At 44.5% G+C, this 131,368-nt stretch overlaps 4 protein-coding genes across 11 annotated transcripts in view; 2 read left to right on the top strand and 2 right to left on the bottom strand.

The window, feature by feature from the left end:
• tmlhe (trimethyllysine hydroxylase, epsilon) overlaps window positions 1–3,355 on the top strand; it is a 10,872-nt gene extending 7,517 nt beyond the window's left edge. The window contains exons 5-7 of the mRNA XM_079486946.1: window positions 1,096–1,332; window positions 1,443–1,581; window positions 1,668–3,355. Coding sequence (XP_079343072.1) covers window positions 1,096–1,332; window positions 1,443–1,581; window positions 1,668–1,799 — 508 coding nt within the window. The 3' untranslated portion in view covers window positions 1,800–3,355. The remainder of the gene's footprint in view (window positions 1–1,095; window positions 1,333–1,442; window positions 1,582–1,667) is intronic.
• A 9,444-nt stretch (window positions 3,356–12,799) lies between these two features.
• On the top strand, window positions 12,800–21,698 carry dkc1 (dyskeratosis congenita 1, dyskerin; the record flags this gene model as incomplete). Of its 2 annotated transcripts, XM_079485742.1 has the most annotated exons (16): window positions 12,800–12,842; window positions 13,140–13,281; window positions 13,860–13,921; window positions 14,136–14,222; window positions 14,534–14,625; window positions 14,820–15,004; window positions 15,097–15,161; window positions 16,847–16,973; window positions 18,550–18,680; window positions 19,832–19,975; window positions 20,431–20,551; window positions 20,633–20,751; window positions 20,836–20,939; window positions 21,097–21,145; window positions 21,214–21,348; window positions 21,454–21,698. In XM_079485742.1, the coding sequence occupies exons 2-16, from the start codon at window positions 13,266–13,268 to the stop codon at window positions 21,517–21,519; spliced, it is 1,503 nt and encodes a 500-aa protein (XP_079341868.1). In that variant the 5' UTR covers window positions 12,800–12,842; window positions 13,140–13,265. The 2 variants fall into 2 exon arrangements, with proteins under 2 accessions (XP_079341868.1, XP_079341869.1); XM_079485743.1 differs by lacking the exons at window positions 12,800–12,842; window positions 21,097–21,145; window positions 21,214–21,348; window positions 21,454–21,698 and having other exon boundaries at window positions 13,223–13,281; window positions 20,836–20,943.
• A 5,892-nt stretch (window positions 21,699–27,590) lies between these two features.
• On the bottom strand, window positions 27,591–68,751 carry LOC306910861 (solute carrier family 22 member 4-like). 7 transcript variants are annotated; one of them, XM_079485728.1, is made up of 12 exons: window positions 68,594–68,684; window positions 68,036–68,154; window positions 67,171–67,604; window positions 65,211–65,314; window positions 64,767–64,921; window positions 64,511–64,682; window positions 60,546–60,672; window positions 60,367–60,467; window positions 46,438–46,652; window positions 37,103–37,285; window positions 36,881–37,016; window positions 27,591–29,782 (listed from the first exon to the last, which is right to left on the bottom strand). In XM_079485728.1, the coding sequence occupies exons 3-12, from the start codon at window positions 67,555–67,557 to the stop codon at window positions 29,698–29,700; spliced, it is 1,665 nt and encodes a 554-aa protein (XP_079341854.1). In that variant the 5' UTR covers window positions 67,558–67,604; window positions 68,036–68,154; window positions 68,594–68,684; the 3' UTR covers window positions 27,591–29,697. The 7 variants fall into 7 exon arrangements, with proteins under 7 accessions (XP_079341854.1, XP_079341855.1, XP_079341857.1 ...); XM_079485729.1 differs by having other exon boundaries at window positions 28,106–29,782; window positions 67,171–67,587; window positions 68,594–68,751; XM_079485731.1 differs by having other exon boundaries at window positions 28,106–29,782; window positions 67,171–67,587; window positions 68,036–68,130; window positions 68,594–68,751.
• A 25,424-nt stretch (window positions 68,752–94,175) lies between these two features.
• Window positions 94,176–124,612, bottom strand: pdlim4 (PDZ and LIM domain 4). The gene is made up of 7 exons (XM_079487449.1): window positions 124,286–124,612; window positions 113,241–113,392; window positions 103,104–103,185; window positions 101,517–101,701; window positions 101,054–101,211; window positions 100,515–100,638; window positions 94,176–97,321 (listed from the first exon to the last, which is right to left on the bottom strand). Exons 1-7 carry the CDS (start codon window positions 124,376–124,378, stop codon window positions 97,117–97,119), a joined length of 999 nt encoding a protein of 332 aa, XP_079343575.1. The 5' UTR covers window positions 124,379–124,612; the 3' UTR covers window positions 94,176–97,116.
• Between the last annotated feature and the right edge of the window lie 6,756 nt (window positions 124,613–131,368).

The raw sequence follows: 131,368 nt of genomic DNA, 5'->3' as shown, positions 1-131,368 counted from the left end.
CAATGACGTAAGAGGGAAAAATGGCTCATTTGTCACCCTAACCAAGTATTATACAGTATAGTGCCTATAAAAATCATTTCTGCTCTATTGAACATTTTTGTGTAGGTTTGTGTGGATACATGTCTCAGCGTTTCACAAAAACCCTCTAGCCATGCAATAAAAAAACATTCCCAAAACCAGAAAAATGATTAAGATATAAACCAAATATGTATTTGAGTCCTTAATACGGTTGCGTTAAAACAGTTCGGCTGTTTACTATAATAGACTCTATGCACGATCACTTCTGCAGTTTGCCTCAGTCTGCTCAGTAACATCCGCTGCATCCAAGCGATACATTTCAAGCTACATAGACAAATATGATAAGAAACCTTTGGGTCCTCCTTAATCTTCGTGACAGGTGATCATCTCAGCAGTAAATTCTTCAAGACCTCAGAAGAGTGTGTCAGATTAGAGTCACATCAGTGTTGGGGTACTCCAGGACCACGAGTGGACCAGTTGAACTCACCTGTACATGTTCTGAGTTTCTGCACTGCAAAAATATAACGCCTAAAAAGTGATATTCAATATATAATATGACGATAAGTGTGTGATAAATGTGTTTTAAAAGGAGTTGCTCCATTTGTTTTAGTTAACTTTAGTTACCTGGCGTATAGGGACTTTTCCTGGTGGGCCACGTCTAAATATGAACGAAACGCAAACGTGAGTGCCGCTCGTGGCCAAGAAGTCCAGGGCTGCTTTTCAGTTCCAGTCCAGCCCTGGTTGTCACTCATGTTATATTCTTTTTTTGCAGACTAAAGTCAACTGAAAATATACAAACTCCAATTTGCATATTGAGAGAGATCATTTAATCTCCGCATAAGAAAACAGATCAGAACTAAATCACAGGAACATGAGAGTGGATGTGAATGATCTCTGTCCTGAGAGTTTCTGCCATTCAACTCTAACTCACATTGTGTTTGAGAAACAGCCAAGCTTGAGATTTGTTCGTGTTTAATCTGAGCTGCTTTTCATTCTAGAGAGCTTCACCTGTGCATTGAATCTGATCTTCAGTTAAATAAGTGAATGAGCTGTATGTTGTGTGATTTCTTTCTGAAGCATTCAGGTGTTTCACTGTTTGAGACACGAGGGGACGGCCGGCAGAACACTGCTGGTGGACGGTTTTCACGCTGCTGACCGGGTTCTCCGGCAAACACCCGAGAACTTTGAGCTGCTGTCCCGCGTGCCCATAAAACACGAATACATCGAGAACCTCAGTGAGCATCGAAACCACATGATCGGTGTGGGCCCGGTGCTCAACGTCTATCCCTGGAACAATGAGGTTTACATGATTCGGTAAGAAACTAGGATCTCATCAGGGATTGGCCTAGAGCTATACTCTTCTCCTTAAAAAGCGGTGTCCTTGTGATGGGGGTCATTCTGTTGTTGTACTTGAATCTGTGCAGGTATAATAACTACGACCGCTCTGCCATTAACACGGTTCCTCACGACGTGGTTCAGCGCTGGTACGCGGCTCACAGACATCTGACCACAGAACTGAGAAGAGCAGAGAATGAACTGTGGGTCAAACTCAAACCAGGCAAAGTATGCAGGACCCTTGTGTGCTTGTGTCATCATACTGAAAATAAACGGATATCATTTCTTGTCATCATTGCCTTGCTTGTGTTCAGGTTCTGTTCATTGATAACTGGCGTGTGCTGCACGGCCGAGAGTCTTTCACGGGTCTGCGGCAGTTGTGCGGCTGTTATCTGACGCGGGATGATGTGCTGAACACCGCTCGCTCTCTGGGCCTTCAGGCCTAAGTGCACGAAAACACCTAAAACCTCATTTGGATAAAAGCGTCTGCTAAATGACTAAATGTAAATGTATAACACCCACAATCCATCAGCCCAACAAACTGTTTCTTTCCCATGACAGTCCAACACAGGTCCACAGATTTTGCAATATTTACAGGACTTGTTTGTTTGTCTGTAGAACCTTGGAGATGATTTCACAGACCAGGATTAGATTAGACCAGACGGCTTTTACACTTGCAGTTTAGTTTGGAACGGGGCTAATGTGGAAGCTGTCTTGCGAGGCTGCACTGGAACTGTGGCGTGTGAAAATGAAAGAGACACTGACCCGTGTGCACACTTATTCAGGAAGTAAAGTGACATGTGCATGTGTTTAGCCCATTAGGATGTATTTAAGAGATGACAGCGTTGATGATTTATCTTAGATTGGAGCGAGAGTGAACCTGAATTAAATGAACGCATTACAAGTGCATTCAGAGCAGCAAACGAATGGTGATGAGCTGTTTCGGGAACGAACACACAGTACACCCAAGTGTTATTTACTCTGATGCGCATAATAGCACTACATTCATAAAAAAACACAAATTATAAACATTTATACATTTTAATGAATTGAGCAGACGCTTTTATCCACAGCTTGTATTGCATTTTCCTATACATTTGTATCTAAGTATGTGCAATCCCCTAGGATCCAACCCATGACCTTGGCTTTGTTAGCGCCATGCTCTCACCACTGAGCTACAGGAAAGCTAACTCATAAACCCATGTTGTGTTTGATGACATGAAGATGAATGCAAACGCAACTGTGTTAACACTCAGATTCCTCTGAAAACCACCTTATGACATTTAAAGTGACACCCAAAAAGAGAAAGATGTCAGCATGTATTTACCCTCATCATGTCATGTCAGTCTTGTATGAGATTCATTCTTCTTCAGAACACAAAAGAAGATATTTTGAAGAATGTTGATAATCAAACAACGCTGAACTCCATTGGATGAACACACAATCTTTTATCAAAATATCTTCTTTTTGGGGTTTTACAACCACATGAGGGCAAATAAATGATTACAGAAGTCTTATTTTTGGCTGACCGGTCTCTTTAAATAGCTTTTATAACCGTGCCTTTACAGGCGAGCTTCTTGAGAAAAAGCACCGAAGACACAAATCATCCGTTTAAATCATCTTCCTGCATATTGAACAGAATGTGTTGTGTGAGGCATTGTCAATGTTTGAAGAAAGACCAAATCATCATCATGAGGGTGTTTAGGTACGTCATTCACGAGAAGGAGATCAATTATATTTGCTTTGTTTATATATGTGTAGCATTTTACATCCTCATTATCATCTCAAATTAGTGTTTGCGCAAAAAATATCAATGTTACCTCCAGCAAATCAATTCCGTGCGTTCATGACTTTGTGACTTTTTATATGAGACACGAGCAGATGCAGTGAAAACATCATTATAACACCTGCTCAATGTATTTCTGTATTTCTATGAAGTTTGACTGAGCATGGAAACACAACTGATATTATTTAATAAACTGATCATTTGATTCTATCATCACTTCATCTCCTGCCTGCTTTTTCTTCAGCTCTGATAGTGACATCTAAGTCTTCAGGATAGTAAGATCAGTTTGAATCGTCACCATAACAGGATGGAATAACACTTTCTTTTCTATGATTTCATTTTCTAATCTATAAAATCTAATCCGGGGTGTCCAAGCCTGCATCTTCAGGAGTAATCTCTCCATGGGCAGGTTTGGGAAGCCCTCATCTAATCATTTGCCGTTGTCTGTTAAATCTATGAGATTATTAGGGGAGTAAATGCAAAAATTCTGCAAAATGTGTTTTACATTTACATTGAGTCGTTCAGCAGATGCTTTTATCTAAAGCGATTTACAAAGAGTTCGGGGAGCAATAAGCGATATGTCATACAGGAGCACTAATACATTAGGTGCTAATACAAAGTTACTAGTTTCAACAAAAGCTTGACCACTACCTGTTGAGAGAAAGAGGGTTAGTGTGTGTTTTTTTTCTCATTTGTCTGTCAAGTATTCACAGAAGAGATGAGTTTTAAGTAGTTTTTTGAAGGTTGTGAGAGATGTGGTTGACCGGACCGCATTGGGAAGAATGTTCCACCAGGAAGGAGTTTTTTTTTGAAGATTTTTTAACGAATTTTGCTATAGAAGAAGCTGAGAGTGTATCGCGCACACACACAGTGATGGAGCTCAAAAATATGGCTCATAATCTCACCTGAACTAACAGACATGGAATTAGAAAAAATATTAAAAAAAATTCATTTGTCTGTTTTGGCTTGTATAAATGCAAAGTATGACTCTCAATGCAATTTATGGCAGTGATGTGAGATGGTTAAATACTGCCCCTTGTGGAGGAGGGGGAAATCAAAACTGCATGTTAACAATTCAATGTTATTTATATAGCACTTTTCACAATGTGCATTGTTCCAAAGCAGCTGTACAGGAGAAAATAAGAAACCGAAAAACACAAAAAAGCACAATACATGGTGTTTATATATGAAGTTCAATTATTCTAGTAAATAATATCTAATGTCAGCAGTCTCTCTGTGGTTTATTTAGCATATTTGCATGAAGTGAATGTTTGGCTGTAAAGATGTGTTTTTAATCTAGATTTAAATTGGGCGAGTGTGTCTGATCCTGGAATAATATCAGGAAGGTTATTCCAGAGTTTAGGTGCTACGTATGAGAAAGCTCGACCCCCTTTGGTGGATTTAGTTATTCTAGGTCAGTGGTTCTTAACCTTGATGGAGGTACTGAACCCCACAAGTTTCATATGCGCATTCACCGAACCGTTCTTAATTGGAAAAATAAAATAAGATTTTTTTCAAATTAAAAACATAAGTATATATTTTACTGGTGCACAAAATGAACCGTGCATCAACATCACTGTGTTTTAAAGAACAAAACCATAAAAACAATTTCCATCTCCATGCAGCTTAAGGAAATGTTCTCTTAGTTTTGCCGGTGCTAGACTAGAATTGCTCAATTTGGCTTTATGCCAATTATAAATTTTCTTTATAATTTGCCTGAATTGTCTCAAATCATGAGTAATAACGTTGAAGATCTTGACTTTACCCTTGAAAATATTAATGCCACCTTCTCGGAAACGCTAGACATAGTTGCTCCTCTGCGCTTAAAGAAGATTAAAAATGACACCGTGGAATAATGAACACACTCCGGCTCTATAGAAAGCGGCACGGAAAATGGAGCGCAACTTAAAACTAAAAAATCTAAATTAGATTGATTTCGTACTGCCTGGAAAGATAGTATTAAAAAATACAGGAAAGCCCTAAAAACATCTAGATCTGCCTACCTTTCATCACTAATAGAAGAAAACCAGCATAACCCTAGATTTTTATTTAATACAGTGGCTAATCCATCCATCCATTTTCTACCGCTTATCCGGGGCCGGGTCGCGGGGGCAGCAGTCTAAGCAGAGATGCCCAGACATCCCTCACCCTAGACACTTCCTCTAGCTCTTCCGGGGGGACACCGAGGCGTTCCCAGGCCAGCCGGGAGACATAGTCCCACCAGCATGTCCTAGGTCTTCCCCAGGGTCTCCTCCCGGTCGGACGGGCCCTGAACACCTTCCGGGGAAGGCGTCCAGTAGGCATCCGTAACAGATGCCCAAGCCACCTCAGCTGACCCCTCTCGATGTGGAGGAGCAGCGGCTCTACTCCGAGCTCCTCCCGGGTGACCGAGCTTCTCACCCTATCTCTAAGGGATCGCCCAGCCACCCTGCGGAGGAAGCTCATTTCAGCCGCCTGTATCCGGGATCTTGTCCTTTCGGTCATGACCCAAAGCTCATGACCATAGGTGAGAGTAGGAACGTAGATTGAACGGTAAATTGAGAGCTTCGCCTTGCGGCTCAGCTCTTTCTTCACCACGACGGACCGGTACATGGACCGCATTACTGCAGAAGCTGCACCGATCCGTCTGTCAATCTCCCGTTCCATCCTTCCCTCACTCGTGAACAAGACCCCGAGATACTTAAACACCTCCACTTGAGGAAGGAACTCTCCACCAACCTGAAGTGGACAAGCCACCCTTTTCCGACTGAGGACCATGGCCTCGGATTTGGAAGTACTGATTTTCATGCCAGCCGCTTCACACTCTGCTGTAAACCGTCCCAGTGCATGCTGAAGGTCCTGGTTTGAAGGGGCCAACACGACAACATCATCCGCAAATAGCAGAGACGAGATCGTGTGGTCCCCAAACCTGACACCCTCCGGCCCCTGGCTGCGCCTAGAAATTCTGTCCATAAAAATTACGAACAGAACCGGTAACAAAGGGCAGCCCTGCCGGAGTCCGACATGCACTGGGAACAAGTCCGACTTACTGCCGGCAATGCGAACCAAGCTCCTGCTTCGGTCGTACAGGGACCTGACAGCCCTTAGTAAAGGACCACAGACCCCATACTCCCGAAGCACCCTCCACAGGATGCCACGAGGGACACAGTCGAATGCCTTCTCCAAATCCACAAAACACATGTGGATTGGTTGAGCAAACTCCCATGAACCCTCCAGCACCCTGTAGAGGGTGTAGAGCTGGTCCAGCGTTCCACGGCCTGGACGAAAACCACACTGTTCCTCCTGAATCCGAGGTTCTACTATCGGCCGTATTCTCCTCTCCAGTACCCTGGCATAGACTTTCCCGGGAAGGCTGAGAAGTGTGATCCCCCTGTAGTTGGAACACACCCTCCGGTCCCCCTTCTTAAAAAGAGGGACCACCACCCCGGTCTGCCATCCCAGAGGCACTGTCCCCGACCGCCACGCGATGCTGCAGAGGCGTGTCAGCCAAGACAGCCCCACAACATCCAGAGACTTGAGGTACTCAGGGCGAATCTCATCCACCCCCGGTGCCTTGCCACTGAGGAGTTTCTTGACTACTTCAGTGACTTCGGGTTGGGTGATGGACGAGTCCACCTCTGAGCCCTCAGCCTCTGCTTCCTCAATGGAGGACGTGACGGTGGGATTGAGGAGATCCTCGAAGTACTCCTTCCACCGTCCGACGACATCCCCAGTTGAGGTCAACAGCCTCCCACCTCCACTGTAAACAGCGTTGGTAGGGCACTGTTTCCCTCTCCTGAAGCGCCGGACGGTTTGCCAGAATCTCTTCGAGGTCAGTCGATAGTCCTTCTCCATGGCCTCACCAAACTCCTCCCAGGCCCGAGTTTTTGCCTCCACAACCACCCGGGCAGCAGTCCGCTTGGCCTGCCGGTACCCGTCAGCTGCCTCAGGAGTCCCAAAAGCCAACCAGGCCCAATAGGACTCCTTCTTCAGCTTGACGGTTTCCCTTACTTCCGGTGTCCACCACCGGGTTCGGGGATTCCCGCCTCGACAGGCACCAGAGACCTTACGGCCACAGTTCCGAGCGGCCGCTTCGACAATGGAGGTGGAGAACATGGCCCACTCGGACTCAATGTCTCCAGCCTCCCTCGGGATCTGGTTGAAGCTCTGCCGGAGGTGGGAGTTAAAGATCTCTCTGACAGGAGACTCGGCCAGGCGTTCCCAGCAGACCCTTACAGTACGTTTGGGTCTGCCGAGTCTGTCCAGCTTCCTCTCTCGCCATCGGATCCAACTCACCACCAGGTGGTGATCAGTTGACAGCTCCGCCCCTCTCTTAACTCGGGTGTCCAAAACATACGGTCGCAGGTCAGATGAAACGACTACAAAGTCGATCATCGACCTGCGGCCTAGGGTGTCCTGGTGCCATGTGTACTGATGGACACCCTTATGCTTGAACATGGTGTTCGTTATAGACAAACTGTGACTAGCACAGAAGTCCAATAACTGAACACCGCTCGGGTTCAGATCAGGGGGGCCGTTGCTCCCAATCACGCCCCTCCAGGTGTCACTGTCGTTGCCCACATGGGCGTTGAAGTCCCCCAGTAGGACGACGGAGTCCCCAGTCGGAGCACTTTCCAGCACCCCTCCCAGGGACTCCAAGAAGGTCGTAACCCTAACCCACAAACAACAGTGAGAGACCTAACCCCGACCCGTAGGCGCAGGGAGACGACCCTCTCGTTCACCGGGGTAAACTCCAACACATGGCGGGAGAGCTGGGGGGCTATAAGCAAACCCACACCGACCGCCGCCTCTCACCATGGGCAACTCCAGAGTGGTGAAGTGTCCATCCTCTCTCGAGGAGTGTGGTTCCAGAGCCCAAGCCATGCGTAGAGGTGATCCCGACTATCTCTAGTCGGAACCTCTCAACTTCACGCACCATCTCAGGCTCCTTCCCCGCCAGCGAGGTGACGTTCCACGTCCCCAGAGCTAGCTTCCGTATCCAGGGATCGGGCTGTCGAGGCACTCTCCTCCGACTGCCGCCCGATCCACTCTGCACCGACCCCCTATGGTCCCTCCCGCACGTGGTGAGCCCACGGGAGGCGGCACCACGTCGCTCCTTCGGGCTGAGCCCGGCCGGACCCCGTGGGGAAAGGCCCGGCCACCAGGCGCTCGCATACGAGCACCGACCCTGGGCCTGGCTCCAGGGTGGTGCCCCGGTTGCGCCATACCGGGCGACGTCACGGTCCTTGGTATTTTTAACATCATAAGGGATTTTTGAACCACTCTTAGTCTGACCCGTCGCCTAAGACCTGTTTGCCTTGGGAGACCCTACCAGGGGCATATAGCCCCCGACAACATAGCTCCTAGGGTCACTCGGGTACTCAAACCCCTCCACCACGGTAAGGTGGCGGTTCAAGGAAGGGTGAATTAACCAAAAATAAATCGTCAGCGACTTCTGATTCTTTATACCAGCATAGCAGTGATGAAATTAAAATCTTAGAAATTAGAGAAAAAGTTCTCTGACATTAGGACATGTGCCTAAAGCATATAAAGTGGCTTTTATAAGGCCCCTTGTCTAAAAATCCATCTCGACCCTAGAGAACTAGTTAACTACAGACATATTTCGAATCTACCTTTCATATCTAAAGTTCGGGAAAAAGTAGTTTCAACTGAATTATGTTCCTTCCTCCAAAGGAATGACATCGATGAAGATCTTCAGTCTGGATTTAGAGCACATCACAGTACAGAGACTGCTACAAATTATCTGCTTATGGCATCTGACCGAGGTTGTATCTCCTTATTGGTGCTGCATTCGACACCATTGACCACAGCATGCTCCTTCATAGACTCAAAAATGATGTCGGTATTAAGGAAATAGCTTTGAAATGGCTTAGATCTTATTTATGCGACCGTTTTCAATTTGTAGCAATAAACAATGAGGTATCACGCAAATCTTAAGTCCAGTACGGTGTACCACAGGGCTCAGTCTTAGGGCCTATGCTCTTCCCATTATACATGCTACCTCTAGGAGATATAATAAAGTGACACAGAGTTAGCTTTCACTGTTATGCTGATGATACGCAACTTTATATTTCATCGAAGCCTCATGAAACACAGCAATTCCATCGAATAGTGGAATGAATTGTCGATATAAAAAAGTGGATGAGTAGCAATTTTTTATTACTGAACTCAGACAAAACTGAAGTGTTACTCATTGGACCAAAAACCGCCCTACATAGCAGCCAAGAATACTACTTAACTATTGATGGATCTTCCATAAAACCCTCATCTTCAGCTAAGAATCTTGGCCAAGATGGCGTGCTACATGTGCGGAGACTGTTCGTGGTGTGCTGGAGAATTCGCCACCCAGTTATTTTCTGTTGACCACCCAGAGTTTGTTGCTTTTTGTTTCATTTAATAAGACTCCGTTGTTGGACTCGCAACCCTCGTCCTCTTCCTCATTTCAGACGTGAACCCCACTACACTGGTGCCGAAGCCCGGGAATGAAGCAGGAGGAAAACACTGCTATGCAGTCGTCAACCGGTACGCCGTTTGCGGACGTCATTGCGTCACTCGCGCTCCTCCACCGCGAGCAGCATCAGGCTTTAATAGATCTGCGGTCTGATAACGAGCGCTGCTTCCATGCGGTCTTGCAAGCCCAGCAAGAGGACTGCGAGAGGTTCCGCAGCTGGATAGACAAGGGTAGCCACGCAGCCACAGCAGCGCCTACCTCCACCGCAACCCTTCTGTCAATGTCCAAGATGGGACCTCAGGATGATCCGGAGGCATTTCTCAAACTCTTCGAGACCTCTGCAGAAAGCTCCGCGTGGCCCCGGCAGGACTAGGCAATGAGGCTACTTCCGTTAATCACGGGGGAGGCGCAGCTGGCTGCACGATCACTGCCGGTGCAGTGATCGTGCTGGTCTTTGACGACCTCAAGAAGGCCATCCTCCAGCGGGTCGGACGCAGCCCGGAGGAACACCGCCAGCGGTTTCGATCGCTGAGGTTTGGCGAAAGCTCCGAGATTCCTGCCGCAAATGGCTACTGGCAGGGAACCGCGATCGTGTGGTGCTGGAGCAGTTTATCGCACGGCTGCTCCGGAAAACGGCCGAGTGGGTTCAGTGCCACCGCCGACGTCGCTGGACGCTGCTATACAGTTGGCTGAGGATCAGATGGTGGTGTGCCCCGGGGTGGGCGAGTCCCTGCCGACGACCTCTCCCGCCTCGTTGGAGGCTTTAACCCCCTCTTCCTCTCTCTCTTCTTCTCGCCCTTTCCCCAGGTCCCGTCCTCCTGGACCGCCTCGACCAATGCCCAGGACAAGATTTGGGAATCCCCCGGATTATGGCGTTGCAGGGACCCGGAGCATTCTGTCAATCGTTGCCCAGTCATGGAAATAGGCACAATGATCCGGGTCCCTGATGCGCCGCAGGCTGCCCCCGGTCAAGCCGGCGAGTAGCAAATACCTGTGAGTATAGGAGGGGGTACATACCTCGCGTTGGTGGATTCAGGGTGTAACCAAACCTCGATCCACCAAAGCCTGGTTCGATCAGAGGCATTGGATGATAGCCACCAGGTTCGGGTACGGTGTGTGCACATGGACGTGGCAAAATACCCTTTGGTGCCCGCTGTCATCTAATTCAGGGGACAAAAGCATAGTGTGGAGGTGGCAGTTAATCCGCACCTCCGACACCTGCTGATCCTGGGGACTAATTGGGCTGATTTAAAGGAATAATTGGGGATAGGCTAAGCCTATCCGATCGCGATGACTTTCCCCTGGAGCAGTCCCGAGATGAGACTCTCAAGTTTGCATTTGAGCAGGTTCAGAGTATTGATGGTCAGCCTCTCCAACCCGCATGTCCGCTATCGTATCCCTACTTTTCGATCGTAAAAGACCGGTTGTATCGAGTAACCCAAGATGCTCAAACAAAGGCGGATACAACCCAAATGTTAGTACCACAAAGCCGGCGGGAAATGCTTTTTCAGGCGGCTCATTGTAATCCAATGGCGGGACATTTAGGGCAGGCATCGACACTAAATCGCCTAATGACACGGTTCTTTTGGCCCGGCATTCACGAGAACGTGCGCAGGGGGTGCGCAGCGTTTCGTGAATGTCAGCTGGTTAATCCACTGGCCTCCCCAAAAGCGCCATTGCGCCCATTACCCTTAATGCAGGTTCCCTTCGATAGAATTGGTATGGACCTCGCCATTAGAGCGATCATCGAGAGGACATCGATTTGCATTAGTCCTGGTGGATTATGCAACCCGATATCCCGAAGCAGTGCCCCTCCACAGCATCTCCGCTAAGAGCGTGGCGGAGGCACTGTTTAGCATCATCTCCCGCGTGGGGATCCCCCGTGAGATCCTCACGGACCAAGGCACGGCGTTTATGTCACGAACAATTCGCGAACTTTATGAATTACTGGGCATTAAATCGATTCATACCAGCGTCTTTCACCCACAAACGGACGGTCTGCTGCAGAGGCAGTAGTTTTTGCCAGAGGGGAACTGGAATCCTCTGGTTAGGCCTGGTTTCCCTCTGAGGTTTTTTTCTCCTCCAATGGAGTTTTGGGTTCCTCGCCACCGTTTGCATACTGTTTTGCAAACAGGAATTTCTAGTGTGTCTGATATTTGACCTGTGTTTTGACTTCCATAACCTTATATGTTTTGCTTATAGTCAATGTTTAGTCAATGAAAATTGTTAAAAGCGCTCTATAAATAAAGCTGACTTGACTTGACTACTGTATCAATTAATTCTTTGGCACCTTTAAAGAGTGGGGCTTTGTTTACATAACTTCCAGTCCCAGATTAGGCTGACACTAAGAGACGGGGACTGTGTTGAAAAGGGGTGTCACATGAGCCCTTTTGGGCTGTTGGAAGACGAGGCGTGCTGCTGCGTTTTGAACCAGCTGAAGTGGTTTGATAGCCTTTACAGGAAGACCAGCAAGGAGAGCATTGCAGTAGTCCAACCTTGAGATGACCAGGGCCTGGACAAGGAGTTGTGCTGCATGCTCAGTGAGGTAGGGTCTAACCTTTCGAATGTTAAATAAGGCATATCGGCAGAATCGCGTTGTCTTTGCAATGTGATCATTGAAGGACAGCTGTTCGTCAAATATGACTCCGAGGTTCCTGGCTGATTCAGAGGGAGTGATTGTGGAATTGCCAGGTTGGATGGTGAGGTCGTGTTGGACCGTGGGGTGTGCCGGAAACACGAGTAGTTCTGTCTTGGCCAGGTTCAGCTGGAGGTGATGCTCTTGATGCAGATGATCTTGTTCTGTTCAGCAGCTTTTGAACATATTTTCTGTTTATGGCTTTGAACATCACATTATATATATATAATGCTAACAACTACTTATTGTAGTTTGTAGAACTAAGGAGAAAAAGAGTTTACATTTCCCAGTTTTCAAATTGTCTGCTAAGAATCTAATGGTGGATGTGAAAGTAAAATATCTTGGGCATTTTATTACTGAGCATTTGACAGATAATGATGTTATAGAGAATACATGCTAACATACTTTTAGTCAAGTTTGTTTCTGTTCAGATGAACTGAAAATATTATTGTTTAAAGCATATTGCACACCATAATATACTGCTGACTTATGGCCAACGTATAGTGCCGCAAGCTGGCAGAGGCTCCGAGTAGAATGCAATCCAATAAGGGTGCAATGAGACGTGTGCTGCAGCGGAGAGCTATCGGTGGCATAGTGAAATGTTTGTGGGACAACAAGTAAATAATTGTCAGGTTTTTTTACAAAATCTTATGTAGGCTAGACATTTATCTGTCGGCTTAATGGGTCAAAAATGAAGTTCTTGAGGGTCTAACTAATATTAGTGTTAACACAGTATCAGTCCAGGCTGTGGAGGCATTGTCACTGTATTTTTGTAGTTCATCGACTTCTTGTGTGGTTACTGTAGTTTTGTATTTGTTTGTTATTTATTTGTTTGTTTGCTGCAGTAATTGTGCGTGTTATGTTAGATATAAAATAACATAATATTATTTGATTTGTACCTTTATTTTGTAAAGATCGTGCCGCTGGAATATCGCGATACCTTCTGCAGCGGGATTTGAGAGTTGAGACTGCGACGCGTGATAAAATGCGCATGCGCGTTCCGCAACACGTGTTGGTCACTTGAGGAGCGCGCGGTGAAGATGGCGGACATAGACAGTAAGATCCTTTCTGATCTGTTTCATTAAATCGCTATTTATGAAATGCGGTCTTTTTCCTCTTATGTGTTGATGTGATGTGATGTGATGTGATGTGATGTGTGCAGTGATGTTTTGTATTAGAAGTCAATGGGAGCGTTAAATAAAACGCGATCGGGTTTTCCCCCGTCGTGCACCAGTAAGATGATCCGTGTTCGCAGATATTACAGAGAAATGTTTGTTTCATATTTAATGTCACGTTACAGTTAAACCTTTAATGTTTGATCAGAGAACAGCGCGTGTTTGTTTCAGGCACATTAAAGCGGATCCTTTAACACAGATGTTCGGTTTCACGGGATATTCGTGTGATTCTGCATCAGTTTGTTTGATTAAATGTTAAATGGACGTAAAGAGATTTGATGTGTCTGTTCAGAGGCTTCATGTAAGATTTCACAGGCCACGTGCTGACCCCGCGCGCCACGTGCTCGTATCTGTGAAGCTCTCTGTCGCTGCACTGATGTGTGTGATGGAGTTGAATCCTGCAGGAATATATATATATATGATCATAAAATGATGTTTTTCTTTGCTCTTTTCCCACAGTTGGTTCAGCCAAGAAAGAGAAGAGAAAGAAGACAAAGAAAGTTTCAGATGATGAAGTTGGGGTGAGTGTCTGAGTCACCGTGAGTTTTCTGAAATTCTACTACATACATGAACACAGTCTGATGTTTTGTGTGAGATCAGACGCAGCGGTTACATACTTGAACAGAAACTTCATGATTTGTGTAGTATTTTCTAAGTGAAGTTGAAATGTTGCTCAATTGACCATCAATAAACTCCTGGAGTTGTGAATGTTATTAAAGTGATTGTTGCTTTCAGGATATTCAGGCGAGCGGTGATTTCCTCATCAAACCAGAGTCTCGTGTGGCCAGTTTGGACACGTCTCAATGGCCGTTACTGTTAAAGGTGCGTGTGTTATGATGATGATGATGATGATGATGATGATGTATGTGCGCGCGTCTCTCGTGATGAACGTGTTTATCCATTCTCTGAGTGTCTGGGGTCTCTTCTGCCCTCCTGCGGTCCGTTCTGGCCCGCGGGTAACAGCCGTCGGTTCTTCTGTCTCAGCGTTCTGCTGGGCCGGATGAGCTGATGTCAGGGTTCAGATCCACCCAAAGACAAAGATGATCACACACTTCTGATCTCATGCGTGCGGTCGCACATGTCTGTTCAGCTCTTGTGTTTGTGTTCTTCATGAAGCACTTTGATCTGTGCAGAACTTTGATAAACTGAACATCAGGACGGCCCACTACACTCCTTTACCACACGGCTCCAATCCACTGAAGAGAAACATACACGATTACGTCAGGTAACGCTTGGTGCCGTCGCCGCTGGTGCTGTTGATTTGAGGCCACATGATGTGATGTAGATGACACGAGCACATGTTGTGCAGAGATGACTCCTCATCTATCACCCTTGACTGATGGCTTCAGCTCCGTGTCATCAGTGCATTACATGTCCAGCTGTCCTTCTCTTCATTGACTTTGTGTTTTATACGCTCAGGACTGGTTTCATTAATCTGGACAAGCCTGCTAACCCATCGTCTCACGAGGTTGTGGCCTGGATCAAGAGAATTCTGCGCGTGGAGAAGACGGGTCACAGCGGGACGCTGGATCCTAAAGTGACGGGTTGTCTGATCGTGTGTGTGGAGCGGGCCACGCGTCTGGTAAAGTCGCAGCAGAGCGCAGGTACGTCCGAAGGCTGGAGAGCCGTGGTTTTGCGTTTCCTCCCAGTAAACCCCAGCGGCCTCCTCTCATTCCTCTTCTGCCGTGTCTTTCAGGCAAAGAGTATGTGGGAATCGTACGGCTGCACAGTGCGCTAGAGAACGAGCACCAGCTCGCCCGGGTGAGTTCTCCTCTTCAGTAGCCGGGTTCACCTTATTTCTTCTCTCTCATGTGCTTGTGAATCTGTATGTGTTGAGTATCAATGTTCTGGGCCCGGTTTTTCAAAAGGTTTAATCCGGATAAAATTGATCCGGATTTAGTAATCCTTTTTTTGCGATCCGTGATCACGTAATCCATCTTACTTTTGGAGCCAGTTTTTATAGCAACATCGGATTGGATCAATCTGATCCGGATAGGAACTTTTCAGGATCACCAAATCTGGATAACCAGTGCTCAAACAGGATAGGAAATCACAATGTAGAACTATAGATATGTAAAGAGCAACAAGTGGAATAGCCAATGTGGGGTGAATATAAGTTTATTTTTATTTGAAATGAAAACACACACATTTAAAAAAAAACTAAAAACAAGAAAAACCCCACCCCATCCTCTTCCTGCAGTCCGCTCATCTGAGACCTACAACACAAACACTATACATTGAGGATATTTATAACAAGCATCAAGTATAGATATATTGAATTAAAAAAAGACTTAATGTCAAATACTCCACAATAATTTCAGACTTCCTCATCTGATGTGGAGAGACCAGCTTGTCTGAGAGTAGCCTTTAGGAGGCGGATCTCAAGTCTGGCCTTGGTTTGCTGCAGTTTGGTCAGAGTCGGTTGTTCCTCTGCCAGAACGAGCAAACAGGACGTGCAACAAGGGACAAAATAGTTAGACACTATTTCTGATTTGGATTTGTTTTGGATTTCAAAAATCAGTGATTGCCATTCTTTGCATTTTTTTGGTTATTCTGTAATCCTTGCATACATCACTAATAAATATTCTAAAAACAAAAATATTTTCGATTGTGATGAATATATATATCAATTAGTGACGGAATAAAATGTATTGTTTTTGGTTTGATAAATTATTTTATGAGGCCAAACTCTTTCTACTTTGCTTTAGGCCTATACTGAAAGGCTGAATACGTTTAATCACTGTAGCCTGACGGATGAACAAATACAATTAAAACCTTATGAATTAATAGGATACCTTGTAAGATACTGCATGATCCAATTATAGTATTGTTTGATACATTTTTTAAGTTTTCATTACATTTTGGGCATGAAATCCACGCTGAATCCACCCTTCTGATGGGATCAGTTTAATCCAGATATTTTGGATCAAAGTGATCCAAATCCTACAAAGAAGTTCTGAAAAACCCAAACTAAAGGTTTGATCCGGATCAAAACCAAGATTGGATTACGTGATCTAATCCGATTATGTGATCCGTTTTTTCTTTTGAAAAACACATTTTCAAGATTTGATCCAATCCGTTATCCAAAATCCTAGTGGATTACTTTTGAAAAACTGGGCCCTGATGAAGAGAAGCTCATCCAGGTATGAGGGGGAAGAAATGAGTTGTTTTAAATGGATTCGACTGCTGACTACTGTGTGTGATATGATGAAACTGTTCATCCATTCTCTGAGTGTCGTCTCGACCATCTCGCTCTCTCGCCGGCGGTCTGTGGTCTCTGCTGTGGTGTTCTTCTGCTGCTGGTGATCTCAGACGCCGCTGGGTTTGATGGTTTAGATTCACAGAAGAAGAGTGAACACGTCTGAACACGCACACACGCGTGAGCTCAGACGGCAGCATGAGTCTGGATCAGATCTTCATCACGCTCCATGTTTCTCTCTCTACAGGCTCTGGAGTGTTTAACAGGAGCGCTGTTCCAGAGACCACCTCTCATCGCCGCTGTCAAGCGACAGCTCAGAGTGCGCACAATATACGACAGCAAACTCATCCAATACGACTCTGAGAGAAGACTAGGTATTGCTTTAAACATCAGCTTCACGCACTGCTGTGCAGATCCATTCGTGTAGGACACAGTATTTTGCGAACATATCGCGCCGTGCTTTCTTAGGCCCGTATGATTTCCACCGCGTGGGATAATCCAGGCTTATGAACAACTTGCTGTGTAACTGCAGCAGGGTACAGATTCTGTAAAATGCAGCATTTAATCCAGTCCATATCCACAAAAATCTATTTATGCTATAAATGTTATTTTAATGTTATCTGCTTGTCTGTGAGTGAGTTATTTTGACTAATCTATCGATTATTAGGGCGATTAATCGGCAGGTTGAAATGACTTCATCTTTCATGAAACTAGTAAGTTCTAGTAAAAGTAGTTCTACATATTTTACATAAAATACAGACCATTACATCAGCTTTTGAAATAGATATTGTGTATCTGTATAGTTGGTTCAAAGTTTATTAAAACAACTTTTTTGTCCAACTGAAATCACACACACACACATGCTCTATTAGCATCGTTGACTTTGGTACTTTCAGAACAATAAATAGAAATAAATGAATCTACTAAACAATTCTTATAATATCTTTATAGTAAAAATGAACTGAAGATGTAAATCTTCATGAATATGAATAAACCGAGGTAACTGCTTAGGTATTAACGGTAGTCTTCACTATTAAAGGCGTATTGTTGTTAAACGTCTATCACTGTCTGTTCATTAGACACTGCACTAATATTAGTAATAAAGGATTCACCGATAGTTAGCTGGTTCTCTTTGTGCCGCGATGTTTCCTCTTCAAGTGTTCCAACGTGCACTTTGTGCTCCCGGGAAATGCAAGTTCTGTATTGCACACGACAGGTTGTAAGTTATTGAAACTTTACCAAACCTTGCTAGTTCGCCTTGTTTTTTTTCTTCAATCGCATTTGCTAAGACTGTATTACACACTAGCGCCACAACAGCGGATCGGTCAAATCACGATAATACAGTCTCTTACATTAATGTTGAGTAGTTTCATTAATGTGAGTTAACCGTGCCACTATAGGGCTGATGTGTGAACCGCATAAAAGCAGCCGTTAAACATCCCTTGCGGCGACCTGTCAGAAACGTCCAGTTAACAACACACCCACATTTTACCACCCGTCCCCCTTAGATTGTTTTATAATTCCACCACGGAGTATATTACTTCCTTTAGGAAACTGAAAGTAAAAATAACTTGATGTAGACCTAAAAACACAATGTACTGTTAAGATACTAGTTTATTAACATGGTTTTCTTAGACCCTATTTCACAGATTCGCCCCTGCATGTTCTAAAGTATATAAAAACCCTGCAGTAGATAGTGAGGTACTTCAAGAAGACCGAAAACGTAGAATCCAGAACTTAAGTTTGATGTCATAGAGCTGTAGTTTCTCTTATGCTGATGGATCTGCGCTGCAGCTGTAAACTGTGGAGGCCACATGATGTGACGTAGATGACGTGAGCACACGTGCAGAGATGACTCATCATCTATCACCCTTGACTGATGGCTGGGTTTCGTCCGTGTGTGTCTGTTTGAGAGGCGTGTGTGTGTGTAACGTTGTGTGATGTGTGCAGGTATTTTCTGGGTGAGCTGTGAAGCAGGCACGTACATCAGAACTCTGTGTGTTCATATGGGTCTGCTGCTGGGGGTCGGAGGTCAGATGCAGGAGCTGCGACGTGTCCGTTCAGGTGTTATGGGAGAAAAGGTGCGTTCAGGAAACTTCTGCTGAAAAGCCAAAGTGTTGAGTTCAGTTCTGGGCTTTCTCCTGGTTCTGGTAATAAATCTTTGGCACATGAAAACGGCTGAGAGTGAAGAACTCTTGAAGTGTCTGTGGTGTGACGTCTTCAACACTTCAGCCGGACACAACTGAGACTTGATGCTGAATCTGGTTCTAAATGTAATCTAGATGTGTAGCGAACTCGCTCATGATGAACAATACAATGTTCATGATGTGGTCACAGAGCAATAATGTGCAAAACTGAGCATGTCTTGCGATACTTTACCAGCTCGCTACCAAGTGTTGCATGTTCATAATTCAAATCTATACCAAAAAACCAAAAACACAGCTTTAGAGACATTTTCTCTTTACTGTAGTAAACTGTATTATTCTTTACACTAGAATGTTGTTGTATTAACCGTAGTAATTGGATGAATTATAGCAAATACTATAGTATACTCGTACTATAGTATAAGACTCAAAAACACTATTTACTACAGTTAACTACTGTAACTCCGACACTAAGGGTAATAGAAGTCTTACATTACAGAACTAAGACGGCCAGTAGGTGTCGCACATTTTTCACTGATTTTGTGAATCATTAACCAACGTGTTCCAAGCGCTCATTTGAATCATGTCGTCCGAGTCATTCAAAACATTAATTTAGGAGCTAAACGCCGCAAAAAGGCAGACGTAGTGTTCAAATGAATATAAATGCACTTATGCAACATTTACTACGATACTACCATTTCAAAAATGGAGGCATTGTGGGTATTTTGAAGCTTACGCACCGGCACACCGTGCAACCCTAGTACAAATTACATTTGTTTAAAGATCTAATTTGAGGTTTAATTGAATCTTGAATTAAATGAGTTTGTCATTGTAAACTACAGCAAATTGCTTGATTAATGAAGCTCTGTAGGGCAGGTGTGTAGAGGTCGACTCTTCTGGACACCGGTCCTCCAGGAACTGAACTGTGCCAGAGGAGGTGATCTCACCTGAAGTCTACTTTAAATGGTTTTATCGCTCCGTACTGTCCTGGGTGCGGTCTGCTTGACTGCGCTGGTATGATGTGATTTAGATGGATTTGAGGATCTGAAGACGTGATGTGAATAGTTTCAATTTCTGTGTGTTGACAGGATAACATGGTGAGCATGCACGATGTGATGGACGCTCAATGGCAGTTTGATCACAACAAAGACGAGTCGTATCTGAGACGAGTCATCTACCCGCTGGAGAAACTGCTCATCTCGTACAAGAGGATCGTCATGAAGGACAGCGCTGTATGAACATCTACACAACACACAAACATTCGGTGGTCATCACTGCATTTTACTTCAGTCGGCATGAACTTAAAGGATCACACCACTGTGTAAAACAATTAGTATGAAGTATTTACCACAAATGACATATTTATGCATCTGATCAATTACAAGTGCCAATTAATTTTTAAAAGCAGTTAAACTCCTCCCCCTCTGGTCAGCAGGTTTGGTGTGAGGGCGGGGCTGCAATGAATGACAGATCGCAACTGGCATTTAAATGTTTCACCTGTTAATGATCCAATCACTTGTCAGTGGATGACAGAGTCCCGATCTACATTTAATTTTCTCATTTTAGAAGTCTTTTCACTTAGGTGTACATCACAATATGGAAAAAAGACAATCACTACTTGCTGTTCATGCCCACATTAAGAATCATTAAACACATCAAGAAACATTGAGTTTTTTTTCTTCCACAGGTGAACGCAATATGTTACGGTGCGAAGATCATGTTACCCGGCGTCCTGAGATATGAAGACGGGATCGAGATGAATCAGGACATTGTGGTCATAACCACTAAAGGAGAAGCCATCTGTACAGGTAAGCGTGACTCGTGATGGAGGTGATGCGAGCAGAGATGAGCGTCTGCCTTTCACTTCACACCTCTGATGTGTTTCACAGCGGTCGCTCTCATGACCACAGCCGTCATCTCCACGTGTGACCACGGGGTTGTCGCCAAGATCAAGAGGGTCATCATGGAGCGAGATACCTATCCACGCAAATGGGGTCTGGGGCCAAAGGTTAGGACCCCCACACACAGATTTTAAACTGAGATAGTCGACCGTGCGCTGCTGTGGTGGTAATGTGACGTGTTTCTGTTTCAGGCGAGCCAGAAGAAGATGATGATTCAGAAAGGACTTCTGAATAAACACGGCAAACCCAACGAAAGCACGCCAGCCAACTGGAAGGACAGTTATGTGGATTACAGGTAGATACGTTTCTGTTACGCTCCATCAGTGGTTTGACCTGTTGCCACGGCAACGCTGCTCAAGATGCCTTTAGAGATGTTAACTGCCGTGGAACTAATATTCTCTAAAGTCGCTTGAGACTCGCTCGGAAAAATAAAAGTGAATTCTGTCTTCTAGCGCTCCCAAAGCACAAGCCCCGCCGCAGGAGACTGATGCCGGAGTGAAGGTGAGTTCTGTTTCTACAGCACTCGTGTGGTGTTTGAGTGCAGATGTGAAGTGAACTTGTTTCTCCAGAGGAAGAGAGATGACAGCGGCAGTGACAATGACGGAGCTGCTCAGCCAGTCAAGAAGGAAAAGAAAAAGAAGAAAAAGAAAGAGAAACAAGCCGAGGAGACGCAGAGTGAGCCGCTAGCAGAAGAAGACACTGAGGTGAGTGATTCATCTGAAGCTTCGAGCTGAAGAATCATGTTTGTGTGTTTATTCGCAAACACTTCCTGATGGAGGAGGTTGTTCATAAGGTCTTGTGCTACTCAGGTCACAGAAAGCGCGAAGAAGAAGAAAAAGAAAAAGGTGAAGGATTCAAATGGAGTGTCAGAATGAACACGGAGACTGATGCTGTATCAGACGGAGAGGCTGTGAGATCAGGCGTGATTCTCAACACATTTGTTTTGTTCTCGTGAAGCCCTGATTGTCGGGGTGTGTTCATATGTTTTTTTATTGTATATAGAATGTGAAATTGTAATCTTGAACATATGAAATGAAAGTTGACTTTGTTTTTATAGTGGTCTTGTGGTTTTTTGGACGACCGACCAAATCCCTAAAGATACTTGAAATGAGTTTCTGTCGTCAGATGGATCAGCTCACGTGTGCTGAACTGCATGAGAATGCTCCGCTGCTACATGGTGGCTCTTGGAGAACAATTCCTTGTGGGCACGTTTGATCAAAGTCCCTAAATACATGCTGTAGTTCTTTTTTGCCCTAAAGTTGCTTATGCATGGCAACACAAGGATATTGCACATCTCTAGCTGCGTCAGAAATCATATACTGTTACTTGACGTACTACATTTGAGTTAGTACTTATGGACCAATAAAATGATCTGTATTATAGATACACGGCATCCTCAATACATTTATTCATTTTGGCAGACGCTTTTTAAAATAGTTTTATTGTAATGCATTAGCTTGCCTACATTATAGGAAGGAAGGAAGCGCTTTCACATTATTCTGAATGAGCTTGAGATGTTTTTTAATGTCTATTGGAAGTGACACACTGTCCTGGTGCCGATGTGATCAGGCCTCATGTTTACACATACAGTTCGAGTTTGATCAATGTATGCAGGAGCTCTAAGACACTTCAAGTTTCTGACATTTTAAACATGCCAGGAGCTTAAGCACATAAATATGTGACCCTGGACCCCAAAGTCAGTCACAAGAGTCAGTTTTTAGAAATTGAATATGATTTCCATGATGTGTAGTTTGTTGGGTTAAGACAATATGCGATTGAGATTTTTTTAAAACTCTAATCTCAGTGAGAAATCGATGTGACTGAGAAAATGGCGTGTGAAGTTGCTATAGCTGTAGCTTGGCTCCAGATGTGAGATGAGTGTTGGGATTTAACAATATATATTGTCCCAAACGGATTACAAAATAGCTTTTTAGCTGTTTTAATTGTCTAGTATTAATATTTTGTAAACATTTTTTACATTAATATATCCGTTTGTGTTTGTTTAACCTACAACAGAACGATTTAGTAACTTGGGTCTGATAAAAACAAAGCTATTCATATCACTATAATATTCCCAGCATAAGTCACAGTCCATGTGTTGTTTATAAAGACTTTACACATGAATCTTTATATTCCTGCAAACAGCATTTCGTAAAACACATTCACTCCGACACTCTTGCTTCATGCGCAGAGCCTTTAGCGTCATTATGAAATCTGACTATAATTTGCATTGATGTGTCGGAGTTTATTTCAGTTTAGGATTATTGCGTTTCCACAGCTCAAGTGTCATCAAAAGTTAGGAGCAGAACCATCCAGTTACATCAGCTCCCCCCACATTCCTCAAGCTGTTTTAGCAAAAAAGCTAGTGCAAAAAAAATCTGATGAAAGATTAAATGGCTCCCGATTGGAGCGGGATGTGGATTTTAATGGTTTGTTCCAGCTCGAGCCGGTAAGTGACCGGCATCGGTTTTGAGATGATGAGAGCATGAGATGACGAGAGCATGAGATCATTAGATGATGAGAGCATGAGATGATGAGCGCATGAGATGATGAGATCATTAGATGATGAGAGCATGAGATGATGTGAGCATGAGATGATGAGAGCATGAGATGATGAGAGCATGAGATGATGAGAGCATGAGATGATGTGAGCATGAGATGATGAGAGCATGAGATGATGAGATCATTAGATGATGTGAGCATTAGATGATGAGAGCATGAGATGATGAGAGCATTAGATGATGAGAGCATGAGATGATGAGAGCATGAGATGATGAGATCATTAGATGATGAGATGATGTGAGCATTAGATGATGAGAGCATGAGATGATGAGAGCATTAGATGATGAGAGCATGAGATGATGAGAGCATGAGATGATGAGAGCATGAGATGATGTGAGCATGAGATGATGAGAGCATGAGATGATGAGAGCATTAGATGATGAGAGCATTAGATGATGAGAGCATGAGATGATGAGAGCATGAGATGATGAGAGCATGAGATGATGTGAGCATGAGATGATGAGAGCATGAGATGATGAGATCATTAGATGATGAGAGCATGAGATGATGAGAGCATTAGATGATGAGAGCATTAGATGATGAGAGCATGAGATGATGAGAGCATGAGATGATGAGAGCATGAGATGATGAGAGCATGAGATGATGTGAGCATGAGATGATGAGAGCATTAGATGATGAGAGCATGAGATGATGAGAGCATTAGATGATGAGAGCATGAGATGATGAGAGCATGAGATGATGAGAGCATGAGATGATGAGAGCATGAGATGATGAGAGCATGAGATGATGTGAGCATGAGATGATGAGAGCATGAGATGATGAGAGCATGAGATGATGAGAGCATGAGATGATGAGAGCATGAGATGATGAGAGCATGAGATGATGAGATGATGAGAGCATGAGATGATGAGAGCATGAGATGATGTGAGCATGAGATGATGAGAGCATGAGATGATGAGATCATTAGATGATGAGAGCATGAGATGATGAGAGCATTAGATGATGAGATGATGTGAGCATGAGATGATGAGAGCATGAGATGATGAGATGATGTGAGCATTAGATGATGAGAGCATGAGATGATGTGAGCATGAGATGATGAGAGCATGAGATGATGAGAGCATGAGATGATGAGAGCATGAGATGATGAGAGCATGAGATGATGAGAGCATGAGATGATGAGAGCATGAGATGATGAGAGCATGAGATGATGAGAGCATGAGATGATGAGAGCATTAGATGATGAGAGCATGAGATGATGAGAGCATTAGATGATGAGATGATGAGATGATGTGAGCATGAGATGATGAGAGCATGAGATGATGAGAGCATGAGATGATGAGATGATGTGAGCATGAGATGATGAGAGCATGAGATGATGAGAGCATGAGATGATGAGAGCATGAGATGATGAGAGCATGAGATGATGAGAGCATTAGATGATGAGAGCATGAGATGATGAGAGCATGAGATGATGAGAGCATGAGATGATGAGAGCATGAGATGATGAGATGATGAGAGCATGAGATGATGAGAGCATTAGATGATGAGAGCATGAGATGATGAGAGCATGAGATGATGAGAGCATTAGATGATGAGAGCATGAGACGATGAGAGCATGAGACGATGAGAGCATGAGATGATGAGAGCATTAGATGATGAGAGCATGAGATGATGAGAGCATGAGATGATGTGAGCATGAGATGATGAGAGCATTAGATGATGAGAGCATGAGATGATGAGAGCATTAGATGATGAGAGCATGAGATGATGAGAGCATGAGATGATGAGAGCATGAGATGATGAGAGCATGAGATGATGAGAGCATGAGATGATGTGAGCATGAGAGCATGAGATGATGAGAGCATTAGATGATGAGAGCATGAGATGATGAGAGCATTAGATGATGAGAGCATGAGATGATGAGAGCATGAGATGATGAGAGCATGAGATGATGTGAGCATGAGATGATGAGATGATGTGAGCATGAGAGCATGAGATGATGAGAGCATGAGATGATGAGAGCATGAGATGATGTGAGCATGAGATGATGAGAGCATGAGATGATGAGATGATGTGAGCATGAGATGATGAGAGCATGAGATGATGAGAGCATTAGATGATGAGAGCATGAGATGATGAGAGCATGAGATGATGAGAGCATTAGATTATGAGAGCATGAGATGATGAGAGCATGAGATGATGAGAGCATGAGATGATGAGAGCATGAGATGATGAGAGCATGAGATGATGAGATGATGTGAGCATGAGATGATGAGAGCATGAGATGATGAGAGCATTAGATGATGAGAGCATGAGATGATGAGAGCATGAGATGATGAGAGCATGAGATGATGAGAGCATGAGATGATGAGAGCATTAGATGATGAGAGCATGAGATGATGAGAGCATGAGATGATGAGAGCATGAGATGATGAGATGATGAGAGCATGAGATGATGAGAGCATGAGATGATGAGAGCATTAGATGATGAGAGCATGAGATGATGAGAGCATGAGATGATGAGAGCATTAGATGATGAGAGCATTAGACGATGAGAGCATGAGACGATGAGAGCATGAGATGATGAGAGCATGAGATGATGAGAGCATTAGATGATGAGAGCATGAGATGATGAGAGCATGAGATTATGTGAGCATGAGATGATGAGAGCATTAGATGATGAGAGCATGAGATGATGAGAGCATGAGATGATGAGAGCATGAGATGATGAGAGCATGAGATGATGAGAGCATGAGATGATGAGAGCATGAGATGATGTGAGCATGAGATGATGAGAGCATGAGATGATGAGATGATGTGAGCATGAGATGATGAGAGCATGAGATGATGAGAGCATGAGATGATGAGAGCATGAGATGATGTGAGCATGAGATGATGAGAGCATGAGATGATGAGATGATGTGAGCATGAGATGATGAGAGCATGAGATGATGAGAGCATGAGATGATGAGAGCATGAGATGATGAGATGATGTGAGCATGAGATGATGAGAGCATGAGATGATGAGAGCATTAGATGATGAGAGCATGAGATGATGAGAGCATGAGATGATGTGAGCATGAGAGCATGAGATGATGAGAGCATTAGATGATGAGAGCATGAGACGATGAGAGCATTAGATGATGAGAGCATGAGATGATGAGAGCATGAGATGATGAGAGCATGAGATGATGAGAGCATGAGATGATGAGAGCATGAGATGATGTGAGCATGAGAGCATGAGATGATGAGAGCATTAGATGATGAGATGATGAGAGCATGAGATGATGAGAGCATGAGATGATGAGATGATGTGAGCATGAGATGATGAGTGTTGTTGTGCCAGTTATAGGATATCGATCTTGAGGAACGTGTGTGTGGATGATGCACCTGTAGCAATCGTGTAGTGTGAGTCCTGGCTCTTGTTTCCACCTGTAGGAGTTCATCCGTTGCGTTGCTTGGCCACTTATTTGAATTATTGGTGACCTCATATAATATTTTCTTCGCAGTGCAGCGGGGTTAATGGTCCGTACTGAACGGCTTTCTCAGTGTGGGCTGAAGGTAGTCAGAGAGGCGGAGCTTTTACAATTTCCAAAGTGGGTTCTCTGCTAGCACAGACAGACTCGTACTACGCTGCTGTTCTGCCTTTCATTTAGCTGGGTTACCGTAGGGTTTTAATTTGTTCTAGTTTAGGTTTCTCTAGAGAGTCCTTAGTTGTATTTCTTTCTTGATTTGTTTTGGAGGTTTTGTTTATTTTGGGGGTCTTAATTCATTTATAAGTGTTATTCTTTCCCTGTGTCATGGCCATTTTCTAGTGAGCTATATTAGTAGAGTTTGGGGACGAACTAAGGGGGTTATCATTTAATTTATGTATCTTGTTCTTTGATTAGCTGTGGTCTGGGTTGCCGTGACGATCACTTGGGCATGCAGTGTTGGTTTAAGTTGAAGTGTGACACTGGAGTGTTTGGGGTGGCTTCAACTTTGTGTTCCTTCCCTTGGTGGTGTCCCCAGCCCTGTACTCACTGGCTTTTCTCATGTTCATATGTTGAATATTCCATTAGTAACCTGAATGTTTCGATCATACTAAAGCTTATTGTTGGTGATCAAGAGGTATTTGTGTTCATCCATTGCCCATGTGAACACGCAAATGTCCTCATAGTATCCCTGAATGTGTTTCATAATTGTTTTTAAAGTAGGTTTATTAAATTGATCACTTTACATCTACGTGTCTCAGCTCTTGCCTGGCGCCTGTGTGTGGTATCCCCACAGTATTGTTATTAAATCTTGGGGTGGAAGTCCCTAGGTGGCGTAGGTGGTAATCTCTGTGACATTTCATCAGGTCACACATAGTAGGCAATTTTTTTTCCATACTATGGCAGTGTAACAAGGTTCAATAAAAGCAAGGAAGGAGGCGGGAACTGGCAAACGTTAAATACTTTTAATTAAACAAACAATAAAACACAACATAAAGTCCAGGTCTCTCTCACTGACGGTCCGGTCACTCGTCCTCTTATGCTCCCAATTTCCCCCGTGATACACACCGGTGCGCGTACCGTTATCACTCACGCACACTTCGAAACCCAGCTCTCGTCCCACCTACCTACATTTACATTTACATTTATTCATTTTGGCAGACGCTTTTATCCAAAGCGACTTACAAGTAGTTTTTTTTTTACAGTGGCACATTACTGCAGAGCAATCAGGGGTAAGGTGTCTTGCTCAAGGGCACTTCAGTCATGACCTGCTGGCACTGAGATTCAAACCAGCAACCTTCTGATCACAAGCCCAACGCTCTAACCATTAGGCCTATTTGGTAGCTTTGGCAGTCAATATCTTTGCCATTCATGTTTGTGTCAAGAAATTCTCAGAAAATACAAATAGAGACTGAACCTGCAGATTGTGAATGACAGTGATGTGAATGATGGAGAAAAGGTTCCCAGAAAAGGTTACGTATTTTATTCAAACCAAAACGTGCATCTGCAATATACATGTGAACAAATCAACTTTTTTTAATAGTATTCTCCATGCTGAAACAGTGACATTATTAGTTATGATGTATAGGAAGGTGAAGCTCAGATCAACATTTTATGACATAATTAATATTCCACTTTTTATCAATATATTTACCACATTAATGTAGTTACATCTTGAATTTAGTTTTAAGCCCTAGGCAAAATTAAACTTTGGTACAGTGTTGGATTAACACCATGTCGACTAAGATCAAGTTTAGACAAAACAAAATACAAAACTGCTAACCCAATAAAATTGTTTAATGTTCTGTTTCCTATTTCTGATTAGTGTTTTGATTGATTGTGCATGTGGCCAGCAGGGCGGGACGAGGGCCGCGAGGGAACCACTGAGGCCGGTGACGCAAGTGATAATGAACTTCAGCTCGCATCTCTCATGGAGGAGCTCCGGAAGCATAAGAGAGAATTGACAACAGGGAAGGACGGCCCGGCCTGAACTATATGTGATGTGTTATTTGTTTGTGTGGCCAGCAGCTGACCGTGAGGGAGCTACTGGCATTTTAAGTTTGTTTTATTGTTTGTTTTTGTCATATTAAAAGCTTGTGTTACGTTCGCCGGATCCCACCTCCTACCTTCAATACATGGAAGGTTGTTACATTGGTGCCGAAACATGGTAGGAAGGAGAGACATGCTGTCTGACAGCCCTTGCTGCTAAGGCCCCTGCCTCTCATTTGACGCAAGCACATGCTGCAGACAGCATGGCTGCCCCAGCGTACATCAACCGTCAGGTGGCGTTCATTCATGGCAGATGTCATAACTCGCCCGACGCCTCCTACTCTTAGAATTTGGCTTAGCACTCCTAATCAAGGACCAGAACTAACCGTTTTATAAATGGTTTTAATGCACACTTTCCAGCAAACCAGTCCAGCTAATCGAGTATTCAAACAGACCATGGTATACAAGCTATTGTCTGTTATCAGTGTCGTAAATAATGTTGCTATATAATCTTCCCCGTGGGCATTTATTCAGTAGCCATAGCATTAGGCTTCTCAGGTAGCAGAGGCAGCAGAATTAATCCGGTTTAAGAGTTGTTCTACCACTGAAATCATTCTAAAAGACATTATTTTAAGGTAAAAAAAACTTCTAAGTGTTGTGAAATTAGATAAATGTTTGACGTTTGACAGAAGCTATTTAAAATGTTGTTTGTCAAAAACAAACTGTGCCTAACCTATACAATACTGCAACATCAGCAAACCACAGAGTCATTGATGAATCTGTGCAAACCTTTATAGTTCATCATATGCATCACAAACTCATTTTACAGTAACCATCAGCTCAACAGTTAACGTGTAGTTCACCCAAAGAAATTGTCCCTGTTGACCTTCCATAGTCGAGTCAATGAGGTCCATGTTCCGGTGAACTATTCCTTTAAAAACTTCAGTACAACATACAACTTCACATCATTCAGATACAACCATGTTCACAAATGGATGTGCGTTTTCTAAATTATGCAAAATCAAAAGATGAGACTAGACGTGATATGATAGATGAAGAGTTTCTTCAGAACCAGTGCTCTTGAATAATGTTTTCTCTATCCACTCCTGCATCATTTGTCTCTTCTCCTGACACACATGGACATCTCAACCTGGAAAGTGTTGTCAAATCAAATAAATGTTGTTTGCACGTGATTTTCATAATGCAGCGCAAAGCAGCTTTACAGACAGCATTATTATAGAAACCATACACGATTATTAATGCCTTACTTCTATTGTTCACATCAAATAGCACCTTTGAAAAAACTTCACATTGCATGTATCAAGTGCTCGCCACAATAGAGAATAAATAAATATAAACATACTTGTGTAATTTCAAAGTAAGTTATTTCCCAGTGACAACTGCTCAAAACTAATAACAATGCATGTCCTCTTGACAGGTGCAGTTTAATATTACACATACATAAATGTTATTAAATGAGCATAATTTGACATTATTTATGAGATTATATTTACAAATGTTAAACCGAATTATATGTCAAATCATAAATAGACCATTATGCATAAAACTATAGTATAATTACACATACTTAGGAATTCTTCATATTTTCTTTTTTATTTCTTTTTAATAAAACAGTTCTTTCTGGTTCTCGAATCTGATTGGCTGGGAGCCATGCTATTTCCCACCAGTATCACCACTTGTACCACTCCGGCTGAGTCGGACTTATGACAGCACCTTTGCCGCTCAGGAATGGTTTAAAAACATTACAGCACGGGACACGATGGATTCGGGATGCACTTAATATTACAGATATTGTCAACTTGCCACAGTAAAGAAGCGTATGTTTACATTAAAAACAATGGAAAGTGCCGCAGTGCAATTCTCTGCGAGTTTCCTTTTACAGACTCTCTCCTTCATTCACACTAATAACTTCACCGAAGCAGCTGAAATTCCCCATTTCCTTTAAAAACTCAGATGTTGTTTCGAATTTATCTACACACTTGCCGTGGAACTGTTGTATAAATGCAATATTGCTCTGGTAGTCGTGTGAAAGTGCTCTTAAATCAGCGGCTGTGATTGTCTCATGTACTCGTGCCACGGGATTAATCACAGCCATGCTGATATAGAGACCCATCACACGACAACGAGAGACATATTGGATTATTGGTCACATGTTGAAAATAAAGGTGAATATGTTTATGTATGTTGAACTCAAATTGATGAATGTAAGCAGCCTCTAGGTTAATATCAGTTTGTGTTGTGTTTCATGTCACTATAGGGGTGTGCATGTTCATAACGGAGGCAAACATAACTTTTACAAACAGGTCTTCATGTGGAGGAGGAACTGTAGCCCTCATTCTCTGTAATGCTAAATATGTTTACAAATTAAAAGTAGGCATCATGTTAGCAGTAGCGGAAAGGATAATAGCTACTTCAAAATGATAAATCTATGGTGCCATAAAAATCGATCAGATGGTATCTCGAGAGACAGAAGTTAAGCAAACATTGCATTCGGACGTGCCTTGGTGGCGTGAAATACAGCATTAATAGAATACGAATTACAACAAATAAACCAATTTTGGAACAAGAGTATATTCCATCTTTAAAGCCAATTCAAAGAGAACTTAAACACAGACAATCTGTTAAAAGTGCTAAAAGCAGTTGGCTCATATATTCATGTAGTTGGAATCCGCTTCCAGAAGGCATGAGATAATCCAACAGCAGCTATTCTAAAAATCAAGATTAAAAACACACTTGTTTAGCTGCACATATACGCGCATGCACGCACGCACACACACACTTTAAAAACATTTTATTTCAGTATTATTGTCTCTTAAATTCAAAAGTTTTATTTGTAATTTTAAATCATCTGGTTTTTAATGATGTCTTATACATTACGTATTTAGTTTTTCCTTTGTCAATCATGTAAAGCACTTTGAATGACCTTGTGTATGAAATAGATATTCATTGATAATTCTGCCTAGAAACGTCATGTGTGATGCAAAAACAATTGTTTTACACATTTAAGATTGAGGGGCCGTTTACACGGGACTGTTTTCAAGTGAAAGTGCAAAATAATTACGCGATTTGGCAGTCCATTTACACGGAAACAGCTGATAACTGATAACGCAAACTTTTTCAAACGGGGTTCAAAGTGCAAGTTTTTGAAAACCACGGCATTCTCATTTCCATGTAAACCCTGAAGTACGCAAGAATGAGAAAACGACATTGTGCGCATGTCTATTAGGTGTGGGGGTGTGGTATGCGCGTGTACATCCAAACACAACGAAGGAGAAATAAATACATCAATGGCGGATTACATGGGTTTGTCAACCCTTCTCCAGCAAAGTGTAGATTTACAACACCAGTGCTATAACCACCAGCGGACACCTACAGCAAAATCTTAACACTCATTCACGGCGACAAAGAGTTTTTAAAAGGCGCTTTTGGATCAGACACGGGAGGACGAGTAGATGGTGGTACAACGTCGATGGCGTTGTTGACGAGCTTCAATGGAAGGAAACCTTTCGAATGTCCAAACTTTTCGCCATCTTGTCTGTATATGTGCGCATTCACTATGAATGAGAAGAAATGCAGCGCTCTGTATTATAGTCTCTTTAGCAACGGAGGTCAGCCTTCCAATAAACCGTCAATCAATCGTCAGGGACTCGGTTATTTTTTCTTTACAAAGTGATGTCGTAATACAGAGTTTTAGTCATTTTTGCGGATCTGTGTAAACGGCGGTTTTTTGTAATAACGGGAAACTAAATTTTAACCTTCCAGTGGGCAGGCAGGGGCTCCCAGAGCTTTTGGCAAAGATGAGTAGCCCCTGCCCTCGGCCACCACAGACGGAGGCCTTGTTCTCTTAACGAGAAGCCGTCCGGTACCGTAGGGCTACTGGGTAAGCGCTGTTCCCTCAATGTGGACGTGCGCTACGGAGACCACTTCCCACCATAGGGGGGAATACAGTGGAGACACCAACATGGTCTCACCAAATAGGGGAGAACTAATGGGAGGTATGTGCGGAATGCCGCAAGGTGGATGTCCACCGGAATGCCGCAAGGGGAGGTCATGGGTTGCCACGCGGGGTACCATCTCATGACGACATCTCAGACGGAACCACCCTAATGGGGGGTTACTACGTGTGGGGCACTAGGTCCGGTTAGAGCTATATGTAATAACTCAGCTTGATACCCGGCCATAGGCGGCAGGACTGCTCCGCCAAGCCCGCCGCCCTGAGTGCTTATTGATGGATGGACGGACTGCCTATTCTTCACCCTCGCAGAACGAGGAGGGGGGCTCTCCGCAGGGCCCGAAAAAAGGGGACCCAAAGGTCCACATTAAGGCCCCAAGAGGGTACCCAAAGGTCCGGCTCGAATGCCACAACGTGCCCATCCCCTGCGAGTAGGCCCTTCGCCAGGGAATTTGGCCAGGGGGAGTTGTCGTCAGGAGTATTAGCTCCGAGGACCAAGTGTAGTTGGGCCCGTAAGGCGCAACTAGCAGCACTTGATACTCCCTTCCCAGACCTTGCACAGGACCTGCGCAATGAGGCTCACTGGGGGGGGAAGCGTACTTCCGCTTGTGGGGGAAGCGTACTTCCCGAGGGGGGCCTTGTCCAGGGAGTGCCCAGCGGTACTGGGTGGTGTTCAGGGAGGCAACAGGTCCCCCTGTGCCCGCCCAAACCACACCCAAGCCGGCCGGCAGGGGTGGAATCGTCACTTCTCACAAGGTGTCAACTGACGAGAGAGCGCTTGGCTGTCTGGTTCAGGACACCCGGTGGGCATGTGACATGCAGGGGCTTTGCCACCTGCTGTCTCCACGGGAGGAGGCGTTTGGGCGAGTTGCGATGACTGCAGCGAGCGAATGCCACCCTGAGGTTTAGTATGCTACGCAGGTCGTGCTGTCCGGGCCAGTATGCTGGCTCTGCATGAGAGGCCGGAGCCTCATCAATGCAAGCAGTACAGCTAGCAACTTGAGGCCAATGATATGCCAACGCAGGTGGGGGCCCGTCCAGCGACCCGACACTGCGCGTCCATTGCACACCGCACCCGCACCCCGTAGGGAGGCGTCTGTCGTTACGACAACCGGCCTCAAGACCTTCCCCGGGGTTAGGATGCGACGGCAGCAGGCGTAATGACAGTGCGCCACGCTCTCCAGGGAACTCGTCTCTGTAGTCAGTGCTGTCGCAGTCCCATGTGCGTCAACCCGAGGGGGACAGGCCACCCCCGAGGACACCATGCCCAGGAGCCTCTGAAACTGATTTCAGGGGACCGCTGGCTGCTGCCTGAAAGTTAAAGCAGCTCAGCACTGACTGTGCGTGCTCGAGAGCGAGCATGCCGTCATGGAGACAGTGTTGAGTTCTCTACCAGGAAAAGGGGAACTCTGCCCCAGGGAGAGCTGCTCTTTTTCCCGGCTGACCCGTTACTGACATGCCTGCCCTTTGACAGTGCCGAGGGAGACTGGACATGACAGTATGCGGTCAGTTGTCATGAACCACTCCTGGCGTCTGACAGACAGCAGGACGCGCTTCTGTGCCTCCTGAACGGCACCCTGGCAAGGTGATGCTCAAGGAATGCAGCGACCCCTGGTTTTGGGGATGATGAAGTGCGGCTGTAGAAGCCACTGGACATCTCGGCCGAGGGGACGGTTCAATCGCCTTCGCCAGAGGGGTGGCAGCCCCGGCCTGGAGCACGGGAACATCCCTGCCTCTGCTAAGGTAAGAGGATGCCCGAAGTCCGGCGGAGGTCTGGCGAACTGGATGGAATGCCGAGACAGACCACACTCCCAGCCACCGTGATGGTTTGAAATGCTAACCAAGCACCCAGGGACCTCACAGGGGGGGCACCCGTCGAAGCGAGAGTGCTGAGGGCTGTTTTATACTCGCCATTGCGTGCCGCCACAACGCAACGTCGAGTTGCCGAACACCATCTTTCAGAGGGTGAGAGCGGCTGCAAGTGGGACCCAGAGAGAGACCTCTCATTGTGAGAAGGCGGGCACTAGGCCCCCGGATGGGCCCAGAAGGTGTTGGGACGCGGCAGGGACCGCCCCAGTCCGACCACCCAGCGACCAAGGCTGGGTCGGGCCCGATGGTTCAATCTCTCTGGGTGGTCCTTCTCTCCATGTCTTCCTCCGGGGGGCCACCTGCGGGGCACCAGAACCGGAGTCGACGCTGGAGAAGGCCGGGGCTGCTGGGGGGCAGACCACGTGCGAGACCTTGACGGCCGAAAGGCAGCCGGGTCACAGCAGGCCGGTCTGTTTCTACACTGTCAAAAGGCTGCTGGAGCAGTCCTTGACAGCGCCATCAATCAGCCGACCTTGCAAGAGGGGAGTCGGGAAAGTGGCCCACGGCACTGCCAGCCTCAACACCAGAGATGTCGAGACCTTACATGCCCTGGACGGTGAGTCTAGGTCAAGCTCTCCAGGTGGCCGCCGTTTGCGGATACCCGCGACTGCATGCTCCACCCAGGGTGCATTGACATAGTCCCTAGCTGCCTCCCCGCCCCAAGGGAAGAGAGGGCGATAGAGTCAGCTAGACGGAAGCGCGCCGAAGGGGGCGCTCCAGGTCTTACTGAACTCCTTATGCAGCTCGGTAAAACTTGGCACTTGAGCCGGGCACGGCTTGGAGTCGCCCCCGGACCCAATGTGCGAAGTACCCAGCCGCGAGCGCCAGGGCTGCGGTGCACCGCAATCCGACACTCACGGGGGTCCGAGCGAGCATGGCTGACGTCTTGACGTCTGCTCTCACCTGTGCTCGACCTCCCGAGGGAGGGAGCTTCAGGGAATCGCCAGAGTCTGATGCCAGCAGGTCGCGCTCCGATGTTGCAAGAGACACCTCATCTCCACGGCTCGTGTCCGAGCACGTGGCTGAGGAATAAGATGGCTTAGGACCATCTTTGGGGAACTGCTAAACAAGCGAGACGAGGCGCGAGCCGTCCACGAGCCGGCCGGCTGACGGATTAACGCTCACGATAATCCCCACATCACCCTCGCTGCTCGCCGCCGCTGCGGTCACAGAACGGGAAGCAAACGAGGTGTTGGCTGGATCTTTACAGAACATAGCCACCGTGACGCAACGTCTGAATAGCCATCCGCCCGCAGTGCGGGCAGGACGAATCCACGAGGCTGCCATAGTGGTCGGACCCCCGAACTCCTGCGGCAACCATCGTGTCCGTCCCAGTCCTCGATGAGTGTACTGCACCCAAGAGATCAGCGGGCAATGCCACCCTGAGGAAATTGCTCTTTTAAATAAACACCTCTGGAACTGCCAGGACGCCCATGGGAATCTCCGCTGCACCGCGTCGTAGAATTCGGCAATTCGAAGAATGTCATCAGATGCGAAGGCTCCGAAGAACAAAAGGTGAATGAATGAGCACGCCGGCTCCCCGTTTATACCCGGATATCCGGGGGCGGAGCCCGGCATGCAAATTTAATTCGCCAATTTCATTGGCCTTTTCAAAATAGTCAGAAGATGAAAGGTTCTCAGGGGCGAACCCCATCTGTCGGTTCGACACAACGTCGAGAGACCGACAGAAAGGGAACTGCCTTTATATCACATTTCAACTTGTGAAGCAGTGTTGAACTGTTGAAACACATATTTTATTTTCATTCCTTTAAAAGGTGCATAGTGCTTTAGTTTTCTGCATAAATATGAGTTGTGTTTGACAGTCCTACGGATGGATGAGTTTCTATAAGAAAATGCCTACCTCATCATCATGACAACAGTTCGTAGTCAAGTCAGAAAACTTCAGAAAATGGCACTTGTTAACCCTTGCCTTCATTCAAGACACTGGAACCAGAATCGTTGTGTGACCTACACGCGCCATCATTTCTATGTAACCTTGCAGGTTTTATTTATATTTAAAAATATCTATATTTTCAGTATTATATTTTCTCTATTTGTTAATATAAAAGGGGTTTTCCATATGCGTAGCAAGGTTTCATAACATAAAAAAGATAAAGTGATATTAAGGCTATGTAATGCGGTCAGCCGTTATAAATCGGGGTATTTTATTAGGGCTTAGAACTCTGCTCAACCAATCAGAATCAAGGACCAGAACTGACAGTTTTTAATAAAGATAAATAGATTTTAACTGATGCAAACATGTTAGAAATCATGTACATTGATAAAACTGAACTAAAATACGTACTATGTTTTTATTTGTTTAAATTAAAATACATGTTAAGCTGCTTTGCAACTAGAGAAAATTGAGAAAAGGGCTATATAAAATAAAATTGAAATATTACTCACATCTGTCTCTTCTGCATGTGTTGTATTGTTTCAGGAAGAGGTCGTCTGAAAGTCTCGGGCAGAAACAGTGTGCTTACAGCTGACAGAACACACAAACTTCCCAGAATAATGTGAGGTAAACTTTTATAAAATATGCCTGCAATTTAGAATATGAAGTTCTTTCAAAGCTCTTATTTGTCAAGTATTAAATAATAAATATCAAAACGGGCATCAATATCTTACTCAAGTGTATAAAGTAGGGGGCGACAGCACTGCCAATGCGAGAGACCATTGCACAGGAGCCCACGGCAGTATTCCTCAGGACTGTAGGATAAATCTCTCCTGTGTACACAAACATCAGGGCAGTTCCGATAGCCATCCCAAACTTACCCAACATTTCAAATGCAGTGGACAGAGCAGGCAGATCTGTGAATAGAAAACCTTTGGTTACATATTACATACGACTAACTACAGCGCCTCTAAGGAGAAATTACGTTTATTTTCTACTATAGATCACGATGAACTCTCTAAAATCATTAGATCATCTAAATCAACTTCATGCATGTTGTTAGACCCTATACCTACAAATCTACTGAAAGAGATGCTCCCAGAAATTATAGATCCTTAGCACTATTAACTCATCTCTGACATTAGGACATGTGCCTAAAGCATATAAGGTGGCTGTTATAAGGCCCCTTGTCAAAAAAACCCATCTGGACCCTGGAGAACTAGTTAACTACAGACCTATTTCGAATCTACCTTTCTTATCTAAAGTTCTGGAAAAAGTAGTCTCAATTCAAATATGCTCCTTCCTCCAAAGGAATGAGATTAATGAAGATTTCCAGTCTGGATTTAGAGCACATCACAGTACAGAGACTGCTCTGATTAGAGTTACAAATGATCTGCTTATGGCGTCCGACCGAGGCTGTATCTCCTTATTGTTGCTGCTAGATCTTAGTGCTGCATTTCGACACCATTGACCACAGCATGCTCCTACATAGACTCGAAAAAGATGTCGGTATTAAGGAAATAGCTTTGGAATGGCTTAGATCTTATTTATGCGACCGTTTTCAATATGTAGCAATAAACAATGAGGTATCACGCAAATCGAAAGTCCAGTACGGTGTACCACAGGGCTCAGTCTTAGGGCCTATGCTCTTCGCATTATACATGCTACCTCTAGGAGATATAATAAAGCGACACGGAGTAAGCTTTCACTGTTATGCTGATGATACGCAACTTTATATTTCCTCGAAGCCTCATGAAACACAGCAATTCCATCGAATAGTGGAATGCATAGTCGATATAAAAAAAATCGATGAGTAGCAATTTTTTATTACTGAACTCGGACAAAACAGAAGTGATACTTATCGGACCGAAAGCCGCCCTACGTAACAACCAAGAATACTGCTTAACTATTGAATGATGTTCCATAAAACCCTCATCTTCAGCTAAGAATCTTGGCTTTATATTCGATAGTACTCTGTCATTTGAGAACCAGGTCGCCAACACCTGTAAAATTGCATCTTAAAAATATATCTAACCTACGTCATATGGTGGCACCATCAGATGCAGAGAAGCTTATACATGCCTTTATGACATCAAGACTAGATTACTGTAATGCACTATTAGGTGGTTGCCCTGCAGGCCTATTACAAAAACTCCAACTGGTCCAAAATGCGGCAGCTCGAGTTCTTACACGTACAAAAAATTATGAGCATATTAGCCTGGATCTATCAACCTTGCACTGGTTACCTGTAAAGCATCGCATAAACTTTAAAATCTTGCTTATTACCTATAAAGCCTTGCATGGTTTAGCTCCTCACTACTTGAGAGAACTTCTAACGTATTATAGTCCATCACGTGCACTACGCTCTCAGGTGTCAGGTCAGTTGGTAATACCTAGAATTTCAAAATCAAGTGCAGGCGGCAGATCCTTTTCCTATCTAGCGCCTAAACTTTGGAACAGTCTTCCCTGCACTGTCCGGGAGGCGGACACACTCTGTCAGTTTAAATCTAGACTAAAGACGCATCTTTTTAATCTTGCATACACTACATTATCATAATATATGTATTTCAAAGATCTAGGCTGCACTAGTTAGATCAACCGGAACCAGGGACACTTCCAATAACAACTGATGCATTTGTTTCATCAAAGAGTGCAGAACAGTACTCTACTCTCAGCCAGTCTTGTCTCATTGTTCCAAGGTTACCAGAGCGGGCAGGATGCAGTCCAAGGTTACCGGAGCGGGCAGGGCTCAATCCATTCCCAGACCTGACAAATGCTGAACGAAGGACGTGGCGACTCTACAAAACTTCAGTCGCTACTAGATTATTAATGGTAATTTTAAATCTAAATTTGTTTTTTATTTTGCCTTGTTGTGCAAGCACTGTCGAGCTTGTGCAGAGGCAGCAGTTTTTGCCAGAGGGGAACTGGAATCCCCTGGTTAGGCCTGGTCTCCCTCTGAGGTTTTTTTTCTCCTCCAATGGAGTTTTGGGTTCCTCGCCACCGTTTGCATACTGTTTTGCACTGTTTTGCCTGGCCGGGGGGGCTGCTAGAATTTGATAGTCTTATTTAATTAACTCTGCATATAGTCATTTATTGTGTGTCTGATATTTGAACTGTGTTTTGACTTCCATAACCTTTTATGTTTTACTTATAGTCAATGTTTTCTTGTACAGCTGCTTTGTAACAATGAAAATTGTAAAAAGCGCTATATAAATAAAGCTGACTTTACTTGACTTGACATATGTAATGTCTCAGTTGCGTCTGTTACCTCTGTTCCCTGATGGATGGAACGAGACTGTGTCGAACCAACAGATGGGGTTTGACTTGAGAACCTATCATCTTCTGACTAGTTTTGAAAAGGCCAATGAACCTTTTGTGCTGAGCAGCCTGAGAGCATCTCACGACTGCTGCAGCGGACGGCAAGGGGGAGGTGTTGCTGCACTTTACCTTTAACTCTTTTAGCATTTCCCAGAAGTCTAATTCTAAATACAATTCTTTTGAAGTCATGGTACTTCATGCATCAACACCTAATACTAAGGATAAAACATCTTTAAAATGTATTCTGGCGATTGTATATAGGCCTCCAGGGCACCACACAGATTTTATTAAAGAATTTGCGGGTTCTTATCAGAACTAGTACTGTCTGCAGACAGAGTCCTTGTTGTTGGTGACTTTAACATTCATGTAGATAATGATACAGATGCTTTAGGAATGGCTTTTAAAGACACTCTTAACTCCATGGGTGTTAGTCAACATGTGTCAGGACCTATACACCTTCATAAGACAATATTAAATCTAAAATATGATTAAGGTATTAACGTGGGCGACGTAAAAATCCTTCAGCAGAGCGAAGACATTTTGGATCATTATCTGGTATCATGCTTGCTTCACTACCCAATGGTGGCAAATCAAACTCCAAGTTACAAATATTGTAGAACATTAACTTCGACTACAAAAGATGCGTTTCTTGATAATTTGCCTGAATTGTCTCAAATCTCTAGCATGAGTAATAACGTTGAAGATCTTGACTTTACTATTGAAAATATTAATGCCACCTTCTCGGAAACGCTAGACATAGTTGCTCCTCTGCGCTTAAAGAAGATTAAAAATGACAGACCGACACCGTGGAATAATGAACACACTCAGGCTCTAAAGAAAGCGGCACGAAAACTAAATTAGAGGTATTTCGTACAGCCTGGAAGGATAGTATTAAAAAATACAGGAAAGCCCTGAAATTTCTAGATCTGCCTACCTTTCATCACTAATAGAAGAAAACCAGCATAACCCTAGGTTTTTATTTGATACAGTGGCTAAATTAACCAAAAATAAATCGTCAGCGACTTCTGATTCTGTATACCAGCATAGCAGTGATGATTTTATGAACTATTTCACAAATAAAATCCAAGATATTCGAGAAAAAATTATAACTATGCAACCAGAAGTGAAACGCGCTGAACAAACGACTAACTACAGCGCCTCTAAGGAGAAATTACGTTTATTTTCTACTATAGATCACGATGAACTCTCTAAAATCATTAGATCATCTAAATCAACTTATTGGTGCTGCTAGATCTTAGTGCTGCATTCGACACCATTGACCACAGCATGCTACATAGACTCGAAAATGATGTTGGTATTAAGGAAATAGCTTTGAAATGGCTTAGATCTTACTTATGCGACAGTTTTCAATATGTAGCAATAAACAATGAGGTATCACACAAATCGCAAGTCCAGTACTCAGGCCTATTACAAAAACTCCAACTGGTCCAAAATGCGGCAGCTTGAGTTCTTACATGTACAAAAAAGTATGAACATATTAGCCTGGATCTATCAACCTTGCACTGGTTAGCTGTAAAGCATCGCATAAACTTTAAAATCTTGCTTATTACCTATAAAGCCTTGCATGGTTTAGCTCCTCACTACTTGAGAGAACTTCTAACGTATTACAGTCATTCACGTGTAGGGATGCACCGAATATTCGGCCACCGGAATTTTATCACCGAAACAATACGGCCGAAATGTTGTGATGACGCAAACAGAAACCACGACCTGCACGTGCTTTCTGAAGCAACATGTCTGCGGTGTGGACGTATTTCAATATATCTGAGAAAGACCCACGGTTTCCAAAAAATGTCATTCCGGGTGCATCTGCAAAGACTTTCACCACGTCGGGTTTAACTTATCACCTGAAATCCAAATATTCCGATCACTATGCTGAATATGAGCGGAAGGTGGCACAGAAAAGGGAAACGTGTCCGAGCACGCCCACTCCGTCTGTGGCGGACGTTTTCGAAAAGGCAAGGAAGTTTCCTAGTGACAGTGTCAAGGCAAATGGCATTACACAAAAGATTATGGAATTAATTGCCTCAGGTGATCAGCCATACTCTGTCGTAGAAGATGTGGAATTTTGTAGGTTGATCGAGCACATTGAGCCCCGTTATGTCATGCCGAGCAGACGACATTTCTCAGAGGTGTGTTTACCTGAGCTGTTTAATGTTGTTGCAACTCATGTCCATGAGCATATAGCTGCAGCAGATATTTCAGCAATCAGTTTCATGACAGACATATGGAGCTCAGGCGTCAGCATTACCAGTATGCTCAGTCTAACCGCACAATGGATCGACGCTGATTTCCAGCTGCAAACGATTCTGCTCCATTCACAAGTGTTTCGAGGGTCACATACAGCAGCAGCCATTTCTGATGCATTCGTCGATATGTTCGACACCTGGCATGTCGACCAATCTAAAGTGCATGTCATTGTCAGTGACAATGCGAGAAATATGACAAAAGCGATAGAAGACAGCCAGGCGAAGGGAATACGGTGCATGGCCCACACACTACATCTGGCTGTGAATGAGGGGGTGTTGTCTCAACGCAGCGTAAAAGACGTACTGGCTATAGGCAGAAGAATTGTTGGCCACTTTAAACATTCTCAGCTGGCCTATTCCCGCTTGCAGTCTATGCAAAATCGGTTTGCAACACCAAGAAAACGGTTCCAGCAAGACGTGAGTATGCGTTGGAACAGCCCTTTTTATATGTTGCAAAGCCTCTTTGCGCAAAAGCGAGTCTTGGCTGCATATAGGGAGATCACGAGCTCCCCGCGACATTGACTTCACACCAGTGGGTCTTAATGGAGAACATTCTCTCTCTTCTTGCCCCCTTTGAGCAGCTAACTAAAGAGATCAGCTCCTCTGATGCAAATGTTTCGGAAGTAATTCCTTTAATAGCAGCATTAAAGCATCTCCTAAACAAAGAGGTTGAGACGGACCACGGAGGGAAAACAATGAAAAGAACACTCTTAGAGTCTGTCAGCACACGTTCCACTGAGATCTATTCAGATCCTCTGCACTTCATCGCGACTGTACTTGATCCGCGTGTTAAAGAACACGGATTATATTTGGATGCGGAAATAGGGCAGCGCGCACAAGAAATGATCCAGGCCGCGATGGATGGGGAGAACCCGGCGTGGAGACGGAGCAGCGCAAAGCGCAGGAGATCAGAGCGCAGAAAAAAAGACTCGTCTCTCTGCACCAGATGAGGGACATGCAGCCTCGTTGTCTGATATGTTCAGTGAAATCCTGCAAGAAAGTGTCTCAAATAATAGGAAGTCTATTCTGTTCTTAGGCTTCTATCTAGGTGACTATAAGATTGTAGCCATATTTCTGCTAGATATTTTTATTTGATAAATTTTTTATTTATGTACTGGCCCTATTTAAAAACACTCTCTCAAATCTTTCTCAAATGTCAGGCAGATGACATGCTTGACCGCTTAACAGCTGGATGGTTATCTGTCTGAAGTCCCCAGAAGTGATAACCCTCTTGCCTACTGGAGAAATAATCACGGTCGCTTTCCTGACCTGGCAAAGATGGCAAGCAAGTACTTGTCTGCTCCGTGCACAAGCACTGACAGCGAGAGACTGTTCAGTGCAGCAGCTCATATTCTCGATAGGAAGAGGAACAGACTTCACTGTGATAAAGCAGAGAAGCTACTCTTCATCAAGAAAAACCTGCCACTTTACCTCAAGAAGTAGAATGGGCTTGTTTGGTGTTTAAATATGTATTATCCACTTTTCACATCTGCACTTCTTGGTGCATTTGTTGTTGTTAAAGTTCTACAGTTAACATATGGGCTATGGAAGTCTTTGTTTTGATACACTGTTATGTTGAAGGCCTACATAGAAAATATTGTTATATCTTTAAGCCGTTGCACTTGTTCTGAATGCACTTTTTTGTAGTAGTCCTATATAGAAAAATGTAAAATGCACTTGACCTAAATGTACTTTGTTTTTATGAGAGAACATTTCATTTTACAACTTTTCAGCAGGCAAGTAGGCCTGTATATTATTATTTAATGCACACATGAGTGGGGTCAAGTTAAACATTTTAGTTTTAATTTTATTTTATACTGTGCAATGTGCTAAATAAATATTTGCATAATTTGTAATTGATTTATTCTTTGAAACTTTAATATTAATTTATGCTATTGCAATGCCTTGATTTTAGTATAGTTAGTACACAGTCATAGCCATAAATGCAATTTATGCATCCCTATTCACGTGCACTACACTCTCAGTTGGTAATAGCTAGAATTTCAAAATCAAGTGCAGGCGGCAGATACTTTTCCTATCTAGCGCCTAAACTTTGGAACAGTCTTCCCTGCACTGTCTAGGAGGCAGACGCACTCTGTCAGTTTAAATCTAGACTAAAGACGCATCTTTTTAATCTTAGATACACTACACTACCATAATCTTAAATATTCTGAAGGTTTAGGCTGCACTAGTTAGATCAACCGGAACCAGGAACACTTCCAATAACAACTGATGCATTTGTTGCATCAAAGAGTGCAGAACAGTACTCTACTCTCAGCCAGTCTTGTCTCATCGTTCCAAGGTTACCAGAGCGGGCAGGATGCAGTCCAAGGTTACCAGAGCGGGCAGGTGCTGTGATGTGATGATTGAGCTGGACAAAGGACGTGGCGACTCTACAAAACTATTAATGACAATCTTAAATCTAATTATTTATTTATTTTGTCTTGTTGTGTAAGCACTGTCGAGCTTGTGCACAGGCTGCAGCATTTGCCAGAGGGGAACTGGAATCCCCTGGTTAGGCCCGGAGTTTTTTATTTATTTATAGTCTGTCTGATATTTGACCTGTGTTTTGACTTGCATAACCTTATATGTTTTGCTTATGGTCAATGTTTTCTTGTATAGCTGCTTTGTAAAAATGACAATTTTCAAAAGCACTATATAAATAAACTTGACAAGTGTTGTGGCATGAAGGACACAACATCTTGTTCCCTTTCTGTTGGTCTCTTGGCGATTGAGGGTGTCCCAGACCTTTGGCAAAGATAAGAAGCCCCTGCTCTCGGCCATCACAGACGGAGACCTAGTTTCTCTAATGGCGAGAAGCCGTCACGGGCCGTAGGGCCACTGGATAAGCGCCGCTCCCTCAATGGGGATGTGCGGTTTGGAGACCACTTCCCACCGTAGGGGGGAGTACAGTGGAGACACCAACATGGTGTCCCAACTCATGGGAGGTATGTGCGGATTGAAATGCCGCAAGTTGGATGTCCACCTGGAGGAGTTCATGGGTTGGGTTAGGGTTATCTCGGACGGACTCCAGGATTGGGCGCAGCCCCCCACCTTACTCAGGGATGATGAAGTAGGGGTTGTCACCCCTAAGACATCTCGGCCAGAGGGACTGGCTTGATTCCCCCCTTCTCCAGAAGGGTGGTGACCTCGTGCCGAAGCACAGGAGCGATCTCACCTTTGCCGAGTTTAGAGCATGTCCCAAGACTTGGGCGGGTGCTGGCAAGCCGGATCGCATGGCTGAGATGGATTGTCCTCACTAGGCACCGTGATGTGCTGGGGAGCTGTGACCAGGCCCCCAGACATAGTGACGGAGGAACTAGCGTGGAGATCTGCCTCATTGCCCCCATGGGGGGAGGTTCTGTGGTGGCAGAATGGCTGTCTCGTCAGGGGGTTAGCAGGTCTGCTGACTTACCTGCCTTAAATCTTCGTTACAGAGTGCGGAGGGCTCCGTCCGTGGGGGGCCACCTTAGGAGAAAGCAACAGAGCCGGGGTGGAGGTAGGGAGGGGCGGGGCGGGGCTGCAGATGCCGGCCGGAACCTCGATGCCCTGGCGGGGGCCAGGTTGCAACAGAGAGGCTGATGGCCTCTGTCTGCTATTTCGTCGAAAGACTCGACCGTCTGCGGTGGTGTCACTAAGCAGACCACGCTGTGCGATGGGTGCATCAAGAAAGCTGACTCTCTCGATGCCTGCCATCTGCACAGGATGGAGCCAAAGGTGCCTCTCTTGGACCACAAAAGTGGACATTGTCGGACCATCACTTCGGTCGCCCGGAGAGCGAGGTCTGTGGTGGTGCGGTTCTACTTTTTTTCAAAGTAGAATCTGCGACGTTGTGTCGAGAGTGACAGAATGGGGTTTGACTTGAGAACCTATCATCTCAGATTATACTTTTGAATAGGCCAATGAACTTGGCAAATAGGACCCATTCATTCACCTTTTTGGGCTGAGGAAACTGAGATGCACTCTCGTTCGATGCAGCGGGCCGCTATAACGTAACCAAGACGTTCCCTTTATGTGGGTCTCTCGGCGTTGTGTCGAGACTGACAGAATGGTGTTCCTATTGAAAACGGCACGGTGCTGCGCAGTGTCACGATTTCCAGGGAACCACACTGACCAGCCTAAGCCATCAAAGTGAGCGTAACCATCCAGTGGTGTAGTGAGTTATCAATTTGTGTGATCACGACGGGAGGCTATTACTATCGTCCATACAGGTGGTAGCCTGGCCACCTATTCCCTTACTGAGGAAACACGCTACGGAGACCACTTCCTACCGCAGGGAGGAGTTTTAGTTGAGGCACCCACATGGTCTTACCCCAGACTAACTACTTAAATGCCTTAGCCTGGTGGCAGGATGGCCATGGCATGAAGGGAAACAGCTAGATCCGCTGCAGTGCAAACCCCCGGCATTAGCAACATTAGAATACAACACTAGAGTGTGTGATGAGAAATTGATGTGAAGTGAAACTCAAGGTCAGGTCTACCTGCGGGTACTAACTGAATGAAGTACAGCACTCCTCCACCCAGAAGCATGCTAGCAGAACAGGCTATTCTCCTCGGTCCGCAGCGAAGAGAGAGCCAACCGAGGACATAAGCGGGCACCTCGATGGCAGCCGAGATGAAGCAGTTAAGAAATGGACTTCCGTGTAGACGTGACGTGTTGAGAGAGAGACCGAAGTAACCCATACTGAGAGTCATCCTGTAAAACATTACACAAACATCACGTACACGTCGTGGAAATGTCACACACACATCATGCATACGTAATACACACTTCACGCAAACGCATGCACACATCACGTAAACATCACCCAAACATCATGCGAACGTCATACAAATGTCACACACACATCACACAAACATCACGGAAACATAATGCACAAATCACGCTAACGTCATGCACACATCACGCACACATCACGCAAAAAACCTGCACAATCAGACACACATCACATGAACATCACGCAAAAGTCACGCCCACATCACGGAAACGTAATATACTCAGCGCAAACGTCACTCACTCATAACGCAAACGGCATGCACACATTACGCAAATGTCATGCACATGTCACGTAAACGTCACACAAAAAGCCTGCACACATCATGCTAAAATCACGCCCATGTCACACAATCAAAATCACGGCCACGTCACGCACACAATCACACAAATGTCACGCAAAAATCCTGCACATGTCACACATCACACGAATGTCACACAAAAGTCACACACACTTCGCGCAAAACTCATGCACACATCACACAAACGCCACAGAAACAAGATATACACATCACGCAAAAGTCATGCACACATCACGCATACGCAAGGCACACATTACACAAAATTCACTCAAAAACATACACACATCACGCAAAATTACGCACACATCATGCACACATCACGAAAACGTCATGCACACATCACGCAAATGTCATGCACACATCACGAAACATCCCACAAATGTCACGCAAAACTCACGCCCACATCACGCAAAAACCTGCACAATCACACGAACATCACGCAAAAGTCATGCACACATCACGCAAACGTCACTGTGGTGAGGAAGGCGGGACGAGAGCCGTGACACGGGGCATTATGCGTGATGCGTAATGTGAGCATTACGTTTGCGTGATGTGTGCATGACTTTTGCGTGACATTTGCGGGATGTTTCGTGATGTGTGCATGACGTTTGCGTGATGTCTGCATAACGTTTCCGTGGTGGCGCGGGGCCGGTGGCGTGAGTGATAAGTCCACGTATCACTCATGCCACCGGCCCTGCGCCACCACGGAAACGTTATGCACACATCATGCAAAACTCACGCCCACATCACGGAAACGTAATGTACACATCATGCAAACGTTGCGCACACATCACGCAAACGTAATGCTCACATCACGCAAACATCACTCACACATCATGCTAAAAACCTGCACAAGACACACACACATCCCACGAACATCACACAAAAGTCACTCACTCATCACGCAAACATCAAGCAAATGTCACACAAAAATCCTGCACATGTCACACATCAGACGAACGTCACGCAAAAGTCACACAAACTTAGCGCAAACGTCAATCACTCATCACGCAAACGCCACGCACACATCAAGCAAACGTCAGACAAAAAACCTGCACACAGCACGCAAAAGTCACACAAACTTCGGGCAAAAGTCATGCACATCACACAAACGCCACAGAAACGAAATGCACACATCACGCAAACGTCATGCACACATCACGCAAACGTCATTTACACATCACGCAAACGTAATGCACACATCACGCAAACGTAATGCACTCATCACGCAAAAGATGCTCACGGCGGTCCGGGCAAGCACGGCTGACATCTCCATGTCGGCCTCGTCCTGGGCTCGACCGGCCGTTACCGGGAGCTGCAGGAAGTCCTCATGTCTGATGTCAGGAACTCGCCAACCGTTGTTGTAACCAAAATCTCATCCTCTGCATGCTGTGGCATGGATCCGCTATAGGACTCTCTGGCGATGCCTATAGGAGACAGGTTCGGTGAGCGTGACGGTGCCTAGGCAGTCCACGACAATGCTTTCCACGGAGTTATGCCCACCGGTACTCCCATATCACCACCGTCGCTCGCTTCCGCAGCTGGCTTTTTGGTGGCTGTCGGGGAGGAAACAAATGGTGTCGTTGCCGTGTTCGCAATACCATTACCATGAACGCTACTTCAGCATGCCGGAGACCCAGACATATGACGTAGGTATTGTGCCTGTCTGGCTCGAGGATGGTGCGGACGCACCCAAGACTACAGCGGCGAGACTACATCACGCAATGTAGAGAACGCACGCACACATCACGCAAATGTCACACACACATCACACAAAAGTCACGGAAACATAATGCACAAATCATGCTAACGTCATGCAAACATCACGCACACATCACGTAAAAAACCTGCACAAAAATCACACAAACGTCACGCACAAATCACGCTAACATCACTGGAAAGTCACGCAAATGTCATGCACATGTCACGCAAACGTCACACAAAAAGCCTGCACACATCACGCAAAAGTCACGACCACATCACGCAAACGTCACACACACTTCTCCCAAACGTCACGCACACAATCAAAGAAATGTCACGCAAAAATCCTGTACATGTCACACATCACACGAACATCACGCAAACGACACACAAAAAGAAACTGCACACATCACGCAAAAGTCACACACACTTTGCGCAAAAGTCATGCACAGATCACACAAACGCCACAGAAACGAGATGTACACATCATGCAAACGTCATGCACACAATCACGCAAACGCATGGACACATCACGCAAACGCAAGGCACACATTACGCAAAATTCAGGCAAACACATACGCAAAATTCAGGCAAACACATGCACACATCACGCAAAAGTCACACACACATCATGCATACATCACGCAAACGTGAAGCACACATCACGCAAACGTGAAGCACACATCACGCAAACGTGAAGCACACATCACGCAAACGTGTTATGGAAATTTTCTAGTCTAGCTGATGTGTCTGTCTATTTGTTTACTAAGTGTTTATCTATGTTTTCTATTGTTATCATGTTTTTCTCTATACGCGTCATACCACTCTGCCTTTGCCCTCGAACAGAGGCCAAGATGTTCTGTTTGGAATAACGGGCATCACTTCTCGTAAACCAGCTCGGGATTCTTGCTAGGGGGCAAAGGGAGGGGGTGTCACGTGGAAATAATATATAAGCCCTGTAAGCGAGAAGGAGGGGGCCTTCTCTCTGCACTTTGCTTGTGATGCAGACTGAACGTCAATAAAATATAAAATACCTTGCAAGGTAACTCATGCTCTCTGTGTGTTGCATTTGTCTAAAGTGTTTAAAACTCACCTTGATTAAGGAATAAGAAAATTCCACAACAATTGTCACGCACAAATCACGCAAATGTCACCGAAACATAATGCACAAATCACGCTAACGTCATGCACACATCACATGAACATCACACAAAAGTCACGCAAACATCACGAAAACAATGCACACATCACGCAAACGTAATGCACACATCATGCAAACTTAATGAACACATCATGCAAAAAACCTGCACAAGTCACACACACATCCCACGAACATCACGCAAACGTCACACACCACTTAGTTCAAATGTTACTCACTCTTCACGCAAACGTCACGCACACATCACGCTAATGTCATGCACATGTCACGCAAACGCAAGGCACACATTATGATGTTTAATAAACAAAGTTCGGGAGTAGCCCTGGCAAATTACCGCACACCGAGCACATAATCGCTAATCAGACTAATTATCCAACCAGCGTCAGCTGAACACATATAAATATAAAGAAGCTCCTCACCTCAATCATCTCGTCCGACTTCGCATCGATCCGCAGCGGAAAAACCATGGCAGAGTCCAGGAAGTTACTTTCCTTTACCTCTAATGTTACCCCTGCCCCAGAAACGTCAGGCGAAGACTCCTCAAGCGAGCAAAAGCCCTCAGCAGCATCATCCGCGAGTAAGGAGCAGAGCCCAAACAAAAATCCGAACGCTACCCGGAAGCGCAAAACCAAACCTACAGAGAAACCGTCTACTTCTACACCTCGCGGCCGTCCTCCATTCCGCGAGGCAGCCAGCACCCCGAGAAGCAAAACGACCTGGACGCCTTCCCTTCCCAGGTCTTCCGGGTCTTCTACAGCGTCATCCCATTCTCCAGCATCTCGCTTAATCCCGCCCATAGAGAAATGGACGATCCCCGCGCTTAAACGAGCTCTAGAAGACGCTAACATCCAGTATGCCAGGAGACTCAAAAAACCAGAGTTATACAACCTACTCATCTCTGAACAGCCCGAGGCGCGGACCGGCCGGCAAAGCACCTCATCAAAAATAGCCAGCCGCTCCCGGAAACATCCGCATCCCCACCCGGAGGTGGCTCCAAGCCCACCACCCGCCAGGAAGAGACGCCGCACCACTCCAGCAAGCAGGAGCCAAGTCCGGGAGGATGACTCGAACGACTCCTCACCGAGCGGTGACCTCGCACCATCCACAAGACGCCCAGCCCGCGCAAGTCCACCTCCGCGCGCCAGCCAAAGAGGCCACGCCCCCCCGGACCAACCTGATTGTCCATGGCCAGCAGCCCCGGCGGTCAGCAACCCCATGAGGCCGCCGCAGCTGACAGAGCAGGGCCAGGTTTCCCTATACACTTCCCTCCCTAACCCCCCCCCTATTCCCATCCTCCCCACGGCGGTGCATGCGTACGCCTCTTCCCATCCGCCCATGTCCCCTCCCCCTTTGTTTCCCTCCGCCCCAGCTCCAGCAGCCGACGGTAGTGCGAGCACCGCTCAGCCAGCGTCGTGGGCATCTTTTTGTCCCTCTATCTTTCCTCCTTTTCCCTCCTCAACAGCCCCGGACGTCCCCAACTACCAGCACGCGGCAGCAGCTGTCCCCATACCCTCCTTGTTTTCCCTCCCACAGGCCCGGTCTTCCTTCTCCCTTCTGACGGCTACCCAAATGCCAGCCCCGCCCAACGCACCAGTCCGGGAACCACCTCCAGTCTCCAATGCCCTCAGAGCACAGATCCTGTCAGGTGCGGATTTCGACCTAGCGTCTCTTCTCTCCATTCTCCCCCCGCCCGCCCCGGACCGCGAAATCGACTGCGGCCCGTTCTCAGTCACACTCAAACACCCAGCACAACACTCATCCCGTATACTCTCGTTCACTGAATTCACAATTGCCTTCAATCGCTTCACCGAGGTCATATGCGCAGCTCATCCACACAGGAGACGCGAGCTCAGCGATTACCTCGCTATAATCGCGGAGCTCGCGCTTTCTTACGGAGGTTCCCATTTCTACACATACCATAAGTTGTTCTCAGCCAAATGCTCAATACGCGTAGCTCATTGGAACCAGTGCCCGTACTGGGGAGCACTGGATACAGACCTGCACAACCGCGTTTTTCTAAACTGCCCCAATATCTCCTGCGCGGTGTGCAGATCATCCTCCCATGTCACAAACGCATGCCCCTTAGTCCACCCTCCCTCCCCTCCGCATTCCGCCAACACCCATCCCAAATCAACAAGCTACGTCCCGCATCATCAATCCTCAGCTCCAGCTTCCCTTCGCCGTATTCCCGCCCAACATCCAAACACCAGTGTCTGTTTATCCTTCAACTCCAATAGATGCGTTAGACAGCGCTGCCGTTTCCTCCATGTTTGCAGCTTTTGCGGCGGCGCGCACGCCCGCCTTATTTGTCCTGTCTTTAAATCTAACAATAAAAACTCCAAACACTATTCATTGTCGTCTGTTAATGTGCTCCGCCTTTCAGTAGAACTGCGCCACCACCCATACCCCACATTTACAGAATACTTGCTCTCAGGCCTCACGCACGGCTTCGACCCAGGCGTTGGAACCCCTCTCCAATTCAATAACATATGCCCTAATCTCCAATCTGCGCTCGCCGACAGTCTGGTCTTAAAGGAGGTCAACTCAAAATTTATGATTGGTCCTTTCACGCTACCCCCGTTCAATCGATACCGCGTCAGCCCAATCGGCATAGCAACCCGGAAATTCTCTGGCAAAAAACGCTTAATAATCGACCTTTCCTCCCCCCACAAATCCCCGTTCCCGAGCATAAACAGCCTCATCCCGCCCGAAGAATTTTCCATGAATTACCACGACGTCGATCAAGCAATAACTCTCATTAAAAAAGCAGGCCGCGGAGCCTGGTTGGCGAAAGTAGACATTACGTCCGCCTTCAAAGTTATGCCGATCCACCCAGACTTCTGGCACTTATTCGGCATACACTGGCGCAAAAAATTCTACTTCTCCGTCCGCCTCACCTTCGGCTGTAGAAGCAGCCCCAAGATATTTGACACCCTTTCAGAAGCAATTTGCTGGATTCTCCTGAACAATTATTCGATCCCCTACATCATCCACCTATTAGACGATTTTCTGATAGTTTCGCCTCCCAACGCCATTCCCGCCGCGCACCTGATAACCGTCCAAAAGGTCTTCTCCGACCTAGGAGTCCCCCTCGCCCAGGACAAAACCGCGGGTCCCGACACCAGTATCGAATTCCTGGGCATTAAACTAGACTCAGTTAAGTTCCAAGCCTCCCTCCCTAAAGAAAAAATCGACCGCATAACCCTGATCGCCACGCATCTCCGAAATAACCCAAAATGCTCAAAACGCGAGCTCCTCTCTGCGCTCGGCCACCTAAACTTCGCCATGCGCATTATCCCGCAGGGTCGCCCCTTCGTCTCCCATCTACTCAAACTGGCCTCCTCCGTCCAAGCGTTAGAGGATCAAATTTTATTAGATCAACCATGCACAAACGAACTCAACCTGTGGATATCCTTCCTAGCCCAATGGAACGGCATGTCTTTTTTCTACAATGACGCAATTTCCCATCCTATCGATACCCAGCTCTATACAGATGCCGCTCCATCAGTCGGCTTCGGAGGTTATTACCGAGGGCGCTGGTTCGCATCGACATGGCCCACCCAACTCACAGACCTACCCCAACATCTCCAATCTTCTGCGCTCTTTGAATTATACCCCTTAGTCGTCGCCGCATACTTATGGGGAGGAGAATGGTCATCGGCCAGCATCCTGGTACATTGCGATAACGAGGCGACAGTATACTGCATTAACAAGGGGCGTTCCCAGTCCTCCGCGCTCACCCCGCTCATAAGAAGGCTAGTTTGGATTTCCGCGTGCGCCCAGTTCATCATTACCGCTACACACGTACCCGGGGCAAAAAACCAAATCGCTGATTCCCTTTCCCGCTTCTCATTGCAGAAATTCAGACGGCTGGCGCCTTCCGCGGACCCGGTACCCACACCAGTGCCTCCCTATTCGGAATTAATATTCCCATGAACCACCCTCTGAGATCCCTCCTAGACTCCTCCCTCAACAGCATCCTGCAGGCCGTGTCCCCAAGGACCCTGCAGTCCTACCTAACGGCTTGGAAATGCTTCAAACTCTTTCACAATTCATACAATCTTCCGTTTCCAGATTTCTCCCTCCTCACCGTATCCTCCTTCGTATCCCACCTCAATATTAACAAAAAAACTCCAAATCACCTCTATTAAGGGCTATCTAAGCGGAATTCAATTCTTCCACAAATTGATATTCGGCCTGCCATCCCCCGCCATAAATGCCCCCCAGCTCGCTCTACTGATTAAAAGCATTCATAGAACACACCCCACCACCCCAGACGCCAGGAAACCTCTCACACTCGAAATTCTCACCAAGTGCATCACAACTCTCCGCAAAGGCTACCTCTCAACCCATATAGCGCGCACACTAGACGCAATGTTTATCCTGGCTTTTTCCGCTTCCTACGCGGCTCAGAATTTCTCAGCTCTTCCATTTTCAACCATAAGATCCACCCCACCTTTTCAGACCTCACAGTGCTAGACAATGACACCATCTCATTCCTTATAAAACAAAGCAAATCCGATCAAGCAAAGGAGGGCCATTACATTTACATATTCAACCTCCCGTCACCCATCCAACCCTACCAGACCCTCCTGGCCTATCTACGCCTCAGGCACTCCCAGATCCGCTCTCCCCTCGAACCCCTTTTCGTCGACGACTTCAACCGCCCCTTCACCAGATTTAGTTTTCAGAAACACCTCCGAGCCGTCCTCCAACTATCAGGCGTAGGCGCAGGCCAGTTCTCCACCCACTCCTTCCGGATTGGCGCCGCCACCACTGCCGCCCAGAAGGGACTCTCGCAACCCCAAATCCAGGCACTCGGGCGCTGGTCTTCCGAGGCCTTCAAAACTTACATCCGGTCGGATCACGCACACATCAGAGAATCCCACCGAACCCTCGTCAGCCAACTCACATAGGCATTCCGCCCAGGGCTCACCCCCCAAGCACTCTCCCCCCCGCCATTTGGCAGCTCGCTCCCTCCAGTTTCACACTCGCGCATTGGTCACGCAACGTGCATCGGTCGCACAAGGGCAGAAGCCTCCTACGTGCATTGGTCACGCAACGCGCATCGGTCGCACAAGGGTCCCAGTCACACCCGTGCATTGGTCACGCAACGCGCATTGGTCGCACAAGGGTCCCAGTCACACTCGTGCATTGGTCACGCAACGCGCATTGGTCGCACAAGGGTCCCAGTCACACTCGTGGATTGGTCACGCAACGCGTATTGGTCGCACAAGGGCCCCAGTCACACTCGTGCATTGGTCACGCATTGGTCGCACAAGGTTCCCAGTCACACCCGTGCATTGGTCACGCAACGCGCATTGGTCGCACAAGGGCCCCAGTCACACCCGTGCATTGGTCACGCAACGCGCATTGGTCGCACAAGGGTCCCAGTCACACTCGTGCATTGGTCACGCAACGCGCATTGGTCGCACAAGGGCCCCAGTCACTCTCGTGCATTGGTCACGCAACGCGCATTGGTCGCACAAGGGCCCCAGTCACACTCGTGCATTGGTCACGCAACGCGCATTGGTCGCACAAGGGTCCCAGTCACACTCGTGCATTGGTCACGCAACGCGCATTGGTCGCACAAGGGCCCCAGTCACACTCGTGCATTGGTCACGCAACGCGCATTGGTCGCACAAGGTTCCCAGTCACACTCGTGCATTGGTCACGCAACGCGCATTGGTCGCACAAGGGCCCCAGTCACACCCGTGCATCGGTCACGCAACGCGCATTGGTCGCACAAGGGCCCAAGCCACCTACGTGCATTGGTCACGCAACGCGCATTGGTCACACAGGGTTCCCAGTCACACTCTCGCATTGGTCACGCAACGAGCATTGATCGCACAAGGGCCCAAGTCATCTATGTGCATTGGTCACATCGCGCATTGGTCGCACTAGGGCCCAAGTCGCCTATGTGCATTGGTCACGCAACACACATTGGTTACACAAGAGCACAAGCTATTTTCGGTTACGCAACGCGCATTGGCCACTCAGGGGTGCTGGCCTCACCGTAACGCCAGCCCCAGGAGCCAGCGCACAGAGCACGCATTGATAACTGCCTCAGGAACCAGCGCTTTCAGCACTACAGGAATCTCACACTCGACACCAATATCGCCGAGCACCCATTGCTTCTAAACCTCCGCTTGCTTCCCGGAAACTGCCGCAGGCCATGCCAAGAAATCTCAACCGTCCTACCCAACCCGCCCCGGCCGTAGCGCCGGCCGCGGTCCACAGGATTTCTGCATCTTTTGGGGGTCATCAGGGCCCAGCACCGTGCACTGTCCGGCGCCGTCCGCAATTTTTGGGGGGATAGGCCCTCAGGGCTCGGGCTCGGTCCGGGCTCTGGGCTCCCTTCCCGGTAAAAGGGGGAGCGCTCCGGGCTCAGACGGGAGCTCAGAGCCCGGAGCCCGGAGCCCTCTCCCCGGACAGTACGCCAAATACGCATAAATCCTAATTACCTGCAGCCAGAATTTGCGGGGGCGAACTCGTGAAACACAAAATTCACTCAAAAACATACACACATCACGCAAAAGTTACACACACATCATGCACACATCACGAAAACGTCATGCACACATCACGCAAATGTCATGCACACATCACGAAACATCCCACAAATGTCACGCAAAACTCACGCCCACATCACGCAAAAACCTGCACAATCACACGAACATCACGCAAAAGTCATGCACACATCACGCAAACGTCACTGTGGTGAGGAAGGCGGGACGAGAGCCGTGACACGGGGCATTATGCGTGATGCGTGATGTGAGCATTACGTTTGTGTGATGTGTGCATGACGTTTGCGTGATGTCTGCATAACGTTTCCGTGGTGGCGCGGGGCCGGTGGCGTGAGTGATAAGTCCACGTATCCCTGCGCCACCACGGAAACGTTATGCACACATCATGCAAAACTCACGCCCACATCACACAAACTTAATGAACACATCATGCAAAAAACCTGCACAAGTCACACACATCCCACGAACAACACGCAAACGTCACACACACTTAGTTCAAACGTTACTCACTCTTCACGCAAACGTCACGCACACATCACGCTAATGTCATGCACATGTCACGCAAACGTCACACAAAAAGCCTGCACACAATACGCAAAAGTCACGCCCACATCACACAAACGTCATCCACACATCATGCAAAAAACCTGCACAAGTCACATCACACGAACGTCATGCAAAAGTCACTCAGACATCTTGCAAAAGTCACACACACAATCACGCAAACGTCATCCACACGTCACGGCCACATCACGCAAACGTCACACAAAAATTCTGCACAAGTCACACACACTTCGCACAATCGCCATGCACACATCACGCAAACGTTATGCACACATCATGCAAACGTCACACAAAAAACCTGCAAACGTCACATACACATCAAACACAAATGACACGCAAATGACACACACACACTTCAGTGTTTGGGCCTTAATAATCAGATGAAAAACAATCAGGCCTATCTACAACTGCAACTTTAAGCACCCACAACATGAACAAAATACGAAAAGAAACATTTTGTTTGCCTATTTTAAATGTTGTTGTTGTTGTTGTTGTAGGTGTAACCCCTAATAGTGGAAGATTGGATGCTTGGATAGGAGGAGTGTGATTTGACTAACAATCTTACAGTGGAATATTCACAGAGGTGTTCTGCAATGGGCATCATGTCATTGTGGTTATATGGGCAGTAGTGTACATTTACATTTACATTTTGTCATTTAGCAGATGCTTTTATCCAAAGCGACTTACAAAGAATTCGGGGAGCAATAAGCAATATGTCATTAAGAGCAATAGTACAATAGGTGCTCATACATAGTAACTAGTTTCAACAAAAGCTAGACCACTAACTGTCGAGAGAAGAGAGAGGGTTATTAATTTTTTTCATTTGTCTGTCAAGTATTCACAGAAGAGATGGGTTTAAGTAGTTTTTGAAGGTTGTGAGAGATGTGGTTGACCGGACCGAGTTAGGAAGAATTTTCCACCAGGAAGGAGTTGTGAAGGAGAATGAGCGGGAAAGGGATTTAGTGCCCTTATGAGAAGACAACAAGACGCCACTGGTTTGCTGAACGCAGAGATGAAAAGGGGTGTCACATGAGCCCTTTTGGGCTGTTGGAAGACGAGGCGTGCTGCTGCGTTTTGAACTAGCTGGAGTGGTTTGATAGTCTTTGCAGGAAGACCAGCAAGGAGAACCATGAGATTACCAGGGCCTGGACAAGGAGTTGTGCTGCATACTCCGTGAGATAGGGTCTAACCTTTCGAATGTTGAATAAGGCATATCGGCAGGATTGCGTTGTCTTTGCAATGCGATCATTGAGGGACAGCTGTTCATCAAATAAACTCCGAGGTTCCTGGCTGATTTGGAGGGAGTGATTGTGGAACTGCCAAGTTGGATGGTGTGATAGTGTTGCACTGTGGTGTGTTCTGGAAACACAAGTAGTTCTGTCTTGGCCAGGTTCAGCTGGAGGTGATGAACTTTAATCCAAGTTGAGATGTCATCTAGGCAGGCTGTTATGCGAGCTGCTACAGTAGTATCATCTCGGTTAAACGAGATGTAGATTTGGGTGTCTTCAGCATAAGAGTGATACAAGAAGCTGTGTGCCGGTATGATGGGTCCCAAGGATGTTGTGTAGATGGAAAAAGCAGCAGTCCAAGCACCCTGAGGGACCCCAGTGATCATATGGTGAGCAGAGGACAGCGAGCCCCTCCATGAGAGGTAGGCTTTGAACAAGCGGAGAGGGGAGCCTGAGATTCCTAAGAGGGTTGCTAGCAGTATCTGGTGATTGACAGTGTCAAACGCTGAAGATAGGTCCAGCAGAATCAGGATTGAGGATTTAGAGCCTTGGCTAGCCGCAGTGCATCTGTGACCGATAGCAGTGCAGTCTCAGTGTGGTTTGCAGCCAGACTGCTTGTCATCCGGTAGTTTGTTCTGGGATAGGTAGGAAGACACCTGGTTGAAAACTGCCCTTTCAAGAGTTTAACAATAAATGGGAGGAGAGAGACAGGTCAGTAACTGTCAGTAGTAGCGGGGCCCAATGTGGGTTTCTTAAGTAGGGGCATGACCTGGGCCTGTTTGAATGTGGATTGAAAAGTGCCGGTGAGCAGGGAGGTGTTGATGATGTGTGTGAGTGTCGCAGACGGGCATTCTGCACCGCCAAACATATTATTTATGATGTCAAGAAATGGGAATTTTTTGCCCCCGCATATACGGGCATGAGGTCTGGCTATGACCCAGTGCAGGATCACATCTCTCCGTGTCTTCTGTGCTGTGTGACCGGTTAAGAGAAGAAGGTTCCACACGCATCCACAGATGACTCACAAATTAATGTGTACACAGTTTTTTGAACATTTTTCACTTACTGAATGTTTGGGCATTTAAATTTAATTAACACTTTTTCTATTAATGCATGTAGTCTGTTACTCAGACTGAACTTTGCGCAATTGTGAGTGTCAGGAGAACAGCGAAAGAATGCACAGGGAAAAAGTTGAAAGGGACTTTTTGAGTGTAAATGGTGAGATATTGCATTCCTCCTTTACATTCGGTAAATAAAGTCACTTTATTGGTAGTTCATTGGTTAAGAAGGCGTTGTATTCCCCATTTTAATTTTTTTTTTCATAATTATAGAGTATTTTTGCAAATAAATTTGAGGCGATCTGGTCCAGTATTGTGTGGCACAGCATTGTTACATGATGAAGGAAAATGTCCATTAATTTGACTATTTGTGGCTTATGTTTTGAAATGATGTTCCCCTGTATTTGTATTTCAGAATTAATTTTTACAAATTGTGACTTGATTCTGGCTTATTTTGTTTTTTATGATGCACATTTTATGATGAACAGTGTATTCTGTTCTAAACAAATTCTGTAAATTCATGTGTGATTGTTATTTTTGGTGCTTCAATGTTGCGCTGTAGGTGGAGGATTGCTATAGTCACAATGGCACAGCACATCACAATATACAGGGCTAAGTGCTTACATGAAGCAATAAATAATGAAGGACCACAGCTGAAGTCTTGTTAGAGACAGAACATTTGTAACATGGAATAATATGTAACATGCTCAAGCAGGAATAAAGTGTGTGATTGTGTGTGAACGCTGATAGGCTGATCGATTTTAAACTTTAGAGAGCATAACTACATATTTATCTACCTATAAACTGTACCTGAAACCTATAAATATGCTTGACATAAATAAAAAATTGAACACATACGCATTGGGTTTACAAACTTAAAACAACCCTTGCTGCAGTAATAGAGACGATATAAAAAGGTATTGTTTGGAGTTATGACGACGGTTTGAGTGAGGCTTTAGAAGACAGCGAAAGAGGCTGCTCTGTTTTGATCAAATGAGAATAAAGCTTTTTGTTCACAGCCCAAACTCAAAGCATTGATCGAGGGTCATGATAATCAAAACACAAAAAGAAAGTTTGAAAAGCTGAAGATGCTTACCACACCAGAAACAATATGAGAGTAGTGTGTCTAATGTTGCGTGTCCTCACAAGGTCCAAAATGTTGTTTTGATCGTTTGGTTTGCAGGTTTGTTCTTCATCCTAAGAAACACACACTCTTTTCAAAAGCTCTTCTCACCGAGACGTCCTCACATCAACAAAGCTTTGTGTGTATGTCACCTCAGATGGTTTGAAGATGATTTTGGGGGCAGTAACTTTGTTTTTCCTACAAGCGTCTCTCAGAACCTGTTCAGCTTCCAGCGTTCTGCCCTGAGACAATAGCCAGCGTGGAGACTCGGGAATAAACCTCAACATATCAAACATTAGACACATTAGAATCATTTTACTGCATCTAAACTCACGGTTCTTACATGAATTTCAAAAGATGTTTTCCCATATTTGTGAAATGACAGCCACACTCTAATCCCCACCCCCACCCCCAACTCCTCATCCTTTTTAACTTCATCCAGTGTACATCCTGATTTTGAATTATTTTCCCATTTGACAGGTGGTCAGGTAGACTACAGATAAAGTAATGTTGCAACAGTTCTCAACAGTTTACGTAGCATGATCGTGCCTCGTCACAAATTTTGTCTTATGCTTGAAAACGATGACTACCAAAAAAAAGTTATGGGAAAAAGTTGCTAATTCCTTAGTTCATGCATGTAGACTACGGTTATCGCTCTCTATGCTAGATAGTTACTATGCTAGCTAGGCACTATTCCCATAACGAGTTGAGTGCAAGTTAGTGATTGCACCTATTACATAAGCACAACAACTGGCGGTGAGTGTTTTTCCAAAGAAATACAGAACTACAGAAAATTATTTTCGTTGATTACTAAACACACGCACTTGTTCATGCTATGTAGCTAATGCTAGCACACTATCTGATATGTGGCTAGCACGTCTAACAACCGGCTGCTACCTCAGAATCTAGTTTGAGCTATTAGTATAGCTAGCACGCTATGCGCTAACGTCTAACAACCAGCTGCTACATCAGAATCTAGTTTGAGCTATTAGTATAGCCAAGCTTATACAGCGACAGTATTTACGACACTGATAAAGGACAATTGTGCTTATCAACCACATGGTACCAACCATAAGCAAAAGTTGCTTTAAAGGAATTGTTCACTTTCAACATACATTTACGTGAATGCGCTTCGCATAACAGAGCAAGGCGAGCTTTTGTGTTTATAGAGCATATACATTTTAAAAAAAAAGACAGATCATTTCGCTAGATAAGACCCGTATTCATCGTTTAAAGCCGTTTGAAGCTGCACTGAAACTGTTTTGACCTACAACTGGTTGGAGTTCATTGAAGTCCACTATATGGAGAATAATCCTGGAATATTTTAATCAAAAACCGTCATTTCTTTTCGACTCAAGAAAATAAATACATAAACATGGATGACAACAGGGGGGAGTAAATTACCATGAAAATGTATGTTGAATTCCTTTAAATAGAGAGTGTGAAAATAAACTTTACAGAAACACATAATAAACATCTACATTTGGATCTTATTGCAACAAATAAAAAATAGCACATGTCTTTTGATCAGGTTGGCTTTGAATTCATTACATTTATGTTGTGTAGACAAAATTATTTTACAATTTTCAAAGCTAATTTTGGTCAACTTTGGTAACAACAACCCAACATCACTAATTTAAACCCAATGGTTGATTCTGACCAAAGAAATGGGTAGTCCTACACAGTTCTCTCCCGTTAACTGCCAAAATACAGACAGCATGTTACATGTCCCACCAGAAACAGTAATATATTGGATCACTGTTACACCACAAGAAAAGATGCATATCATTCTGTTCCACGAGCAGCTTTGGGGCTGTCTGATCACTGTCTAACTTAAATCTGCTAAACTTGTAGTAAGGACTGTGAAGAGATGGAACAGTGAAACAGTGCAGGATTTACAAGCCTGTTTTGACCTCACTGATTGGAGTGTTTTTGAAGCTGCTACCACCCATCTGGATGAACTCACAGAGGCTGTAACTTCCTATATTTGTTTTTGTGAGGATATATGCATTCCTACCAGGACTTATTTAACATTCCACAATGATAAGCCACAGTTTACAGCAAAACTCAGACATCTTTGTCGGGCCAAAGAGGATGCCTACAGAAATGGGGACAGAGTCTTGTACAATCAGGCCAGGAACACACTGAACAAAGAGATTAGAGCGGCTAAAAAGACCTACGCTAAGAAGTTGGAGGACCAGTTTACATCCAATGACTCAACTTCAGTGTGGAGAGGACTGAGAGCCATCACTAACTACAAGACACCATCCCCCTGTACTGAGGCTAATCAACGACTTGCTAACGACCTGAATGAGTTTTATTGTAGATTTGAAACCCCCAAAACCCATTCTGACCATCTCTCTGCATAACCGTTAACACCTCCTGCAATCCCCCTCTGCACACCTCCTGTTCTTCAAATCTGTGAAGATGATGCGCGCCAGGGCTTCAGGAAGAACAAAAGAAGAGAAGCACCAGGCCCAGATGGCGTTACACCAGCCTGTCTGAAAACCTGTGCTGACCAGCTGGCCCCCATATTTTTACAGAACTTCAAGAGATCTCTGGAGTTGTGTGAAGTGCCTTCCAGCTTCAAACGCTCCACCATCATCCCCGTTCCAAGGAAACCCAAGATAATAGGACTTAACGACTAAAGACCTGTGGCTATTACATCTGTCGCCATGAAGTCTTTAGAAAAACTGGTTCTGGCTAATCTGAAGGACATCATTGGACCCCTACTGAACCCCCTGCAGTTTGCTTACAGAGCAAACAGGTCCGTGGATGATGCAATCAACATGGGATTGCACTTCATCCTGCAACATCTGGATAAATCAGGGATTTATGTGAGGATCCTGATTCTGGACTTTAGTTCGGCTTTCAACACCATCATCCCAACAGCCCTCCAGACCAAACTGAGCCAGCTCTCTGTTCCTAGCTCTATCTGTCAGTGGATCACCAGCTTTCTGACAGATTGGCAACAGTTAGTGAGACTGGGGAAATTCATGTCAAACAGCTGCTCCACCAACACTGGTGCCCCTCAGGGTTGTGTTCTCTCCCCGCTGCTCTTCTCACTGTACACCAACGACTGCACCTCTAAAGACCCTTCTGTCAAGCTCCTGAAGTTTGCAGACGACACTACAGTCATCTGCCTCATTCAGGACGGTGACGAGTCTGCTTACAGACAAGAGGTTGAGCAGCTGGCTGTCTGGTGCAGTCTTAACAACCTGGAGCTGAACACGCTCAAAACAGTGGAGATGATCCTGGACTTCAGAAGAAACCCCCCTGCACTCCCCCCACTCACCATCCTGAACAGCACTGTGGCTGCAGTGGAGTCATTCAGATTCCTGGGAACCAGCATCTCTCAGGACCTGAAGTGGGACAATCACATTGACTCCATTGTGAAAAAGGCCCAACAAAGGTTGTACTTCCTTCACCAGCTGAGGAAGTTTAACCTGCCACAGGAGCTGCTGAAACAGTTCTACTCAGCTGTCATTGAGTCTTTACTGTGCACTTCAATAACTGTCCGGTTTTGTTCAGCTACAAAATCAGACATCAGAAGACCGCAGAGAACGGTTCTGACCGCTGTTTCAAGAACTTTACACATCCAGAGAGAGGAAAAGGGCTCAGAAAATCACTCTGGATACCTCACATCCAAGTTACCCCATCTTTGAACTTTTGCCATCTGGCCGGCACTTCAGAGCCGCAAATACCAGGACAGTCAGGCACAAGAACAGTTTCTTCCCCCAGGCAATCTACCTCATGAACAGTTAAATGTTCCCCACTTATGCAATAGAAATCTGCAATATCCTTATATTTATTTGTTACCCCTACATCCTAGTACATCCCTGCATCTACTCAATCCTAACCCCTGCATCTACTCAATCCTAACTCATTATCATTTCTAGCACAATTGTTAATACACTTATTTATTTGCCTACTTTTTGTCTGTGTGTTGTTGTCTCTGTGTACTGGAAGCTTATGTCACAAAAACAAATTCCTTGTATGCGCAAGCATACTTGGCAATAACGCTCTTTCTGATTCTGATGTGCAGGCTTAGCACACATGTGATGATGTTAAGGAGTGACAGTGTAGTGAAGTGATTTCGGTCTGCGGTCACACTCACCACCAGAGAGGAATGTAGATGAGACCTGGCACAGACATCGCCACCAAAAGCATCCTCCAATCACGAATGTAAAACGCGATGAGAGGAAGCATCATATAACCGACGGCGAAGAACAGACCGACACCCAGCGCCGTGTACATGACCCGCACAGAGCCGGAGAAAAGTTCTGCTCCTGATGGATAATAAATAAAGACATCAATGAAGAAAAAATATTGATGGATTCTGAGCACTATACTTTACATCATTTGATGGTTACCCAACACAAACGCTGCCACGTAGTTTGAAATCTGTCCCAACCCAACTATGAAGAAGAGGATGGCGAAAACCTCCCATGATGGAGAGAAGACTTGAAGGAAGGTGAAGAGCGTTTGCACCATCATGGTTGCGAAGAGAACTGGTTTCCTGCCAAACCTTCATAAAAAGAAGAGATGCTGAAAATATATATTGTATCAGAAACACTAAAGGCTTTCAAATACTTTATCTCAGTGTCCAGTCCTTACACTTAACTACTTTTTATTTAAACAAAATTAAATAGGCCTACTCAAGTTCTTGAAGTATTTTCATACTCTTTAAAAGTAGTGTAGTGTAATAAAGAGGTAAAGGTAAAAATAGTGACTGTACTGCAAGTTTAATGTCATTGTAAATGTAATGTTAATGTTGTTTAATATAACAGTAATGCATAAGTTGTCAAGGTGTTCACCTGTCAGAGAGCTGTCCTGAAAAGAAGGATCCGCAGAGAACACCCAGAAAATAAATGGACGAGGTGAATGGCTGCTTCCAATTGTTGATGCAAACCAGATCAAACTGCAAGATTAAAAACACAACTAGTAAACAGACAGCTGCTATTTTAAACCCGGAAATATTAAAGATATTATGTGTTAAATGTGTTAACATAATGTTATTTACATTAAAGACTAAGTTCATCCCAAAATTGTATTTGTGTGATTTTCTTACTCCCCGCATGATGTTCAACATGTTTAGTTAACATCTTCGGGGCACATATAAAGATATATAGGTGACATCTATTGCTGAAGACCATTGCTGAAGACCGAATGTGTGGAAGTGCTCTCGTGAATGCGCACCATAGACTGACAAGACTGAGGAGAATATATCCATTAAAGTCGTAATTGGTTTGTTTTTCGCACATAAAGTATTCTCGTCACTTCAAAAAAATACAATTGAGCCACTATGAGCGGATGGACCTATTTAGTCTGCATTATTGTCTATTCTGCCACATGTACAGTACAGACATATAGAGGATTGAAATTACTCTCAGTTACTCTCAGACCCATGGTGCATACAAATAAGGTCTTAAACCATGTTGAATTTCATGTGGCCAAGTAAAAAAATCAAAATCGCACAAATACGATTTTTGGAGGAACTTACCCTTAAAGTATTTTATGTAGAAAATGATAAATCCCAAACTGTCTTACATTCCCTTTGCTTTTTCGAAATCAGTGTGAATAGATACAGGACTTTTTTGAAAAGTAGAATATTTAAAATATTACAGCATTGCACAGTGTTATATACAGTATTTTGTTCACTGATTTCAAATGTTTCCGACGATGTTTGAATTCAGTTTAAATGCATTTTAACGTCCCTCCTCATTGCAAAAAAAGGCAAATCCACGTTATCCTCGGTTTCGGCTTCTATGGCGGTAGAAATTACAGGTGTGTATGAGTTGCGATGCTGAACAGATTGAATGTCATCAAAGTAACGGGGAAGAGATTGGGAGGCAGTACGATCGAGTCCCTCTCGCACAATCAGTACTGCATGAAGTCGCTCATACTTCACGAGAAAACTGAATCAGGCTGTCCTACCATAAAATCCTCTGAACTTTATTCTTCTATTCTTAACAATTACATTTATCATGTGAGATTACACAATGGAAACAGAAGAACATGAGACAAGTTGTTCTTGCTAATGAAAAATATTAATTGTTATACACGCTCAATATTTTAAATGAAAGGTATTAGTTAAGGTATGATATTGAAAAACAACGGTTGATGATTCCCAACCGAATAGATCAATATCATGAAAAGAGGAACAAGCTGAACCTGATTTACAGGACAAGTCTGACATCCGTCCGATCTTTCTGAGGTATTTGCCCTGAAGTGAGAAGTCAGGGGAATAGAGTTGGGGGCTTCTGTTCAACCAACTCTTATGATGTTCTGGACAATAATGCCACGAAATAAACATTTTGGTTTCCCGCAGAATTATTCTGTCACAGATTCTTCTAAGTTTTAAACCATTCCTTTCTTACCCTTTTTATATTACTTAGAACCGTTGTGCTTCTGTGGATGTTAAAGGCTCTCTATTGAAGCATATTACTCAAAATGTTTTGTTTTTTAGAGAGAAAAACGCACCCCCATGTCACCCCAGACTTCCATTCCTTATCTGAACTCAAACAATACTTTAGTGAAAGAAAACGTCTGTACAAGTTAACAGTCTTTACGTTTCGTGTCAAGTGCTTAACAGAAGATTTACACACACGACTTTCTAAAGGCACAGGATTACTGCAATGATGGATGCTTGCCCTTTTTCTAAAGCTTCACCCATATAAGAAGGTAACATGGTAAAAATATTGGTTTGTGTTCATCTGAAGAAATGAAGATGACATGACAGCGAGAGTTTAATGACACTGAAGCACACACACTCACCTCTGAAACAATGGTGGATTGATAGATGTCCTTGCTGTAGACCCATCCATCAGCACAGCTCTCTGTCGTAATGTCTGTGAGATTGACATCTTGCGGCATGAAACCAAGACTGGAAAAGTTTCTGATCACATCAAGGTTATATCTGGAACACTTGGCGCGCTCCAGTTTTCCATCCACCTGCTGTAAGGGAATGCTGGCGTTCCTCCAAGCGTCACTCAGGTTAGAATCCGGAATACGGCAGTGATGAGGTGGAATATCGGCCAGGAATATGACGGAGAAGGCACTGAATCCATTTGGAACGGTGCTGGTACAGAGAAGGATGAAGACCATCTTTTGGAACGGGCCCCATGTGCCCAGAAAAGCTGTGGTCTCTTCGTAATCCTTCATGTCTTTGTTCAGCGCTTCTGCACTCACTGTCTGTCATAAAAGCATGACTGGTGTAAACATTGATGGTTTTTAGTCATGCCTTCGTACATTGACCATCAACTATAAATGATTGACATGCTCTGGAAGAGATTTATTTATTTTATGTTTACTTAGAACCACTGAAATGTTTCTGTCAGACTTGACTCAATGTGTACGGGTAAAACAACAAGAAATGAAAGCAAATCATTTTATCTTGACTACAATCATGCAGGAAAATGCTAGAGAAATAACACACAATAAAAACTGATCTGCAGCATGTTTTATTATTTCGATTCACGTGTTGACACTTGTTAAGCTGTGTACCATTGACACACAGCTAGTCAGTCCTATTAATGTTTCATGAAAGAAGTTAGGATGATTATTTTACTCCGTGAGTCACAAGAGGTTACAAAGCTGGGCAGGGGATCTTTTCAAATCGAATAAAATACATTTTACTTACATGATTTCGGTGGTGGAAGCTGTTACACGTAAAGCTGTGATGAAGAATCTGAATTCTGCTGTCAGTCTCTCACTGCTGGTGTCAAGCCCAAACACCTCAAGCACCAAAAAGAACGAGAACTGCAATTACAAAAGAGGTGAGGCAAGAACTCAGTCCCACCTTAAATACTTCATTCATTGCAGGTCGGACAAGTTGATCATTTCTTGAGGACAACATTATTCATAACATCACTTAAATAAATAGGCTGAAAACACAATGAAAGAAGAACAATCAAGTGTCATTTTCCTGCCTATGTTAATATACAGTAATGTGCTTCTCAGTGAGACGCATTTCTGAGTGTGCTTTAACTCAAAAGTACAGAAATAATACATTTAAGTGCAGGGGAAAAGTAAGATAAAGCAAAATGACTATGTTACCATTTAAAATGACAATCTTTAAGCACTGCTTCATGGTCTTTGACCTTTCTCTCCCCACATCAACATTTGCAGACAGACACCTTTCCCTTTTGTGGTAAAGATTAAAGTGTTTGTGAATCGTGAAGTCATTGGTAAATATCACCTGTAAACATCAGCTTGTGCTCTTTTGTTCTGATCATCATGACTGTCGGGTCATCATTTACTCTGTCCAGACATTAAACCTTGCTAAAGACTGAGGAGTTTAGCTCCAGTCTTACTTAAACACACCTGCTTTGAAGTTTCCATTAATCCTGAAGATCTTGATGATCAGGATCAGGTGTGTTTAAAACTAACTTGGGTATAGAGAGATGTATGGCTTAGTATATGAACAATGGCATTAACTTTATAAATGTGAAATTTTAAAACAGTGTAACCGCCACAGTATTCATCAACTTTGAAAAAATATTTTTACTCAGAGGGTTATTTTTTGTGTCAAAATCTGTGACGTAAAATGGTTGCAATCTAAACCTTTCTCTTTCACAATACTCTTTTCCCATGTAAAATATGAGACGTCAAACATAGATCAGATATATAAACACACAGGGACAGTAGGTGGAGGTACGTCCTCTTGACACAAGCAAGCCTGCCATAGAAGAAGAAGAACGCGTTCACATGCATTCATTAAATCATCGCTTTAAACGACCGTCTTTAAGACAGTTAAGACTATTTAAGACATCAGCATCCACCATTATCATTATATGAGAATATACTGATAAACACAATAATACGATGATTGCTGTTTGGGTATTTATTCTGTATTGGAGCCCCCCGTCAGCTTATGACAGCGAGATCATTTTGACTGAAGAACTGATCAGTGTGTCTGTGTACAGTTTGGCTGCCTGTGTGTGCAATTGATGTGTTTCTATCAACAATTGCTAGTAGGGTTAGGCCATTACAACATATTCATCTATCTATACACTGGGTTCCCTTTAAAGTTGGAGCTGAATTCTGCTGCTGGACACTGATTCTGACATCTCTGAAAGTATTTACCATCCCAGACAAGCTCCAAAATCCCTTTGTTTACTGATAACTGATTTTTTTAGTGTCTATTACCCCAAACTAACATTTTATCAACTTTTTGGTCTTACATTAATGTTCAATGATACATTATGGCTTTATGTATTAAATGTAGGCGCGCCTTACAAATCCAAATGTAATGCAGTTTAAAGCAGTTTTTTATCTGTATACAAAAAGAGTCAATTCCTTATGCATTAATATATTTTATATATATACAATATATTTTAATTCTGCAATCAACCATATTTAATGATTTACGGTAATATATAATATATTGTTCAATTCAACTTCATGTATTCTACCATGAAGTGTAAGAAATGCATTGCAGGCCGTATACAAACTCTCATGTCATTGTTTTATGTTAATATTTTGTATTAGGATTTATCGGAAACGTGTCATTTAATGATAAAATCACCATTAATCAGACATTAATAATTTTTTTGTAGTTATTTTTGTTTGAACAAAAGATAATGTGTGCTTCAATGTATAACATGGGTTTTATTTAACTTCCTTTATCCTCATAAACCAAACAGCTTGAAAAAACTAGATGGTGAATAAAAGAAAAGTGTTAGGGAATAGAACATACAGCTTGCACATCTTTAGCAAATTAAAACTCTAGCAGCGAAATGGTAAAGCATGATTTGCAAAGGGGGTAAATTAGAAAACTGTTAAGAAAAAACTATGAAATGTTTTGTCTAAAACAATGTTTTTTTTGCGTAGTTTTCACTGTGCATTTTTTGTTAGTTTCTTGCAGGTTTGAGTCAAGTCAGCTTTATTTATACAGCGCTTTTGACAGTTTTAATTGTTACAAAGCAGCTGTCCATAAAACATTGACTATAACCAAAACATATAAGGTAATGCAAATCAAAACAGCGGAACTCGTCCTGGCATTTGCGATTCCCCTGGGTGTTTCAGTAGCTGGTCAGAGGTGTCTTCAAAGAGCATATTTCTAAAAGAGCATATTTCTAAAAGAGCAAATTCTCCTGCAGCGTGCACATGTCACCAGGCATGTCTCGCCGCTGCAGTCTTGTGTCCACGGACTTGCCACCTGGAAGCACCGACCAAGGCTCCCTTCCAAAACGTTTTAGTCCTCGCCATCACTGATGTGCTTCACTCTTCACTCCAAGGCAATCCTGCAGTCCACCAGGCTAATGTTTTAGAGTGGTTATACGAGAGAAAGCATGACACAGTGGTTATGCAGGTTTCAGATTTTTTTGTGGGCGGCCCTCTTGCACGGCTTGATTGCCTTCACTCGTCCGACCCTTTAAAAACACATAAGACATAAGGGAGTTAATGTTGTATGTATGGAGAACTTGTTCACTGTGTCTTCTGTGTGTTAGGCTTTTATAGCAGCTCTGATGAGCCACCGACGATAACGAGTGGCAGGTGCGCCACTCTGATCTTGTCTGTTTCCCTGGCGACGCTGATTGCTCAATGGGTGACTCGTCACACTTTCAAGTCTTTCAATGAAGTAGTAGACAGAGGCCATCAGCCTCCCAACCGCTACCCGGCCCCCACCAGGGCACCTGCATCCCAGCAGCCCCTCCGTACATCCGCCCCCTCCTCAGGTGGCCCCCCGCGGACAGAGATTTCAACGGAGGATATCAACTCCCTGCCAGCACACCAGGAAGTGGCCCTGGCAGGAGCAACCCAGGGAGACCAAGACATCAGGCGCAGCTCCAGCAGGACGGTCCTTGCCACGTCCCACATAAATCTCAGGGCCTGATGCCCACTTGGTCTCCATGAGAGCTTCCTTCTCCCTGGGTGCCCACAGCATGCAACAGCCTCAATTTGACATTGTGAAATGCCACTTCCACAGCTCGCCACACTCTCCAAGTGATGGTGTGTTCAGCAGCGAAGACTTAAGGCAGGTAAGTCGGCAGACCTGCTCGGCCCCCCAGGGCCCTGACGGGCTCTGACCCTGACTGACTGCCGTGAGCATCGCACTGCCTTCCCGCAGTTCACACCCGGAATCCTGGTACATGGACACGGAACTCGGGGTAACCATGTTCCGCTCCGGTGCCAGTTTCCCGGCAGTGCACGATGAGCTCCCTCTTTGGCGCGTTCGTGGCGGACGGGCTCGGTCGGCGTTACTTCCCTCGACACTGGAGCAACTAAGGGCTATGTTGGTATCCCAGGTAGAGCATGCTCTCGTGGCACAAGTGCAATTGTGTCCACAGATGTGCTACCTAGAGGCACCAGCCAAGTTACCCTTCTAAAGAATTTTCGTCCTCTTACACTGCGGCGGGTCAACTGCCTCCCTCCTTTACGCCATGGCCACCTTGCAGATCCACTATGCCAAGGTGTTTGAGTGGTTACACGAGGGAAAGCAGGACCCAGTTGTTATGCAGGGCACAGACCTTGCTCTTCGGGCAACCGAAGTGACGGCGCACACTGTGGCCCCATGATGTCCACTCTTGTGGTCCAAGAGAGACACCTCTGGCTCAATTCTGTGCAGATGGGAGGCGACGAGAAGATCCGAAGTGAACTGTCTCCCGCTCTGTGTCAGACCGGGTCTTGAGTGAGACTGACGGTGGCTGGGCGTACGCCTGCGAAGCACCCTCTTCAGGCGCAATTCCAGCCTCCCTATTTCCTCCATTGGACGAAGTATAAGCATTACATCCATCACTAAGCACTTAGGGGTACGAGCCTGGTGGAGAAGCTCATATTCACGCCCAGTATATGTGAGTTTCCCTTAGGAGGTGAACCCTTGTACCTGGGCTAGTGCTACACACGTAGTGACTCCCCTCCTTGGGTGGTCCCGTCTGACACTTTCTCACTCTTGGTTCCCCTGTCGGCAAACCTGTGACCTCGCCTCGGTGGTCTCCACAGCTTATGTGCATCTCTGGTTTGGGCCCGCACTACTATCCCATGAGTTCTCCCCACTGGTGAGACCGTGTAGGTATTCCACATATGATCTCCCTTCGGTAGATGTGGTCTCTGTAGTTTCCCCCCCGCAGGCGAGGTGGTAGCGCTTCCCAGTGTTCCTTACGGTGTCAGGCAGCTTACTCGCCTCTAGAGTAGCAAGGCCACCGCCTGTACGGCCGGTAGTAAGAACCTCTCGTCATGGTCACACGAATTGATGTCTTACTACACCACTGAAGGATTACGATTCGTGAGGACGCTCATTCGTGACTCGCCTAGGCCGGTCAGTGTCGTTCCGCTGGAAATCGTGACGCAGTGCAGCACAGTGGCGTTTGCGACAGGAACCCCATTCTGTCAGTCTCGACACAATGTTGATAGACCGACTGAAAGGGAACATCTCGGTTACGTATGTAACCTCGGTTCCCTGTTGGAGGGAACGCGTTGTGTGTCCATCATGCCACGAGCGCTGTGCCGGCCCGCTGCATCGAACGAGAGCGCCTCTCAAGTTGCTTAGCCCAAAAAGGTAAATGAATGGGCAAGCCATCCCATTCGCCAAATTCATTGGCCTTTTCAAAGTAGAATCGATGATAGGTTCTCAAGTCAAACCCCATTCTGTCAGTCTTGACACAGCGTCTCATTCCCTTCATCAGGGAATCAACGTTACATACATAACCGAGACGTTTTACAGTTTGACAGCGATAAAACAGCACATTGTAATAATGTAGAATAAAACCTTTAAAATGTATTTTAAGTCACTCTTATTGATACTTATTGAGAACTTTTAAGAAATTATCAAATCACTTGTTTTAATACCCAGTAGCTTTAGCTGTAACTTAGTTTCAGTGTAATCGACTGCTGTATTCAAAGTGATGGGTTACATGGAAAGCCTTCAAAGTGTTACACAATAATCTGCCATAAACAATGAGCTTTTGTCCTCAAAATATACATTCATAAATACCTGCAGACTGTGCTGACTGATTCTGGCTCACTGATAGAACGAATGTGGATGGACAGGACAGGAGTACAGTACTGCGCTAAAGCATTAGCCTATAGTTGACAAACTGACTTCTCAGCTGTGAAATTACAAACTTATCGTGTGCTTGTGAAATATGAGCCATGTGTGCTTTTTATATACATACTGACAGAACAGAGTTCACACAGTTTTACCAGAGGGAACACCGTGCTCTCTGCACACTTTGTTGGAAAACAATTACAGATGGTTCTCTCACAAGAAATAAATGTACACAATTATCAAGTATGATAATAAAGGTATGTAGCACCATTATGAATATATGGATAATTATTTTAAGTTACTGCTGCTAGACCATATATTTATTAAAACCGTGTTCGGATATCAATTCCAAGCGGTATGTGATGTTTATAATGTAAATAATTATTACAATGTAATAAACAACCAAACCCAATTTATAAAGTTCGGCCTACTTAATATTAGATCACTAAATTCAAAGGCAGTTATTGTAAATTAAATTATCACGGACAACAGTTTTGATATACTTTGTCTTACCGAAACCTGGCATAAACCAAATGATTATTTTGGTCTAAATGAGTGTACCCCACCAAGCTACTGTTATATGCATGAGCCACATCCAGTTGGTCAAGGTGGTGTTTAGAGTTTCTAATCTTTAGAGACTTTCTTGCTGTAACTCAGAGAACAGAGCATACGTTTAAATCATTTGAAGTGCTTGTGTTGAACATAATTGTTCCAAACAAAAGTAAAAAAACATTGCTTTCTTTTATATTGGCTACGGTGTATAGACTCCCTGGTCCCTATACTGATTTTCTGAAAGAGTTCGCGGACTTCCTATCGGACCTAGTGGTTAGCGTTGATAAAATACTAATTGTTGGAGATTTTAATATCCACAGAGATAGCGCTAACGATGCATTAGCTGTGGTGTTTACAGAGCTACTACAATCTTTTGGGGATAATACAACACATTAAAGGACCCACTCATCGATTTAATCATACACTAGACCTGATTATATCTCATGGAGCCGATCTAACCAATATAGATATTATGCCTCAAAGCGACGATGTCACCGATCACTATCTTATAACAGGTACAATGCGCACAGCAGGAATCAGGTACCAAAGCACCACTCGCGCCCTTAAAAGAGAAACACGTAAACTAGAGCGCAAATGGATAAAATTATAATTAGAGGTCTTTAAAATGGCGTGGAAAGAGAGTGCAAATTGTTATAAAAAGGCACTAAAAGCAGCAAAGGCTGAGCACCTCCGTAACCTCATAGAAACCAACAAAACGATCCAAGGTTTTAATTTAGCACAGTCGCTAAATTAACAAATAAACAGACATAAACTGACCTGGCTATTCCGCCGAACCTCGGTAGCAATGAATTCATGACATTTTTTACAGAGAACATCGAAAACATTTGTGACAAAATAGTAAAAACTTAACCTCCAAATCTGTCCTATGAATTAGCACCAACCATCGCTCCAAAAGAAAGGCTCCAGCGTTTTACACCTATAAAACAGGAAGATTTAATTCAACTTATTGCAACATCTAAACCTACAACTTGCTTACTAGACCCCATACCAACAAAATTATTAAACGAGTTACTACCTGTTGGGATTGAGCCCATTTATAACATTATCAACTCGTCAATTAATCTAGGCCATGTGCCAGGACCCTTTAAGATGGCCCTTTAATCAAGAAACCAAATTTAGATCCAAATGAACTAGGAAACGATAGACCGATTTCAAATCTGATTCCTGATTCAAATACTTGCGCTTCAGTCGGAATTGGAGGCTGTGGAGAAGCAGACCCAGGATTTACTTGAGAAGCAAACACGGCTGCGAGAACGTATAACGGCGCTGGAAACATATTATAATACTTCTTCCACTTCTACTACAAAAAATATTGCACCATGGTACAATAGCACCGAGGGACAGTACTCTACTCTCAGCCAGTCTTGTCTCATTGTTCTAGACCGGGCAGGATGCAGTCCAAGGTTACCGGACTGGGCAGGGTGCAATCCATACCCAGACCTGACAAATGCTGTGTTGATAAAGCTGGACGAAGGACGTGGCGACTCTACAAAACTTCAGCCGCTATTGGATTATTAATGATAATTTTAAATCTAATAATTTTTTTATTTTGCCTTGTTGTGCGCGCGCTGTCAAGCTTGTGCAGAGGCAGCAGTTTTTGCCAGAGGGGAACTGGAATCCCCTGGTTAGGCCTGGTTTCCCTCTGAGGTTTTTTTCTCCTCCAATGGAGTTTTGGGTTCCTCGCCACCGTTTGCAGACTGTTTTGCACTGTTTGCCTGGCCGGGGGGGCTGCTAGAATTTGATAGTCTTATTTAATGAACACTGCATATAGGAATTTATTGTGTGTCTGATATTTGACCTGTGTTTTGACTTCCATAACCTTTTATGTTTTACTTATAGTCAATGTTTATTTGTACAGCTGCTTTGTAACAATGAAAATTGTAAAAAGCGCTATATAAAAAAAGCTGACTTGACTTGACTTGAGCACGACACCTTGCCCCTGATTGGTCTGCAGTAATGTGCCACTGTAAAAAAGAAAACTACTTGTAAGTCACTTTGGATAAAAGTGTCTGCCAAATGAATAAATGTAGGGATGCACCGATACCAGTATCGGTATCGGGCCCGATACCAAGCTCATGTACTCTGTAATAAAGTTCGTTAGAAGGGAAGGAAGGAGGCGGGAACCGGTGAACATTTAAACACTAAAACTTTAATTAAATAAACAATAAACACTGAAGTAACCGGCAGCCACCTCACGATAGACTGCCGGCCATAAAACATACACAAACTAAACATATTTCCAGGCCCGGTCCTCTCTCGTCAACAGTCCTGCCGATCGTCCTTTTAAGCTCCCAATCTCCTCCGTGATAAGATGCGGGACCGGTGCGCGCACAGCTGCTTGCACTGATCACTCACGCCACCGGCCCCGCGTCACGGCTCTCGTCCCGCCTTCCTCACCACATACTTGTACTCATAAAAATTCCCCGATACCAAAGACCGATACCTCACGTGACGTAATTGACAAAACGTTCCAGTGCACACAGAGACACCTGCCGTAGCAGACACAATGTCATAGAGTGTTCACACCTAAATTGCGCTATTCGTGTGTAGTTGGACGCTTGAACATTTTGAGTTTACTCGCTTCATTCACGCGTGGAATTAGCTTCATTCGCGAGTGAAATTCGCATCATGGGAGGGGCTCCTGGCAGGCGGCTCCAGTCTTGTTGCGAAATGGCGGACATGGATTTTGTTGAGCAGGTAGCTGCGCATTATGTGCTATGGGAGGCTGAAGATAGACATAGACTCGTTCGGCGCCGTGTCTGGGTCCATCAGATCCTTCAGATTTGCAGTCCTTCATTGTTGTTTCCGATTTCTGCCTCCGCTGGCTATGTCATAATCACGTTCCCTCTAAGGGCAAACTCCTGATTGGTTAACGCGGCGCATATTTTCGCCAAAGTTCAGATTTTTCAACTTGTGCGAATAACACTAGGACAAAACAAGAATCTAAAACAAAACACTTCCCACAAGGGGGGCAAAAATCGTCTTTGTTACGTATGTAACCTCGGTTCCCTGATGGAGGGAACGAGACGTTGTGTCGAGACTGACAGAATGGGGTTTGACTTGAGAACCAATCAGCTCTGACTCTTGAAAAAAAGGCCAATGAACTTGGCGAATGTGCCCATTCATTCACCTTTTTGGGCTGAGGAACCTGAGAGGCACTCTTGTTCGCTGCAGAATGCCAGTGCAGCGCTCATGGCATGATGGACACAACATCTTGTTCCCTCCATCAGGGAACCGGGGTTACATACGTAACCAAGACGTTCCCTTTCTGTCTGTCTTTCTATGTTGTGTCGAGACTGTCAGAATGGGGTTACCCTGTAAAAAGCCATGGTGCTGCGCCACGTCACGATTTCCGACACTGACCAGCCTGGGCAAGTGGAGGCTGGAATAAGCGTTGTTGCGAATCGTAACCATCCAGTGGTGAAGTAAGACATCAATTCGTGTGACCACGACGAGAGGTTTTTACTACCGGCCGTACAGACGGTGGCCTTGCTACTCTGGAGGCGAGTAGACTGCCCGACACCGTAAGGAGCACTGGGAAGTGCTACCCCCTCGCCTGCGGGGGGTGACGCTATGGAGACCACATCTGCCGAGGGGAGATCATATGTGGAATACCTACACGGTCTCACCAGTGGGGAGAACTCATGGGAGTAGTAGTGCGGGCCCAACCCAGGGGTGCACACAAGCGGTGGAGACCACCGAGGGGAGGTCACAGGTTCGCCGACAGGGGAACCAAGAGTGAGAAAGCGTCAGACGGGACTACCCATGGAGGGGAGTCACTACGTGTGGAGCACTAGCCCAGGTACAAGGGTTCACCTTGTGAGGGAAACTCACATATACTGGGCGTGAATACGAGCTGCTCCGCCAGCCTCGTACTCCCCAAGTGCTTGGCGGTGGAAGGAATGCCTATACTTAGTCTAATGGAAGAAGTAGGGAGGCTGGAATAGCGTGCTTACCTGCCTGAAGAGGGGAGAGGGCGCTTCACAGGTGTACGCCCTGCCACCGTGAGTCTCACTCAAGACCTGGTCCGACACAGGTTTGATGCCCATGCCGAAAAAAGGCTGGACGCAGCCCAACCTGCAGCTATGCAGATGTCTGCCAGAGAGGCGCTCTGAGCCCGTCCCCATGAGGAGGCTGCACCCCAGCGGAGTGAGCATCACTAAAATGGGCAGGGGCCTGAGATCGGCAAGCCAAGGGATGAGTCTCTGTTTGGAGACAGCCCCCCAATGTCCCCTGACACAGACAAAGAGCTGCTCAGAGTGAGAGCTAGAGTAGAGGCGCAGGGCATGTACTGGGAAAGGGTTGGGACTTCCTCCCAGGGGGAGCGCCTGCAGGTTCCCCACCATCTAGTCCGCGTCGGGGACTCTGGGCATGTGGCCAGGTTGGGGTACTCCAACTCTAGGCACCTGCTGGACACGGAGAGTGTGTCCTGATCCCCTACCCTCCTGATGGAGCGCCTTCATCCTTCGAGAGAGGCCGGGATCTCCAGGGGCTCCAACGGGGCCTTACACAGGCCCACCAGGCCTTACTCAGGGGAAATGAAGTAGAAGATGTCACCCCTAAGACATCTCGGCCAGAGGGACGGGCTCGATTGCTCCCTTCTCCAGGAGGGTGGCAACCTCGAGCCGAATTACGGGAGCGATCTCACCTCTGAGGATAGAGAATGTCCCAAGACTTGGGCGAGTGCCTGGCAACCGATCGCGAAGGCCGAGATGGATCATCCTCACTAGGCACTGTGACATGCTGGGGAGCTGTGACCAGGCCCCCAGACATCGTGACGGAGGAGCTAGCGGGGAGATCTGCTTCATTGCCCCATGGGGGTGGTTCTGTGGTGGCAGCACAGCTGTCCCGCCAGGGTCAGGGCCCTTGGGGGGCGAGTGGGTCTGCTGACTTACCTGCCTTAAGTCTTCGCTGCCGAACGTACTGTCGCGTGGAGAGTTCGTAGGGCTGCTGAAGTGGCATGTCACAACATCAAATTGAGGCCTGGTGGTTAGACAGTTGTGCTTGTGATCAGAAGGTTGCCAGTTCGAATCTCAGTGCCAGCTGGTCATGACTGAAGTGCCCTTGAAGAACCAGGTTGCCAACACCTGTAAAATTGCGTTTTTCCATCTTAAAAATATATCTCAACTACGTCATATGCTGTCACCATCAGATGTAGAGAAGCTTATACATGCCTTTATGACATCAAGACTAGATTACTGTAATGCACTATTAGGTGGTTGCCCTGCAGGCCTATTACAAAAACTCCAACTGGTCCAAAATGCGGCAGCTCGAGTTCTTACACGTACAAAAGAGTATGAGCATATTAGCCCGGTTCTGTCAACCTTGCACTGGTTACCAATAAAGCATCGCATTTACTTTAAAATCTTGCTTATTACCTATAAAGCCTTGCATGGTTTAGTTCCTCACTACTTGAGAGAACTTCTCACGTATTACAGTCCATCACGTTCACTACGCTCTCAGATGCCAGGTCAGTTGGTAATACCTAGAATTTCAAAATCAAGTGCAGGCGGCAGATCCTTTTCCTATCTAGCGCCTAAACTTTGGAACAGTCTTCCCTGCACTGTCCGGGAGGCAGACACACTCTGTCAGTTTAAATCTACACTAAAGACGCATCTTTTAAATCTTGCATACACTACACTATCATAATATATATATTTCAAAGATCTAGGCTGCACTAGTTAGATCAACCAGAACCAGGAACACTTCCAATAACAACTGATGCATTTGTTGCATCAAAGAGTGCAGAACAGTACTCTACTCTCAGCCAGTCTTGTCTCATTGTTCTAGAGCGGGCAGGATGTAGTCCAAGGTTACCGGACTGGGCAGGGCGCAATCCATACCCAGACCTGACAAATGCTGTGATGATAAAGCTGGACGAAGGACGTGGCGACTCTACAAAACTTCAGCCGCTATTAGATTATTAATGATCATTTTAAATCTAATTATTTTTTTATTTTGCCTTGTTGTGCAAGCACTGTTGAGCTTGTGCAGAGGCAGCAGTTTTTGCCAGAGGGGAACTGGAATCCCCTGGTTAGGCCTGGTTTCCCTCTGAGGTTTTTTTCTCCTCCAATGGAGTTTTGGGTTCCTCGCCACCGTTTGCATACTGTTTTGCACTGTTTGCCTGGCCGGGGGGGCTGCTAGAATTTGATAGTCTTATTTAATGAACACTGCATATAGGAATTTATTGTGTGTCTGATATTTGACCTGTGTTTTGACTTCCATAACCTTTTATGTTTTACTTATAGTCAATGTTTTCTTGTACAGCTGCTTTGTAACAATGAAAATTGTAAAAAGCGCTGTATAAATAAAGCTGACTTGACTTGACTTGAGCACGACACCTTGCCCCTGATTGGTCTGCAGTAATGTGCCACTGTAAAAAAAGAAAACTACTTGTAAGTCACTTTGGATAAAAGCGTCTGCCAAATGAATAAATGTAGGGATGCACCGATACCAGTATCGGTATCGGGCCCAATACCAAGCTCATGTACTCGTACTCATAAAAATTCCCCGATACCAAAGACCGATACCTCACGTGACGTAATTGACAGAACGTTCCAGTGCACACAGAGACACATGCCGTAGCAGACACAATGTCATAGAGTGTTCACACCTAAATTGCGCTATTCGTGTGTAGTTGGACGCTTGAACATTTTGAGTTTACTCGCTTCATTCGCGCGTGGAATTAGCTTCATTCGCAAGTGAAATTCGCGTCATCGGAGGGGCTCCTGGCAGGCGGCTCCAGTCTTGTTTCGAAATGGCAGACATGGATTTTGTTGAGCAGGTAGCTGCGCATTTTGTGCAATGGGAGGCTGAAGATAGACGTAGACTCGTTCGGGGCCATGTCTGGGTCCATCAGATCCTTCGGAGGCGCAGTCCTTCATTGTTGTTTCAGATTTCTGCCTCCGCTCGCTATGTCATAATCACATCCCTACAAGAGCAAGCTCCTGATTGGTTAAAGCGTCGCAAATTTTCGCAAAAGTTCAGATTTTTCAACTCGCGCGAATAACGCGAACGCTCAATTCGCGCCGCCTCATTCGCGTGAATCGCACCGCAAGTAGGTCTATCGTGTCTTTGCATTCACTTAACATGTAAACCACTCTCTCTTAACGCTTCATTCACGCTTAGCTGTGTGGAAATATTTCTAAATCAATGATGACGACCCACGCATGGCAATCAGCATGCTTATGTCCTTTGGAGGTTATTGGACACTGTGAATTTTGGCTTCTTGTGAATTTTGAATTCACAGTTTCTTCAGCAATCTGATGGATTCTATAAAAAATCCTCTTGGACCCCCAGCCCCTGCTTCTCACATGACCCATTCTGTTTTCTTTGTCGACCACAACAACATATTTCCACTAAATTTTTTTATAATTTTCCTGTGGCTCAGTGGTAAGGTCATGGCACTAGCAAAGCCAAGGTCATGAGGTCGATCCCAGGGGTTTGCACATACTCAGAAACAAATGTATAGTGTAATGCAATGTAAGTTTCTGTGGATAAAAGCGTCTGCCAAATGCATACATGTGATGTGTGAGACAAGGTGACGGGCATGTTTAAATCAGAAATGCACATATGTTGCACAGTTAGGCTACATTTCATATGATCGGGCTGACACAAAGTGAATGAACATGATTTTTAAACACACAAGTAACCAATCCAATTGGCTAGTGATTGGCTAGTCATAGTTCACCCGAAAATATAATGTCATCATTCACTCGCCCTCTTGTCTTTTTAAACATGTTTGAGTTTCTTTTTTCCGCAGAACACAAAAGAAGATATTTTGAAGTACGGTGTTAACTGAAAAACTGCAGTACTTGCATTGGTTTTGTGTTCTTACAATAAAAGTCAATGAGATTCAGTGTCATTTCATTATCAACGTTCTTCAAAATCTCTTTTGTGTTCTGCAGAAGAAAGAAACTCAAACAGGTTTGAACAATATTTGGGTGAATTATTCCTTTAATTTAAAACCTGAACGTATGATCTCTCAAAACTCTTCTAGGGACTCTAGGAACCCCCTGCAATTAGGCCACAGACCACTAGAGGTTTGCATACTCCTGATTGAGAAACACTCTGCCTGACAGATAGAAACACTCTGATGATGAAAAGAATAAACTCAATTGCAAGAATTTAAAGTTGTTTTATAAATAATCAGAAAATAATACTCAAACTAAATGAAAAGTCAAGATTTTTTAAATAATTCACCAAAATCAAAACTATTTATGCACAACTAAATAAAACTGAAACAAATTGAAATAAAAAAGCTGAATATACATTTTTACATACTATATATATATATATATATATATATACATTTACAGTAACATAACAACCCTGGTCAGGACATGACTTGAGTTCTTCTTATTTTTCTGTGGTCAAAATCTAGATTTAATGTTGTTTATCTTAATCTACTGCTATTTGTTAACATGACTTTGTAAGCTTGTTTCGCTCTTTGACAAAATGTTAACTGCTCTCTAATTCAAAAGGTGCAAATGTAAAGTCATCTTTCAGAAAGGTGATTTCAAAACGACTTTCTTTGCATGTTTAAAGAGAGATGACGGTGAAATCCCACACAGCGGCACTGTTTAGATGTCAGCAGGTCAGGCATGAAAGAACATTTCTTCTTGTTCAGTTTGGGTTTGGTTTCCCTTACACCACTGGCTCACAATGACCTCATTTAACTCAACATCAGCAAACTCTCTTTGGTACAACATGACATCACGCTGGTAAAACCACTGCCCAGTCAGGCCTGTGCAACCAGTCATTATACTGCAAACTACACGCACACACACGCACTCACACGCACGCACTCACACGCACGCACACACACACAAACAACAAAGAGTTAAGCAAAGAGTGTTTTGTGTTAATCACAGATTTTGTGTTACACTTTTTCATCACTGAATGTGTGGAATGTTTCCAGGAATTCAGGCCGTAAGAACAGTTTAAGACAGACTGTACTTTACTCATGCCAATAGCTTTCCACTCATATTAAATTACTTTTCCATGCCTTAAAATTACATTGAAAAACTTCTTTGCTCTTTTCAGGTTGCAACTCTGGATTGAAAACACTTTTTGTTGTTTTCCTTCTGAAAATGTCCATATCCTCAAAATCCATAACAATGACACTGACTGTTTTTATATTGTATGTACATAATTGCTGATGTTTGTGAAATTTTCCAGGATACTGTTCATCATTTCTTCAGGAGGATTTATATGACACAGCTTTGAAGAAATTACACTGATTATAATTTTTAATATTATGTACAGTATATATATATATATTGGAGAGGCCAGAGACAGGGACTTCATCTGTGAATCATCTTGTGTACGGAAAGTTTGAAATACAAATTTTGTATTTCAAGCTTTCCGTACACAAGATGATTCACAGATGAAGTCCCTGTCTCTGGCCTCTCCAATAGAGCCCTGCACGAGCCAAAAAATCCAGCCCTAACCCGGCCCTGGCCTCGTAAGGCGATGTAACCAATTATAGGGTATACTCTTGATTTGATAGGACGGGAGATTTGATAATGGCTGGCAGCTGCATAAGGGTTTACACATGCTCCTCCCAAACTTTGTTAATAAAACATAAGTTCAGTGGGAAATAACTGGTTTGGTTAATGAGGGTTCGGTGTGCTTCTTTATTATGGGAACCAAAGGACCGAATGTAGCTCTAAAAGGCTTCTGAAGACCATTGTCCGAGTGTTTGAATTTGGGGTTGGGAGAGTCCTTTTTGGGCTGCTGTTGTAGCTGCTCTGAATCTGAAAGAGTGGCTGGGATGCCTGATTGGAGTAAGACTAATTAAAAATGTTTAAGGAACCAAAAACAAGTGATGGGGCGGTTGGAGTCGTCTATGAAAAGTGGGTCGGAGGGGATTGAGGTCTTTGTGCTTCTGAGCTGGAGGGAGACTAGGAGGATTTGGTATGGTTGTAGAGCTGATGATAAATAAAAAATGTAAATTAAATGGCCTCTCTTTGTTTGGTCTGTCTTACTCTGTTTAGAGTAAGAAAATGGTTATGGTTCATCACAGAGAGAACTGAGACGGTGGGGTGGATGTCTGTATTAAATTTGGATGTGATTGTGAGTTCTGAACATCTAAGGAATCCGAAGAAAGCTAATCTGAACATAGCGACAAGTGTGCCGGCGGTGTGTATGGAGTTGCAGCCTTGGCGGAGAGTTTTAATGCTCTTAGGAAGGATTTGTAGTATTATGGGTTTTCTGGTGTCCGGGCAGGCGGGATTTGGGGTGAAAGTGATCCAAATATGAGTTTGTGGGAAAATTGTAATCTGCTTGGGTATCTTTTAATGGAAATATAGCTGCAGCGCAAGTTCTGCCGGGAAGACTCAATCTCGCATCATCCACTACCAATCAACACCTAACCAATCACCTCCCAACATGGAACATAAAAGATCGCCACTTACCCCTTTCTACGTCCGCAGTCGAAGCAACAGTGATTCACTGTAATCCAGCAGCTACGACTCGCAGACTTCGTCATGTCACAGAACGCCTTTTGTGAATATACCGATTCCGACAAGGAATTCATCCCTACGACTCCTGCCAACGTGAGGCGTAGCTCAAGAATCCAATGTCGGGATTCTCCATGGGCTCAGTGGCCGTCAGAATTGATCTTCAGCAAATTAGAGGCAGCAGGCATTCCAGCCGACCCCGATCTTTCCAGGGATGATCTGCTCGCGCTGGCCTTCAACGCCCTGGGCGCCCCTCCCGCAACGGCCGACGTACCTCCGACAACATCCGCGCTACCAACCCAGCCCAAACAACGTCCGATCCCAGACTCCAACGTAACCTGTCGTTCGGCGAATTTGTGATTGCTTTTGGAATTTACCGCAACATACTCTGCCAAGTTTACCCGGATAGGAGGGACGAGCGGGATATTTATTTAGGAACGATGGCAGATTTCAGCCAACGCCACGGGGGTACACTGTTCTACGAATACCACGCATCTTTCTCTGCTAAATCCGCATCTTTCATCTCACTTTTTAACTCTAGAATCGACTGGTCCATCGTAGATACGGAACTGCTCGTTTGCCACTTTGGCGGCCATATGACACTTGCATGCTCCATTTGCAGCTCTCACGGACATTCGGCACAGTTTTGCCCTAAAACAACCGCTAGTCCAGATTCGCCCGTTGTTCTCGGCGCTGGAAATGTAAGAAAGAGTTCAGACGCTAGGGGTCGCGACATCATAACTTTTAACGGCACTTCTCTTTGCAATAATTTTAATAATTCAATAATCTGTCTGTTCTTTTCCCCAATGCAAATTCGCTCACGTATGTAGCTTTTGCAAAGACCCACACCCGAAATAAGTCTGCCCCAGGAGATTCAGGCCAGCTACCCGAGAGGAAGCCGCCGATCGGAAGAGAAGTTCTGATAAATCTCGTATCTACTCCTATTAACGTCCCAATCCTCTCAAACTACCTATCAACACACCCGATAGATGTTTCGTAGATTATTTGCTAACTGGCCTATCTCAAGGGGTCACAACTCACAGCTTCCTTTGTGGCAAACAATCTACAATCAGCCATGTCAGAACCTGCAATCGTCTCATCCATGTTGAAGAAGGAAGTCAGTAAAGGTTATGTAACTGGCCCGTTCGACTCCCCTCCTTATTCCTGGTTTCGCATTAACTCAATCGGCATTGCCACTAGAAAATATTCAGGTAAAAAACGCCTCATCTTCAACATGTCTTCTCCCCATTCCAGCACGACTGCAAGCGTTAACTAATGCATCCCTTTAGAACCCTTTTCACTATATTACTGTCATGATCCTGCCTCTCCTTGTCTTGGTTTTCGAGTCTTGTGGCAGGATCATGTCAGTCCCATGTGTTTTGTGTGGAGAAAGAGCATTGTTTTGGTTTAAGAAGCCATGCTCTCTCTCCAGTGTCGCGTCCTTTAGTCCCGCCCCCTTGTTTCCCCGGTTAGCGGTCCATTAGTGTTAGTCTTGTCTCCAGCCCTGATCCATCTTTCCCTTAGTGTTTCAGTCCCCTCACCTGCCTCGTGCAATCCTCCTGTTAGCTTTCCCTTAGTGTTTCATCCTTGTCACCTGTGGCCACTCTCCCTGTGTCATCAGTCCTTGTTAGTGTTTCCCTTTATCAAGCCCCAGTTTGCCCTCTGTCCCTTGTCGGTTCATTGTCATTATATGTTATCGTCATCCCTGTTGAAGTCACCTTGTTGGATTGTACCTGTTCGTGGATTATCTTGTTCCTGTTCTAAGTTTGTGGACTTCTAGTTTATTTATTATTCTTATTAACCTGTTGTTGTGTCCCCCTTGTGGGAAGTTTTAGTTTACATTCTTGTCTTGTTTTAGTTAATGTTTTCCCCATCGAGGGTCTTTGTTTAAATAAAGTTTTGTTATTTAACTCTGCTGCCTGCGCTTGGGTTCTGTCTACATATCCGTGACAATTACGCATCTGTCGATAACACTATTAGGCTAATAAAGCTAGCCGGACCCGGGGCTTCGCTAGCCAAAGCCGACATCAAAGACGCCTTCAAAATCATACCTCTACACCTCGCGGACCGCCACCTGTTGTAAAATCAAAATTTTATTTTGCTGCGAGACTCACATTCGGTTGCAGAAGCAGCCCCAAGATCTTTAATTGTCTCTCCGAAGCCCTGTGTTGGATCCTGCTGAACGTCTATAAACTGCCCTTCGTCCTACACCTGCTCGACGATTTTCTACTTATTGATTTCCCCAATTCCCAAACGTCCACCCTCGACACACTCAGACAGACCTCCGACGACGTCGGCGTTCCCCTGTCCACTGAGAAAACACAGGGACCATGCACGGCTTTAACATTTCTAGGTATTCATCTCGATTCGGTCAAAACGCAAGCTTCCCTTCCTCGCGATAAACTCATCAGAATCAGGACGTTCACAGAAGAGTTCTCGTCAGTCAGCACAGCTTCCAAACGAGATATGCTTTCCCTCCTAGGCCACCTAAACTTTGCCACAAGCATAATTCCCCAAGGCCGGTCATTTATCTCACGCATGCTTACCCTGACTCATTCGGTGTCGGAACTAAGCGATATGATTTCGCTAGACGAAGGAAGCCGTTCCAACCTCAGATTTTGGTCCCACTTAATAACTGGAACGGACAAACTTTTTGTATAACGACGCTTTAGAATCACCGCTCGACCCGAAATCGTTTACCTACGCCGCCCCCTCCATCGGCTTCGGGGGATTTTTCCAAGGCCATTGGTTTGCCGAGAAGTGGCCACACGATTTCCCCAAACCCGCTTCCGGGTTCGCTTCGTCCACTCTTCACGAGATCTATCCAATAGCGGTTGCTAGCGTCATCTGGGGATCGGCGTGGTCTCGTGAACGCATCACCCTGTACTGCGACAATGAGGTAACAGTTGCCATTATTAACATTTACATTTAGTCATTTAGCAGACGCTTTTATCCAAAGCGACTTACAGATGAGGAAACATTGGAAGCAATTATAACAACATAGGCAACAAAATACATAAGTGCATCCAACTAGTCCATTAAAGCCTAGCACAGTATAAAAAGCTAAGAATAGTGAGGTTAGTAAGTGTTTTTTTTTTTTTTTTTAGGAAAGGGAAGGAAAGGGAAGAGAATTAGGAAAAATCAATCAGCGACGTGTTGACGGAAGAGATGCGTTTTTAGGCGTTTTTTAAAGATGGCAACCGAGTCTGCTGATCTTGTAGCAGCTGGCAGATCGTTCCACCAATGTGGAACAGATCCAGAGAAGGTACGGGAGAGTGACTTTTTTCCTTTTTGGGATGGTACCACTAGTCGTTGTTCCTTTGCAGACCGCAGTGATCTTGTAGGCCTTTGAACTCTATGCGGGCGGCAACAGGGAGCCAGTGTAACCTGATGAAGAGCGGAGTTACATGTGCTCTCTTCGGTTCATTGAAGACCACTCTTGCCGCTGCATTCTGGATCATCTGGAGAGGTTTGATTGTGCAAGCAGGAAGTCCAGCCAGAAGCACATTGCAATAATCCAGTTTGGACAGGACAAGAGCCTGGACTAGGACTTGCGTAGAGTGCTCCGATAGGAAAGGTCTAATTTTCCTAATGTTGTAGAGGATGAATCTACAGGACCGGGTGGTGCTGGCAACATGACTTGTGAGGTTAAGCCGATCATCGATTACCACTCCCAGGTTTCTGGCTGTGCTGGACGGTGTAATCGTTGATGAGACTAGTTGAATGGTAAGGTTGTGGTGAATCTTTGGGTTGGCCGGGATCACAAGCAGTTCCGTTTTTGCAAGGTTTAGCTGCAGATGATGATCCTTCATCCAAAGCGAGATGTCACTCAGGCATGCCGCGATGCGAGCAGCGACCGTCGGATCGTCTGGTTGAAATGACAAGTAGAGTTGTGTGTCGTCGGCATAGCAGTGATAGGAGAAGCCATGCTTCTGAATGACCGAGCCGAGGGATGTCATGTAAATGGAGAAGAGTAGCGGTCCAAGCACTGAGCCCTGTGGCACCCCCGTGTTGAGCTGTTGGGACGCGGAGACCTCATCTCTCCAGGATACTCTGAATGACCTGCCCGAGAGGTAGGACTCAAACCATTTCAACGCCATTCCAGAGACACCCATAGCACTGAGGGAAGCCAGGAGGATGTGATGATTGACAGTGTCAAAGGCAGCAGACAGATCCAGTAGGATGAGCACAGATGACATGGATGCTGCTTTTGCCAGTCTCAGGGCTTCGATGACTGAGAGCAGTGCAGTCTCTGTGGAATGACCGGTCTTGAACCCAGACTGATTGCTGTCCAGGAGGTTGTTTTGCATGAGAAAGGAGGAGAGCTGATTGAACACAACTCGCTCCAGGGCTTTGGCGATGAAGGGAAGAAGGGAGACAGGCCTGTAGTTTTCTAGAAGTGCAGGGTCCCGGGTGGGTTTCTTTAGAAGCGGTGTGATGCGGGCCTCTTTGAACGCTGTGGGAAATGTCCCAGTGGTGAGCGAGGAGTTGATGATGTGGGTCAGAGCAGGCACAACCGTTGGAGAGATGGCCTGGAGGAGATGGGTGGGGATGGGATCCATTGGGCAGGTGGTAGGGTGGTTGGAGCCAATGACCTTTGAGACATCAGCTTCAGACAGAGTTGAAAAGGCAGGGAGCACACACGTGTCAGGGATGTGGGCGGGTTCGACAGATGGTGGCGTAGAGAACTGGCTGCTGATGGCAGTAGTTTTCTTTACGAAGAACGATGCAAAATCAGCAGCTGTTAACTCCGATGAAGGTGCGGGAGCAGGCGGACAGAGGAGAGCAGAGAAGGTTTTGAAGAGCGTTCGAGAGTCCGGAGAGTTGCAGATCCTCGAGTGGTAGTAATCTGTTTTAGAGGTGACATCTACAGAGAAAGAAGAGAGAAGAGATTGGTAGAGAGAGAGGTCAGCAGGGTCTTTTGACTTGCGCCATTTTCTCTCAGCTGACCGGAGGCTGGCGCGATGCTCACGCAGGACATCCGATAACCAGGGAGCCGACGGGGATGGACGGGCTGGTCCAGATGCAAGGGGGCATAGGTTGTCCAAGCAGGATGAAAGCGTGGAGCACAGGGTGTCTGTGGCATTGTCTGTATCTAAAAGAGAGAGCTCATCAGAGGGGGGGAGTGCAGAGAAGACAGCAGAGGAAAAACAGGAGGGAGGGAGAGACCGCAGGTTGTGCCGGAAGGTGACCATCGGTAAGACATCTGCGATATCCGGAGCAGTGAGGTCGAGGTCAAGGGTGACGAAGAAGTGATCGGACGTGTGCAGCGGGGTGACCTGAGAGTGATGAGTGGAGCAGTACCTTGTGAAGATCAGATCTAGATGGTTTCCAGACTTGTGGGTTGCTGATGTGGAAACCTGCTCGAGGAGAAACGATGCGGTCAGGTTGACGAAGTCAGCAGCCTGTGGCTTTCCAATGTGGATGTTGAAGTCACCTAGTACCACCAGGGGAGTACCATCCTCAGGGAAGGATGAAAGAAGCACATCCAGCTCCTCCAAGAAGTGTCCAAGCTGACCTGGGGGACGATATATAACTACAAAATGACTTTTAACAGGGTGGGTGATAGTAACAGCATGAAACTCGAAGGAGGTGTTGTCACACATGGGTGTTAGCTGATTGAATTTCCAGTCTTTGGGGATGAGTAGACCGGTGCCTCCACCCCTTCCTGTGATGCGACAAAGGGAGATCTCACTCAATCAGTTCTCCATAATTTTATAATCACAGCCAGACACATTCCGGGCCACCATAAAGCCATCACTGATGCTCTATCTTGTCTTCGTCTGCAGGCATTCAGACGACTCTGCCCTTCGGCAGACCAGGACCCATTGCCCTGGCCCGATCTAGAGGAGATAAAACTGGACTAGATTATCTCCGACAATCAGTCGGGCGCTACATGTCTAAAGGAGTGGCCCCGTCGACACTTAAGTCATACACTTCCGCCTGGTCCCAGTTTAACATGTTTTGCTTCTCCTTCCAAATTCAGCTATTCTCAATCTCATCAATCTGCTCCTTCCTCGTCCATTATTATGAGACCCGTAATCAGACCATATCTTCCATTCGGAGACTACTGGCGGGAATTCAATTTTACGCAAGGTATTATAATAACGATAATCCGAGCCTCTTCACCAATCCCTCAGTGCGTTTGTTGCTCAAATGCTTGACCCGTTCGTAGTGCAATCATCCAGATAGACGCAAGCCTATCACATTATCTATATTACACAGACTTATTGATTCCCTCCGCGGCAGGCTTTTTACTCCTTATGTAAACGCACTGCTGGAGCCCATGTTCCTCTCAGCTTTCTATGGCTTCATGCGCCCGGGGGAATTAATGCCAGACTCAATGAAAAATTTCAACCCAATGCAAGGCCTTTCATTTTCCGACATCCAGTTTACCTCGGAAGCCTTCACGATAAATTTTCCGAAAATCAACACCAGCTTCTGTCCATTCACTTCTATGACGCTCTATCTGAAAGTCCGTCCCAAAACTCCCCCCCACTTTCCACTTTTTACTCTACCGAACGGCGCGCCAGTCACTAAAGCCTGGTTCAGAACCAAACTAGCCGCGGCCTTAAAAGCATGCAATCTCTCGCCCCTCCTGTTCACCGGACACTCCTTCAGGATCGGAGCAGCCACTACTGCTGCCGAACGCGGAATTCCAACAGAGACCATCAAACGGATGGGCAGATGGTCGTCGTCTGCTTACGAGTCCTACATAAGACTGGACTCCTCTACCATCACGGCAGCTCAACGAGCTCAATCTGGTCAAGATTCAGGTAAATTCATGCATTTACTGGTGGTAGTGTTTGATTTCCTCAGTCACCGCGGCTCATCGGGGCCTCGTCTCAATGTCGTGGCCCATCGGGGCCCTGTCTCAATGTCGTGGCCCATCAGGGCCTTGTCTCAGTGTCGTGGCCCATCGGGGCCTTGTCTCAGTGTCGTGGCCCATCGGGGCATTGTCTCAGCGTAGCTTACGACCCGGTGACCGTCATTCGGCCATATCAATTAACATTTGTATTCTAAATCTCCTTAATAAGAGTATTGCACCCACGGGAGCAGCGGGCCATGCCACGCTAAGGAAATTAGCTATTTTAGAACAGCGCTGGAACTGCTGAGAAGCCCGGGGAAAGGTCACAGAGAAGGGACACTCCGCTGCACCACGTTGTAGATTCAGGAATATTTTAGTAGTCATCAGATGCGCAAGGCTCCGAAGAACAAAAGGTGAATGAATAAGCACGCCGTCTCCCCTTTAGACCCGGATATCTGGGGCGAAGTCCGGCAACTAAATTTAATTCGCCAATTTCATTGGCCTTTTCAAAACTAGTCAGAAGATGATAGGTTCTCAAGTCAAACCCCATCTCTCGGTTCAAAATAACGTCGAGAGATCGACAGAAAGGGAACAATATACGTCTATAGTCTAGATTTAAACTGACAGAGTGTGTCTGCGGGGAAGATTGTTCCAAAATTTAGGCATAGATAGGAAACGGATCCTGCCACCTGCGCTTGATTTAGAAATTCTAGATATTACCAACTGACAGGACGCCTCAGAGTGTAGTGCACGTTAAGGACTGTTGTACGAGAGAAGTTCACTCAAGTAGTGAGGAACTAAACCATGCAGGGCTTTATAGGCAATAAGCAAGATTTTTAAGTTAATGCGATGCTGTATAGGTAATCAGTGCAAGATTTACAGAACCGGGCTAATATGCTCATACTTTTTTGTCATGTAAGAACTCGAGCTGCCACATTTTGGACCAGTTGGAGTTTTTGTAATAGGCCTGAGGGAAACCACCTAATAGTGCATTACAGTAATCTAGTCTTGATGTCATAAAGGCATGTATAAGCTTCTCTGCATCTGATTGTGACAGCATATGACGTAGTTTATATATATTGTTTTGATTGAAAAACGCAATTTTACAGCAGTCTCTGTACTGTAATGTGATCTAAATCTAGACTGGAGATCTTCATTGATGTCATTCCTTTGGAGGAAGGAACATAATTGAGTTGAGACTACTTTTTCCAGAACTTTAGATAAGAAAGGTAGATGCGAAATAGGTCTTTAGTTAACTAGTTCTCCAGGGTCGAGATGTTTTTTTACAAGGGGTCTTTTAACAGTCACCTTATATGCTTTAGGCACATGTCCTAGTGTCAGAGATGAGTTAATAATGCCAAGAAGAGGATCTGTAATTTCTGGGAGCATCTCTTTCAGTAGATTTGTAGGTATAGGGTCTAGCAGGCATGCAGTTGATTTAGATGATCTAATGATTTTAGAGAGTTCATCGTGATCTATAGTAGAAAATAAACGTAATTTCTCCTTAGAGGCGCTGTAGTTAGTTGTTTGTTCAGCGGGTTTCACTTTTGGTTGCATATTTATAATTTGTTCTCTAATATCTTGGATCTTATTTGTGAAATTGTTCATAAATTCATCACTGCTATGCTGGTATACAGAATCAGAAGTCACTGACGATTATTATTAATTATTTTAGCCACTGTATCAAATAAAAACCTAGGGTTATGCTGGTGTTCTTCTATTAGTGATGAAAGGTAGGCAGATCTAGATGTTTTTAGGGCTTTCGTGTATTTTTTCAATACTATCCTTCCAGGCAGTACGAAATACCTCTTATTTAGTTTTCTTAAAGTTGCGCTCCATTTTTCGTGCCGTTTTCTTTAGAGCTTGAGTATGTTCATTATACCACAGTGTCGGGCTGTCAATTTTAATCTTCTTTAAGCGCAGAGGAGCAACTATGTCTGCCGTTTCCGAGAAGGTAGCGTTAAAATTTTCAATGGTAAAGTCAAGATCTTCAGCGTTATTACTCATGCTAGAGATTTGAGACAATTCAGGCGGATTATCAAGAAACGCACCTTTGGTAGTTCAAATTATTGTTCTACCATATTTGTAAAAAGGAGTTTGATTTGCAGCCATAGGCCAGTAAAGCAAGCATGATACCAGATATTGATACGAAATGTCTTCGGTCTGCTGAAGGATTATCGCGTGTTGTCTATTTTGCAACGTGAGACGGCAAGCAGACCATTGGTTATGCCATTCTCTCTGCTTCCTGACCTGGGCCCCAGTGAGTCAAGTTTTAGCATTAAGACTATTTGCCATATTTCTACACAGGAGAAAAGCACCAGCCCAGGAGGGGTGGAGACCATCACATTTTTTAACAGGCCAGGTCTGCCCTCAAAACTCTTCCAGTATAGCACATGCAGCAGTAATGTCATAGGCCCTGTCTGGTTCAACCTTCAGGCTTTTCTTGTGGCGATCAGCCAAACAACTTTTGATATATTATATTAAACCTTTATTAAACCTTATTATTCAAATCTTGACATTTCTGTGTCTGTTCCCTTCAGAGGTTTGATTGGGGTAAGGGAAAGAAAACATCATTATGTTAGGTTAACGACAACCGACATTTTGACATGTCGCTGTGAGGATACCAAAAGAAATCTGTGTGTGTGTTTGTTAATGTTATGGTGTGAGCCCTAATTTTCTGGTTTGCCTAGACTGCAATGGATGTGATTTTCTAAAGTGCTTGAACCCTGATGGTTGTTGCTAGCAGCTATTATGAGGGGTCAAGCCCCGAATTGTTGCTTATAAATTACAAACGGTTTGGCCATAGATCTATCTATATCCAGTTTTCCCATGTCTGCCATTTTGGGCATCGGCCATTTGGAATTTTGTCGTAAAATGCAGTATTTTAGAAACACAATGGTGGAATTGTCACGGAATGGCTTGGACAGAACCCAGATGCAGGCAGACGAAGGGTTAATGAAAAAACTTTTATTTAAACAAAAACCCACAATGGGGAAAACAAAGGAAACAAACACTAGCAACATACGCTTCCCATGAGGGGGACTAAACAAAATAAACAAGAAATCCAAATAATCAGTACACAAACTGAAACAGGAACAAGTGTACAGCAACGGCGGACATCAAACAGTAAGCAAACATATGTTAGGCAATGCACCGACACTGAACAGAGGGAAACTGGGGCTATATAAAGGGAGACACTAACGAGGTGTAATTACATGGGGAGAGTGGTGACAGGTGATTAGAATGAAACCCTAACGAGAGTGAAACAAGACAACACAGAGCAGGTGATGGGAATGAAAACCCAAACGAGAAGTGAAACACAGAGCAGGTGATGGGAATGAAACCCTAATGGTAATATTACGGAAGACAGGAGGGTGGGGCTGAGAGACATAACAGGAAGACACGTGGCGCTAAGTAACAGCAAACGCCATGTGTCCGAAAGACGTGACAATGTCATGACTCTGCCCAGTGAGCTAGAAAACTCGAGACAGGAAGGACAGAGTCCTGACAGGAATGCTATGAAACTTGGTATGGTTCATCAAGGTCATGTTCTCTGAGGACCTGTAAAGTTATACCCCCCAGTGGTCAAGATATATAACAAAATGTATTAATCTGCTTGCAACATACGAAGAAATCAACATGATGATGTTCGATTCACATTAGTATATTGGTTGGATTAATATTCATACCTTCATACTTCCTGTCTGTCATATCGAGTTAATATCGATTAAAACATACTTTTCCCAACTCCTCCTACAAAAGCTATCTGATTTGAACTGAATTTTTAAAAGCTTTCTGGAATCAAGTCGAGCACACCAAATTGTCATAAGGCTGTATCTTCTCGACACTTTTGTGTATTGACAACTTGTTCCCCTTACACAACTCTGGTGACACCTTGTGGTCAAAGGTTATACACTTTTATATTGTGCTCTTTATGGTTTTAAATATCTGATGTGCAGAGACTAATCTTCAGAAATGTCCACATATATTTCCTTTTGTGCCCATGTAGAGCTTGAGCCCGAAATTGCTGCTTGCAGCTATATTTATCATTATTATTAATCACTATAATTTTATTCTAGTAGCCATTCTAGTGATAGAAAAAAGGAAACAAGCTCAAACTGTGACAGGATTATTAAATCAGCTAGTGAACTCAAGAATCAATATTTATTTGTAAATGAACCATTCAGACTATTTTTATCAATGGGATTCTCCAATTCACTGAACACTAATGAATCAGATGCAATTTTTCTCATCAATTCCACAAGGAGAATTCAAGCAGATTGATCTAATTACAATGTACATAAATATTTGTTTGCATTTATTGTCAATTTTTATCTGAACAGATCATCAGTCATCAGAAGTGTTATTTTTTGCAATGTTGTTTTTCTATTGTTGTGTTTCTATTGTGTCTGTTCTTCTAATAGAAATCCACAGACAAATGCTCAACATGGAAACCTACACTGTATTACAATATTTGAACTGTTTTTCTGGAGTGGCTGTACTTCTTTCTAACAGAAGAACTAATCCCGTTGATGTCCAACTGTCACCACAGAATCTAACTGAAGGTCTGCAGAGAAGAACTGGCAAATGTTCCCCAAAATAAGCTTACTGACGAATTCATACAGATTATCAGTTGTAAAGAAAGCAAAAGGAGGCTCTAGCAAGTGTTAAATCCGGGGACTTTTCCAATTTCCAATCTGTTGCCTTTTTTATTAGTTTGATGTTGTGTACAGTAAATTAAGCTGAAAATGTTTTTTGGAATCGTTTTTAATTTTAAGAAATAAAGTAACTGTTTTAAAGTGGCGTGATTTTCTGCTTGTCTCCACATAACGGTCAGAAAAAGTCTGACTCTGTAATGTTAAACGTGTCGTCCGTGCGGTGTGGCGAGAGAATGTGAGGTATGGAATGTGAAGTGAATCTGGTTTCTATTACAAATGTGAGGTTTGACCCCGACAGCTGTGCTGAAAACACAAACCCCTCTCTTTTTAGACACAAACGTCTGGATCAGAAGCTCTGAAAGAACAAAACTATATTGAAGATGATTTTAATGTCTTGTTTTAACAGAAGTAAATGATGCTGAAAAAATAGCTGCATGGGTCAACATTACGTTTTTAAAGAAACAGTTCAATCCACATATAGAATTTAAAAAGCACTCTCGTGATTTTAGTGAAACACAGAATGTAATGTAAGTGAATGGGGACTGATGCTGTCCAGTTCCATATCAATGTGTGTTTGAGAGGGTGCTGTCACACTGTGTGTGGGAATTCTTTTCTCGAAACATCCATTTGTGGTGTATGAACAAAAGACAAACCATATGATTTTCTTTTTTTCTGGACATCAGGAGACAACAAACTATCAAAAACGTCTCATGTATTCATAGTTTCAATTAATGAGGATCTGTTAGCATTCAAACTATTCAGAAATCTCTACAGAAAGCAAACCTCCGATGTGTTACAAGTTTAAAAACAACGTACATCATTCATAAGAATGTAGAAAACAAACATCAGTCAGTTTATACAGAACTTACAAGAGCATAACCAGTTACAGTATGTTTCATCAGTAAAGAAAACCCGAGAGAAGTAACCCAGAGCCGACGTGGTAAAGTTAGTAATGTTCCCGATGAATGTACGCTCAGAGAATATTTCATCACATGAGAACATCAGCCGCCTCATTTATGAAATTCTGCATTGAAACTATCATAAATGTAACTGTACGATCAATTCACAAAGTGTTTCAAAGTGATTCATAGAATGAAGTCTCATGTGATAAAAACACAGCAGATTCAAGTTCATGGTCCCAAGAGAAGCTGAGCGTTCAGAGTCATATTCTCATGTGCAGGTGTACGAGTCGCTCGTGCTCTCTCTCTCTCTCTGTGTGTGTGAGGGTGTTCACACAAGTTCCACTTTCGAGTTTGGATAGACGGCCACCACATCATAGCCCTCTGGTGGCTGCACGCGAGCTTTAGCGTGAGTCTCACAATACAGATGATCATCGATGAAGAAATAACCTCTGTGTTTCAGATTGAGGCCACAGTCATCACACGTGAAACAGTCGGGATGATAGAGTTTATCTCTGGCCTTCACGATGGTTCCCCTGTGATAAACAACACAATAACACATTTACACTCACGTTACAGACAGACACATACATTTCATAAAGTCATCAAGAAATGCTAAAGTCATCTTACTCATTAAGATTTGATAACTTTAAATTAGGATTTTACAAAATTGCCATTAGAGAAACAAATGTTTAGTTGATCTAGGATTCTTATCTAATCTCTAGCTCAGAAATCTTAAATCGCTCCATTGAGCTTGATAATCTACTATCAGTTATGTTTCCAAGCAACCAACAATATGCGAGCTGATGCTGTGATGTAACATTCCATTAAAACACAGACGTGTCGTCCTTTTTATTTCAGTGCAGGCGAAAACAACGTTTTAAAGTTATTGTTCACCCAAAAATAAAAATTATGTCATCATTTACTCATTACACACATTTTCCCACGAGATCTCCCCAATCGGCGAGACCATGTGTGGGTCGCCACTAAACATGTCCCTGCGGTAGGAAGTGGTCTCCATAGCGCATTTCCTCAGTGAGGGATTAGTCCTTCCCAGTGGCCCTTACGGTGCTGGACGGCTTCTCTCTCCACTGGCTACCGGTTGAAGCCCGGATCAGATTCAAGTCACTGATGTTTGCCTACAGGAATATCACTGGATCTGCGCCAGCATACTTTCACACACTACTACACTCCTACACCCCATCAAGAACCTTCACACCCTACTACACTCCTACACCCCATCAAGAACCTTCACACCCTACTACACTCCTACACCCCATCAAGAACCTTCACACCCTACTACACTCCTACACCCCATCAAGAACCTTCACAGCCTACTACACTCCTACACCCCATCAAGAACCTTCACACCCTACTACACTCCTACACCCCATCAAGAACCTTCACACCCTACTACACTCCTACACCCCATCAAGAACCTTCACACCCTACTACACTCCTACACCCCATCAAGAACCTTCACACCCTACTACACTCCTACACCCCATCAAGAACCTTCACACCCTACTACACTCCTACACCCCATCAAGAACCTTCACAGCCTACTACACTCCTACACCCCATCAAGAACCTTCACAGCCTACTACACTCCTACACCCCATTAAGAAACTTCACACCCTACTACATCCCTTTACCCCATAAAGAACCTTCACAGCCTACTACACTCCTACACCCCATCAAGAACCTTCACAGCCTACTACACTACTACACCCCATCAAGAACCTTCACACCCTACTACACTCCTACACCCCATCCAGAATCATCACACCCTACTACACTCCTACACCCCATCAAGAATCATCACACCCTACTACACTCCTACACCCCATCAAGAACCTTCACAGCCTACTACACTCCTACACCCCATCAAGAATCATCACACCCTACTACACTCCTACACCCCATCAAGAACCTTCACACCCTACTACACTCCTACACCCCATCAAGAACCTTCACAGCCTACTACACTCCTACACCCCATCAAGAACCTTCACAGCCTACTACACTACTACACCCCATCAAGAACCTTCACACCCTACTACACTCCTACACCCCATCCAGAATCATCACACCCTACTACACTCCTACACCCCATCAAGAATCATCACACCCTACTACACTCCTACACCCCATCAAGAACCTTCACAGCCTACTACACTCCTACACCCCATCAAGAATCATCACACCCTACTACACTCCTACACCCCATCAAGAACCTTCACACCCTACTACACTCCTACACCCCATCAAGAACCTTCACAGCCTACTACACTACTACACCCCATCAAGAACCTTCACACCCTACTACACTCCTACACCCCATCAAGAACCTTCACAGCCTACTACACTCCTACACACCATCAAGAACCTTCACACCCTACTACACTCCTACACCCCATCAAGAACCTTCACAGCCTACTACACTCCTACACCCCATCAAGAACCTTCACACCCTACTACACTCCTACACCCCATCAAGAACCTTCACCCCCTACTACACTCCTACACCCCATCAAGAACCTTCACACCCTGCTACACTCCTACACCCCATCAAGAACCTTCACACCATGCTACACTCCTACACCCCATCAAGAACCTTCACACCCTGCTACACTCCTACACCCCATCAAGAACCTTCACACCCTACTACACTCCTACACCCCATCAAGAACCTTCACACCCTACTACACTCCTACACCCCATCAAGAGCCTTCACAGCCTGCTACACTCCTACACCCCATCAAGAACCTTCACAGCCTGCTACACTCCTACACCCCATCAAGAACCTTCACACCCTACTACACTCCTACACCCCATCAAGAACCTTCACACTCTACTACACATCTGGAGCCCCAGATGTTTGTACTGTTTGCTTTGTTTCACTGTATCTGAGTTGTCTGTGGACATGTTATCTTATCAAAAGAAAAGAACGATTGATCCCCACAGGGACCATAAGTGAGACGGTGGTCTGTGGACATAAATCAAGCTATATATATACAATTGTAGTTTTGCAATGGCTCTTTTGCAAAAGTGAATTAACCAAAACTAGAAAAATGTCTCTTTGGTTAAAAGGTTAGTGACCCCTGGCAGAAAACTATGTCAGCAGTCTCACAGTAAGTACGCAAGTGGCGACAGTGGCAAGGAGCCAAAGCTCTCTCTCTCTCTCTCTCTCTCTCTCTAAACTGTTTATGTATAAATGTGGAGTTAAAGCCTTGGAAGAGACCTGTGAGATTCTACATAAAGCAAGTAAAAGATGGGAAGCTGTCATCATCAACAGGTGGCACAAAGATGAGCGTCTGGCTGAATATCACTGTTTTACTTTCACAGAGGTCATTCCATGCGTATACTGTATATATTTCTATAAGGAATTGGAATATGGTATCGTAGTTTATGACTGGGAATACACGTGTGGAATTATTTCATAAAGCTTTGGTGTTCTTTTGAAGCTTGAGAAGACACAAACACAACTCACTGGCATTATAAAAACATGACATCTACTAAACTGGTTTCTGTTTGAGAGAAGTCGTTTGTTTTGTTTCAGAAGAACTAAGAAGTCATGGAGGGTTTGAACGACAGGAGGATGAGTGAATCTTCATTTGGGGATGAACTGTCCCTTAAACATCTTAAAACACGTGACAAAATATTGCTGTTGTTTGCCATCACGCATGTGTTTATAAGAGACATTGTCTCTGTGTAAAAGTTACTCACACGATGCCGTTTGCACATCTGGTACACTGAGGCAGTTTCTTTAGACCCGGCAGAGGAGGAAGAGGAGCTGTGATGGGAGATTTTACCGGAGAACACAAAACTCTTCCTCCAGATCTGTCCGTCCCTGAAACACACACACACACACACACACAGATCAACACATCACATCATGACTGTATTCTTCCAGAAGCTCATCATCCTGTCTGCTCAGATCAGCTCAATCTCCTCATCGCCTCTGAAAACGTCCGATTGAGCATCTTGTGAGTGAGTTTGTGTTGTGTAACACTTTTCTAGGCACAAAACACAAACCCAGAGCCCACGCGTGCTTTCTGAAGCCATAAGACAGAGACATTTGATTGCTATTTTCATGTTGCTGGACAAAATTTTCTTTTCCAAAGTGACATTTCTTCTTTTTCCTGTGTGTTGTGTGAGCGGAGGATGATGATGATGTCAGTGACAGCAGGGTCATGTTTTGGTTTCTCTCACTAGACTGACATACTTTTAATGAAAGACGTGTGAAAGCTGAAAAAAAGTCTGACCTCCGCCCTCAGCGTCCAGCATTCCCTGCAGGTATCTGAAAGAGCCTGATTGTTTGGGAGCTGATGCGGGTTCTTCAGGGTCCTGAAGCATCTTATAGACGTCTGACTGTGTGTCAAAACCGTTACGGCTGCCCGATGAGTTCAGTGACACATCAGGGCTGAAATCGTGGAGAAAAACACACTGGGATCCTCAGTACACACATGTACACACTTCAGTTACCTCTTTCATTGGGTGCTAATGCAGATGGCTACAGCTTCAGATGAGATTCATTCATTATCATGGACAAACATTTATGTAAGTGTCATCATTAACTTTGGCAGATCTTCATCAACAGATCTTCTCTGATCAAATCAGTTTCAGTTCATTGATTAAAACACATGTCAGAGGCTCCGTTTGTCTTTGGCCTGCTTGAACTTACATGGCGGGGTGGCGTGTTGTGTGCGTGTGCTGTTTGTGACACACCTGTACGTAGAGGTCAGACTGAGGCCGGCCATCTGTTTGGGTAGGGCACCGTTGCCGTTGTTGTGAGCGTACAGGCCGAGCGGATTGTTGTACACCGGTCTGGTGTTTGTGTTATTGGAGGAGGTGCTGCAAGTAACAGGACTCTTGGAAATGGGGCTGTTGCCACTGCTGATTGGTCGAAAGGTCTGTAAAAAATGAATGAAGGGATACAACTATGTGAAAACTGTCACGTGATGAAAATGTTTCCTAAAAACGCTATTGGTCTGCGGTGAGCTCAATTCTGCTTTCTCTGACATGAGCTCTAACATACACCTGACATGATGCGGCGCCAGTGCTTTTGATCCCTTTAGCACGCCGCAGTTATGTTCACATCATGCGCCATGTTGTTCCAATAGCAAATGCATTTGCAAATCATCTGCCATAAAGTTGTAATATTCTCACGAGTGTTGAAGACATCCATCACACAAGCTACTAAACAGATTAATACTTTTATGACTTTTGTCATATGACAGAGCCAATCTAAAGCAAGCCTAGTGACATTATCTCCTTTAGAACTTCAGGGGTGTCAGGGACTGCCACGAAGCGCAGGCAGCAGTAGCGGACACTCGGAAACTTTAATATAAAACAAACACCCTCGATGGGGGGAAAAACAGGAACATAGTGAATATGAACTGGAAACAAAAACTTCCCACAATGGGGTAAAAACCAAGAAGCAGTATTAAACCCCTAAATCCATGAAAATACAAAAGCACAACTAACTGGGGACCACGACATAAAACAAGGTAATTCAAAATCTCCAGGAAACCAGGGTGACAACCAGGCAAACAACAAGAGATGTTACAAAACGAACTCGCACTGGACAACAAACACGAGGCCATTACATAGGGGGAAACTAACAAGTTATAATTACACAGGGCAGTTCCTCCATTACAAAACAGTAGAAAGCTACCTCGGTGTATCATCAGGGCTATTAGCTACCTTGATGATGATGTTAAAGGGATGGTTCACAAATTCTGTCATCATTTACACGCCCTCTTGTCATCTTAAACCTTTATGAATCTCTTTCTACTGCAGAACACAAAAGAAGATATTTTGAAGAATGCTGTTAACGGCCCCCCATTCACTTGCATCCGTACAATAGAAGTTTACGAGGTCCAGTGCAGTTCCGTTACCAACTTTCTTCAAAATATCTTCTTTTGTGTTCTGCAGAAGGTTTGAAATGACAAGAGGGAGAGAAGATGATGACAGAATTATCATTTTTGAGTTTAAAAGGTTAAAACTGTTCTGATTACATATTTCTCACATATTTCATATTTCTATATTTGGAATAGTTAGGCCGAAGGTGAGCTATGCCTGGAGATTTTTGAGGGAAACACAGACTCACACAAAGCTGTTTAGCTGTGTAGAAATATCATCCCTCTCTTCACAGCGCAACATTTAAAAGCTTTATAATACGACACACACCTCCAGATACACACAGTTCACTGTTACTGAAAATACAATCGTATATGTTTTTAATCCGCTAAATAAGTATTTAGTCAAAAGGGAAAACACACTAGAGTAACTAAGAGCTTGATGTGTCGGTACCTGTGACTCCAGCGGCGTTCCTGTGGATGTGCAAGTCGTCTTGTTTTCTTCAACATCAGCTGGAGGCCAAAGCTTTCCAGATCTGAAAACAACAACAGAAGCAGTGATCATTCATCATGTGTTCATCTGAAACTGTCACGTTCACAACGTTGCTGCTTTAATCCTGATCACAGTCAGAAGATCTCGCGTCAAAGTTGCTGTGAAGTGGAATGACATGGATACCCTCACAGTTTAAATGTCAAACAAAGGATAACAAAGTCCAGATGTTCGATTTCAACTCAGTGTAACCTGCCATAAAACACACCAACTTTCACCTAACAAACATTTCACACGGAGGAAGATAAACAGCCTTGCTGATGTATGTCAGCCGCACACAGATGAATTGACGTCACAGGCATCACATGTGAGGTTTGATCTCAAGAAAACAACAATAATTCATCTGTGTCTTGAACAGTTGCTGTTTGTTTCTTTCACATCTCACAGTATGAATGTTGTTGTTTGTTGACGTGTTACTGTGTGGGTGAATGTCGATGGTGTATGAAAGGTCAGCAGCAGCCGAACGGCCGTCTCTGTCCATCTGTCGTCACTACACAACACCTACAACACATGTAGACAGACAAACGTTCTGCTGTGTGTAACAAAGACATGTCTGTGTGTCCAGATGGAAACTTCAGTGAGAAAGAAATGAATGAGTGGGTTTGATATGGCAGAGACATTCACACGGTCATGGTGCGTGACCGCTTCACGTTAAGAGGATGAACTTTCCATTGCCTCCTTATCATGAATATCTTCATTGTTTTCAACGAGCACTTTTCCACCATCGCGCAGAATCGTTCTCGTTGCTTAATCTTTCCACTCCGTGGCGATCCAGGCCAGCTGGTACGTAAATGGTTTCATTTTCCACCGCAGGGCTGATAACGGACGTTTTTAGAATGTAAACACAAACGCGTCACACGCTTCATGGTAACACAAGAGACGGAGCTATAACGCCTCTGTGCGCATTCATGAGCACCATTCAGGACGCTTAGACAGCCGTGACCAAAGTTTGTGGAAACACAACTGTGACCGTTTCAGACGGTGTTTAGAACAGTGAGGTGCGATGGCGGAAAAGCCCTCAAAGTGTCTGTACATATAAACCACTTGTTCATAAGGTGAAGAGCCATAAAAGTTTCTTTATAAAACTAAACCATCGTACTGTCTTCCAGTCTATCCCAAACAGTAGACATACTTCATAGAGGTGTGTGCGCTTCTATCATATGGAGTTGTTTCATGAAAGCCTTCGATTTCTTGTAATTTTCTTGTACAATGTGTTTCATTCGTACTGGAAGTAAGTTCACATGACTTTATTTGTGTCCTCCTTCAACCACCCATTGATGAATGAAGCACTTTACGATCATACGAGGGGGTCTCTCCATACCCACCAACCAGGGTGTAGATGATGTGACGGCAGCCACAGTACAACAGTGCGCTCACCACACACCAGCTATAGGAGGAGAGGAGAGAGAGACAGTTCAGTGGATGGAGATCATTGATAGATCAGGGCCGACACCGGGAATATACTGTACCCCTAACTTTACCAGAAGTGCCATGGAAGTCAGGACCTCGGTTTAACGTCACATCCTAAGGAGGGTGCTATTCATAGAGAGCGGGACCCCCACAGACCTCAGGGTGACCACCCCCTGCTGGCCTCACTAACACCTCTTGCTTTCCCTGCTGAGCTTCAGTGGCCGACTCATCATCACTCACACACATGTTGTCTTATGAGCTGTCATGATGCGCATGTTCATTCAGCCTCTAACATTTATAAAACATGCATATTTATACAACAAAAGCATTATTATAAGATCTACTGATAAATAAAGTGTTCAATCGCATTTCATTGCTATATAAGTAGACCGGGTTTGATTCAGTTTTATTGAAGCGATGCTTTCAGAAGACAGTGTTCTTTGTCATATGTTTAACCCAAAGGTGAGTTTGGGGCGGGGCCACCTGTTTGTCTGGCCAATGGGCAGAGGTAAAGCTTTCTGTACTGTTCAGATTTTTGTTCAGCCAATTAGCTGTAAAATAATAATGAAAACACGCTTTTAGAATATTGCATATCTGTGAATCTCAGCATTTTCTTTTTCTTTCGTTCTTTCTCTCTTTCCTTCCGTAAGCTTCTTTAAATCCACACACAGTGTGAGTCACCGTGGATTTCTTTTTCCTTTCATTCCTCTTTTCTCTTTGGTCCGCTCTGCTGGCTCTCATGACTCACTCAGCAGGATCTTTCCGACGGATTCATGACTTCTTTTGTCATGTGTCTTCTCTGTAGGAGGATCGCGAGTTTCCCAGCAGCTGTTCTCATCCGGTAAGCATGAATGGCAGCTTATACATGATCAAGTACATGAAATCTCGGTCTGGAGAGCGCGCGGCTTCTGTCACACTTATGACTACAGTGAATATATTTCCTGACAGGATGACGGATCTTTTGTGTTGTGCTGTGACACTTCAGTATATGGGTACGATGCCATGAAACATACAACAATAACGTGAGCCGCACAAACAACATATGACAACAAACACACTTAAAGCTTTCTGAGACAGTCTATACTCATTATAAAGGGCTTGATGTATGCATGTCCGTGCAGCTTTTATTCTGTTCACTTGTTTATCCAACAGCTAGAGAAGAAACATTGCCATGAACCCATGTGACGGCCCTAAGCATTTATCTGCCTGTCAATCATCAGGAAATTCAGCAGCACTGTAAATGCATGTCCATCCATCCACACACACACACACACACACACACACACACAAAGTGTTTGTTCCTCCCTCACACTTCATTTCAAGAAAAAATTATTAACTGACAAAAGGTCACATACCGAAATATATGAGCCGTCACATCATGACCTAATCATAGCAGACCATAAACAAGAGTTATGAGGACACAAACATTAACAACAGCCGCTGACAAACAGTCAAATAAAACTAAACTAAACATCTCATACACACACACACACACACAGCACATCTTACTTTTTAACATGACTTTAACAAAAATACTTTTTTACTTAACATATTTTTGAAAAGAGTTTAAAGCAACACCCTTCCTGTAACTTTCTGAAACATGATGCATGATGAATAAAAGTGTTTTTTTCTATAATAATCCACAGCTAGCGGTGTGTTAAAGGGTTTTAATGCACGTCATGGAAATACTTTAACACACCCCCATCTGTGGATTAACACACTTTTATAACACGGCTCATTTGAATGCTTGATTCTGATTGGCCAGTGGCCACATTCCAAGGTTTGTTCTTTTCAAATAACAACCGCTCAAAACTACCATATGACCCGCATGCTGTCAATCATTTTAGTATTACACAAACATTCAATATAAATATGTCTTTTAATAACACATATGACATTATATTTACAAATGATTAAACCAATTTTGAATGTTTGAAATGAGCCAATCAAATATTTCAAATTCACATTTCATGTCCAGTTTTTAAGTAGTTGTGTAATAAGGTGGCGTAACAGTGCAGACGTCTTTTTGTTTTGTCCCGTCTCGTGTCCCGTGTATATAGTTTGTAATTCGTCTTGCCATACATTTTATTTTGTTCCCATTTACCCCTCCTGCAAGCCACCTTATCCTACGTGAAACGGATTAAATATCGGGCCAAACATCCTTGTTTTTCCTTTATTTACCCGAATATGGCTGCTCAGCTAGCTCTCAGTCGGACAATATTGGCCAGTCTGCTCAGCGCGCTACCAATCCAGCGTTTATCCAGCGCTTATCGGATTGCGTTCCCTTCGACTTCACTGGACTTCCACTGAAATTACAGGACCACCACACCGGATCATCACATCTAGCTAGCTGCATTTGAGTGACCGACGTTTATAGCTAAAGCTCCATTGTTTACATCCTACCAATGCTAGCGTGAGCTAGGCTCATCTCCCGGACAGCCGACGTGTGCTAGCTACTCTCCCGGGCCCCAGTACCTTGTCGACCTACCTGGGCTTTTGCTGTCGATGCGGACCCCCAGCGAGCCACCGTGACTGGTCCGCCGACGTGGTTGTCCGATGTGATCTCAGCGGGGTTCTCCACTGCGACGTTGCCGAGGATCCATCTGCTGGCGCCGGCCTTGCTGGCACTCTGAACGTCGTGCCCATTGAACTGATCCCCGGCTCACTACTTTGCTATTCATCGGATCCTATGATTGCTTAGCCTCACATCTGATGCCCGCATGACTGTTTGGTTATATGGTATTTCTTTCTGTTTAACTACCAGGCCTCAGGTCTTGTGTGTAGTACATCTTTTTCTAACTGACCCTCTTTGTTCATTTCATCGCCATTATCCGTTGTTGTCCTAGCCCTCTTAATTAACTTGATATTTTGTTTATTTTATCTTTTCTATTTATGCCACTTATTTCAATATGCCTTGTCTTCTGTTGTTTAGGTTAGCTATTATTGTCTTATTTCATTGTAGAGCCTCCAGTCCTGCTCTACTGGCTTCTGATAGCTTTTATGTCCCTCCCCCCACACATGCGGAGACCTTACCTGGCTTAACTGGTGTCTCCAGAGATGCAACCTCTCTCTTCATTACCCAACGCATAGGTTTACCCCCACTGAACGCACATCCCACTAAATTTTTGTCTACATTATGCCATTAATCTATTCCACCACGCCCAAAAATCTGCTCCTTTTATTCTATGTACTCAATGTACTAGACGTCCTGTTCTAAAAGCCCTTAGTCGAATATTGATTCTATTACTCCTCTGTTCCTCTGGTGATGTAGAGGTAAACCCTGGTCCTGTAACCCCCAGTACTACACCTATTTCCCAGGCGCTCTCATTTGTTGATTTCTGTAACCGTAAAAGCCTTGGTTTCATGCATGTTAACATTAGAAGCCTCCTCCCTAAATTTGATTCATTCACTGCGCTAGCACATTCCGCCAACCCGGATGTCCTAGCTGTGTCTGAATCCTGGCTTAGGAAGGCCACCAAAAATTCGGAAATTTCCATCCCCAACTACAACATTTCCCGTCAAGATAAACTGCCAAAGGTGGCGGAGTTGCAATCTACTGCAGAGATAACCTGCAGAGTTCTGTCATACTGTCCAGGTCTGTGCCCAAACAGTTTGAGCTTCTACTCTTAAAAATCCAAAGAATCTCACTGTTGCCGCCTGTTACAGACCCCCCTCAGCCCCCAGCTGTGCCCGGGACTCTATATGTGAATTGATTGCTCCCCATCTATCTTCTGAGTTTGTAATGTTAGGTGACTTAAATTGGGATATGCTTAACACCCCGGTTGTCCTTCAATCTAAGATAGATGCCCTCAATCTCACACAAATTATCAAGGAACCCACCAGGTACAATCCAAAATCCGTAAACATGGGTACTGTAGTGGCAGATGCAAGCGCCACACACACGATGGACTTGCTGACATAATTCACCAACAGCATTCACTGAGAGAGAAGCTTTACGGCCCCTTTAAGTAGGCGGAGCCGGGATTCTAGTTCTGTGGTGTTCTTGTGTTTTGTGATGTTCTTGTAGTTCAATAAACGTACTGCGTTGAGAGTTACCACATGCAGTTCCCTCGTGTTTTCTTTTGTTAGCACTAGTGCTACATTGGTGACCCCGAGTCAGAACTATTAACGCAAAATGTCGACAAATGCTGTATCGCTTAAGCTTCCGGAGTTTTGGGAGCAACAAGCGTCTGTGTGGTTCGCTCAAGCCGAGGCTCAGTTCGCTTTGCGAGAGATAACCGCGGACGACACGAGATACTACTATGTGGTCGCAGCTCTCAACAGTTCCACAGCCGCACGAGCGTTAAGCATCCTGGAAAATCCCCCAGAACGACACAAATACGCTGCGCTAAAGGCTTACCTGCTAAAGACTTTCAGTTTATCAGAGACTGACAGAGCACGTCGTTTGCTCTCGCTGCCGGGTCTCAGAGATTCCCGGCCGTCCGAATTGATGGATCACATGCTAGCATTGCTCGGTGAGCATAAACCATGTTTTCTGTTTAAAGAATTGTTCCTACAACAGTTGCCACCGAACGTTCGCACCTCTCTCGCAAACAGCGCGGTGACTGATTACAGAGAACTAGCCCAGCTGGCGGACGAATATCACATAGCTTCGCACAAATTTACGGCTAATGACTCAACGGCCACGTTTGTGTATCCCGTAACGAGAGCTGCAGAGCGCTGTCCAGACGTACGGCCATCGATTCCGGCACGGCAGCCAGGCGATCACGGATTTTGTTACTTTCACGCCTGTTTCGGAGCAAAAGCCAAGAAATGTCGTGCCCCTTGCACGTTCAGTGGGAGCCGAGGAATCCCAACAGTCAGCAGCGTAGTGACACATAATGCTGAATATCTCCTTTTCATCACAGATTCGCTATCCAGCCGACATTTCTTGTGTGACACAGGAGCACAAGTTAGCGTGATTCCGGCATCACCTGTGGACAGACGATCCGGCAAAACTGGCACACCGCTCGAAGCGGCCAACGAAGGTAAAATTAAGACGTATGGGACACGGCTAGTCCCGCTGTGTTTCAATGGACAACGTTTTACATGGGAGTTTGTTTTAGCAGATGTGAGCAGGCCCCTCCTGGGCGCAGATTTTCTGTGCTCTTATGGACTTTTGGTAGATGTAAAGAACTGTTGCTTAGTCACTGCGGAAGGTTTCAATGTGTTACCTTGTTCACGAAGCACTTTTGCAACAACCACACTCTCTAGCGCGTTGACCGTGGAGTGCGAGTTTGCTCGAATACTCAGTGAATTTCCCAATCTCACTAAACCCACTTTCTCATCAGCCTCAGCTAGCCATGGGGTTGTACACCATATTTTGACGTCTGGACCCCCAGTGCATGCCCGAGCCCGACGCTTGCATCCTGAAAAGATGGCAGCGGCTCAGGCGGAGTTTACTAACATGGAAAACCTGGGAATTGTGCGACGCTCCAACAGTCCTTGGGCCTCACCCCTACACATAGTCCCCAAAACTGATGGTGGTTACCGCCCGTGTGGGGATTATCGTCGGCTCAATGATGTCACCACGCCCGACCGATACCCCGTTCCTCACATTCAGGATTTTTCAGCGCGCCTGGCAGGGGCAACCATCTTCTCCAAAGTGGATCTGGTGCGTGGATACCATCAGGTACCAGTTTTCCATGAGGACATCCCCAAAACAGCTGTGATAACACCGTTTGGCCTCTTTGAGTTTTTACGGATGCCTTTTGGCCTCAAGAATGCGGCCCAAACATTTCAGCGCATGATGGACTCAATCTTACGGGATTTGGACTTTATATTTGTGTATTTAGATGACATCCTGATCGCCAGTTCCTCCGCACACGAACATCTCACTCATCTACGCTTGCTTTTTGCCCGACTCAGTCAACACGGTTTGATAATTAACCCTGCCAAGTGTCATTTTGGCCTGGGGGCCATCGACTTTCTTGGTCACCGAGTAACAGACATGGGGGCTTTCCCGCTACCAAACAAAGTGGACGCCATCGAACAGTTCCCTGTGCCCCACACTATCAAAGCGCTGCAAGAATTTCTGGGGATGGTCAATTTTTATCACCGTTTCATTCCTCGGGCCGCTGAGCTCATGCGACCTTTGTACGGCGCCATCAAAGGACACAGCAAAGCAAACCCGATCACCTGGTCGGAGGAGATGACCAAGTCGTTTGTGGACACTAAGCAAGCTCTAACTCAAGCAACCATGCTATCTCATCCTGTTCCTGGCGCTCCTATCGCTATCTCCACCGATGCCTCAGACTGGGCTGTAGGTGCAGTACACGAGCAGCTTATAGGAGGTGTTTGGCAGCCCCTGGCATTTTTCAGCCGTCAACTACGCCCCAACAAGCGAAAGTACAGTACATTTGATCGATCTCAGTTCACTGGTCACTATAGCAACACCCACCCGTAGCATGCGCTCCAGCAGGTATATCTCACTGGTCACCCCCAAAGCCAACAGCTCCTTTGGCCGCCATTCCTTCCAGTTCACTGCTGCCTATGACTGGAACGAATTGCAAAAATCATTGAAGCTAGAGGTTCCTATCTCCCTCAATAACTTTAAGCATCAGTTGTCAAAGCTGCTTATCGATCACTGTACCTGTATATAGCCCTTCTGTAAATAGCCCACACTACTACCTCATCCCCATATTTATTTGGGTTTATTTAATTTTTTTACTAATCTTGCACTCCAGTATCTCTATCTGCACATCATAATTTGCACATCCTTTCATTCCTGTGTTAATGATGACAATTCTGTAATTTATTTCACCACAATAGTCTATTTATTGTCTATTAGTCTATTTACTTCCTAACCTTACTGCATTTTTGCACTACATTTTGCACTTTGTATACAGATTTTCTATTGTGTTTTTGACTGTTTGTTTAATGTGTAACTCTGTGTTGTTATTTGCTGCACTGCTTTGCTTTGTCTTGGCCAGGTCGCAGTTGCAAATGAGAACTTGTTCTCAACTGACCTACCTGGTTAAATAAAGGTAAAATAAATAAAAAATAAAAATAAGCATGATAATGTACAAGCAGCCGTCTGTTATCATGAAATAAATCCCTTCAGTGAGACACAAGACCCTCCACTTCACGTCCTGATCACACTGAAGGGATTATTTTTGCCATAACAACGGCTCTCTGTATATTATCCCTTAAATAACACGTCATTTACCAAGTTAAAGCTGGTATTGATGTTTACAGTGTAAGTTTAGATCAATTGTTATTTTGTCAGTTCATTTGAAATGTAATCAAACTGACTGGAGCTACCCGTGTGTTAAAGCAGGGTTCCCAAACCCCCAAAATAACAGAGACTCGAGACCCCCACTATCCTCGAAAGTGCTTTAAGTATGCAAACATTGTGCGCACTTGCACCTATTCTACCCAAACGAGCATACTGACAACACAAAAGAGCACAGTCTAACATAATATTACTTAATAGTTATTTACTCATTACTTGACTTGTTGTTATGAACTATTAATACAGATGGTTGAATTTCATCAAACTGATTGGAGTGCTGATGGATGTGCCTCTTTCCGTGCCTGAGGTCGATGCCCCTCTGACTGCAGCCCTCCTCCTCTGGCCTCCCTGCGTTGTCTTTGGTTGATATTAATCAACGTTGTATTTTGACTAATAAGAATATTCTAAACTTAAAGCCTGAACAATACTCTGCGTGCACATGGGACTGTTTAACGTGGTGCTGGAAATGGACTTGCTGACCTAATGCGCTTGCGAATGTGACGTAATCACCTCAGGGGTCACGATCGAGGGGGCGGAGATAGATACGGCTGATGGCTTTATATGTGCCTGGTTTTATTTTTAACTTAACTCATATTTTGATACACTTATTGATTAACGTTACATAGACTATTTCATGTGTGTGTGTGTGTGTGTGCGCTTGCGTGTGAATGGTCCTTTAAAATAATTTAACAGAAGATGAGAACATCAGTCAATGACACTTTGTTTCTGCTCTTTTTAAACATGAATATGATATGTCAATGTTTGTTCTCGTTTGAGAAGTTGAACATCCAATAATCTTTCACAGAATATTAGAATTTGACTCTGTTTAAATAACAACACGTCATACATTGAGGGATAGCTGGACACACATTCTTTGTGCAAGGCTAAAAACACAGATATCTTTATTATGATCATTTCTTGTGTCACTGAATTATGTTTTATATTTCAAATCAATAGTGTCATGATGTTTCAATAGCTTCGTGAGAAAACTATATAACCCTAGCAACCGCACGAACACTACATTCAGTGAGCACCATAGCAACAGCACTGAGTGAATGAATGTGGAGATTTGTGATGTGAGGGTCTGTGAGCAGTAAACACGAGGCGGAGGATCCTGAAATAAATGTCCTGCTCCTGTGTGAAAGTGTCTAAAGCTGATGGATGAGCTGATGTAGCAGGAGGTCAAACACAGCTCGCTCCCATACCAAATATGGCCCGATGTGAGTCTCACAGTCAGCAAATAAATTCTGTTTGTGTGAAATCAAGCGAAGCGTACTCAGCGCACACTCTTTACGACTTTCTGTGATAGACTTCACATGAAACTGAACTTGATGAGGCGTGATGTCATGGGCTCTTCACAGTGTAGTGTATGAGGTGTTGCTGTGTTCTGGATGTACCTGCTGATGTTCAGTGTGAGCTCTTCTCTACAGGCTTTAATTCGGTTCTGTGCCTCCATGTGTGTCATTGTCTCAGTGCTGTCTCCATTGATGAGCAGGATCACGTCTCCGGGACTCAGATCGCTCGCCGCCGCTTTACTGCCAGGTGTTATCTAACAAAAGAAAACAGACGTCACACCCTGACCAAACACCAAAGGTTCTGTAACTGGCCGAGCACGGATTTATGTGACATATACACGCACTGCTCATGATGTCATCATGATTCTGAGCTGTCTGTATTCAGCAGCATTAAAGGAAGTTGCATTGGAAAGTCGCTAACTATAGCCTGCTAGCACTGAAATTATAATTTCACAATGGATTGTATGCAATTCGCCACTGGTACTCCAAACACATGAATGTTTATTTCGTAAATCCACGTAACGAATTACAAACTAAATCCATTAAAATCTTCTGAAAGCATGTACAAACCTGTCCAAAAGAAAAAGAGCAACCATGGTATCGTTTTTCAGACCCTTTGCCTGCCAGAGCTGTCTACGTGTGTAAAAGCTGAACTGATGTTAATTCAAGTTTTTCCTCTTGACCCAGACGTTTTTTCGTCACTACTTTTTCAAAAACTGACTTTTGTTTTGAAGATAGTAGATTTACTATGATTTTCCACCATTCTCCCTACATTGACACAGCGGACTTGAGCGTGCTGATGACATATTATGTTTGCGTGAACAGGGTGCGCAGTTGTATGCAAAATGTGTTGACTGAAAATGTACACATGACCAATCACAGCGTTTGGCCAGAATGTTTTGATTGGGCGAAAGTTTTTCAGTCCCACACCTTCACAGTCGATGTATAATTATTAAAATATTATTTGACCACAATACTTCTTGATTACTATCAGGAATAGAGGTCGACCGATATGCGTTTTTCAGGGCCGATGTCGATATCGATTATTACTGGTCAAGTAGACCGATAACCAATATTTAGAAAAAATGTCTGGTGAAAAAATGAAAAATATGTAAAAAATTAAGATCTCTGACAAAAACTTTGCCCATAAATCATGTTTAGTACACGTTTAATATAGTAACACCATGGTAAACAGTAAGGAAATAAACACAAAATATTTCAATCAATACATTTAACTAAGAATCTTGCTGTTTTGTTGTGCCATTGTTTGGGGCTTGCGCGGATCATGTGAAATAGAGTGCTCTGCGCAAGGATGTGATCATATAATGAGCTGATGCTGGAAAACTTCACCTGTCTTTACTATCATACATAGTACATAATCCGAGAATCTTCATATTGATATTAATTGAATCATTTAAAAGTAGACACCTCAAGCTTTCTTTAGACGTATGCTTTACGTTTGTATGATGAGTATTCGTAGAGTTTTACATTAACATTTAGTCATTTAGCAGACGCTTTTATCCAAAGCGACTTACAAAGAGTTCAGGGAGCAATAAGCGATATGTCATTGTAGTGAGGTAGGCGGGACGAGAGCCGGGATTCGAGGTCTCATATCACGGAGGAGATTGGGAGCATAAGAGGACAAGCGACCGGACCGTCATTGAAAGAGGTCTCTCTCAGGCCTGGATCTCTCAGTAATAAAAGAGCAATAGTACATTAGGTGCTTATACAAAGCTACTAGTTTCAACAAAAGCTAGACCCCTACCTGTTGAGAGAAGAGGTTTAGTGTAAGTGTTAGGTTTTTTTTTCTCTCATTTGTCTATCAAGTATTCACAGAAGAGAAGTCGTTTTTTGAAGGTTGTTAAAGATTTTGGTTGACCGGACCGTTTTCGGAAGAATTTTCCACCATGAATGAGATGACAAATGAGCGGGAAAGGGATTTAATGTAGTGGGGTGTGAAGGTTCTTGATGGGGTGTAGGAGTGTAGTAGGGTGTGAAGGCTCTTGATGGGGTGTAGGAGTGTATTAGTGTGTGAAGGTTCTTGATGGGGTGTAGGAGTGTAGTAGGGTGTGAAGGTTCTTGATGGGGTGTAGGAGTGTAGTAGGGTGTGAAGGTTCTTGATGGGGTGTAGGAGTGTAGTAGGGTGTGAAGGTTCTTGATGGGGTGCAGAAGGGTGTGAAGGTTCTTGATGGGGTGTAGGAGTGTAGTAGGGTGTGAAGGTTCTTGATGGGGTGTAGGAGTGTAGTAGGGTGTGAAGGTTCTTGATGGGGTGTAGGAGTGTAGTAGGGTGTGAAGGTTCTTGATGGGGTGTAGGAGTGTAGTAGGGTGTGAAGGTTCTTGATGGGGTGCAGTAGGGTGTGAAGGTTCTTGATGGGGTGTAGGAGTGTAGTAGGGTGTGAAGGTTCTAAGAGGACGGGGATCGCGAGAGAGGACAGAGGACATCTCCGGCCCCTACGTACTCGCGCATCTGTGAATGCTTCGTTGGGTTTGTAATAAATACAAGGTCTAATTTGTGTTTCTTTTCATTTCAAATCTATTGGGATATTGTCAGAGAGTTTGTGAGGTTTAACTGTTTTTCAGGTTTAAGCCTTTATTCGCAAATCTTATTTCACTGAACCGTTAGTATTAAACAGGTTTTTTGGAGAGACACCGAAAGAGAGTGATGTGGTTTTCTTTTCTTTTTTTATATTTTTACCTGACTTCATTTGTGAATACAATACATTTCTTTGTTTAAATATTTTCTTGCACGCGTGTGTTATTGTAATTGTGAAAGTATACAGGGATTCATTTTGGTATATAATAGGAGGATAGATTTTTAATTTTAGGGTAACTGATTCACATTAGTACAAAGACAAGAAGGATCATAAATGCAAAAGAACCTAGGCCTTTATCATGAACTCTAATCTGTAATATCCAGTAAGAGGATAAGGGGCTACATTACTGGTGTATATTTTTTTATCATATTAATTTTTATAAACTGCATTACTGGTGTTTGATGCTTATACAACGTATGGAGCAGAATGGAGAGGATGGATACGTTTCACAATGAATGTTCCGAAACTGTTAAATAGGATGACATATAGGAGCCTTGTCTGTGGTTTGTGGTTTTTAAAAAAACTACGTCGACCAAACAACTATTTTCTGCACACAGTGTCAGGCCAAAGTTGTCCCGAGAAGCGGCAACACAAGCAATTTGCTCCACCACCTTAGCCGCAAACATGTCTTGGAATATCAAGACTGCATTTAACTAATATCAGCGTCGTCCTCCACATCAGCAGGAAAAGCAAAGGAAAAGTTGCATAAAGGTATCACTTGAAGACGCGTTTGCTACAGGGACTGCATACGACAAGAAAAGAAAAAAGGTGGATAGAGCTTACAAACCTCTATCACGATCCACCTAGCCAAAGACATGGTAGCAATAAATACTGTTGAGCAAGACGGCTTCAGGAGAATGATCAAGACACTGGATCACAGGTATGTTATACCGAGCAGAAAATACTTCAGGCAAACAGCAATCCCAAACTTGTACCAAAAACACAGAGCCAAGCTAGAAGTAGACCTGGCGACCGTCCCTCACTTCTCAGGAACGATAGACATGTGGTCGATTTGCAGTATGGAGCCGTATCTAAGCCTGACGGTACATTATATAAGTGACGACTGGATGTTGTGAAGCCATTGTCTGCAAACAACCTACTTTCCTGATGACCACACCGACGCATTACTCGCATCTGGCTTGCGAGAGGCACTTGATGGCGGGGGGCTTTCAGAGCAGAAGCTAGTGGCTTACAACAGACTGTGGAGCCAACATCAAGAAGGCCACTGAGCTGAATGATTGGACAAGGCTCGGGTGCTTTGGTCATTTTCTGCACCAAGCCATAGGTAAGCAATAGTTATTATATGAATATTAAACTATATTTGATAGCTGTCAAACTTCATGATAAATACTATATCTACTTAATATTAATTATTGAAGTGTTCCATCTGAGAGAGCGTTCAGCACTGGTGGCATCACAGGGCCGCACTCAAACCAGATGCTGTGGATTAATTTTTTTTAAGTTTTACTTAATTAATATTACACATAGGAATTTATAGATATTTAGATATAGTGCCTCCCCTCCCCCTCGAAAATAATCGAATGAGAATATTATTAACAGTTAAGAAATAGAATAGGACAGCGGATAAAACGTATTTAGCTAAATATGAGATAAATAAGCGTGTACAACAGTGTGAAACAGCGACCCCGCTCGAAAGAAATCCAAAGGGAGGCAGCGTTTCTCTTGCCTCATCTAAGCTCATTGACTTTACATATACCCCCTAAAGCGTGCCGTGAGTTTGAGTGGGGGTAATTGAAAAGAATGGAGAAAAGTCACGTGAGAGGAGGCAATGCCTCCAACGGGCTATGATTGGATTAACTCATCAGCGAGATCCCGCCTTCCTGCTCGTCTTCGTCATACATTTTAAACAGTGGGCGCTAAATTAGATTAAACATTAATTATATTGTTTTATTAGTTGTATTAATCGGAGTTTAGGATTCGTGTCGGAGATGGCGGAGGCAGAGGAGTTATCGATTGTTGACAGAATATTACGTGGTTCAGATTTGTTCAAAAACGTTTGCTTGTGATCAGGTTTGCTCAGGATAGCAGCAAGGCTAAAGTAAGTCACATCTATTTGATTTGATCTCTTAAATGCTTTGAGTATTTCTGAGACTGCTAATAATTAAATTGATGGTATTGGTAATGATGTTATTCTTATATAGGAAATCCCAAATGTTCCAGAATAAGATGAAGGTGGTGTTGATGTACCTTTTCCCAAAGCAGGAAAAATAAAAAACTACAAAAATCAGAAGTACATATTGTAATGAACTTGTAGTACTTAAAAAGAGGAATTTTTCACACTTAAACACTGAAATGACACTGGTTTTCTGACAAACGCAAAAATTACATGGGTAGAAATCTGCCTCCTAATTTTTTAAATCCACCGCACACCACTGGTGTGTGGGTGGGTGTGTGTGTGTGCGTGTGTATGTCTGTGTGTGTGTTTTGTGTGTGTCCGTGTCTACTGTTTTCACCTTTTTGTGTTGACTTCCATAACCTTATATGTTTAATTTATAGTCCATATGTTTCTTTTACAGCTGCTTTGTAACAATGAAAATTGTAAAAATATATATAAAGTTGACTTGGCTAGAAGTGATGAAGAAGTGAAGATTTACTCAAGGCCAATATTTGCATTTTAAACTACCTTTTAGGAGTATGATGAGACGAGATGAGATACTTTTTTAAAGAAATCCTTAATGAAAATACATATAAGCAAAAAAAATTATTTTATTCACCTCAAAAGACATAATGCCAAATATATAGTCATTATAAAATCAACTTTGTGAAACAAATCAAACTTCCATTTTAATTAATTATATTATTCAGTAATAAACAATATGTGAACACTGCAAAATGTTTTGTCAATCTTTTAGAGAAGAGCTGTGGTTGTTTTGTCTATATGATTTTGCATAGTAAGTCGCTTTGGATAAAAGCGTCTGCCAAATGAATAAATGTAAATGTGATGTAAATGCACGGTGCTCATGTTGGCAGAGGTGGCGATCATATCACACTGTCACACCTCCTTCCTCCACTGACTGAACCCTCACAGCCTTCAGAGAAACAGTTAACACTACATAAACACATCATGTTTTATATGATGTTTTATTAACAAAGTTCGGGCGGAACCTAAGCATATAAATAAGCCCGATGTTCCATCAGCAGCAATCACCTATCAGCCGAGCACGCAATCTCTTCTTAATTATTTCGGCTGGTTCATCATCAGCAATCACTGTATCTACCTTATCAGCTCCAGCAAGCTCTATCATAAATAGAGAAACAATCTTACCTGATGCATCTCGCCAGATAAGCATCGTCAAGTTTCGCCAGGATGTCAGTCTCCCGTGGTCGCCACAGTAGCAAATGTTCCAGATCCTTCTGCGCCATCATGCACACCCCTGCTTTCTAGCTCAAGGTCGTATTATACAGACTATTCCCAAGCTCTGAGCGGCGGGCATCTAAGAGGAAGGGTTCGCCATCGCTCCCACCGGCAGGATCTCCACCTCAGTCACCGGCGTCATCATACACCTCTGCGCTCCCCAAGATACCCGCATGCAGCAAGTGGACGATCAAAAGCCTTCGTCTGGCCCTTGCCAACGCGGATGTCCCATTCAGCAGGTGGATGTCGAAACTAGACCCAGGCCGACGTCCCCTCAATGAAGTTGGCATGATCGGCTGCCAATAACGAGCCAGGCTCGGCTCGGGGTCCCATCCATTCCAGGCTCGGGCAATCTACCTCCGCGGCTCAGCATGGCCTCCCTCACTTGAGCCGACGCAGGAAGCCTTCGGCGAGTCTAGGAAGCGCTCAGGTCGCGCTAGAAGCCACGGATATCCCAATCGAGCACCTCCGGCAGCCCGCGGCATCTCAGCTCAATGCGTGGGACACCACCGCGAATGCAGCTGACTGCCCTGCCAGGCTGGCCGGCAACTCCCAGGAGCCCTGGCTCACCCATAGGTCTCCAGCATGAAGCTGCCTCCGTTGAGGACACAACCGCCAGTCTCTGGACCACAATTCTTCGGCGCTGCCGATAGCGTGAACATGTCTCTGTTAGACGCACAAGCGGCCGCCGTTAGATTCGCCTTTCCCGCCCCGGGCTCTTGGCTCCCCAGTGTGAGACTGCCTCCGTTGGGGACACAAGCGCTGGTCTCCGGACCACAATTCTTTGACGCTGCTGCCGCCGCTAGCACGAGCCTATCTCCGTTAGACGCACAAGCGGCCGCCATTAGATTCGCTTTTCCTGACCCGGGATCTTGGCCCGTGGCGCCGGAATTGATTTCTAGCATGACGCTGCCTCCGTTAGAGTCACGGGCCTCGGCCCCTGGGCCTCATATCTTCGGTGCCGCTGCCAACGCTAGCACGAGCTTGTCTCCGCACGACGCGCAAACGGCCGCCATTCTCTCTCTACAACAGGCACACCCCACGTTTTCGTTTCACCAGGCTTTCAGCATTCCCTTCCCAGAATTTTCTCTCCTCACAATCACCTCATACATCTCATTTCTCAACACTGCAAAAAGCCTTCAGGCCAGCTCCATTAGAGGTTACCTCAGCGGACTCTAGTTCTTCCATAAATTGATTTTCAACTCCCCTTCACCGGCCATAGCAAGCTCCCTAACATCAATGGTTATACAAGGCATACGAAGATCCCAACCCGCCCGTCAGGACGCCAGGAGGCCCATTACCCTGGAGATTCTCACCAAATACATCTCCACCCTCCGCAAGGGATATCACTCCACACATGTTGCCAGCACACTCAACGCCATGTTCACATTGGCGTTCTTCGGCTTTCTACAATGCTCAGAGATCACCACCACATCCAAATTCGACCCTCCGGTTCACCCCACCGTGAATGACCTCCAAGTGCTGGATTCGGAAACGATTTCTTACTCAATTAAGCAAAGTAAGACGGACCAGATCAGGAGAGGCCATTTCGTCTATGTTTACAATATCCAATCACCGATTCAGCCGTATCGAACCCTCCTAGCCTACCTTCGCTACAGACAACCCCGGTCAGCCACCATATCGGATCCCCTCTTCGTCGACGACTCTAATCGCCCGGCCTCACGCTTCTGGTTTCAGAAGCACCTCAAAGCCGTCCTGCTCCCATCTGGCATCCCAGCAGACAACTTTTCCGGGCACTCCTTCCGCATAGGCGCAGCCACCACAGCCGCCCCAAAAGGGCCTATCCCAGCCGCAGATCCAAGCCCTAGGCTGATGGTCATCGGAGGCTTTTAGAAGCTACATCCGGATGGACCTGTCGCTCCTCAGGGAAGCCCATCGAACACTGCTTTCACATATCTTCTGATAGTCTCGGATGTTAGTTCAAACCTCAGCCACTTTGACTCCCCGAAGATCGCATCACCTTCGGACCTATCGACTCAAGCAGGTGTCGCATTCACAGTTACCAGTTGTCCAGCTTTGTCACCAGGGAACGCCTCCGCAGGAGATGGTTGTCACATCTGGCGCTCGGCTGATCCGGTCTTCATTGCTGAAAGCGGCACTACCATGCGGTTTGTTCACAAGGCAGCCAGCGCTTCCATCTCACAACATTAATCTCAAAGTCTCGAAGACAGCACCACTCGCCATGAAGCCAGTATCGCAGCAGCGACCACCCCCGCAGGGGCCCGAGCTTCCAACAAGTGCTCTGTAGCAGCAAGCACCACCAGCAATGAAGCCAATATCGCAGCAGCGACCGCCCCTGCAGGGGCCCCAGCTTCCAACAAGTGCTCTGTAGCAGCAGGCACCACCAGCAATTAAGCCAGTATCGCAGCAGCGGCCGCCCCCACAGGGGACCGAGCTTCCAACAAGTGCTCTGTAGCAGCAGGCACCACCAGCAATTAAGCCAGTATCGCAGCAGCGGCCGCCCCCACAGGGGACCGAGCTTCCAACAAGTGCTCTGTATCAGCAGGCACCACCAGCAATGAAGCCAGTATCACAGCAGTGACCGCCCCCCCAGGGGCCCGAGCTTCCAACAAGTGCTCTGTAGCAGCAGGCACCATCAGCAATGAAGCCAATATCGCAGCAGCGACCGCCCCTGCAGGGGCCCCAGCTTCCAACAAGTGCTCTGTATCAGCAGGCACCACCAGCAATGAAGCCAGTATCACAGCAGTGACCGCCCCCGCAGGGGCCCGAGCTTCCAACAAGTGCTCTGTAGCAGCAGGCACCATCAGCAATGAAGCCAATATCGCAGCAGCAACCGCCCCTGCAGGGGCCCCAGCTTTCAACAAGTGCTCTGTAGCAGCAGGCACCACCAGCAATGAAGCCAGTATCGCAGCAGCGGCCGCCCCCACAGGGGACCGAGCTTCCAACAAGTGCTCTGTATCAGCAGGCACCACCAGCAATGAAGCCAGTATCACAGCAGTGACCACCCCCGCAGGGGCCCGAGCTTCCAACAAGTGCTCTGTATCAGCAGGCACCACCAGCAATGAAGCCAGTATCGCATCAGAGTCTGCCCCCGCAGGGGCACATGTTTCCAACTCATGCTATGCCACAGAAGAACCTACCCACATGAAGCCAGTATCGCAGCAGCGATAGCCCTAACGGGCCCTCATCCTTTCGTTTTTTACTAAATTTCAGGTTGCACCTCTATTTTGCATTTGGGGGAGTGTGGTCTGGGCTCGAGCCAGTTCCGAGCCCGGGGCACTTGCTCTGACCAGGGTAGAGTCCGGGTTCGGATAGATGTTTATGTGAAATTATCGCTAGCTACGGTCTGGAAAATCATGCTGTTGAATGGCCGGGTCGGTCACTGTAGCTCATAGTACGCACATAATTTGTCCAGTTACAGTAATGAAAACAAGTCACACCACAACAAAATATGCACTCGCACAAATGCTCACAAATATATTTTAAGGACAGAGGTTACATTTAGGGAGCGATATGCGATTAAAATGCTCTCAGACTGAAACGATTCCGCAAGTTATTCAAATACACAAAAAGCTTTGACACGGAGGACTGCCTTACCACACTGACGCAGTGTAAAATCTGAACATGTTAAAGGGCTCTCAAGTCTCACACATTCACCGTTAAATCTGTTCACACGCTCACACGTATGTCTCATAAAGTGATAAGATTATTGAAATGCTATAATACTTATAGTCTATTTTGCGAGTGAAACTTGTCGAGTCCATAAAACTAGATGCAGACTTGTGGACGCTGAATCCTGTTATTTAGACACACATGCCATCTGTCTGTTCTGAGTGAATCACCAAATCATGCCAATTGCGTGAGGATATTGTGTTCTCGCGAGACACATCGGATCTCGTCACACCCCTTCTCAGTTAAGTAATGACAACTTAAATAGATGATTAATTTCACAAATTGTAGTTGTAAGTGTACCAAACATTTTTCATGTTGTTTCAAGTAGCATGATTTGTCCATCACAGTAACAAGCAGTAACTGCTCTGGGAACTGGGAATCCTCTGCTAAAATCTTTACAAAAGTAAAATGTAACTTTACAGTACATTTAACTTAAATTGCTTTACAATATGGTTGTATTTGTTCAAGAGTAAATATTACAATGTGCACAACATGTATGTACATATGCTTGTTGTTGGACACTGCATACATCCAAGTAGGATCTTAAAAATGACAAAAATCTCCAACATCTTAGGACCGAGTTGTGGTTTTGTTTGTGAACCCAAATTTTTATTTTAGGCTCTTGGCAGTGAATCATTTAACCACAAGTCAACATGTAAGATATTTTATTTTAGCTTGAGTACCTTTGCATGTGTGTTTTTTATGAAAACTGGCATGCCTTTGATTTGACACAACAGCAATTTTTTTATATTTGCGTGAATGTCCTCAAACCACCGAAACAAAGCTGACTTTACAGTCCAGTGATGAGGGTGAACAATCGTGAAGCTTCATGAGTCGTGCGTGTGCTTCAATCTGTCCTGCTGGCTGTAATTTAATGTCATTGTGAATAAAGTCACATGGTCTTCTGGAATGTGGCACACATGGATTAAACTGCATGCCCTTGAACCTAAACGGGGTAAAATTGTTTAGCTGCGCGCACAATACTGTATGTGCCAAAATGAAAATAAAATGAAATTATTTGACACTGACAATGCGTTCTCCCTGTCAAATTGAAATATTGCAAATATGAAGCTTTTAATGAATGCTCACGCAGTAATAATGATTTTATTTCATCTTTTTCATTTCCATTATCGTTATGAAATGGAGAGAATAGATGCAGGGCCTTTCCATAGACTCGAGCATGACAGTGTGTTATTTATTGAACTTGGCAATAGTTTCATGAGCGTTTGTCACATTCAACAAGATGACTGAATACTCATACTGCTGATGTTATTGTTTCCTTTGCCTCTCTTTAATATCTGGGTGTTGTTTCTTCAGGACAGAAATGAGATATATACACTTATATCAACAACAAGTCTTCGCGTCGCGTCGTTGTGTTGTGTTATGAACTATGAACTCTATACAAACTTCTGTTATAGGACACGAAACCTTTCACGAACGCCGTGATAAAGACACAGATTCACAGTTATAAACACGCGCGCAGACTGCAACGTATCAAGAGAATAAAACGACACGCAACTTACTCGAGAAATGATGAGCGGAGTGTTGAAGTCACGTCCACCCACCAGACGAAAACCCCACGGAGGAGAACCGCTGAGAGTCACCGTGAGAGACATACTCGACTGAAATAATGAGAGAGACTGCCGGCGACTGACTCGACTGAGAGAGAGAGAGAGAGAGAGAGAGAGAGAGAGAGAGAGAGAGAGAGAGAGAGACAGAGAGAGAGCGAGAGAGAGAGAGAGAGACAGAGAGAGAGAGAGAGAGAGAGAGAGAGAGAGAGAGAGAGAGAGAGAGAGAGAGAGAGAGAGAGAGAGACAAAGAGAGAGACAGACAGAGAGAGAGACAGAGACAGAGACAGAGAGTGAGAGAGTGAGAGAGAGAGAGAGAGAGAGAGAGAGAGAGAGAGAGAGAGAGAGAGAGAGAGAGAGAGAGAGAGAAAGAGAAGGAGTTGCACCGTGAGCTGGCGGGGGCACAATTGAACACAAGCACGTGTGCATCCTACAATCACTTCATACACAAGTTCACTAAAACTTCTCCATTTTGTGTAGCCTGTAAATACAAACAACACAACGAGACACATTTGATCTGCAGTTCTCAACAGTTTACGACGTCAGCATAGCAGTTTACAGGAAATTTCACTGCACTTGGATAGTGACATTAAACAAGAATCTTGAAAAAAAAACTATTATGCGTAGTGTGTGTGTGTGTGTGTGTGTGTGTGTGTGTGTGTGTGTGCAATGAACAGATCAAATCCATTAATGTTCTTTAACAAACAGCTCAGTGCATTTCAGCTCATTCAACATCATGTCAGAACTGTGTCAGGACAGATACACAGTTTCTGTTAACTTCATCATTGAATGTGACATGTCATTGACTTAAAGCTCCACATTCCCGTCACCATATTTACAGTAAAGGTAGATAGGGAACAAAAGCTTCTGTAGATAATAATCACACGAACAGTAAAGTGGGAAAAGTGAAGCATTAAACAGAAGTTAATAAGTTCAAGATTAACCAGATGAACACACATCATGCTGCATGTTTTCAGGTCTGTTTGCGACATGAACTGCATCAGTCAAATAAACGTTGTTCATGTGAACATGTTTCTTTTGTTGGTGTAACTTTCATTTCAATCATGCGAAATAAAACAGAATCATAATAACAATAATGATTCCACACCTGTAGACTTACAGTCATGTCATTATTTCAAGCTCACTTGTTAGAACTTGAATATAAACCTCACCTTGTGTTCCATATTGTGCATGAAATCTAACACAGAAATAACTGTTGTATGACCTTTCATACCCCAGCAGCACCGCCCCACCAAATAAATAACCGCATGCCTCTGATATGAATCAAATCAAGTCAAACTGATGAATGACAGCACCAGCACACAGAGGTCATCTGTCCCGTTGAAATGGTCAACCATAAAAACACTAAACTGTATTATTAGTGTTATGTCTTTCTTCTCACATTATCAAATATTTCCATCTGAACTCATGTGTGTTGTGTAATAAGCCAAATTCATATTGCGTGCTGCTAAACAATAGTATCATATGGTCACATGCTAAAGGAAGATCACCATGAACAATCCCAACACAATCTCACGGCAAAAACAGGACGAGTTTACCATGTGGCTCATTTGGGTTAATTTGTGTGATCTTATTCGTACATTTTGCTTTTGTGCCAGTGAAGTAAGGGCTGGGGATTCAGTATTGCTTTCTTTCTAGTATTTTGTACGATTCACAATGAGCCACCTCGTAAAATAGTTAAGAATTCCTGTGAGATCAGGTTGACTATATAACTGCTTCATAACAATATTCCTCAAAACATTTGCCTTTTTAAATCTTAAGAGTTTACCTCAGTCACACAGAGCCTCTGCAGGATTGATGATTTCTGGCAATACTTGTGTTGTCATGAGAATGAGGCCACACAGCAGAAGAGAAGTGAGTTGAGTTTACACTGGAAGTGTGTTCAGGCTGTGAGAATATACAGTATATATATATATATATATATATATATCATGAGAATGAAAAACACTGTGGACTGAATGAAGGTTAAACTCCACTTCTTACTCTGTCAATGAGCTCTTTGTTCAGCCTCTCCGCTTCTTGTTTGCTGGAGGAATGAACTGCTCAAGCATGTATTGTAATAAATGAAAAGATGAAGGCCATAAAAGGCAAAGGCACAAAAGGAAGTATATGGCCATTGTGTGGCTCATGTCAACAGTTGTGTTGTTGGTTGGTTTGCTTGGACAGGATTAGCTGGAGGCATCTTTTCGTAGAGTTAAAGGAATCAGACACGCACGCTACCTCATGTTCTGTTTATACGAACATAAGCCATGAGAAGTGTCATCTGAACAACCGCTGACTGAAGGGGAACTCATCTCTCTTGTGTTGTGTTCATGTGGGACAGCCGAACTCATCCTCACGCTTCAGGTAGCTTGGGATTCTTGTCACTGTGGCGTATGCATATGGCTTGTTTACAACACAGATACTGGACTGCTGTTATATATTATTGTCTTGATATGTACAATGTAAATCCAGTATCAAATATAAAATTATATTAAATAATATGCTTCATGTTTATTCTAACTTTCTTCTGTCATGCTGCTTTTTGACAATGCTCATTCAGAAAGCACTATACAAAAACAACTGTAAATGAATCAGTACATATCCATTTAAGACACCAATTTGACACGTTTCGTGTCAGGTTCATTTAGAGAACGAGTTAGAAATTAAAAAGTTAATCCCGGGCTAAGAAATGTTCTGAGTGACCGTCATGTTATAGTCCGATTCACACTAATCCAACAAACAAATGCTTTCTCCTTTGTAAGTCACTTGGGATCGAATTGTCTGCTTATGTAAATGTCATGTAAACAACTGAGAAAACTAGACCACATTTTATGCTAATGGCGTATAAGTGCCTGAACTGGCCACGTGGAACTCACTAATAACGTTTTAGTTGAATGTGTGATATTTGTTTGTAAAGTGCAACTCTATGTCGTGGTTATATTGACCATTATAATGACTTCCAGACACTCACTTGCTCACTCATATGTTCCACGAATGGCCGGAGTTAAACGTTGACATCATTTCAAACACTAAACAATATTCACTCTAGTTAAGTCACATGACGTTTTGCTTGCTGATGGAGAATAACTTTTAATATTTCAGACAAAGTCATTTCACTTGCTCACCAAAAAATAAAATAATGCCTGTGCAAAGCCATACCAAGAGTATCAGATGTCTGTTTGAATCCATTCCAGGTCGGTTAGAAATCAAACATGTTACTGCAGAAATGCTTTGGTTTTGTCAGATTTGTCTTGGAATGAATGCATCAGAGGATCAGGCCTCTGCCTTTCTGTCCGCAGACTACTGATGATGACGACTTCAACACATGCGGGAAAACATTTTGTCTATAATGAGTCAGCTTTCCAATGTCTCCCTCATATAGGCAGAATACAAAAACTGAATTTATGATATTAATAACCGATGTCTTTAATCTCCAATGAAACTTGTCAGATTGAAATCAGGTATGACGTTCCACAGCTAGTTACTGATTTTCTATAGAAACAGGAGAAGATCCATCGCACAATAACGTGAAGAACAAGATAGTTCATCTTCATGTCAAATATACTGTGCCATGGAAAACAACGGTTTAATCATGGAAAATACGTTTAATGAAAAGAATACGTTTCAATAAAAATGATTATTCGCATCAGCATTTGTGTGATTGTGTTGTGTGATTTGTTTAAATGAGTTTAGGAGTGCATGCTTGCTGTAGATAACTTCACATTACAGCGAATTCACAGTATTTTGTCTGAAGAAAAAGTTTGTAGGATCATGAGTTACTACTCAACACTGCACCTATAACTTAAAAGATCTTTGAAACGCCTCGTTCTTCACTGTAATGAATGACACACAACTCAAAACATTGTAATCTTTACTTTAATGAACGTCATCACTGGAAATCTGGCGTGCCTTCTGCTTTTGAATGTCTTGTGTTGGTTAACTGTGATGGGATTGAAGGAAACATAGAAACAGACACGTGAGTGTTTCTCTGTCATTGTGTCGGCGACCTTTTGACTAACAAGCCATTCCCAAGAGTACCACAAACGTCTGGAAGCATTTTTACATCTGGAAAACTTTACTAATGAATGGAGAAAAACTCAAATCAATTCAAGTTTATTTGCACTGCGCTCTTCACAGTTTACACTGTTGCAAAGCAGCGCTACAGAAGACACAATGAAAAAGAAACATAAAACAAAGATAAAACAAGAAATCTAAATGTTATTTAGACATATAAAGACATTTTATGACATTAAATCTAAAGACATTTAAAACAATTCATTCAGGGTTCAGGGCTGGCGTCATCTATCCACGGGGGTGTCGGGTCTCTGTGGAATGGATCTGCTGTAATCACTGGAGGAGGAGAGCAAATAAGAGACACAATCAGCGTACAGTAGCTGCTGTTAATGATATTTTAGGCAGACGATCATTATAATTGTATCTATAAACTTGGGATGCCAAGTAAGGAGATGCAATCATGTGAATGCTAGGCTGAAGAGATGTGTCTTTAGTCTAGATTTATATTGAGAGAGAGTCTTTCAGTCTGTACCCTGAAGTGTGTCAGGAAGATATATTTCACTATTTAAGTGCCATGTAGGAAATTCCAAAAGTCCAGAGTTTAGTGATCTTAAAGAGTGTGATTAATTGTAGCGTGATAAAAGATCTGTTTAATATGCAGGAGCTAAACTGGATAAAGCATTATTTTGATGCAATATACTGTAGTCAATATGGTATTGAATAGATAGACACTAATCAAGTCAAGTGTCATGATTCTACCTTCTCTTGTCTTGATTTTCTGGTCTAGGGGCAGAATCATGACAGACCCGTGTGTTTTATGTGGAGAGAAACATATTATTGTCAATCAGGACATAATATGCGTTCTCTCCAGTCTCGTCATTGACCCCGCCCCTAGTATAACTTTCCTCCTGTGTCTCATTACCCACACCTGCCCATTGTTATCTCCTTTGTTAGTTTTCCTATAAGATGCCCTCATGTCTATTGTCTTGTGCTTGTTCGTTGTACTTGTTCCCTGTCAAGAGTCTATGTGTGATGTTCCCAGTAACCTTGTCTTTGTTCAGGATTCTTTGTGTGAAGTTGTTTTTTGAAAGAGTAGTTTGTTTTTGCCCCCCATGTGGGAAGTATGTGTTTTCAAGTTTGTACTTTAGTTTTGGTTAGTGTTTTTCCCCATTGTGGGTGTTTGTTTTGTTTTATTAAAAGTCTTGTTAACCCCTTCACCAACGCTGCCTGCAATTGGGTTCTTCCACCACGTTCCTGGCATCAAGTTTATTTATATAGCGCTTTTTACACTTTTTATTGTTACAAAGCAGCTGTACAAGAAAACATTGACTACAAGCAAAACATATCCCTGCCAGGCAAACAGTATGCAAATTGTGGCGAGGAACCCAAAACTCCATTGGAGGAGAAAATAAACCTCAGAGGGAAACCAGGCCTAACCAGGGGATTCCAGTTCCCCTCTGGCAAGAACTGCAGCCTCTGCACAATCTCGACAGTGCTTACACAACAAGGCAAAATAAAAAATAATTTGGATTTAAGGTTATCAGTGGCTGAAATTTTGTCTTGACTTTATCCAGCTCTATCATCACAGCTTTTGTCAGGTCTGGGCATGGACTGTGTCTTGCCCACTCTGGCAACCTTGGACTGCACCTTGCACGCTCTGGTAACCTTGGACTGTGTCTTGCCCGCTCTGGTAACCTTGGACTGCATCTTGCCCGCTCTGGTAACCTTGGACTGTGTCCTGCCCGCTCTGGTAACCTTGGACTGCATCTTGCCCGCTCTGGTAACCTTGGACTGTGTCCTGCCCGCTCAGGTAACCTTGGACTGCATCTTGCCCGCTCTGGTAACCTTGTCTCGCTGTTCATATACTTATTGTTTTTAAGTGGAGTAAAGTTGACTTGACGCATCTCCCTCTCTTGTCTCCTCATTTATTGCACTCCATAATATCACCATAGTCCAGGACAGACAGAAAAGTGCTTTCTACTAAACACTTCCGAACAACAAAGGAGAAATATTTTTATCGACGAAAATAAAAACCTATCCTTGGTCTCAGTTTGTTAAAAAGGCTATCAATATGAAATTTAAAGTCAGCTTATCATCAAACCAAATACCATGACATTCATAAAATGCAACCCTCTCTAGCGGCATACCATTTAGAGTTTTAATCCTAAAATCATGTAAAGGACATCTAGAATGTTCCACCAGGAAGGAGTTGTGAAGGAGAATGAGCGGGAAAGAGATTTAGTGACCTTATGAGAAGACATTACAAGGCGCCGCTCTTTTGCTGAATGCAGGGTTCTTGATGGGGTGTAGGAGTGTAGTAGGGTGTGAAGGTTCTTGATGGGTTGAAGGGGTGTAGTGGGGTGTGAAGGTTCTTGATGGGGCGTAGGAGTGTAGTAGGGTGTGAAAGTATGCCGGTGCAGATCCAGTGATAGTTCTGTATGCAAACATCAGTGACTTGAATCAGAGAGAGAGAGATGAAAAGGGGGGTCACATGAGCCCTTTTGGGCTGTTGGAAGATGAGGCGTGCTGCTGCGTTTTGAACCAGCTGAAGTGGTTTGATAGCCTTTGCAGGAAGACCAGCAGTTCACGCATGAAATTCACTTCATTAGTGACGCGAATTCGCATCATGGGAGTGGCTTCTGCCAGGCGGTACAGTCTCCTTGCGAAATGGCTGACATGGATTTTTTTGAGAGGGTAGCTGCGCATTATGTTCTACGGAAGGCTGTAGAACGAGCTAGACTCATTTTGCGCCGTGTCTGGGTCCATCAGATCCTTCGGAGGCGCAGTCCTTCATTGTTGTTTTGGATTTCTGCATCCACTCGCTATGTCATAATCACGGCCCTACTAGAGCAAGATCCTGATTGGTTAACTCGGTTCAGATTTTTCAACGAATTGAGCAATTTCCGTCATTCGGCGAATCGCACCGCAAGTAGGTCTATTGCGTCTTTGCATTGACTTAACATGTAAATTACTCACGTTTAACGCTTCATTCGCGTTTGGTTTGAACGCAGCATTAGCCTT

Source organism: Barbatula barbatula, assembly GCF_947034865.1.
Source record: "Barbatula barbatula genome assembly, chromosome: 22".
Taxonomy (NCBI): Eukaryota; Metazoa; Chordata; class Actinopteri; order Cypriniformes; family Nemacheilidae; genus Barbatula; species Barbatula barbatula.
This window is presented reverse-complemented; position numbering and strand designations above follow the sequence as displayed.

What these genes read in the sequence shown, in the direction of transcription:
- LOC306910861 (XM_079485729.1), bottom strand. Translation starts at nt 67,557, where the DNA reads ATGAAGGATTACGAAGAGACCACAGCTTTTCTGGGCACATGGGGCCCG. An exon ending in AATCCACCATTGTTTCAGAG is followed by an intron (nt 65,315 to 67,170) that starts GTGAGTGTGTGT and finishes TTAATCTTGCAG; the next exon opens with TTTGATCTGGTTTGCATCAA. An exon ending in CTCATATTGTTTCTGGTGTG is followed by an intron (nt 46,653 to 60,366) that starts GTAAGCATCTTC and finishes AATGTTTTACAG; the next exon opens with GATGACTCTCAGTATGGGTT.
- pdlim4 (XM_079487449.1), bottom strand. Translation starts at nt 124,378, where the DNA reads ATGTCTCTCACGGTGACTCTCAGCGGTTCTCCTCCGTGGGGTTTTCGT. An exon ending in CTCACACTGAACATCAGCAG is followed by an intron (nt 103,186 to 113,240) that starts GTACATCCAGAA and finishes TGTTGTTTTCAG; the next exon opens with ATCTGGAAAGCTTTGGCCTC. An exon ending in AGATGTGCAAACGGCATCGT is followed by an intron (nt 97,322 to 100,514) that starts GTGAGTAACTTT and finishes TGTTTATCACAG; the next exon opens with GGGAACCATCGTGAAGGCCA.